This window comes from Oncorhynchus mykiss, chromosome 2 (genome assembly GCF_013265735.2).
Source record: "Oncorhynchus mykiss isolate Arlee chromosome 2, USDA_OmykA_1.1, whole genome shotgun sequence".
NCBI classification, from domain to species: domain Eukaryota; kingdom Metazoa; phylum Chordata; class Actinopteri; order Salmoniformes; family Salmonidae; genus Oncorhynchus; species Oncorhynchus mykiss.
In genome coordinates this window covers 29,831,026-29,951,548 of record NC_048566.1, presented here as the reverse complement: position 1 = coordinate 29,951,548, position 120,523 = coordinate 29,831,026, and the positions used below count along the sequence as shown (strand labels likewise).

The 120,523-nt window shown below is 43.6% G+C and overlaps 4 protein-coding genes and 1 long non-coding RNA gene across 10 annotated transcripts in view; 2 read left to right on the top strand and 3 right to left on the bottom strand.

Annotated features, from left to right (window-relative positions):
- Nucleotides 1-21,194: 21,194 nt before the first annotated feature.
- On the bottom strand, nt 21,195-25,813 carry gnrh-r (gonadotropin-releasing hormone receptor). The gene is given in 3 exon segments (NM_001124351.1): nt 21,195-21,919; nt 22,091-22,292; nt 25,163-25,813. Coding segments are annotated over 3 exon segments (1,254 nt in total). The 5' UTR covers nt 25,793-25,813; the 3' UTR covers nt 21,195-21,497.
- A 10,994-nt stretch (nt 25,814-36,807) lies between these two features.
- On the bottom strand, nt 36,808-50,692 carry LOC110486403. 3 transcript variants are annotated; one of them, XR_005036167.1, is made up of 10 exons: nt 50,298-50,692; nt 49,672-49,913; nt 49,015-49,308; nt 44,593-44,794; nt 44,278-44,492; nt 43,093-43,544; nt 42,866-42,958; nt 38,722-40,475; nt 38,410-38,458; nt 36,808-38,318 (listed from the first exon to the last, which is right to left on the bottom strand). It is a non-coding gene; the product is annotated as an uncharacterized LOC110486403 (long non-coding RNA). The 3 variants fall into 3 exon arrangements; XR_002468068.2 differs by lacking the exon at nt 49,672-49,913 and having other exon boundaries at nt 43,093-43,193; nt 43,416-43,544; nt 50,298-50,689; XR_005036165.1 differs by lacking the exon at nt 49,672-49,913 and having other exon boundaries at nt 50,298-50,690.
- Nucleotides 50,693-50,783: 91 nt separating this feature from the next.
- Nucleotides 50,784-71,324, top strand: iqgap3 (IQ motif containing GTPase activating protein 3). The gene is made up of 36 exons (XM_036944918.1): nt 50,784-51,041; nt 51,349-51,436; nt 57,742-57,898; nt 58,243-58,320; nt 58,431-58,575; nt 58,693-58,806; nt 59,114-59,292; nt 59,399-59,480; nt 59,570-59,733; nt 59,819-59,906; nt 60,094-60,257; nt 60,530-60,690; nt 60,792-60,907; nt 61,052-61,215; nt 61,310-61,400; nt 61,542-61,709; nt 62,065-62,204; nt 62,325-62,495; nt 62,602-62,685; nt 62,773-62,844; nt 62,941-63,010; nt 63,180-63,388; nt 63,526-63,678; nt 63,796-63,959; nt 64,062-64,286; nt 64,584-64,724; nt 64,939-65,023; nt 67,050-67,282; nt 67,402-67,534; nt 67,668-67,918; nt 68,010-68,097; nt 68,213-68,425; nt 68,588-68,754; nt 68,948-69,076; nt 69,183-69,291; nt 69,497-71,324. Exons 1-36 carry the CDS (start codon nt 51,008-51,010, stop codon nt 69,608-69,610), a joined length of 4,944 nt encoding a protein of 1,647 aa, XP_036800813.1. The 5' UTR covers nt 50,784-51,007; the 3' UTR covers nt 69,611-71,324.
- Nucleotides 71,325-72,804: 1,480 nt separating this feature from the next.
- Nucleotides 72,805-91,974, top strand: LOC110486376 (transcriptional repressor p66-beta). Of its 4 annotated transcripts, none has more exons than XM_021557951.2 (11): nt 72,805-73,078; nt 82,309-82,712; nt 82,826-82,955; nt 83,368-83,499; nt 85,549-85,677; nt 86,043-86,219; nt 86,657-87,035; nt 87,182-87,381; nt 87,491-87,601; nt 88,473-88,698; nt 90,570-90,706. In XM_021557951.2, the coding sequence occupies exons 2-11, from the start codon at nt 82,315-82,317 to the stop codon at nt 90,704-90,706; spliced, it is 2,019 nt and encodes a 672-aa protein (XP_021413626.2). In that variant the 5' UTR covers nt 72,805-73,078; nt 82,309-82,314. The 4 variants fall into 4 exon arrangements, with proteins under 4 accessions (XP_021413626.2, XP_021413616.2, XP_021413608.2 ...); XM_021557941.2 differs by having other exon boundaries at nt 72,806-73,078; nt 85,549-85,698; nt 86,672-87,035; nt 90,570-91,974; XM_021557933.2 differs by having other exon boundaries at nt 72,807-73,078; nt 85,549-85,698; nt 86,669-87,035; nt 90,570-91,974.
- A 25,769-nt stretch (nt 91,975-117,743) lies between these two features.
- The window catches only part of LOC110486369 (ankyrin repeat domain-containing protein 34A-like), an 18,026-nt gene continuing 15,246 nt past the window's right edge, over nt 117,744-120,523 (bottom strand). The window contains exon 2 of the mRNA XM_021557906.2: nt 117,744-120,523. This exon is cut by the window's right edge and continues 566 nt beyond it. Within this exon, the coding sequence (XP_021413581.2) occupies nt 119,397-120,523 (1,127 nt within the window). The 3' untranslated portion in view covers nt 117,744-119,396.

The window sequence follows — 120,523 nt, the reverse complement described above, 5'->3', positions numbered from 1 at the left end:
GTATCCGCTACGGAGCCGCAGTCAAACGACCACCCCTCATCACTGTCAAACGCTCCCTAAAACACTTCTGTGAGCAGGCCTTTCTAATCGACCTGGCCCGGGTATCCTGGAAGGACATTGACCTCATCCCGTCAGTTGAGGATGCCTGGTCTTTCTTTAAAAGTAACTTCCTCACCATTTTAGATAAGCATGCTCCGTTCAAAAAATGCAGAACTAAGAACAGATATAGCCCCTGGTTCACTCCAGACCTGACTGCCCTCGACCAGCACAAAAACATCCTGTGGCGGACTGCGCTAACATCGAATAGTCCCCGCGATATGCAACTGTTCAGGGAAGTCAGGAACCAATACACACAGTCAGTCAGGAAAGCTAAAGCCAACTTCTTCAGGCAGAAGTTTGCATCCTGTAGCTCCAACTCCAAAAAGTTCTGGGACACTGTGAAGTCCATGGAGAACAAGAGCACCTCCTCCCAGCTGCCCACTGCACTGAGACTAGGTAACATGGTCACCACCGATAAATCCATGATTATCGAAAACTTCAACAAGCATTTCTCAACGGCTGGCCATGCCTTCCGCCTGGCTACTCCAACCTCGGACAACAGCTCCCCCCCCCCCGCAGCTACTCGCCCAAGCCTCTCCAGGTTCTCCTTTACCCAAATCCAGATAGCAGATGTCCTGAAAGAGCTGCAAAACCTGGACCCGTACAAATCAGCTGGGCTGGACAATCTGGACCCTCTATTCCTGAAACTATCCGCCGCCATTGTCGCAACCCCTATTACCAGCCTGTTCAACCTCTCTTTCATATCGTCTGAGATCCCCAAGGATTGGAAAGCTGCCGCAGTCATCCCCCTCTTCAAAGGGGGCGACACCCTGGACCCAAACTGTTACAGACCTATATCCATCCTGCCCTGCCTATCTAAGGTCTTCGAAAGCCAAGTCAACAAACAGGTCACTGACCATCTTGAATCCCACCGTACCTTCTCCGCTGTGCAATCTGGTTTCCGAGCCGGTCACGGGTGTACCTCAGCCACGCTCAAGGTACTAAACGATATCATAACCGCCATCGATAAAAGACAGTACTGTGCAGCCGTCTTCATAGACCTTGCCAAGGCTTTCGACTCTGTCAATCACCGTATTCTTATCGGCAGACTCAGTAGCCTCGGTTTTTCGGATGACTGCCTTGCCTGGTTCACCAATTACTTTGCAGACAGAGTTCAGTGTGTCAAATCGGAGGGCATGCTGTCCGGTCCTCTGGCAGTCTCTATGGGGGTGCCACAGGGTTCAATTCTCGGGCCGACTCTTTTCTCTGTATATATCAATGATGTTTCTCATGCTGCGGGCGATTCCCTGATCCACCTCTACGCAGACGACACCATTCTATATACTTCCGGCCCGTCCTTGGACACTGTGCTATCTAACCTCCAAACGAGCTTCAATGCCATACAGCACTCCTTCCGTGGCCTCCAACTGCTCTTAAACGCTAGTAAAACCAAATGCATGCTTTTCAACCGTTCGCTGCCTGCACCCGCACGCCTGACCAGCATCACCACCCTGGATGGTTCCGACCTTGAATATGTGGACATCTATAAGTACCTAGGTGTCTGGCTAGACTCTAAACTCTCCTTCCAGACCCATATCAAACATCTCCAATCGAAAATCAAATCAAGAGTCGGCTTTCTATTCCGCAACAAAGCCTCCTTCACTCACGCCGCCAAACTTACCCTAGTAAAACTGACTATACTACCGATCCTCGACTTCGGCGACGTCATCTACAAAATTGCTTCCAACACTCTACTCAGCAAACTGGATGCAGTTTATCACAGTGCCATCCGTTTTGTCACTAAAGCACCTTATACCACCCACCACTGCGACTTGTATGCTCTAGTCGGCTGGCCCTCGCTACATATTCGTCGCCAGACCCACTGGCTCCAGGTCATCTACAAGTCCATGCTAGGTAAAGCTCCGCCTTATCTCAGCTCACTGGTTACGATGGCAACACCCATCCGTAGCACGCGCTCCAGCAGGTGTATCTCACTGATCATCCCTAAAGCCAACACCTCATTTGGCCGCCTTTCGTTCCAGTTCTCTGCTGCCTGTGACTGGAACGAATTGCAAAAATCGCTGAAGTTGGAGACTTTTATCTCCCTCACCAACTTCAAACATCTGCTATCCGAGCAGCTAACCGATCGCTGCAGCTGTACATAGTCTATTGGTAAATAGCCCACCCATTTTCACCTACCTCATCCCCATACTGTTTTTATTTATTTATTTTTATTTTTCTGCTCTTTTGCACACCAATCTCTACCTGTACATAACCATCTGATCATTTATCACTCCAGTGTTAATCTGCATAATTGTAATTATTTGTCTACCTTCTCATGCCTTTTGCACACAATGTATATATAGACTCCCCTTTTTTTCTACTGTGTTATTGACTTGTTAATAGTTTACTCCATGTGTAACTCTGCGTTGTCTGTTCACACTGCTATGCCTTATCTTGGCCAGGTCGCAGTTGCAAATGAGAACTTGTTCTCAACTAGCCTACCTGGTTAAATAAAGGTGAAATAAAAAAAATAAATAAAAAGATCAAAATGATCCTGCCATGCCCATGTTATACTGACGCTGTCAAATATGGTGTTACCAAAACTTCAAATCAAAATTCATTTTGTAGGTCGATAACCACCATCTGAAAACCATCAATCATGTTGTAGTGCAGTGGTGGGGTCTTTTGACATGACAACCATCTGTGGCAGGGAGAGGTGAGGGGAGTGGTTATTGAGGGGAGATGTTTTACAGCCCCCCTGGCTCCACCCCCAAGCCTTATATGGACCTCCTGCCCCAACGAGGCGAGGCTGTGGGTCATTAAGCCAGGGAGTGCTTGGTGATAAAGGAGGAGGCAACCTGCACAAAGGTGCAGAGAGCGGGAGAAGAGAGAGCGGGAGAAGAGAGAGCGGGAGAAGAGAGAGCGGGAGAAGAGAGAGCGGGAGAAGAGAGAGCGGGAGAAGAGATCGCGGGAGAAGAGATCGCAATATCTGTATGATTACCCGTTGTGACCTGGACTGTCTGATTGTGTACCAAACCGGATTGGCTGAGGACCCGAGTTTCAGGATTACCCCTGGAAAACGGAACGACAACGAGACCGGTTTGTGAACTGTGAAATAGTTGGTGAATTCCCCCCTTTTCCCCAGTGTACAAAAATCCCTTATAAACTCTCCATTTGCATTCTAGTGATGCTACTGGGCGTGCTTTGTTATTGAACTTGGTGACGTGGAAACACCACACCCTTGAGCCTGCTACACATCAATCATTTAAATATAGAGTATTATTGAAGAATATACTACATAAGACCTGACAGTCACAAACTGTTCCCGACACAACAACAAACAAAATCAAATCCAAGTTTTCTTAAGCCTGTCTCATGTCAGTGGAATCTTCCATCTAATTTTCCATGGGACTAGGAACAGGTATTTCTGGTAGTGTCTGTCACATGTTGGGTTGTGTGGGGAATACATATGTTTTCATCCATTTGTCCCTTGACCCCACAGAAATAGACTGTCATTTCAAATTCAACTTGGCATGCATTTGATCTCTGGCAGGTGTGACTCTTCCAGACAGGATCCACTGCAGCTTCTGGCCCAGGGAGGCCTCAGGGAATTGCGTTCAGTTTACCCCAGAGCATACAGTACTGAAGAAGACAGGACAGTACTGTATGAGTGCTTGAAGTTGCACAGCTATCTGTAGGCTCTTTGGCAACTGTTCCCATTTTTTATACTGAGTTCACGCTCTGGGTTTAAATGTGAATACTATGGTCATCAAACCTCATACTGAAAGTATGAGAACAGGAAGCTGTTTGTGTGTGTACTGTTTTACCAACTTTTGTGGCACAGCTTTTTTCTTACACAAGATAAGACATTTCTTGCTCTGTTGTAACAGACCTATGACAGACAGGGATGACAGAGCTATTCTGGAGGATCATCAGATGGTTAACCCAGGTTAATTATTAGTCATAGAGAGTGGAACAAAATGTGATGAGCAAATAGTTGTCATTTCACCTTTCTCATCCTCATTTTGAGAAAGACATGAAGATGTCCTCCTATCTGACTAGCAGAGAAGCAGGCATAATGAGCAAGCTCACTTTAGCTGCAGGTAAAAACACTTAAATATGTTCATGTATGTTCTGTTTGTGTAATGTGAAACATATCTTTATTGACTCTAAATCTGTGCTCCTGAAGGTTTGTTCTTGGCTCTGTGCCACTTGGGTGAGTTTCCATTCTTTCCCACACAGATTAAATCAACATGAGACATGTTTTATTCAAATTGTCACTCAATATTTATCAAGATGATGAAGTTGATTTAGTTCCATAATACTTTGCATTTCCAACAAACTGAGATCTAGGGGCTATATTCAATACGTATCTTGTAAGATTTAGGTCACTATTGGTCAATCGCACACAAGGTCCAACTGAAACTTGACCTCTGCTTTTAACCCATCCCCTCCTACAGGTTTTGGAGAGACTTGGCGCCAGTGGAGTTGTTATTGTGAAGGGTTAAGTGCCTTGATCAATGGCAGGCAAAGGCCTCAAGGATTTGATACCAGCAATAACCCTCCAGTTGTCAGATTTTTCCCGTCGGACCCAGGATTCAAACTGGCAACCCGCAGTTGCTGCTGCTCCTCTGACCACTAGACTACATGCTGGCCCCCTAGCGTGTCTAAAATGTTCATGTAATTTCTGAATGAGCCGACATGAATGCGGGAACGCTTCCTTCATTTCAATTGTGCTAAAGTGCGGATATTCCGCCATGCGGCTTGTATCCATGCCCTAATTGCTATCCCTCAACCTTTCAGACCAAACTGATGACAAATCCCCCGCCCTTTTGTCAGCAAAGCATGCGCATGATTAAACATTTCTGGCTTATGTAATCTGACTCCGGTACACCCTATGTAGGTGGTGGTAACAAGTATTTTTTTAAAGACAGTAAAGAGCTATTTGATCCTCCTTTCCTATTAGGAAGTTTACCTTTAGTTGACTTGACAGCGTGTATGGAACGTTTTGGGAGTCTGCTGTGACATGGTATTGATTTTAAATGTTTTGGTCTCATCTCTAGAGGGCCATTATGTTATACAGGCCTAACCATGGAAACAACCTGCAGATAACACACATTACAGTCCTGGATTGGAAGGACTTCTTCTTGGTGTGCCCCTATAGTTGTAATCGTGTTCCCAAACTTCCAACTTAATAATTACAAGCAATAATTGCATCTGTACAGCTGCACATTTCAATTTCACACACTGACTGTTGGCAGTGCTCTGGGAGGGGGGACCTGTTTCTTCTAACCAATCAGATGAGATTTAATAGACCAGCATACTCTACACTGGTTGGTTGGTGACAGCTCACATGCATCGGCCTTGTTGTCTGACGCAACCACCTGTCAAGGCGGAAATAAGGAAGAAAGTAATTTATGAATTAACATGGAGTGGGGGATTGCACAGGCCTTCTGAGAGATCTGGTGAAGGAGAAGATGGACAATAAAAAAAGAGACATGGAATATTTTTTTGAGTGAATATGGAATGGAGGATCACACAACTTTTGGAAGAGCTTCAGGAGGAAATGGAACATGACGAGAGTGAAGATGAATTAAAGGTGGTGGCAGGTGCAGTGTTGATTGCTGAGAAGAAGTTGAGTGTGGAGGGAAGTAGTAAGGGGAGGAAGGGGGGTGTCAAGTACAAAAACAAGGAAATGTGCTTCAGTAGTTCAGAGACGGAACTTGTTGAGAGTGAGGGTGAAGTACCTACGGCTTTCGAGCCTCATCCCAAGGATGATAAAGAGGATTTTGTTGGAGTGAGATTTGTAGAGAATGGATCCTTGCTGTTTGGTTGATCCATATGTGGTGTCAGGTTGGGTGGAGGCGAGGTTGGGGATTGTTGAGATGGTGAAGGTAACTCTGAGTGGACTCGTGATGATTTGTTGTGTTTCTTCCACCCAAAGGGAGAGGGCGCGGCAGATTATGAGATTAGGGACAAGAATTGTGACATGCTTTGCTCTATGGAGCAGGGCGCCGTTGAGAGGAGTGATAATGGGTGTGGCACTACAGTAGGCGTTAAGGAGGAGCAGTTGAAATTGACGATCCCGGTGTCTGATGCCCGTCGCTTGATGAGACGTAGATCTGGTGGGAAACTAAGAAGACATTATCTGTCATGCTGAGTTTTGATGCAGAATCATTACCAGATAAGGTCAAGGTAGGAAGTGTCAGTTATCCTGTTAGAGTTTATGTTCTGAGAATCTTAAAGTGTTTTAGGTGTCAAGGGTATGGCCATATTGTAGCAGTGTGTAGGAGGGCATGAGACTAAGGAATGTGTGGTATCGGTGGAGAAAGTTGTGTGTTAGTTGTGGGGGTGATCATGGGGCTTATAGATAAGAGGTGTCCAGAGAGAGAAAGGCAGCTTGAGGTTCCCAAGGTCAGAGAAGTACAAAAAGTATTATATGCCAAAGCAGTGACGAGAGTACTAGAGGAAGATGGGTACAGGGTGAGGGAACCTGAAAGAATTCCTGTGAGTAGGCAGAGATCAAGAGAGAGTGAAGAAAATGTGCTTCAGTAAGGTGGGCTTTTTAGCATTCACAGCCATGGTTGTTAACTGTACTGCAGAAAGGAATCGAAAGACAGAAAATAGAGGTTGTAGTGGCAGCAGCAGAGAAGAACTTGGGATTGCGAGGATTTACTGCAGAACAGCTGCAGGAGGTGTTGAGTGGTAGTGTTATGTCCTCTCAGACTGTTTGTCTGGAGTAGGACTAGGTAGGGTTAAATAGTGGAATGTGTGGTGTTTTTTTTAGAGAGGGCTAACAGGTGGTAGGGTCATTTTCATTTTTCCCCAATCACGATGTGCACAACCAGGTTACAGCTGAGACTGATTGCACAATGTCCACCAAAGAAGCCCAGCTGTTAGCTCTCATGGCTGGTAAGTTTTAATGTCTTTCTTTTATGGCTAGGTAGCATTATTTGTTTCTTATTTTTAATGTTTTTGGAAACTATTGTCCAAGTCATTGTAATTAAGAGTTTGTAACTGACATTGGAGTCTGATAAAGGTAAAGTTATGGAGCCATAGCTAGCTACAGTAGCTAGCATTATCATTAGAAAATGAGTTCTGCTAAGAACTAGCAACTGACAGAATACCATCCAGTTAGATGTGGAGTTTTAGTAGAAGCACGACTGAAGGAAGAAATCTATTTGTTTATCATTGACATTGGTTGCATTCTGGGAATGTGCACTGCCCTTTGATTAATGTAAAACCCTATCTAAACCATTTACAATTGTGTGTCCCAACTCTCCTATTATATATTTATTGCAATTCGATACTGATTTTATTGCGTTCCAAACCTAATTCTCACCATATTGTTTTCTGCAGAGAGCCATAAGAAAATGAGTTTTGATCAGTCTTGGAAATGCTGAATTCTTTTCTCCCTATTTTACAAAAAGATGGGGGGAAATATTGCAATTTTGTGTAGGTACAGCCAACTAGCGCAAAATAATATTACGATTTTCTCAAAACAATACAATTTATCATCAAAAATAATAACCCGATATGTATATTTTTATTTTATGTACTGTATCACTAATCAGTGATATCTGGGCACTAATCCAAACTATCTACCTAGCTGTCTACATACCACCACAGACCGATGCTGGCATTAAAACCGCACTCAATGAGCTCAATACCGCCATAAGCAAACAGGAAAACACTCATCCAGAGGCAGCGCTCCTAGTAGCCGGGTACTTTAATGCAGGGAAATTTCAGCATGTTAAACGTGCAACCAGAGGGAAAAAAACTTGAGACCACCTTTACTCTACACACAGAGACACGTACAAAGCTCTCCCTCACCCTCAATTTGGCAAATCTGACCATAATTCTATCCTCCTGATTCCAAGTAAAAATTAAAGCAGGAAGCACCAGTGACTCAGTCATTAAACACACTCTTCACTCACACTGCTGCTACTTTCTGTGTATTATCTATGCATAGTCACTTTACCCCTACCTACATGTACATATTTCCTTAATTACCTTGACTACTCTGTAACCCTGCACATTGACTCTGTACCGGTACCTCTTGTACTTAGCCTTGTTATTGTTATTTTTATTGTGTTACTAATTTTCCTTTAGTTTAACAACTTTTTCTTACTTACTTTTTAAATACTCTGCATTGTTGGTAAGTAAACATTTCAGGGGTAAGGTTGTATTCGGCGCAAGTGACAAATAAAATTGGATTTGATGAGGCCTAACTACTTGACCTGAACAAAGAAGGCCGACTGTGGTAAAACATTTTTTATTTTCTACACTATTACTTCCATTTTCCCAGATCTAAACCATTATAGAGCAAAGGAGACATCTTTATTCAACTTCATTCCCACATTCAAGAACATTTTCATGTTTTCTTTCTAATAAAACAATCCTTCTATCACAGTTGACGGATGATTCTTAGTTTAGAGGTTATTCACATAATACACTTTCTCTAATTTCAAGCCAAATCTGAAATTTAGATCATTTCAATTTCCAAGGAGTGGAATGCACTTGACATGAATGGACTTCTGTATAGTGAAAGTTCCCAGAAGCCATGCTGAATTTCACAGATGACTCCATGTCAAATCTGACCATAATTCTATCCTCCTGACTCCTGCATACATGCAGGAAAGCAGGAAGCACCAGTGACTCGGTCTATAAAAAAGTGGTCAGATGAAGCAGCTGATACACTACAGGACTGTTGTGCTAGCACAGACTGGAATATGTTCCGGGATTCTTCCGATGGCATTGAGGAGTACACCACATCAGTCACTGGCTTCATCAATAAGTGCATCGATGACGTCATCCCCACAGTGACTGTACGTACATACCCCAACCAATGGCAACATTCGCATTGAACTAAAGGGTAGAGCTGCCACTTTCAAGGAGCGGAACTCTAACCTGGAAGCTAATAAGAAATCTTGCTATGCACTCCGACAAACCATCAAACAGGCAAAGCATCAATACAGAGCTGAGATCTAATCGTACTACACCGGCTCCGACGTTCGTTGGATGTGGCAGGCTTGCAAACTATTACAGACTACAAAGGGAAGCACAGCCGAGAGCTGCCCAGTGACAAAAGCCTACCAGACGACCTAAATAACTTCTATGCTCACTTTGAGGCAAATAACACTGAAACATGCATGAGAGCATAAGCTGTTCCAAACGACTATGTGATCACGCTCTCCGCAGCCAATGTGAGTAAGACCTTCAAACAGGTCAACATTCACAAGGCCGTAGGGCCAGACGGATTACCAGGACGTGTACTCCGAGCATGCGCTGACCAACTGGCAAGTGTTTTCACTGATATTTTCAACCTTTCCCTGTCTGAGTCTGTAATATCAACATGTTTCAATCATGCGATGCAATCTATATTGCACTCTACACTGCCCTTTCCAAAAGGAACACATTTATTTATGTGAGAATGCTATTCATTGACTAGAGCTCAGTGTTCAATACCATAGCACCCTCAAAGCTCATCCCTAAGCTAAGAACCATGGGACTAAACACCTCCCTCTGCAACTGGATCCTGGACTTCCTGACGGGCCGCCCCCAAGTGGTAAGGGTAGGTAACAACACATCTGCCACGCTGATCTTCCACACGGGGGCCCCAAAGGGGTGCGTGCTGAGTCCCCTCCTGTACTCCCTGTTCACTCATGACTGCAAGACAACGATCAGACAGCCTATAGGGAGGAGGTCAGAGACCTGACTGTGTGGTGCAAGGACAACAACCTCTCCCTCAACGTGATCAAGACAAAGGAGATGATTGTGGACTACAGGAAAAGGATGGCCGAGCACACCCCCATTCTCATCGATGGGGCTGTAGTGGAGCAGGTTGAGAGCTTCAAGTTCCTTGGCGTCCACATCACCAACATACTAACATGGTCCAAGCACACCACGATAGTTGTGAAGAGGGCATGACAAAACATATTCCCCCTCAGGAGACTGAAAAGATTTGGCATGGGTCCTCAGATCCTCAAAAGGTTTTACAGCTGGAGCATCGATAGCATCCTGACGTGTTGCATCACTTCCTGGTATGGCAACTGCTCAGCCTCCGACAGCAAGGCACTACAGATGGTAATGAGTACGGCCCAGTACATCACCGGGGCCAAGCTTCCTGCCATCCAAGACTACTATACCAGGCGGTGTCAGAGGAATTCCCTGAAAGTTGTCAAAGACTCCAGTCACCCTAGTCATAGACTGTTCTCTCTGCTACCGCACAGCAAGTGGTACCGGAATGCACCCTCACGGACACAGTTTTGTGGTAGAGCTTGAAGAACCTTTCCAGGTGTTGTAATGTGTTGGGAAGCCTTGCCCATGGCGCACTGCAGCACTAACCACAGTTGCTTGACCAGGTCGTCCAACAGGCTCTCCACCCTGCCAAAGTAGTTTCGAATGAGGTTCATGTTGTGCGTGTTCTTGCTGCACATGTGGTACTGATCATACATGAGGTCATTCCATGAGCACTCCAGGTTCATCAGCTTGTGGTGGCCCTCCAGTAGCCCGGCTTGCTCTATCATTAATCTCAGTCACTGCACAGGAAAGTATGAGAAATATTACTACACAAATACATTGTAATTGTACAATGTCACATAAAACGTTATGCAAGCCAACAATAATAGTTCCCAATCAAGTGGCATGTTTGCAGCTGAACATACCTGAAAATATATTCTTCAGATTCGCCACGACTGAGGCTAGCTGACTGTTGCATCCCAGCATATTTTACATCCTTCAGGTTCTCAATGGTGTTGACGCTTTGCCTCCAGTCATTGCCAATGTCTCCCAGGGAGATTTGAATGTCTTTCACATCCCCCAGGGCATTGTGGAGCTGACGGAGGCCTGAATGGACCCTGTCTAACTGGGAGTGGATTGCAGCCTGGAAATTGTGGACAGACAAATGGTAAATGGTTTAGAGAGGGTTTTACATTTATCAAAGGGTAGTACAGATTCACAGAATGCAGCCAATGTCAAAGCTAAACAAATTATTTTCTACCTTCGGTCCCAAACAGGTCCCACCTCCCAGAGCTTCTTCTCTCACACACAGAAATCACTGTTTGCAGATCTACAAATATTTCTGTCTCAGTAGGGCCACTGTCTTTGATACGGCACTAAAGCCGTATAGAATGCGTGAAATTGACATGTGCAGTTGTACAGATGCAATTAATGCTGGCAAATATTAGAATTCGATTACAACTACAAACTCATCAGTTACATGTTTGAGAATGTGCTTACAACTACAGATGATTATTTAATGTTCACAAATGATCAGTTACACACTGGCAAATTGTGCTTACAACTACAAATCTATTCCACACACTCAATCATGCCATGTTCTCTGTTTTCCACACCAAGTGTCCTTCTGAAGGACAGTTCCCTCTGTGTGGATGTGTGTGTCCTGCCCATTGTCGTGCCTCGCCTCAAAATAGCCCTGTTAGACAGCCAGAGATTCATATCTCTCATCTACCTTTCAGCCAGGAAGATTGCACGCTGACAAAAACACTCCCCTTTGGAGTGTCCTTGTTAGCGTCAAACATTGTTTTTTCCCCTCCACACTCCAGGATATTCCCTGTATAGCTCATTTAAAAGGAATGAAAGCATTCAAGTGATCAAAACATTCAAATGAAGCACTGTGCGTAGTGAAGCCATTCAAAGTCAAACAATGCCAGCAAAGAGATCATTTCTAGAGACTGTTTATTCGGTAGGACAACCACTGCTTTGATGTTACATTTGTATATTTCTTTAATCCATTTCTCTTGAAATCAAAAGGCATACTTGGATACATCTTCATTTTGGAGAGATATTTTTATTTTTCCCCTTTATATTCAGCTATCAAGACAATACATTTGAAGGCTGTCACATAGGATCCAGTAGTCTCTGAATGACATTTCCTCTCCATATCGCTGTCTCTTCACTAATAAGAGCTGTGCTTATGCAGCATCGCATTAGTGTAAACCAAGACTGTTCTCAGGGCATGCCTGGTTGAAACTAGATGCACTACATGACCAAAGGTATCCGGACAGCTGCTCGTTGAACATCTCATTTCAAAATCATTGGCATTAATACGGATTTGGTTCCCCATTTGCTGCTAGAACAGCCTCCACTCTTCTGGGAAGGCTTTCCACTAGATGTTGGAACATTGCTGCTGGGACTTGCTTCCATTCAGCCACGAGCATTAGTGAGGAGGTCGGGCACTGATGTTGGGCAATTAGGCATGGCTCGCCGTTGGTGTTCCAATTCATCCCGAAGGTGTTTGATGGGGTTGAGGTCAGGGCTCTGTGCAGGCCAGTTAAGTTCCTCCACACCGATCTCGTCAAACCATTTCTGTATGGACCTCGCTTTGTGCACGGGGGCATTTTCATGCTGAAACAGGAAAGGGCCTTCCCCAAACTGTTGCCACAAAGTTGGAGGTACATAATTGTCTAGAATGTCATTGCATGCTGTAGCGTTAATATTTCCCTTAACTAGAACTAAGGGGTGAACCATGAAAAAACATGAAGAAAAGCCCCAGACCCTTAGTCCTCCTCCATCAAACTTTACAGTTGGCACTATGCGTTGGGGCAGGTATCGTTCTCCTGGCATCCACCAAACCCAGATTCGTCCTCGGACTGCCAGATGGTGAAATGTCCATCACTCCAGAGAACGCATTTCCACTGACCCAGAATCTAACGGCGACAAGCTTTACACCACTCCAGCCGACGCTTGGCATTGCGCATGGTGATCGTAAGCTTGTGTGCGGCTGTTTGGCCATGGAAACCCATTTCATGAAGTTCCCGACAAACCGCTCTTGTGCTGACATTGCTTCCAGAAGTAGTTTGGAACTTGGTAGTGAGTGTTGCAACCGAGGACAGACAATTTTTACGAGCTGTGCGATTCAGCACTCGACGGTCCTGTTCTGTGAGCTTGTGTGGCCTACCACTTCGCGGCTGAGCCGTTGTTGCTCCTAGACGTTTCCACTTCACAATAACAGCACTTACAGTTGACCGGAGCAGCTCTAGTAGGGCAGAAATTTCACAAACTGACTTGTTGGAAAGGTGGCATCCTTTGATGGTGCAATGTTGAAAGTCACTGAGCTCTTCAGTAAGGCTATTCTACTGCCAGTGTTTCCCTGTGGAGATTGCATGGCTGTGTGCTCAATTTTATACACCTGTAAAGAACGGGTGTGGCTGAAATAGCCAAATCCATTAATTTGAAGGGGCATACTTTTGTATATATAGACTGTTTTCAGGTCAGGCCTGGTTGTAGCTAGATACAGTGTATGTTAGTCGTTTCAGAGACAATTGTAGCTAACCCTAACCCTTTTCCTAACCTTAATTCTCCTAACCTGCCACGTTAATTCCCCTAACAACCTGCATAAGTTCTCCTAACCTGCTACGAAAAGACACTTCTGCTAGTCAAAATCGGTAGACTTGCCCTGAGAACAGTCTTGGTTTTAATGGTTTTCTGTCCTGAGCCTCATGTTTTCTTTCAATTAAGTATCGACCAGGAAGGACATCAAAGAAATATGTAAAGATTCAATTAGTATTCATGGCTCTGAACTCTGGATTTTACCTCCTAGTCCAGGGTTTGTGAAAGTACGGAGGTTAAGCAGTGTATCCTCAAGAGCAGGGTAGAAGAGGCTGGTGATTGACTGTGGTGTTTTACACATCATGATGCTGTATCATGGTGAAGGTCTTGGCCGGTGTAATACATCACTCTGTTGCTGCTCAGGTATTAAGCATGAGCCCATATTGGTTCTTCTCAGCATGTGTTGGATAAATAGGAATAGAAGACAGCCTCAAACAGATCACCCTTAATAGTACAGTATATGCCTTATAGGGAATGGAATGGATATTTCCAATGTTTTCAGTCCCTAGCTTTTTTGATTTGGGAGTAGAGGTCTTCTCGGGTGCAAAATACTTGTCCTCGGGTCCATCAGACCCTGAACCGACTTGATAGTTTTTAATATAGGGGGACCCGGACAGACCCTGAGAACAATCAGACCCCAACCCGAATGGACCTGACAACAACCAGACCTAGACCTGACCCCTACCCTAACCAGTACCTGATTGGATGCGAGTGACAAAAACAATTATGTTAATCAGAAGTTGCTATTCTGGTTAACAAATAGGTCTTCATATGTTGGCTAGGCCTTCTGTAAGTCAAATTATTAGTGTAAAATAAACATGCTATAGGCTATGCAGAGCTGTGGTCGGGTCCACTCAGGCCCATCAGCTGTAGTTATGTAGACCCGAGACCAGATAACAATCAAACAGGACCCGACCCGGACCTGAAAATAATTTTGGGCCTTGACCCTCTCGGGTATTCGGGTTTGGGTGGACCCGTGAAGACCTCTAGTTGGGAGCAAACCACTTAAGTGTTCTGTTGCTTCAAATTAGTTTTCAAGGACAGAACTCAATAATAACATGTTAGGGCGTTAGATGCTTTAACAACCCGCTAGATTAAGAATATTATCTTGAGCACCAATGTTTGGGGCATTTTAAACTCTATTGAGGAATTAAAAACAGGATTGATGTGGCAAATCCTCAGAACCTAAAGCCTGGAAAAGGATGCCAGGGAATCAAGAAAAGCAACAGGGGAGAAACCTTGATGGCACTTGCTTAATTATCAAGACGGAGCTCGACGTGTGTGTGTTCGCTAATGTAATGCGTCATTGTTATTTACCCAATGTGAATCCTTGCGTCTAATCACTCGTCAGGGTGTTGTATGAGAGTCTGTTTCTTCTAAAGCACAGCTTGGCCTTCCACACTCTGCCTTCTTCAGCTGACACCGAGCATCAATCAAACTCAACAGCAAGTATTCTGAATGTACATGTTGTTCCTACAACCTCCTCCAACGGCAGACAGTACACTTTTCTAGCCTGTAAGTGCAAGACTGCTGTCAATCTCTTCCTTACTGTATGCACAGTGCTTGATTGGGACATAGTCTGTCACTCACACCTGCACTTTTTGTCACCATTTTGTTTTAGATAGTAGTATGAAAAGAGATAGTATTATTCCTATGAAAGATCTTAGCACATGTTTTTATGTGTGTCAGATGAATCCTTCTCATGGCATGTAGCAATGATTCCTTGTTGATTTCAAGTTGAATTCACATTACAACTCAACCAAATGTAAATCAAAACTGGACGTTGAAATGATGTCTGTGCCCAGTTGGTTATTACCCATAACTAGCTGGGAAGGAGGAGGCATTTCATATTCCGGTATTCCAGGACAGTCTTCCAAGCCTCTGGGAGAGTCCCTCTGCACATCCCCTGAGCATGGTGCTCTCTTCCCTTCTTGGAATATAATAATCAAGAGACAACAAAAAGCACACATACGCTCGTGCTTGCACATGCACACACTCACCACCTGCCCTTTTTAATGAGCAGCCCCATCCTGATGTCAGCACTGTGTGAAGGTGTATGCTTGTGTGTGTGTGTGTGAATGAAGCAGGACAAGTCTGACAATATGTCTCTTTTTTTTTAACCCCTTTTTTCTCCCCAATTTCATGGTATCCAACTCCCGTACAGACTCAGGAGAGGCAAACCCAACCAAGCCTCACTGCTTCTTGACACAATGCCCATCTAACCCGGAAGCCAGCCGCACCAATATGTCGGAGGAAACACCGTACACCTGGCTACCTGGTCAACGTGCACTGTGCCCGGCCCGCCACAGGAGTCGAAGTGCACGATGAGACAAGGATATCCCTGCCGGCCAAACCCTCCCTAACCCGGATGACGCTGGGCCAATTGTGTGCCACCCCATGGGCCTACAGTATGGCTCTTTGAACTGTATGGGGAGCCATTATGGAGACCTTCCAGTAGATAAGAGGGCTGTTCTGTTCCTGGTTAACTAAACCCAGTCAGCTCAGCAACCTCTTCTGCCTCTATGGACCACAGGATGGTTGTTACCCCCACATATCACTAACACTGGCAGTTATGATAGATCCATTGATTTAGAATTTACACTGGTTTCCTCCATCTCTTCCTTTATCTCTCTCAAGCTCTATTTTCACAGTGATTATTCATGATGCGATTCATTCATATCGAACACATGGAGCATTCAATAAATGTGCAACTTCTGTGACTTCTGGAAGATTTGAACCCACTTAACCCCGAACTTCTCCATGTTTTCATGATCATTGTAAAGCCCTAGATTATTATTTATTTAATGTGATTTAGTATTGAATTAAAGTATGTATGGCCATCATTTTAAGGTCAATCTTGTTGCGTGAACTGATCTCTCGTTTTAATATAGTGAAACGATTCCTTTTTAAAAATAAATAAACATTGTACATTAATAGTCAAATCAGCGTAAAAGCAGGTGGGAAACTGAGTGGGTCGAGCTTAACACGTCAACTCTGTTACCCATAGACAGAAAGGCTAGAAATGTTTTTATTTCATTTTTAGCTTGCATTCAGTTGCCACTCCCTGTGGAACACACAGAACAAGCTTCCATTCCCCCTGTCACAAGGGGATTTGTGGCTGATTTTAAGATGAAGTCATCAACAGTAAACAGCAAATACTGTACACTGAACATTACAATCATTCCAATGCCTTACACAGACGTACATTGTGTATTGATTCTAAATGCATTTACACACCTTGTTATCTTGCTACCCTGCTTCATAAACAACGTCAGTTACTTGAAGTGGGTAAAAACAATTGTGTCGACATTAGTATAATTGTCTTTTTTTGTATAATTTGGCAAATGTCTGTTTTTCCCCACAAGATTCAAGGCGAATCTCAAATCAAATCAAATTTTATTTGTCACATACAGATGCAGACCTTACCGTGAAATGCTTACTTACAAGGCCTTAACCAACAATGCAGTTCAAGAAATAGTTAAGAAAATATATACTAAATAAACTAAAGTAAAAAAATTGAATAAAAAGTCACACAAAATAACAATAACGGGGCTAGATACATGGTACCGGTACCGAGTCAGTGTGCGGGGTACAGGTTAGTCAAGGTAATTTGTACATGTAGATAGGGGTAAAGTGACTATGCATAAATATTAAACAGCGAGTAGCAGCAGTGTAAAAAAAAAAAAGAGTCTTTGACAATTTGTTGGGCCTTCCTCTGACAAGGCCTAGTATATAGGTCCTGGGTGGCAGGAAACTTGGACCCAGTGATGTACTGGGCCGTATGCACTACCCTCTGTAGCGCCTTACGGTCGGATGCCGAGCAGTTGCTATACTAGGTAGTGATGCAAACGGTCAGGATGCTATCGATGGTGCAGCTGTAGAACCTTTGAGGATCTGGGGACCCATGCCAAATCTTTTCAGTCTCCTGAGGGGGAAAACATTTTGTTGTGCCCTCTTCACGACTGTCTTGGTGTGATTGGACCATGATAGTTTGTTGGTGATGTGGACACCAAGGAACTTGAAACTCTCCACCTGTTCCACTACAGCCCCGTCGATGTGAATGGGGGCGTGTTCGGACCTCCTTTTCCTGTAGTCCACGATCAGCTCCTTTGTCTTGCTCATGTTGAGGGAGAGGTTGTTGCATACTCTCCCTTTACGAGAACTCTTAACAGCTCAGGAACATACAGATTTTGGGTGGGATGGAACAACCCCCCATACCTCTGTGTATATGATATTCGGAACATTCCATAAGAAGGTGGGCATACTGTATGTGTACTGTGTATGCCCCCAGGACAGACATCCCATGATATTCTTCTTACATGACCATCAATCTGGCTGCCTCAAGCCTCAGAGTATACCGTAGCTACAGGAGAATTGATTTGTATAGCGTAATGACTATGGCTTAGCCCACTACTTGTGACCCCACTAACAAGTATCTTCTTGGCCCTTTAGCACAATGGTAAGATTAATGGGCTTGGTGCATTATTGATTCCACCTGTCTGCTCTCTGCTGCCATATACAGTGAGTGTACAAAACACTGCTCCTTCCATGACTTAGACTGACCAGGTGAATCCAGGTGAAAGCTATGATCCCTTATTGACGTCACCTGTTAAATCTACCTCAATCAGTGTAGATGAAGGGGAAGAGATAAGGTTAAATAATGTTTTTTAAGCCTAAGACATTTGAGACATCGATTGTGAATGTGTGCCATTCAGAGGGTGAATGGTCCAGGGAAAATCAAATCAATGTTTATTTGTCATGTGCGCCGAATACAACCTTACAGTGAAATGCTTACTTACAGGCTCTAACCAATGGTGCGGAAAAAAAGGTTGTGTGTGTGTGTGTGTGTGTGTGTGTGTGTGTGTAGGTAAGCAAAGAAATAAAACAACAGTAAAAAGACATTTGAGAAAAGAGTAGCAAGGCTATATACAGACACCTGTTAGTCAGGCTTATTGGGGTAGTATGTACATGTAGGTATTGTTAAAGTGACTATGCATATATGATGAACAGAGAGTAGCAGAAGCGTAAACAGAGGGGTTGGCGGGTGGTGGGACACAGTGCAGATAGCCCGGTTAGCCAATGTGCGGGAGCACTGGTTGGCTGGGCCATTTAGGTAGTATGTACAGTACATCAATGTATAGTTAAAGTGACTATGCATATAAGATAAACAGAGAGTAGCAGCAGCGTAAAAGAGGGGTTGGGGGGGGGGGTCAGGAGTCTTATGGCTTGGGGGTAAAAACTGTTGAGAAGCATTTTTGTCCTAGACTTGGCACTCCGGTACCGCTTGCCATGCGGTAGTAGAGAGAACAGTCTATGACTGGGGTGGCTAGGGTCTTTGACAATTTTTCGGGCTTTCCTCTGACACCGCCTGGTGTAGAGGTCCTGGATGGCAGGCAGCTTTGCCCCAGTGATGTACTGGGCCGTACACACTACCCTCTGTAGTGCCTTACGGTCGGAGGCCGAGCAATTGCTGTACCAGGCAGTGGTCGATGCTCCTTTTCCTGTAGTCCACAATCATCTCCTTAGGCTTAGTTACGTTGAGGGATTGGTTGTTATTCTGGCACCACCCGGCCAGGTCTCTGACCTCCTCCATATAGGCTGTCTCGTCGTTGTCAGTGATGTACTGGTCCGTGTCGTCAGCTAACTTAATTATGGTGTTGGAGTCGTGCCTGGCCATGCAGTCGTGGGTGAACAGGGAGTACAGGAGGGGACTGAGCATGCACCCCTGGGGAGCTCCAGTGTTGAGGATCAGCGTGGCAGATGTGTTGCTACCTACCCTCACCACCTGGGGGCGGCCTGTCAGGAAGTCCAGGATCCAGTTGCAGAGGGAGGTGTTTAGTCCCAGGATCCTTAGCTTGGTGATGAGCTTTGAGGGTACTATGGTGTTGAATGCTGAGCTGTAGTCAATGAACAGCATTCTCACATAGGTGTTCCTTTTATCCAGGTGGGAAAGGGCAGTGTGGAGTGCAATAGAGATTGCATCATCTGTGGATCTGTTTGGGCAGTATGCAAATTGGAGTGGGTCTAGGGTTTCTGAGATAATGGTGTTGATGTGAGCCATTACCAGCCTTTCAAAGCACTTCATGGCAATGGGCGTGAGTGCTACGGGTCTGTAGTCAGCGCCAGCTGTGCCATCAGAGACTCTGGGTTCGCGTCCAGGCTCTGTCGTAACCGGCCGCGACCGGGAGGTCCGTGGGGCGATGCACATTTGGCCTAGCGTCGTCTGGGTTAGGGAGGGCTTGGCCGGTTGGAATGTCCTTGTTTCATCACGCACCAGTGACTCCTGTGGCGGGCCGGGCTCAGTGCACGCTAACCAAGGTTGCCAGGTGCACAGAGTTTCCTCCGACAGATTGGTGCGGCTGGCTTCCGGGTTGAATGCGCGCTGTGTTAAGAAGCAGTTAGGCTTGGTTGGGTTGTGTATCGGAGGACGCATGACTTTCAACCTTCGCCGAGCCCGTATGGGAGTTGTAGCAATGAGACAAGATAGTAGCTACTAAAAACAATTGAAATTGTTACCATGAAAAAGGGGTAAAATATATATTTTTTTAAATAAAAAAATAAAATATCAGTGAAGAGCAGCCAGTTGGTCAGCACATGCCCAGAGCACACGTCCTGGTAATCCGTCTGGCCCCACAGCCTTGTGTATGTTGACCTGTTTAAAGGTCTTACTCACGTCGGCTACGGAGAGTGTGATCACACAGTCCGGAACAGCTGATGCTCTCATGCATGCCTCAGTGGTGCTTGCCTCGATGCGAGCATGGAAGTGATTTAGCTCGTCTGGTAGGCTTGTGTCACTGGGCAGCTTGCGGCTGTGCTTCCCTTTGTAGTCTGTAATAGTTTGCAAGCCCTGCTACATCCGACGAGGGTCGGAGCCGGTGTAGTATGAATCAATCTTAGCCCTGTATTGACGTTTTGCCTGTTTGATCGTTCGTCGCAGGGCAGAGCAGGATTTCTTGTAAGCTTCCGGGTTAGAGTATATTTAAGTGCCTTTGAAGGGGGTACGGTAGTCGGTGCCAGGCGCACCAGTTTGAGTGTGTCAAGAACTGCAACGCTGCTGTTTTTTTCAGGCTCAACAGTTTCTCTCTCGTGTGTATCAAGAATGGTCAACCACCCAAAGGACATCCAGCCGACGGCAGGCCAGTGGTCGAAAAAGGGTCATTGATGAAAGAGGACAGAGGAGGCTGACACGAATTGTGTAGAGCAGCAACAGACGGGCTACAGTTAGTCATGTTTTCATGGCGCACATTTGGCCCATTGATAAAAGTGGAGCAAGTTTTGAACGCCACAGGATATCTGAACATCATTACCAATCAGATGCATCCTTGCAAGGCAGCAGTGTATGACCCATGGCACAAGGCTAGGATTGTCCAGGAAGGGTTCCACAAACATGACAGATAATTCAGCTACTGCAGTGTCTTGCACAGTCACCAGATTTCAATCCAATTGAGCATCTGTGGGATGAGATGGAATGATCTATTCAGAGTATAGATCCTCTACCAGCCAACATAACACAACTGTGGGAAGCATTGGAGTCAACATTGGCCAGCATCCCTGTGGAACGCTTTTGAAACCTTGTAGAGTTCATGCCCCGACAAACTGGCTGTTCTGAGGACAAAACGGGGTACAACTCAATATTAGGAAGGTGTTCCTAACGTTTTGTACACTCAATGTGTTATAATATACTGTAGTTGTGCTTTGGTTTTCAAGCCTGAATGGCTGAAGTGAATGCATGAATAGTAAATACAGTACAAATGATGTTGTTCTCCATGACATGCACTGAATGTGACAGTTCTCTGGACTGTTTGTCTTCCGAGTGAAACGACCAACCATTTTATTGTACCATCAAATGCATTTGTAAATGTGTTTGTAATTTGACAGTTCTGTATAGTGATGTGTGGCTATCGAGATCATCAATGTCCTCAAAATGTCAAAGATGGGCGTACAATCAGAGGGGAGACATTTTGGCGGTGCTGTTTAGCCTGTCACTGTCTTCACCTCACAGAATAAGTAGATCGGTCTACATACTCCCTAGTAGCGCTCATTTCCAGGTCTGCTCTCCCTCAGCCCTCCAACCTTACAGATGTACTTACTGTCAGCGCCAGTCATCTACCGTCACCTCCAGTCTCTTTGGTCTGTTCCACACCGGGGGCGTCAGAGTCCTGCTCTCCACTGTGGGGGCCCTGGTGGGCGGACAGGCGGTCCAGAGACCTGGGCGACATATTAATGTCCCTTCTTCTATAGCACCAGCACATGGCCAGGTCGGCCCGGAACGAGGGCGTGTAGAAGCCATAGATGACCGGGTCAAAACATGTGTTCAGGTTGCCGAAGACAAACAGGGCGTGGTGGATGTATTCAGGCGTGACCTGCAGCATCTCCGGCTGGAACCAGTACCAGATACCCAGGAGGTAGTAGGGCGTCCAGCAGACCACGAAGGACATCACAATGATGATGGTCATCTTTAGAGTCTTCATTCGTGCTTTGGGGATCATGTCTGTGCCACTGCGCCTCAGGCAGGACTCGCCAGCTGGAAATGTATGGCACTGGTTAGTAGCTTCCTAAAGCTAATGTAGCTATCATATCTCGCCTAAACATTGTCAATGCATAATTCATGTTGGAACAGCATATAGGCCTACTGAGGTTGCCATTTTGGACATGCAAGTATTGTGGTTGCCAGATTGGAATAGCTAGCTTGTACCTTTGTTCCTGTGGAGTTGCTGATTGATCTCAATAAGGATGTGTGTGTAGCAGAAGCTCATGACCAGCAGGGGGAACACGTAGAGAGTGACGAAGTAGAACATGTTGTAGACCGTCTCCTGCCATCGCTCTTTGAAGCTGCCATGGGTCACACACTGGGTGAAATCTACGCCCTCTGCCTTGATGGCCCGGAAGATGAACAGCTGGGGAACAGGAAGTAACTGAGTAACAACAACCACAACATCTAAGACGTATGACAATCCACCTACTGTAAATACAGTAGTACCTTTCACACAGGTATACACTGGGCTACTACAGTACTACTTTAGGTTGTGTTGAGGATAATTTAATCTACCTTCAAAGTATAAAACTCAGTTGAGGTCTTGGCTGCTATTTTGTGCCGGCGCACTGGCCAGAAATGGGTGGTTTAATGAGAAAATGCAGTGGCTGAGTCATGTCTGCAGTATTTTCTGATTAATGAATGCAGTGGTCAGTAGCATCACAATAGCTTTCGAAGTGGATCCATATTCTGCATTGGCTTTCAAAATTATTTGGGGACATAAATCACCATGACAGACATATATAAATACTGAATTGATTTATGATTTTATACTTTCAGTTGTATCCAATCTGAGTTGTTAGCCTTTTGCAACAATGCAATTTGACTTGTTTTCCAATCCCCCATGTATTAATAAAACGTTAGATTGTTTTCAGTGTTTAAATACTTGCTTTTACAACATCTCCCTCCTCCCACTGCTGATGTTGCACTTTCCGAATTCTCAGGAATATAATCACATTTCACACTCTGGGGGGCACAATTAACTAACTAATATCAGCATGCCAGGAATTTAAAGATTTCTCACTGAAATGCCTCCTCATTTCCAGGAAGACTCCAGAAGGCATATCCCGATCTGTCTATCTACCCCCTTGTCCTTGCCCCAGTGCTGCATAGGGGCGGTGATTACGTGGGATCTCAGACAGTGTGGCACTGATACGTAAATCCTGTTGTGCCCCTCTGCACTCTGCAGCCCTGAGAATTAAATTAGAGGGGAAGAGCCTGAGGCGAGACGTTCAAGATGCTCATGCACTGTGGTGAATCACTTGCCTACCAGCAGGTGCACTGATAAAACTCCCAGCAGCCCCGGCGCCACTCTGGCAGCAAATTAGGCTTATTTGTCTACTCAGATACATAAATATATCCTCATGAGGGACGCATGCCGTTTCTCCCCCTTTGAATCTCCCGTCCCACACCCTGACACTCTACCCCCTTCAAGCAAACAGTCACTCTCCTGCAGCTTGAAGTAAGCCATCCAAACAATGTAGAGAAGCCTGGACTACTTTGAAGTTGTGGTGCAGTAGTATGCCATTACTCTTTGAAACCATTTTACATACTGTGCAAGAATATACTTATATATATATATATAATTACTGTACATTTTCTATTTCCTTAGGCTACATTCTAAATCAGATAACTTGTAATATATTTTCTACAGGGGGAAAAAGATGCCCCGCATTGTGATCTTGAATTGGTTGTAGCCAAAAACAAATTCAAGATCACACTGTGGGGCATCTTTTTTTTTCTTTTTTTATAATAATAATATATTACAAGACATAAACCACTCTGTCAAGTTCAGAGGAAATATTTAATTTCCCTGTCAAAGCAAATCAATGAATGCATCCATCCACATTTCCCTCTACACCGGCTGTCCTCACAGACCAGTGCACCATTAACTATCACTTTCACATAATCCTTAATGCACTGATTTTGTCAAGGGGTTTTCAGGAAAGCATTTTTCAATGACACGGCAGGCAGGACTGTGTTTTTGATTCAAGGAACACATTGCCAAAGAGCCATGGAGATCCTCAGCCTATATTCATTAAATCCCCATCTAGGTCCATCAGTATGTGTGCACAGTAGGCGAAGTGGTCTCAATTTCTGGATGAGATGAAAGTTGAGTACAGCACACCATGCAGGAACAGAATCGTAGGTAATGCCTCCTAGTTTGTCACTGTGTGTGTATGTGTGTGTGTGTATTAGATGTACGCTTGACCTTGACCAGATTAATTCAGTATCTGTCACAAATGATGACCTCAGCCATCCTTTCACCTGTCATCTTTCACCACAGTGCATCAGCCACTGGGTCGAGAGTGTTAACTGGCACTTGAAACATCTGTGCAAACTGATTGATTATGTGTACACTCCCACTCAGCCCAGTCAAAGCTCCTCTCTGTCCTGGCACCCCAATTGTGGAACAAGATTCCCCCTGAAGCTAGGACAGCAGAGTCTCTGCCCATCTTCCAAAAACAACTGAAACCCAAACTTCTGTATTGAGGCAAAATGTACTTACGACAACAGTGATATGTGGTTATCTCACCTAGATATCTATTTTTTATTTATTAATGTAATTTTTACCCCCTTTTTCTCACCAACTTTGTGATTTAAGATCATGTCTCATCGCTGCCGGGCTCGGGAGAGGCGAAAGTAGAGTCACGCGTCCTCCGAAACATGACCCGCCAAACCGTGCTTCTTAACACCTGCCTGCTCAACTCGGAAGCCAACTGCTCCATTATGTCGGAGGGAACACTGTTCAACTGATGACCGAGGTCAGCCTGCAGGCGCCCGGTCCGCCACAAGGAGTCACTAAAGCGTAATGAGCAAAGTAAACCCCCCCCCCCCCCCCGGCCAAACCCTCCCCTAACCCGGACGATGCCCTATGGGACTCCCGGTCATGGCCGGTGATCAAACCCCAGGCTGTAGTCACTCCGCAACACGGCGATGCAGTGCCTTAGACCGCTGCACCACTTGGGAGGCCCCCCCACCTAGCTATCTTAAGATGAATGCACTTACTCTAAGTACCTTTGGATAAAAGCGTCTGCTAAATTACTAAAATGTAAATACACACTTCTAAGTGCCTTGACTAACCCACAGCTAGAGCTGCACTTGGCATGAACACGTCATCTTAACAACATACCAGGAATGAACAAAATTACTTTAATTTTAAGGAATTTACCTTGAATTTCTTGGAGTGCCACACTATTTATAGTAAACAAGGCTACCAGGGTTTTAACTCACCTGTGGTAAGGCCAGAAGCACGCTGAGGCCCCAGGCCAGACCCAGCATCCTCTTGTTCCGGTGGTGGGAGTTGAGTGAGTCCAGCGGGTGCAGGATGGAGTGGTGCCTGTCCAAACTGACCACCACCAGGATGAAGGCTGACGAGTGCATGGCAAACAGCTTGAGGAAGCACAGCATCTTACACATGGCGTCTCCGCCATACCACTGCACCGTGATGTTCCAAATGGCGTCCAGTGGCATCACCACAAAGGTCATCATCAGGTCGGCGGTGGCCAGGCTCATGATGAGTGGTCGCAAGTGAGAAGCCAGGCGCCGGCCACGCCCCCGGCACACACTGACCAATAACGCAAGGTTGCTGCAGGCAGCAAATAGGAAGAGGATTAAGGTGGCGCCGACACGGAATTGGGCAGCTCGGGTGAAGGTGGGCGCCTCCCAGTCAACCAGAGGTGGAAACTGGGACATGTTTGAGAGGGCGGGTTGCATTGACCCGGTGGCACCCACTAAGGGAGGCCTCAGGAGGGACAGGTTGCCAGACATCCTGGGTTGGAAAAGACAAGGTTTATATGAATGACTGTAGATGACAAAGTAAAACATGTATGTCATTATCGTGATTACATACATTATTATCATATACACATCAAAGTTTTTATGCGTTGTCATATTCTACGTTGCTCTGGATAGTATAAGTGATTATTAATGTAACATAAGACCTCAGTCCACCAACCAGCTCATCAGAGAGAAGAGTACCCACTGGGTACACCACATAATTTCAATGTGGATAATTGGATAATATTTGGTTGAGACGTTGATCAATTAGATTACAACATATATTCACCCACTCAAAAAGCAGTGGTGTAAAGTTCCTCAGTAAAAATATTTTCAAGTACTACTTAAGTAGTGTTTTGGGGTATCTGTACTTTACTATTTATATTTTTGACAACTTTTACAAAATATTGTACTTTTTACTCCATACATTTTCACTGGCAACCCAAAGAACTCATTACATTTTGAATGCTTAGTAAGACAGGAAAATTGTGAAATTCATACACTTATCAAGAGAACACGTGGTCATCCCTACTGCCTCTGGTCTGGTGGACTCACTAAACACAAAGGCAAACCAAATACTTTTACTCAAGTAGTATTTTACTGGGTGACTTTCACTTTTATTTGAGTAACTTTATATTAAGGTATAATACTTTTAATCAAGTATGACAAATGGGTACTTTTTCACCACTGTCAAAAAGAAAGCCAAAAGTTAGTTGAATTGCCAGTGTGTTATCACTATGCTTTCAACCATCTAAAAGCACAACCAAATGCCAATGGAAAAACAATGTCTGATTTTTGGTTTAATTGTCACCCAAATGTCGATCACTGCACTTTCAACCATCTTAAAGCACAGCAAAGTTCAAATGGGAATGCAGTGTCAGATATTTTGTTAAATGTGTTATCACTGTGTTTAATTCATCTAATAGCAGAATCAAACCTGTATTGCAGTTGAGATTACATTAATGCCATTTGAGATTCTATGCAGATTGTGACGATCTCCATAGACCTGCAACATCCTACGCATACTATCTTGAACATGCATACTTTATGTGATTACATGAGAAGAAATGTATAGTTACAGTAACATCAACGTGCGAATGGACGTATTACTAATTTTAAGGTGGAATGTTACATTAGTTTGGAAGATAACTTTAGGCTAAGGCTATTTACTGTATTACAAAAGTAATATTAAATTCGGTTTGGTTGACAATGCAACCAAATACCAACATTTAAAGGAGATGTACTGTATATATCAAGTATGTCAAGGGAAGACCCAGATGCAGACCACGTCGAATAAACAATAGTTGAATGTTCCAACAGGGGCAGGCAAGACAGGTATGGGTCAGAAAACCAGAGGTCAGGCAACGGTACCGGATGGCAGGCAGGCTCAGGGTAAGGTAGGGTGGTTAGACTCGAACAAAGAAGACGAACTGGCAACGGACAAACAGAGAACACAGGTATATATACACAGGAGATAATGGGGAAGATGGGCGACACCTGGAGGGGGTGGAGACAATCACAAGGACAGGTGAAACAGATCAGGGTGTGACAGTATATACTGCTTGGATAGTTAGATCTAAGCCACTGTCTTAATCCTATTCTTTAATTTATATTTTTGGTTGAGTTAGACATGAATCCAACATATAATTTGTTAACTTGTGGACAATTTCAAAGGTGATATTGAATTGTTTTTGATTGTAAATGCAACAAAATACCAACATTTGAAGGAGATTTATATTCTGCATGGATAGTTCCATCTGTGCTTTAATTCCAGTTTGTCTAAAAATGTATAATTTATATGTTGGATTCACATCTTTATCTCAATAAAAAATTTAAGTTAAGAATAGGACTAAATCAAATCATACTTTAAATGCACTTTAAATTAAGTTTGTATTGTCTATTGTTTGTTGAATTCTGGGTTTAATTTATACAATAGCTGCTAACTTTTCAAATGCTACACAGGCCTAAATAGCATCATTGATGTTATATGATTGATAAAGTATGGTCACATTTCATTTGCTCTGTTAAACCTACCCTGTGGAATGACTTCGATAGCAACAGTAAATCTATTTAGTTTTAAGTGGAGATCTCCCCACAATAATTCTCATGATCGCACATTAGTAATAGTTAGTGAAAAATATCATAGCTAAGCAGGGCTGGGATTGGTTAAAACCTTAAAACCCTGGATGGGAGACCAAAGGGTAGATTCTCCAGTAGGAGGTGCTGCCCAGCCTATTGTTGTTTTCTGACAGTGGATTTTTTTAACGTTGAAGATCTGACGTTGTTTTAAAGGTACAAATTCAACATATTTTACACAAGTGTTGTCTATGTTTACATTTGGTTACCATAATGACATAATCCTGAGGTTGAAATACCACCCTCAAAACAACAGTTGATGACTTTTTTCAAATCCAATGTATTTTCCATGCAGATTCCACATCACAATACGTTGACAAATTAAGTTGAAACAACGTTGATTCAGCCAGTTTGTGCATGGTGGGTAATGGTATCAAGATGATAAACAATTATCCCACTGACAGAATCGCACGGTGACATATTGTAATCTCTTGGTAATCAGAATATGACGCTGCCTGTTATTGCTCAACTATACACAGAAGGCCAGTGGAGAAGTATGGGTATTCAACACACTGTTTTGTCACTAATGAGACATGAGGCAGCCTCCCCTGCTAATAACAAACCTCTGCAGTATAACTCACACAGTAGTCGCACAAGCGCTGCATCTTCCCTACTCATTGCTGCTGTTTGTATAGCTCTAGTTGGCCTCCCAAATATCCCTCTATTCTGTTGTCCAGTGTAACATATTTATCTGACGTCCTGAACACCAGGAAAATGGCCATATAGATGCTACTGTACTTTTCACGACAGATGTTTGTAAGGAAATGTACATAGGATGTATGTTTGAATGGAAGGCTCTGTGTGGAATGCACTGTATTGAAAAAACATACATTAAATCCTATGCTCAATAAAAAATACAGGACCAGCTGTTTCAAATAAGCTGTAGTGTTGGTGAGAAGCATTGCAATCATTAAATTGCAAAACAATGATCCAACCTGATCCGATTCAGTGACCCCAATTGGGTTGTAATAGAGGCCTACCTACCTGTAAATAACCACGTTGACTCTGACCATGATGGATCTGTATTTATACCACTTTATGGCCAATGCAAATCAGCCCACAGACAGAGCACAATAACCTGGCCTGTGTTGTGTCCTAGCCCCAGAGGACTGCAATCAGTGCCCTAAAGCATCATTGTGTGCACTGTTTGTGGACTGATTCATAATGGCACAGTGATGTGCAGAACACCATGGACCATAGTGGGAGAGCGAGATGTCTTTGCATATCAAAGTGTAATGACAAGCCTCAAAGTGAGAGGCTGATCCAGGAGGACTTCATGTACTGCATATCACACACATATCAGAGGTAATAAGGTTGGAAATAGGATTATGATCAGAAATGATCTGTATTCATCATCATTCATTTGATCTTACAGCTTAATATCAAATGAGATAAGATGATCCGCTCATTGACCTGGCCAAGGCTTTCGACTCTGTCAATCACCACATCCTCATCGGCAGACTCGATAGCCTTGGTTTCTCAAATGATTGCCTTGCCTGGTTCACCAACTACTTCTCTGATAGAGTACAGTGTGTCAAATCGGAGGGCCTGTTGTCCTGGCCTCTGGCAGTCTCTATGGGGGTGCCACAGGGTTCAATTCTTGGACCGACTCTCTTCTCTGTATACATCAATGAGGTCGCTCTTGCTGCTGGTGAGTCTCTGATCCATCTCTATGCAGATGACACCGTTCTGTATACTTCTGGCCCTTCTTTGGACACTGTGTTAACAACCCTCCAGACAAGCTTCAATGCCATACAACTCTCCTTCCGTGGCCTCCAATTGCTCTTAAATACAAGTAAAACTAAATGCATGCTCTTCAACCGATCACTGCCTGCACCTGCCCGCCCAACCAACATCACTACTCTGGATGGTTCTGACTTAGAATATCAACCATGTGTAGTTAATAACTAGTGATTATGATTGATTGTTTTTTATAAGATAAGTTTAATGCTAGCTAGCAACTTACCTTGGCTTCTTACTGCATTCGTGTAACAGGCAGGCTCCTCATGGAGTGCAATGTAAAGCAGGTGGTTAGAGCGTTGGGACTAGTTAACTGTAAGGTTGCAAGATTGAATCCCCAAGCTGAGAAGGTAAAAATCTGTCGTTCTGCCTCTGAACAAGGCAGTTAACCCACCGTTCCTAGGCCGTCATTGAAAATAAGAATGTGTTGTTAACTGACTTGCCTAGTTAAATAAAGGTGTAAAAATATATAATAATCGGACAAATCGGTGTCCAAAAATACAGATTTCCGATTGTTATGAAAACTTGAAATCGGACATTCCGATTAATCGGTCGACCTCTACTCCAGACGAACTTCAATGCCATACAACTCTTCTTCCGTGGCCTCCAACTGCTCTTAAATGCAAGTAAAACTAAATGCATGCTCTTCAACCGATCGCACCTGCCCGCCCGCCTAGCATCACTACTCTGGACGGTTCTGATTTAGAATATGTGGACAACTACAAATACCTAGGTGTCTGGTTAGACTGTAAACTTTCCTTCCAGACTCACATCAAACATCTCCAATCCAAAGTTAAATCTAGAATTGGCTTCCTATTTCGCAACAAAGCATCCTTCACTCATGCTGCCAAACATACCCTTGTAAAACTGACCATCCTACCGATCCTCGACTTTGGCGATGTCATTTACAAAATAGCCTCCAATACCCTACTCAATAAATTGGATGCAGTCTATCACAGTGCCATCCGTTTTGTCACCAAAGCCCCATATACTACCCACCACTGCGACCTGTACACTCTCGTTGGCTGGCCCTCGCTTCATACTCGTCGCCAAATCCACTGGCTCCAGGTCATCTACAAGACCCTGCTAGGTAAAGTCTCCCCGTATCTCAGCTCACTGGTCACCATGGCAGCACCCACCTGTAGCACGCGCTCTAGCAGGTATATCTCTCTGGTCACCCCCAAAACCAATTCTTCCTTTGGCCGCCTCTTCTTCCAGTTCTCTGCTGCCAATGACCTGAACGAACTACAAAAATCTCTGAAACTGGAAACACATCTCCCTCACTAGCTTTAAGCACCAGCTGTCAGAGCAGCTCACAGATTGCTGCACTTGTACATAGCCCATCTATAATTTAGCCCAAACTACTACCTCTCCCCCTACTGTATGTATTTATTTAGCTCCTTTGCACCCCATTATTTCTCTCTCTACCTTGCACATTCTTCCACTGCAAATCTACCATTCCAGTGTTTTACTTGCTATATTGTATTTACTTCGCCACCATGGCCTTTTTTTGTTGGCTTTACCTCCCTTATCTCACCTCATTTGCTCACATTGTATATATACTTATTTTTCTACTGTATTATTGACTGTATGTTTTGTTTATTCCATGTGTAACTCGTTGTTGTTGTATGTGTCGAACTGCTTTGCTTTATCTTGGCCAGGTCGCAATTGTAAATGAGAACTTGTTCTCAACTTGCCTACCTGGTTAAATAAAGGTGAAATACATTTTTACAAAATCAGACAGTATGTCAGTGACTATACATCTTCTCTTAGCAAGTGCAGTAGATTTAAACACCACCAATCAACAATCGTCAAAACATTATTAACGAGTGCTCAAACACACAAACTGTTCACCTAGAGTAAGATGGAATGACACTGAACCTGGAAACAAGAAAAGCCAGTGTTGTTTAGACTATGTGCCGTCTGCCTGCTGACTATTGGCTTGAAAGTCGATGTAGAGGACTGCAGAAGCCTGACCTTACCCCACTCCAGAGCTGTCAACACCCTCTCCAAACACATTGCCCTGTGAATACTAAAGAAAAGAAGAAAGATCATGCGTTTCTACAGCAGGGACATTGGGACAGGGAGACTTCTGCTCTTCGCCAGAGAGAAATGTCACACTAGAATGTGCTGAAAAAGCCGACTGGTGCAATGGATTTCTTGTCAGCTCATTTCGTTTGTCAGCCTACCCTGGGAATTAACAGAGTTTATAAATATTTTACAAAGGGCATTGTCATGTGTAATGACTCATATGCAGAGATGGTGTTCGTTCTTGGTTTGTAACACAGGGAAAGGCACATTAAATTGATATAATGGTCATTTTCAGCCTCTTCTGACCGTGACTTGTTTCAATTCGGCCCCGTCAGATCCCTGATGGCCCCAGTACTGATGCTGAGAACATTTACACAGCACTGCACTTAAAGTAGCAGCACAAAGACAACCTTTCCCCTTTCAGTTTAGATGACCTTGGACTAAGTGTGTGTGTGTCCTATGCCACACACACACACACTCCCTCTATCGCTTTGTCTCTCACCATCTCACTTTAATGAATTCAACATTAATTAAGCCTTTCACCCCCCCCCCCCCCCCCCCACACACATTTTCTCTCATTAATTAAGTATTTCAACACTGACCCTCACTCTGCCTCCTCTCAATATGTTAACATATTCAAAATGAAGTCTTGAATAGGTGTTAATCACGTAATAGAATTATGTGAGTTGTTTTTTTGTGGCTGTTCTCCCATCCACTGAAGAGTCCCTGGCACCAGCACGCGAAGGTGTCTGAAGGACACTGGGATCAAGTTTCACGCAGTTAAATCGATCATCCCAGCATGCACCAGTAGCCTACTAGGGTCTTCAATCAGTGTTTACGATGTACACTCATGAATAATTGTTTGGCATCACTGCAAAGCGGCGGCAATGTAAGTCCTATATCGAAACCCCTGAGCCGTTCTACTCTTCAGCAAGGCAGTTAACCTCCAACATCAACTGCTCGCCGGCCGCGGTGACCGTTGTAAGGCAGCTCCCCGCACCTACCTGATTCAGAGGGGTTGGGTTAAATGCGGAAGACATATTTCGGTTGGCGTCACTGCTTTTGCTATATTGGCGTGTATGCACGGAAAAACGTCAGGGTCGATTCGGAAACTGCAGCAATCAGATGGATGGGTCAATGGGATTCTAAACTTTAAGTGGGGCGAAAAACCTTTTACTTAACCTTTGAAAATGGAAGGTAAAAAAATGAAAGTATAAGATTTGCAACGTTTTGCCTTTATATTTTGGACATTTGTTTGTTTTCATGGAGTAAATGGACAATAAGCGTAGATATGCAGGGTTATTGCATATTTTATTCTATTGATTGTTTCGTACCATATAGTCCTATAGCAAATTAGGATATTGATTTTTATGCCACTATAATGTAGGCTATACAAGTTACTCCAATGTATCCTATAGCACGTTCATGTATGCTAGTCATCTGTCCACATAATGACAACATGCAGTGCGATATATTACAGGACAATGCTCACTCCTACCTTGTTTAACGCTCAACTCACTTGGAATGCGCGCATTCCCTCACAATACGCCACAAAGCACACTTTCTCTCCGATACAATGTTGTGTATTCCAATTGATCAGCTCAGCCGTAATGCAATGAAATATCTGTATTATCTTCAGTTGCCGCAGCATCAAAGATAATTGAAAACCAAAATTACGTATTCGTCTCCAAAGTAGACCTACAACAATTTCAGCGTCTCGGTTGATCCATCTTTCACTCAGTTATTTTTGTCTATCTCAATATCCATCGGAGTTTTAAAAAATGATCCAATGTCCAATCCTTGTCGGGATCCGAGGTTGGTGAAATAGGTTCTGCAGCTACAGTGCAGTTCAACAGACCACTCTATCCCACTACTTGCGTTCATCAAAAATAGACATGGGAGGGGAGCTGTCCATACACGCAGGTGCTGAAGTGCTGAAAAGAAACCTGGTGCATCAAAAGCAGACTACAGATTATTTGGCAATACTGATTTGCAGGCGCGTGCACAATATGGGTCTACCTGTGCCAGAACACCTGCCCCTTTTCCCTCCCACTTGCCAAGTGCTCTTTTGCGTGGTGGTATAATTTTATATTTTTGTACACAGTTTGTCATTGTTGTTTTGAATCCACTTCCACCTAGTTGTCGTGATGACGTCAAATTCGCCACCCCTGTATGGAGATTAGTGCTGAGCGATTCGTTTTTTTTTTGAGGTAGGTTCAGTTTCGATTTCAGTTTATTTTTTATACATTAAATGCACTATGCATTATGTGGGTCGAATGTTGTAACACAGAATAAAACAATTAAAAGTAAAAATGTTAGTGATGACCATTACTGCTTATCACTTAACCATAATGTATTCACATTACTTCACTTTAATAAAATGTTTTATTTCATTACTTTATTTCATTCCAAGTCATCATCTCATCTCTGTAGAGCTGCTGCCTATGCAGTCTGCCAAATCAACATTTTAGTAGTCCTTCAAAGTAAATAAAACAAACTTTTATGACTACTGAATGCCAAGTATCAATCACCAATCTGCTCCACACGGTTCTCATTATAATAGCTCAGTGCTTCACACAGACCGGACAAGTATGCAGGTGACCAATGGATTATTGTCATTATAGTTAATTACCATGTTTTCTGTGCTAATATGTAGACTATTGGCCTGTTGGAAACTAAAACAACGTACTACATTACATAGTTCAGGTTTGATCTGATTGATCTCTACATAAACTGCACATTGAGCTCACAGAATAAAAACTCTTAAAATGAAATTCAAATCATTTAAACTTGGTCAATTAGTTGTTTAAAAACCCCAAAACAACCGACATATCGGTTAATTGCTCAGCACTCATGGAGATTGCGCTCGCCCATTATCCAAACATGCATGGCTTTAAATGCAGTCACTGGTGGAGTGTGTGTAGCAAGCTAACTAGTTGAAATATAAACAGTAATGCCAGAGCAGCATAACATTTGATTTACACTTTATAACACTTGATTTGCATCATCACCAATATTCGGTCTGGATGGCTGAAAGCCTATGTGCAGCGGTACTTAATCATATATTTCCTTATACAATCGTAGCAGCGGGAATGGTGCGGGAGGTGCGGCAGCACCCCTGATAAGGGACTGCACGTTATTGATAATGAGGGATACCTGGAGAAAATCGGACCTCTCTGAAACGAAAATGGATGTCCCTGAACGCTTGAAAAAAAATTGTGACCCACCCCTATACCCAAAATAATAATTAAAACAAAGTGGATAACAGAGAACATGCCTACGTTTACCCTCACTCATATGACAGACCAGGGCAGGGTTTCCCAAAAGCATCGTAGTACTGAGATCATCCTAATTCCACTGACACTAAATGGACAGAATAGTATCTTCGTGCTACGATGCTTTTATGAAACCGAGCCCAGAGCCTTAGATATGCTGTTTTAGAAACTGCTCTTCGATTTGTAAACATTACATACCAAAGTAGCTAGAAGATTATGGATTTGCAGACAAGGGTAAGTATGTGTAACGAACCTCGTCCTCTGAAGAGGAGAAGCGAGAAGGATCGGAGGACCAAAACGCAGCATGGTAAGTGTCCATAATGTTTATTTTAAAACATAAACGTGAAATGAACGAAACAGTCCCGTGTGGCGACAAACACTGACACGGAAGACAAACACCCACAACCTAAAAGTGAAACCCAGGCTACCTAAGTATGATTCTCAATCAGGAACAACAATTGACAGCTGCCTCTGATAGAGAGGCTAGGCCGAACTCAAAAACCAACATAGAAAAACAAACAGACTGCCCACCCAACTCACGCCCTGACCATACTAAAACAAAGATAAAATAACAGAACTAAGGTCAGAACGTGACAGGATGAAAATATATTAATTATAATAAAAGCACTGCATGAATCCACCATCTTATTTGCAGTCCGATTTTTTTGTGGGCCTTTTAACGCATTTCTTGCAATTCTACGTCATTTTACATGACTGGAGACAAGCAGAATATTTTTAAATGCCACAACAAAGTACGACAACGAATGAGCGAATGCTGCAGCACCAAAGACGTTTAGATTTCTATAAAGGCTATTGTTAAAGAGAATAGTCTAAGTTTGGAACAGTGCTAAAGTTGTCTATCAACTGTAAACATTTTGCCAACAGAACCAGTTACAACTTTAGTTTCTGATCATCAATGACTCAGAGAAAAAGCCATTTGTTATTTAACATATAACCTAAAACCTAAGGTTGAATTTATTTGCACCGAAGAAAATAAGTGATAAACAATACAGTTAAAAACAAATAAATAAACGTGTGCAAGTATGGTTGGAAGCCCCAGGGCTTATAAAAAAACAACACAAAAAAACTATATTCAATACATAAGTACAAAAATAAAAAAGGTTTGTTAAAACAGACAACCCTTTTTTCTCCCCATTTTTGTGGTATCCAATTGGTAGTTACAGTCTTGTCCCATGCGTCCGGCCCGCCACAGGAGTTGCTAGAGCGCGATGGGACAATAAAATCTGGACCTGCCAAACCCTCTCCTAACCTGGACGATGCTGGGCCAATTGTGCACCGCCTCATGGGTCTCCCAGTCACGACCAGCTGTGACACAGCCTGGGATCGAACCCTGGTCTGTAGTGACACCTGCAAATAGATTTTAACAAACAATTGGTCCCCCAAAAAATGCAACCCTCAGTTGAATTTCAAAATCCCAATGTGGCCCTCGAGCCCAAAAGTTTGCCCACCCCTGGCCTATAGAATAGGCCATGGATAATTTTATTGAGACCACACTAGGCACACTTGATATTGCACACCCAGCAGAGAGTCAGGGATTAGGGGCAGCATCAGGCACACATGAGATACTAACTCTCAAACACTGAGCTATGACATTTAAATCGATTACAAATTACATGACCCTCCCCTGGACTAAATAAAAACTATATAAAAATGAATAAAATACTAAACCCTCTCCCTGACTGAAATTGAAAAAGCATGACCCTCCTCTGGGTAACAATTGTGGATATTTAATTAAAGCTTTTCTCATAGTGTGACCTTTAGGAAAACCAATTGAAAACCGATTGAGTGCTTGTTCTTTTTTGTGTTTTCTTGTAGCAATGATCAACGGTGATGGCTTTGTTAAGCGTTGGGGTGACTATAAACTTACAAAGGATCAGAGTTAAATAGTTCAAAAACAGATTACATTTATTTCAAATTGTACAACCATGATTCAAGTGAAGAGCAGAGATTTAAGTTAGCATGATTGAAGAAATGATACACATTATGACAATCTTAGAATATTGACTACCAAGACACCTTGAAATAAGGCAACAGTAAACATGTCATCCCCCCACAAATGACTAACGTATGTACAGTTGATTACTATAGCCCCCCCGGCCCAAAATGTATAATTTGGTCAATTTCAGATCTCTATAGCATGACTAATCATTCACCCAAATTTTGTCAAAATTGGGCCAGTGGTGTCTGAGATATCGTGTGGGTTAGCTCATATCCCTAAACATGCGTGCCAAATTTCATCACTAAAACAAACAGATTAACAGATTTGAATGGTCTTTTCTTTGTTTGAATGATATGTTTGGTATGAAATATTTGTTTCTTTCTCTTTTGGGATTCTCTTTGACATATTTTATGTTGTACATACTGAGGTGTGTCAATGTTTTCTGTAAAGTTATGTCAATTATATGCTACATTTTCTATTTTTGTGGTATGCCCGTTATAGCGCCACAGCAAGGTCGATATGAATGTTCTTACATATGTTGAGTCTTGACAGGGTTTATCAAATTCTGTTACAATACGAATGTCTTTTACTGATTTATATGCAGTTATGTGCCAGACCACACCCAGGTGAATGTTTATTGGTCAATAGCGGCCATGTTGATTTAGCTACCAGTCTGGAAAATATTGCGTTGAGAGATCGTTTTCCATAAATGCCACATATCAAGTTTCGTGCATATTGGTCATTCGGTATCAGACGAGTAGGGTTAAGTGTTTTTCACACAATTCAAAATGGCGGAAAATCCATCATGGCGGAACGTATGGGTTCCAAGGCAAATTTGTTCCTTGTGAAGACAGGAACCGATCTACTAAATTTCATGACTTAAGGTATAACGGGGTGAGGGGCATGACCTTTCAAAGTTTGCATTTTCAATCTCGTTACAGGGCCACCATCTGGCCAAATCAGTGTAATTTTCTAAATTCTGTAAAGCTATGGCAAGATGCATCATTCACCAAAGTTTAGTCAAAACCTGGCCAATGCTGTCTGAGATATCGCTTGTGACTAACATATGAACGTACTAATGGACGGAAACAGATCCACAGTGCCTTCCCCAATTTTAGTGTGGGGGACAATGACCAGCATACACACAGGGATTGTTTGGAAGACAAATGCAATGACAAGGCAACACTTGTACGTGCAGGAGATGAGACAGACAATGTTATACAGTAACACATGTGCATTAGAATTTTTAATACCAATGTGCAAAGAGCAGATTTGACCCACAGAAATACACTCAATAGAGTCATTCCTATGAATGCTTTCAATTAACCAACCACATTAACTTGGACTTGCATCTAGTCACATGACTGTGCAGATTTAGGACTTCCGTTTCTTTAACAGGGTTATGGTCTCTTCATTATCTGTCGCACCAGTGGATGAAACTTCGGAGCTTTCGGACAATGGAGTCTCACTAAAACACATGATACGTGTTCAGTCAGTATCAATGATTACTCAAACTGAAGCCGATCACTGGAAATAACTCACAGACAAACATTACGTACCTGTTAGTCTGTGTCGTCCTCGGTTTAATGCTCTCATATAAATGCTCGCCTACAGAGGGATTATAACAAACAGTAAAAATTGGTTGAACAAAGCTTTTGATAACATAGCCATTACTTCCTTGTAACAATAGGTGCAGAATGTGGATTTAATTTTTTGGGGTTATTTTAACATGCTAGTGGTCCTCTGTCCAAATAAGGACTACTTAGCCCACACACTAGTTATAGCTAGCTACTTCCCCAATGGGAGATTTGTGCAAAAGTTCATGTTGTGCAACCGTTTCTCAGGTTAAGATTGAGGGGAGTGGTTCTTACTCTGCTGGGTGAGTACAGGGTGGTTTGATGGGTCCTGGTTCTAATAATGGTGGTCGGGTCGGGCTGCTCATATGTATTATTCAGGTTCCTGGAGGTGAGAGGAAGAGGCACGCTTAAACATGATCATCTCAAAAATTAATTTTCAAGAATAATTTAAAATGACAAGCAGCAGTGTAACACTGGCCACACACACACAGCAATGCCAAGTTAAAGGCATCTTATATATATGGTTACTCTGGGAACGGGAGAATAACAAACAGTGCAGCTATGCAGAAATGAGTGTGTGTGTGTGTTTTTACAGGGGGATGGTAGTGAATCATCAGTGGAGGCCAAGGTCATCGCCATGTACATGAATTATGTATGCGGTTTTGTTTTCTCTGCTGGTGCTCTTCTGCTACATCTGTGGCTGGCTAATAACTCTCCATTTCCCTATTATTCAATTCTTCTCTGCAGAGCAGACACTCACAGAGCTCATCTTCTTCAGTGTAATTTAAGAAAACCCAATAGGTGTTTATACCTTAAAAGACATTCTGCAAAAATAAACAATTTAAGAGGCCGGAGTCTGGTGGCACGAAATGAAAAACTGTTTGATTTTCCAGTGTGCTAATAAAGAATCAGAGTCAATCACAACAAGTAAAATTACTCCGGGTTTCTTTATGAGTTGTCTGGATGGGTGTTATTGAGCGTATGCACATGTGTGTATAATGGTGCATCCATGTATGTGTGCTAATGTGTACAGTAAATGAGTGATTATGTGCACTGTGTGAGCATGTATGATGATGTTTACAGTGTGTGTGTCGTGGTAATTTCCTGTATTACTAAGTGAAAGGAGAGTTTACAAACCACACACAAGTCAGAGTTATACTTTAAACTTAATCTTTTAATAATATGAGCTTCACCATAGCCCTTTGACTCTCAGATCAATTCAGTGTCTATAAATGAATTCTGAGAGTGTCAACATAATGGCAACTGAGATCTTTCACAGCAAAGATCCACCCCTCTCAACTCACAATGACAAACCACAGGTCTTAGGAAAACTGCACAAAGGAAGACTTTTACTTGAGAGAGGAGTATTCCATAGCCAGAGAGCATTAGCTATAAATTATCATTCAGTTTGCGTTCTTAGACAAGGTTCTACTTCTCGTTCTTGGTACTTCATATTACCAAAACATTACCTCATCCAATGGCATATATCAATTGTCAATTCTAGATACTCCCATCTCAAATACAACCCACCCCTGGACAAGCTCCCTGAGAGGAGTGAGCCTCTAGGTCATATACTATGAAAGACAAGTTTCGACATCAGAGGGGACATACAATGGTTCCAGACACTGCCATACTCCTCCCCCCAATGGGAAAAGTAGGGAGTGACTGGTGTACAGACATTGTGGAGCCCTTCACATGGTTTAACAGATACCCTCACATATGAAGACAATCCTGACCCCTCCCCTCGCTGGGCCCCAAGTGACTTTTCCCACATAAGCATATTTATGAAAGTAGATAAAACATCTTATTTATCAATGTTACCTAACTAATTCTGCTACGACAGTGTGTGTGTTAAATGCATTGCCTGTATGCCCCTGGCAGCACAGTCAGATACCCCGGCTTCTCAGTGAGAGATCTTGTCACCGGTGACTGGGAGTCACATGCTTCTCCCATCGTCACTGTGTGTGCCTGTTCTCCATCTGGACCCGGGGCTTCCTCCTCCTTCCCCTGCTCTCCGGTAGACACCTCTGCAGAGCCAGCTCCACTCACTAGGGAACAACAGCCCAGTCAGTACACTGGTGATGAAACTGTATAAACGCATGAATACATTTACAAGTTCTACAAGATAATTGAAAGGGGCTTGAAATGGAAACACATTTTTCACAGTCAACACACACACACAATTATAGTTCCCACCAACAGACCAGAAGTTGGTTGATACAGTGCCTTACAAAAGTATTCATCCCCCTTGCCGTTTTTCCTATTTTGTTGCATTACAACCTGTAATTTAAATTGATTTTTATTTGGATTTCATGTAATTGACATACACAAAATAGTCCAAATTGGTGAAGTGAAAAATAACTTGTTTAAAAATATATATATATATATTTTAAAAAACGTAAAAGTGTTTCATGCATATGTATTCAAACCCCTTTCCTATGTAGCCCCTAAATAAGATCTGGTGCAACCAATTACCTTCAGAAGTCACACAATTATTTAAATAAAGTCCACCTGTGTGCAATCTAAGTGTCACATGATCTCAGTATATATACACACACACCTGTTCTGAAAGGCCCCAGAGTCTGCAACACCATTAAGCAAGGGACACCACAAAGCAAGCATAACTATGAAGACCAAGAAGCTCTCCAAACAGGTCAGGGACAAAGTTGTGGAGAAGTACAGATCAGGGTTGGGTTACAAAAAAATATCCGAAACTTTGAACATCCCACAGAGCACCATTAAATCCATTATTAAAAACTGGAAAGAATATGGCACCACAACAAACCTGCCAAGAGAGGGCCACCCACCAAAACTCATAGACCAGGCAAGGAGGGCATTAATCAGAGAGGCAACAAAGAGACCAAGATAACCCTGAAGGAGCTGCAAAGCTCCACAGCGGAGATTGGAGTATCTGTCCATAGGAACATGTGTCGGAGCTGTACACTTCATAGAGTTGGGCTTTACGGGAGAGTGGTCAGAAAAAAGCCGAAAGAAATAAAGAAAAAGAAAGAAAGAAATAAGCAAACATGTTTGGTGTTTGCCAAAAGGCATGTGGGAGACTCCCCAAACATATGGAAGAATGAGACTAAAATAAGACTAAAACAAGACTAAAATGTAGCTTTTTGGCCATCAACAAAACGCCTGGCGCAAACTCAACACCTCCCAAGAATCCCATCAGTGAAGCATGATGGTGGTGGGGATGTTTTTCCATCAGCAGGGACTGGGAAACTGGTCAGAATTGAAGTAATGATGGATGGTGCTAAATACAGTGAACTTTGACCCCTTTTTCTCCCCAATTTCAATTGTTGTAGTAGCTACCATCTTGTCTCATCGCTACAACTCCCGTACGGGCTCGGGAGAGACGAAGGTTGAAAGTCATGCATCCTCCGATACACAACCCAGCCAGCCGTACTGCTTCTTAACACAGCGCGCATCCAACCCAGAAGCCAGCCGCACCAATGTGTCGGAGGCTACACCGTGCACCTGGCAACCTTGGTTAGCGCGCACTGCGCCCGGCCCGCCACAGGAGTCGCTGGTGCACGATGAGACAAGGACATCCCTACCGACCAAGCCCTCCCTAACCCGGACGACGCTAGGCCAATTGTGCGTCGCCCCACGGACCTCCCGGTCGCGGCCGGTTACGACAGAGCCTGGGCGCGAACCCAGGGATTCAGATGGCACAGCTGGCGCTGCAGTACAGCGCCCTTAACCACTGCGCCACCCGGGAGGCCACAGTGAACTTCTTGAGGGAAATCTGTTTCAGTCTTCCAGAGATTTGAAACTGGGACAGAGGTTCACCTTCCAGCAGGACAATGACCCTAGACATACTGCTAAAGCAACACTAAAGTGGGTTAAGGGGAAACATTTAAATGTCTTGGAATGGCCTAGTCAAAGTCCAGACCTCAATCCAGTTGAGAATCTGTGGTATGACTTAAAGATTGCTGTACACCAGCGGAACCCATCCAACTTGAAGGAGCTGGAGCAGTTTTGCCTTGAAGAATGGGCAAAAATCCCAGTGACTAGATGTGCCAAGCTTATAGAGACATACCCCAAGAGACTTGCAGCTGTAATTGCTGCAAAAGGTGGCTCTACAAAATATTGACTTTGGGGGGGATGAATAGTTATGCACGCTCAAGTTCAGTTTTTTTGTCTTATTTCTTGTTTGTTTCACAATAAAAAATATTTAGCATCTTCAAAGTGGTAGGTATGTTGGGTAAATCAAATGATAAAAACTCCCCAAAATCTTTTTATTCCAGGTTGTAAGGCAACAAAATAGGAAAAATGCCAAGGGGGGTGAATACTTTTGCAAAGCAACTGTATATTATCTGGTTATAGTGTTGGTATATTAACTAGATACTGGCTGATAGATAAATAAATCTGTTTGTTTTCCTGCAACTGAGTATGATGGTCAGGAGTGTGGTGACCAGACAGTACCTACCTGGGGTTTTCTAGGGGTGATCAGTGACAGCCTGTGTTGCAGGGCCTCACTCAGCTTGTTGACCAGATGCTCCTGGACCGAGCTGGACGTGTCCTGGAAATGAAGACGGTGGTTAACCAACGTTATATGGTCTGATAAGGTCTGAGCAACCATATATAACTGAAAATGTATATTCTATTGGGGATCGATTGTATGGGTTGGTGTATTTGTAGTAGTGACTTCTTTACCTTGCACTTTGACAGTAAACCCAGAGCTTGTTTGTAGTAGAGGGTGGCTCTCTCAACTTAAAGCGAGCTTCCCCTAAACCCTCACAAGCCTGCCATTGGCCCTTACAGACAGACAGACACAGACAGACAGACAAATATAAAGAGATATTGAGAAAGTTAAGTAAACAAGAGAGAGCAAATGAGGGTGAGACTTAGTGTCAAAAGGGGTCAATGGATGTAAAGAGTCATTAATAGCCCGTTTAAACATTTAGAACACACTTCCAACATGAAAAATGTGCTTATCATTATTCTTAGAAAGAATAAAGTTGGACTTGATTTTGTACCAGTGTCTTTGAAGGCCTGCAGGGCTTGGAGGTCGTTCTCTGCTGCCTCCTCATGCTCCCTCAGCTGACTGAGGGCAAAGGCCAAGTTACTGAAGCAGCGGCCCTGAGCACGACGACTGCCCAAAGACCCTGACACAGACACACAGAATGATGGGGAGAAAGGGGGAAGGGTATCAGAGAGAGATACAGAGTTTGAGAGAAAGATAGATTACAAAGGGAGAGGGGTTAATACAGGGAACAAGAGACAATCTTTACGGCGTCATCACTTTTTCACTCACTTAAAAAAAGCATAAGTAGCTATGTCACGTTCACATCCCCAAGGCTGCCGAAAAAAACATGTCTTAGAACCGTTACATGCACATACGCACAAGACCAGTGTGTGAGTCACTCAGTGGTGCTGTGGTAAGCACTCTGTAAGTCCCTATGGGATTGCCTCAGTGGAATCTCAGCCACACACACCCCTGCACGTGAGCACACACACACATACACACACCTCTCTTGCTAATGTGAGAGCTGCTCACAGAGACAGATTAGAGGCATGGAGAGCACTGGACACACCCAGATACTGTAAAGGATTAATCAGGGTATAATGAAATGTTTGAGGAATGGTCTGCCCCGCTGCCTAAACAATTACTCCTACACGCCTCAGGTAACATGTTCATCACACACACATGATTATCTGCGGCTCAGTTGGTAGAGTGCTTGCACCACTCATACAAAAACAATATGCACGCAGAGTACTTTGGAGAATAGCGCATGCTAAATGGCATATCATTATTACATGCAGTACATAACAGCACTGAACTTTGCAGAAAATACAGTATAACTATACTCTCCAGCGTAAGTGATGTAATAAGCTCACCATGCAGGCTGGCTGTCTATCGGTGGTAGTCCAGGGCCTGCCGGTACTGGCTCAGTGTGTTGTGAACGGCTCCCAGGTTCTGTAGGACCACGGCCAGCCTTTTGGGCCTGGTGCTGAGCATGGGCAGGGCCCGCTCATAGCACCAGGCTGCCTCCTGGAACAACTTCAGCTGGGAGAAACTCAGGCCCAGGTCATTGTACACCTTACCTGAAAGGCTGAGGGATAAAGTCACAAAACTGTGACCAAATTGTTGACTGACAACGCTGTTACTCATTTGTTTTTTCCTCAATTCAGTTCATCTGACAGTTTACCTACCGAGGAACTCTGGGTTTTTGATGTTGTTGCTAAGCTCGAGGCAATCAGTGAGCACGGTGATGATATCATCCATGGTGAAGTCATCTGATTGGAGCATGTGACTCCCTGCCTATTTGAAGGCCGTGGCGGCTGAGTCCAGCTTGCCTGCCATCCTGTAGCTCTCCCCAGCCCTCTGGAAGCTCTAAGCTGCCTGGGTCCAGTCCTGAAAACACACAGCTTGAATCAAAACCAGCTCTATGTAGGACAGTCAGTGAGCTGTCAGTATATAGACCTGGCTGCTACACATCTCAAATGAGTCAGTCAGACACTGCAGCTCTTAAAAATTAGGGATGTGCATCTTTACCTTTCAAGACGATTCGATACATGGGCTACAATACCATACAGGAACGATGAGTTTAAGTTTGAAACGATCTGTGCGATTCGGTTTGTTTAGAGGAACGAATTGATGCGATTCAGTTCAATGCAATGCACTAACATTTGTTGCATAAACACATTCCTTTTCCATTCTAAATTAAAATATGCTGCTGATGGAGCTTATGAGCTGGGCTTCTCTGAACTGGATCTGTCTGAGCCGACTTCTCTGTGTGTGTGTGTGTGTGTGTGTGTGTGAATGATGTACTGTATATGTCTATGTTGTATGTAGGCACCTGGGCTGAGCCATAAGGGAAACTGGGTATCTACCTTGCTTTTGATCTGAAATCCCCATCACCCACTAATTCAGTCATAATTTTTGCATATTAAAAAAGTGTTAGCTAGTAATGTATCAGTATTTATTAGTAAACAATTTGCTATGACATAACCAATGAATATAAAGCACAACTTTGGATTTCACCCGTGTCTCAGAATGGAATGGTTTAGATCTTTTGGAAGTTGGACCTTTTGGACTCGAGTGAGCTCCTCTTCTTCTCCCGCTTCGACCATGCAGTGCAGGTAGCAAAAGTGATTGCTGTCCTCATTAAGAAATTATCAACTTTACCTTGTATATCTAAAAATGACCGTATATACTCATTGTTTCAAGCAAAACTACCAAAACTATTACTGATGGTGAACCTGAACAATCAAAATAAAACCCAATGTAATCCCTGATCAGCATGTATAGCCAGATGAGAGCAGTGTGTCCCATGATAGCTTAGGCTACTTTTATTCCGGTAAAACACAATTTTCAACAGCGCATTTGATAAACATAATCTAGCAAATTACATTGGTTGTCACTCAAGTGATAAAGCCTAATATTGCACAAGACATTTTCAAACATCTGAAGGTGAAGTGCAGATGTGCCAGATCAGAAATAGGAATGCCTTGCGTTGGTCAGCGAGCGAAGCTGGTCGCAGTTTGACTACTGATTGTGCTTGGGGTTGTTCGGCATGCAGAATGACTTGTAGATCAATGACTGTCAACACAATTGTATGCTAAGTTTGACACTGAAGGAGAGGATACAAATGTCACAAAAGATAAGAGACATTTTCGGGAAGGCAGAAGGAAAGTAATTTGAGAAACAACGAAATTGTAAACAGGCGATTTGTAAAGGTTTGAATTGATTTTCGGACATATGCATGTTACATTTGGATCGGTTTGGGGTCCAGCTGACCGATGCACTCAAATCTTAAACATTTGAACCGGGGACTGATGCATATACAGTTGAAATCGGAAGTTTACATACTTAGGTTGGAGTCATTAAAACTCGTTTTTCAACCACTCCACAAATTTCTTGTTAACAAACTATAGTTTTGGCAAGTCGGTTAGGACATCTACTTTGTGCATGAAACAAGTAATTTTTCCAACAATTGTTTACAAACAGATTATTTCACTTATAATTCACTGTGTCACAGATCCAGTGGGTCACAAGTTTACATACACTAAGTTGACTGCCTTTAAACAGCTTGGAAAATTCCAGAAAATGATGTCATGGCTTTAGAAGCTTCTGATAGGCAAATTTACATAATTTGAGTCAATTGGAGGTGTACCCCTGGATGTATTTCAAAGCCTACCTTCAAACTCAGTGCCTCTTTGCTTGACATCATGGTAAAATCAAAAGAAATCAGCCAATAATATTTTTTTGAGACCGTCGCAAGTCTGGTTCATCCTTGGGAGCAATTTCCAAACGCCTGAAGGTACCACGTTCATCTGTACAAATAGTAGTACGCAAGTATAAACACTATTTGACCATGCAGCCGTCATACCGCTCAGGAAGGAGACATATTCTGTCTCCTAGAGATGAACGTATTTGGTGTGAAAAGTGAAAATCAATCCCAGAACAACAGCAAAGGACCGTGTCAAGATGCTGGAGGAAACAGGTACAAAAGTATCTATATCCACAGTAAAACATGTCCTATATCGACATAACCTGAAAGGCCGCTCAGCAAGGAAGAAGCCACTGCTCTTAAATTGCCATAAAAAAAGCCAGACTACGGTTTGCAACTGCACATGGGGACAAAGATCGTACTTTTTGGAGAAATGTCCTGGTCTGATGAAACAAAAATAGAACTGTTTGGCCATAATGACCATCGTTATATTTGGAGGAAAAAGGGGGAGGCTTGTAAGCCGAAGAACAACATCACAACCGTGATGCACGGGAGTGGCAGCATCATGTTGTGGGAGTGCTTTGCTGCAGGAGGGACTGGTGCACTTCACAAAATAGATGGCATCATGAGGAAGGAAAATTGTGTGGTTTTATTAAAGCAACATCTCAAGACATCAGTCAGGAAGTTAAAGCTCGGTTGCAAATGGGTCTTCCAAATGGACAATGACCCCAAGCATACTTCCAAAGTTGTGGCAAAATGGCTTAAGGACAACAAAGTAAAGGTATTGGAGTGGCCATCACAATGCCCTGACCTCAATCCTATAGAAAATGTGTTGGCAGAACTGAATAAGCATGTGCGAGCAAGGAGGCCTACAAACCTAATTCAGTTACACCAGCTCTGTCAGGAGGCATGTGCCAAAATTCACCCAAATTATTGTGGGAAGCTTGTGGAAGGCTACCCAAAACATTTGACCCAAGTTAAACAATTTAAAGGCAATGCTACCAAATACTAATTAAGTGTATGTAAACTTCTGACCCACTGGGAATGTGATGAAAGATATAAAAGCTGAAATAAATAATTCTCTCTACTATTATTCTGACATTTCACATTCTTAAAATAAAGTGGTGATCCTAACTGACCTAAGAAATGGAATTTTTACTAGGGTTAAATGTCAGGAATTGTGAAAAACTGAGTTTAAATGTAATTGGCTAAGGTGCATGTAAACTTCCGAATTCAACTGTAGGTGAATCGTTACATCCCTATTATAAATTATACTCATTTATTGATAACACCCACACACTGCCTCTGGCAGTTCTCTAAATAATTTAATCGTGGCTTGACTCTGACACCAACTGAGGTTGTCCGAATAAAAAACAGACCATAATGACAGAGACTGGCCCTTCATCAGTGGCAGCTGGTGATCAGCAAAGATGAGGGAGGTGGGCAGGTTCACTAAAGATCTGAAAAGGTTAATGGCATGATTTTTCTTGGTGTTATAATTGTATTGATTAAACAAATTGCAAAGCATGATTTCTGAGCACCTAATACATTAGAAGGAAGATGGCTCATATGAATCAATCAACTGACAATCAATTAAAGGAGAAGTTGTATTTTTACAACTAAATTTAGGTATCGCTCAAGTCGCACAAAAGGAAATATAACGTTGCGGATAAAGTTTGGAATGACACGATTTCATGTGTACAACATCGAAAGCCTTGCATCACTATACTGAGAGCTTTGCCGTTTCTAAAATGACATTTTTGGAGCCTTTGTTCATGTTTTTCAGGGCCCCCATACTATACAACGTGGATGAGGAAGTGATTTACTGTTTGTTTCTAAAAGGTGTCTGGACCCTTCTATAAGAAACTATTTCCATAAAAAATAAAACATTTCCATTTGTTTGTAAAAAAAAAAAAAAAACGTATTTAACAATCATTCAACTTTTGCAATTCACTCAAGATTTGAGTACTTGAGCATTTAATTTAGCAGAGAAGCTTGTTTTCTTCCTATTGTGGTATAGTCCTTACGTAACATTCAATTTTCAGTCTTGAGTATTCTAGGCCTCATGCGTAAGTATCTTATTATCTTTGCAGAAGATATGGGTGGCCTTCTAAATTCTGACTCAGCACAATCTTAATGTGCATGAAGGCAAATCTCCTGGTGGTAATATCTCATTATAAAAAAGCACAGCTTGGGCTTTTCTCGAAATCTATTGGAATGGTGTTAAATCTCTTTAGGAGAGTATCCCACCTAAATTTTGGAATGGCTTAAGGTGAGGAAGATAAGTACAGTTTACTGCTGTTTTACAGTTCTCCTCTAATGGTTAGGGGTTGAGATTTTTGGCAGGGTAATCTGATTCTCGAGCTGAACCATAAAAAACATACACCTTGAGCTGACTGACCTTTAGGAGCAGGTGACAGTGGGACATTTTCATGCAGGTCTCCCCCTCACTGGCCCCATCCCCCTGGGAGCGGTACAGCTGGGCTGCCTGGAGGCAGTGAACAGCTGCCTGGCTGTGGTTCCCCAGGGGCTCATGGGCTACGGCCAGGTTGAACTGGAGGTCTGCTATCCGCTCGCCCCTCTCTCCTGGCTGGGCCCGCTTCAGGAAGTCCAGCCCCTTCAGGGCTTTACCCGCCTCCACGTAGGTAGCTCCCAGGTTAAAGGCACATGCCCGCTGGACCCTGGTCTCCTTTAGCTGTGGGTGATAGAGTGTGGTAAGAGAGAATACTTAAACATTATAAAAGCTAACATAAGTACCAGTAAACATTATGCAGCATATTTGACTTTCTTCCATACAGTATGTCTAAATATGGGGGTCGTCAGATGTATGTCATTGTGAAAACCAATTACAATTTGGGGACAATAACGATTCTGTAAATACTGTAATCCATTTGGACTTGGAACCAGACATGTTTTTGTTGCCTGGACATTTTCCAAACAATAAAATCAGGTGCTCAGTTCTCCCCTCACAGTTTTAGCAAGCCGTATATTATATGGGTGAGGTGCAGGACAAAATGTCTCAACATGGACAACAAGGAAGTAGCCTAAGTAATGTCACCTCTATGGAAGCTTTGAAGGCCTTTTTGAAGAGGCTGAGGGCTTCTTCACAGTCCCCTTGCTTTAGGGCAATGTGGCCAGAGGCTATGAGCTCCTCAATGTCCACCTGGACCTTCAGGACATCAGCCTTTGGTCTTTACACCCCGTCACTTATTTTTCCTGCCCTCATGTAATGGGTAGCTAGCTATCAGATGCCATGTTGGTTTCGCCAGGGGGTGGCTACAGTATAGCATTATGAGGAAACTGATCGAAAGAGGAGAGCGAAATAATTATGAAGGTCTGATTGTCACACTCACTCAGGTCATGACACTGAAAGAACTGCCCTCCTTTGGTGATAGTGAGAACTTGCTATGTGGCAAACAACATGAGGACTCACTCAGTGCCTGTCCATTCAAATACATTTTTAACCAAGTCTATTATGAGCTCACTGAAAGGCATTTATTTTAGGCATATATAGCCAGAATTATCGCATAAAAATAAAACATTTTGAGAAGTAGCATGGACAGATGTTTATCCTGTTTGCTAGCTAACTTACTTACTTGAAACCACATGACTAATTAACGCATTAGCTTCTCGAGTCTTGGTAACATGGCTAACATAGCTAGTTTAGTTAGCAATTTCACTCACATTTCAAGATGAACAGCCATCCAAAACAGAGCCGTTGAAATTAGTTAATTAGTTTGACAAATACATTGGTCAATTATCCGTACAGCCGTAAACCCTAGTTAGTCACACGTTTTAGCTGGCATTTCTTGTTAGCTAGCTAATGTTAGGGAGTTACTGGTTTGTGGAGCCAGGGAAAGCTATGAAGTAGCAGGTATGTTGCTATGGCAATATTAAATAGGAAGTGAGGAGTAGTTGGCCATATAAATTATTTTCGGCACAATTAACAAGGAGACTGAAGCAGCAACTTAAATGTCGTATTGCTAGCTATGATTATTTACAAAATGTTTACATTATTATATATTTTTTTAAAGTAACAAGTAAACATCTCCCAGAAAGTTATTTATGGTTATCGCGTATGTTTCGAACGTTTCCAAAATACACTTCATGTACCACAATACAAAGTGACCAACTGTATTGGCCAATCAGAACAGCTTCTGATTAGCCAATGAGTGGATGGCGGGATATTCAAAGTTCAAATTTGACAGAAAAATGTGTGTACTGCAGTTGAATCAGTAGGAAGGATTGTGCATTTTTTATTTTTAGAATGTGGAAACAGCATCGACAATTTAATTAAAACACTATCCACATGCGAAAGTCATATCGATAACCTGAGACCAGATAATATAACTAGCGTTTTGAGAGAACGTGCCAGTAATCTGTCGAAGAAGAAAATGGGAGATTCGGTCACACAAACGCGTTCAGGATGTAAGTTAAGCGACCTTGCAACCTAATTAACATTAAGTTTGTTAGACAATAAATAGTAAACTGATTGTTTTGCCTGTTTTAGGTGGGTGGCTAACTATAGATCGCAGGTAACATTAGCAAATGATCTAACCTTAACGGCTTTCTGTAACGTTGTAGCTAGCAAACTTGCAAGGCTTGCAATATAACGTTAGCTAACTTGTCAAGGTTAACTTGGGTCAAGTCCATGTCAACTCAGGTATTTAGTAAAGTTAGCTTGCTAGATGGTACTTTGTATAAAGTTATATGATTGTTTGACATTTTGTTACAGATGAGCGGTTGACAGCTGAGGAGATGGATGAACAACGCGTCCAGAATGTTGCCTATCAATACCTGTGCCGTTTGGAAGAGGCTAAAAGGTAAGAACAGTTAACTTTCTTCTCAGTTGGTTTCAGACAATAACTGACGTGTACTTCAGACTATATCAGTATTACTTCACCCTATCATGGATAGCTAACTTGCTTTTGAAGACCGAGGTAAAGACAGTTTAAAGTTTGATATTCGCGCTTTCAAACCACTTGAGCCACATACTCCAAATAAGTGTCATGATGTTGGAAAAATTGCACAGGTCTTTCACGATTTGGACATTATTTCGCTTTCTAAATTAATAAACATGTGGAAATGTGAGCAGCATTTTGTATTCCTAGTTGAATTAGTTAGGGAGTGTAAACAAAGTACAAACATTTCTTCACATTCGAATTTCAATAGCTCCTTGGTCATGTGACCTACTTGACTCAAACAAGGTTCAGAATGTCCATTGACTACTTCTGTATTGCGCACCTTTTAGTTTGTCCATTTTCATCTCATTGTAAAATTTCAATAGCTCTTTGGTCATGTGACCTAGCGACTCAAACAAGGTGAATAAATGTAGAGCAAAAAAATAGTAAGTGACAGTTTCATTTGTACTTAAAGTCATCACAGATGAGTGTCCACCAAATCTATGACAATAGAGAATTAATTGTAAGCACAAGTGTGTTTGTCAAAAAATATCTGAAAATGTCAGTTGTTGAACATAATACTTATATTTGCAATAGCAATTTATGATATATGCAGTTGAGGAATATTCCATGTACCAACACTACATGTAGGACAGACATTCCCACACACAGTATATAAAAAATAAATGTTTTTATTTAGCCAGTTTAGAACAAGTTCTCATTTACAACTGCGACCTGGCCAATATAAAGCAATGTGACACAAACAACACAGTTACACATGGAATAAACAAAAGTACAGTCAATAACACAATGGAGAAGTCTATATACAGTGTGTGCAAATGAAGTAAGATTAGGGAGGTAATACAATAAATAGGCCGTAGTGGCGAAATATTTACAATTTTGCAAATAAACATAAGTGACAGATGTGCAGAAGATGAATGTGCAAGGAGAGCTAGTGGGGTGCAAAGGAGGAGAAAACGAATATCGGGATGAGGTAGTTGGGTGGGGTATTTACAGATGGGCTGTGTACAGGTGCAATGATCGGTAAGCTGCTCTGACAGCTGATGCTTAATCTTAGTGAGGGAGATAAGTCTCCAGCTTCAGTGATTTTTGCAGTTCATTCCAGTCATTGGCAGCAGAGAACTGGAAGGAAAGGAGGAATTGGCTTTAGGGGTGACCAGTGAAATATACCTGCTGGAGCGTGTGCTACTGGTGGGTGCTGCTACTGGTGGGTGCTGCTATGGTGACCAGTGAGCTGAGATAAGGTGGGGCTTTACCTAGCAAGGACTTATAGATGACCTGGAGCCAGTGGGTTTGGTGACAAATATGAAGCGAGGGCCAGCCAACGAGACCAGCCATGCAGGTTGCAGTGGTGGGTAGTAAATGGGGCTTTGGTGAAGAAACAGATGGCACTGTGATAAACCGCATCCAATCTGTTGAGTAGAGTGTTGGAGGCTATTTTGAAAATGACATCGCCGAAGTCAAGGATCGGTAGGATAGTCATTTTTACGAGGGTATGTTTAGCAGCATGAGTGAAGGATGCTTTGTTGTGAAATAGGAAGCTGATTCTAGATTTAATTTTGGGTTGGAGATGCTTAATATGAGTCTGGAAGGAGAGTTTACAGTCTAACCAGACATCTAGGTATTTGTAGTTGTCCACATATTCTAAGTCAGAACCGTCCAGAGTAGTGATGCTAGGCGGGCGGGCAGGTGCGATCGGTTGAAGAGCATGCATTTAGTTTTACTTGCATTTAAGAGCAGTTGGAGGCCACGGAAGAAGAGTTGTATGGCATTGAAGTTCGTCTGGAGTAGAGGTCGACCGATTAATCGGAATGGCCGATTTCAAGTTTTCATAACAATCGGAAATCTGTATTTTTGGACACCGATTTGTCCGATTTATTATATATTTTTACACCTTTATTTAACTAGGCAAGTCAGTTAACAACACATTCTTATTTTCAATGACGGCCTAGGAACGGTGGGTTAACTGCCCTGTTCAGGGGCTTGGGGATTCAATCTTGCAACCTTACAGTTAACTAGTCCAACGCTCTAACCACCTGCTTTACATTGCACTCCATGAGGAGCCTGCCTGTTACACGAATGCAGTAAGAAGCCAAGGTAAGTTGCTAGCTAGCATTAAACTTATCTTATAAAAAACAATCAATCAATCATAATCACTCGTTATTAACTACACATGGTTGATATTACTAGTTGTATTTAATCGGTGCGCATTCGCAAAAAAGGACTGTCGTTGCTCCAACGTGTACCTAACCATAAACAAAAGCGCATTTGTGAAAAAAGCACAATCGTCGCACGACTGTACCTAACCATAAACATCAATGCCTTTCTTAAAATCAATGCACAGAAGTTTATATTTTAAACCTGCATATTTAGCCTAAAGAAATCCAGGTTAGCAGGCAATATTAACTAGGTGAAATTGTCACTTCTCTTGCGTTCATTGCACGCAGTGTCAGGGTATATGCAACAGTTTGGCCCGCCTGGCTCGCTGCAAACTAATTTGCCAGAATTTTACGTAATTATGACATAACATTGAAGGTTGTGCAATGTAACAGCAATATTTAGACTTATGGATGCCACCCGTTAGATAAAATACGGAATGGTTCCGTATTTCACTGAAAGAATAAACATTTGGTTTTCGAGATGATAGTTTCCAGATTCGACTATATTAATGACCTAGGCTCGTGTTATGATATAATTAAGTCTATGATTTGATAGAGCAGTTTGACTGAGCGGTGGTAGGCACCAGCAGGCTCGTAAGCATTCATTCAAACGGCACTTTCCTGCGTTTTGCCAGCAGCTCTTCACAATGCTTCAAGCATTGCGCTGTTTATGACTTCAAGCCTCTCAACTCCCGAGATTAGGCTGGTGTAACCGATGTGAAATGGCTAGCTAGTTAGCGGGGTGCATGCTAATAGCGTTTCAAACGTCACTCGTTCTGAGACTTAGTTGTTCCCCTTGCTCTGCAAGTGCCGCGGCTTTTGTGGAGCGATGGGTAACGCTGCTTCGAGGGTGGCTGTTGTCGATGTGTTCCTGGTTCGAGCCCAGGGAGGAGCGAGAAGAGGGATGGAAGCTATACTGTTACACTGGCAATACTAAAGTGCCAAAAAGAACATCCAATAATCAAAGGTATATGAAATACAAATCGTATAGAGGGAAATTGTCCTATAATTCCTATAATTTAACTTCTTACCTGGGAATATTGAAGACTCATGTTAAAAGGAACCACCAGCTTTCATGTTCTCATGTTCTGAGCAAGGAACTTAAACGCTAGCTTTCGTACATGGTACATATTGCACTTTTACTTTCTTCTCCAACACTTTTTTGTTTTTGCATTATTTAAACCAAATTGAACATTATCTATTTGAGGCTAAATTGATTTTATTCATATATTATATTAACTTAAAATAAGTGTTCATTCAGTATTGTTGTAATTGTCATTATAACAAATCAATGTTTTAAAAAATCGGCCGATTTAATCGGTATCGGCTTTGTTTGATCCTCCAATAATTGGTATCGTTATTGGCGTTGAAAAATCATAATCGGTCGACCTCTAATGTTGAGGGGTGGTCGTTTGACTGCGGACCCAGTACAGATGCAGGCAGTGATCGCTGAGATCCTGGTTGAAGACAGCAGAGGTGTATTTAGAGGGCAGGTTGGTCAGGATGATTTCTATGAGGGTGCCCGAGTTTGGATTTAGGCTTCTACCTTACCTGGTAGGTTCCATGATAATTTGGGTGAGATTGAGGGCATCTAGCTTAGATTGTAGGACGGCGGGGGTGTTAAGCATATCCCAGTTTAGGTCACCTAACAGTACAGACTCTGAAGATAAATGGGGGGCAATTAATTCACATATGGTGTCCAGGGCGCAGCTGGGGGCTGAGGGTGGTCTGTAACAAGCGGCAACGGTGAGAGACTTATTTCTGGAAAGGTAGATTTATAAAAGTAGAAGCTCAAACTGTTTGGGCACAGACCTGGATAGTATGACAGAACTCTGCAGGTTGTCTCTGCAGTAGATTGCAACTCCACCCTCTTTGGCATTTCTGTCTTGGTGGAAAATGTATACACATACATAGAGGCATTATTCAGCTATGATTTTACCACTCAGAATCCAGAATGGATATGACAATGTGGCAGCACAGGACGTAATACACCCTTACAACAATCTACTTTTTGATCTTCCTGACTTCTAATCTGGTTAACTGCTACTCTGTGTCAAGAAAAGAGCCCCAATTTCAGGTTAGTGTACTTCAGTAAAAAAAAAAAGTTTTTAATCTAAACCAGACCATCGCCCCTTGTCCCCATTCATAGGGGCATGAGAGACTACTCTGGTAGAATTGAGTTGGCACTTTATTGGCCCACAGACCCACAAGGTTGAGGTTACTCATGGACAGTAATTAGTAATTTATTCATTTTTTGCATTGTGTTTTCTAACTGTCCAAGAATAGGATCCAAAGTGTTGAGAAATATTTGTTCCCATAAATACAAAGGAGGATGTCTCTCCTCATACCTCTGGCACTTTAGTCAGACTGCCAATCAGGAGAGAATACAAACAGGTCAACGGTGCCAATTGAAAGTCAAGGGGTGTGTCTGTGCCTTTTGGATTACTCTCTCTTTACAGAGAACCCCTGTAGTTCAAGTCAAGAGCTACTCTTCCCCTTTCAGTCTGCTCTGCGCATGTCTGAAAGTGACAGCCAGCAGTGAGTTTTTCACAGTATGTCATACATAAGTAATAATATTTTATGTAAAATGCTAATATGTATTAGATCCAGTACACATGGAATAACTAAGACCTGAATTTGAATGCAGCGCGTTCCGATTCCTCCTCTTTCTGTCCAGCAGGGTCAACCAAAAACACTTGGCCTGATGGTTCATGCAGATACTGGGGAAGAAATATAGAAATGTATTGTATGTATGATTTTACTATTAAATGAACCATTTCACAACCCTCATACCTCTTCACAAAAATGTATCTAAATCAATTTTGGAAAAAGGCTTTTACTCACAAAAGCCGTAGACGTATATTTTCCCAGTTAGAAATAGTAGGCCATGTGTCATAACTATTTTCATCAGAAAAACGAACCCTCAAATGCACTATTGCATTTTGTAAGTTGTCTGCAGGTGGCTTGTTGCGAATGCACTCAAATATCAAGTCATTATTCTGTAAACTGCGTTCTAATCCTCAACATAGAAGGATTTGTCTTAATGTACAGTATATGAAAGTGATGCTACGAAAATGATTATTTCACGTTATCAAGCTCACTCTCTGACAAATCACTGCTTATTACTGTAATTTAAATAGAGTATATGAAACATTGTTTTTCATGAGGCCTACCTGTGCGCCTTCCTTTAAGGACCTCTGTTCAAACACCTCTCCTGTCCTTGATCCATACCACATAGACATTTTTGGATCTTTTCAGTGTCCATATAAAAGGTATTGCAAGGTTGGAACATTTTGTTAACTTAATTTTTTACTTTTTTTTTCACCCATGTAAAATAAAGGCCTGCAAAGCTTACAAATTTAAGTGTAATAGCATGAGATGAAAGTAGACCAACATCAGTGTGCGAAGGCAGAGTCCGTGGACATTCTGAACCTGGTTTGAAGTCACTAGGTCACATGACCAAGGAGCTTTGGGATTTTAAATTGAGAAAAATTCATCTAAAAACATGTGAGATAAATGGACAAACTAAAGGGTGTGCAATATAGAAAGGTAGTCAGTGGACATTCGAACCTTGTTTGAGTCTACTAGGTCATATGACCAATGAGCTATTGAAATTCAAAAATGTAAATAATTTAAATGGTGTGATGTAAATCTACATAAAACAAAATTTGTGCAATGTGTGTCTATGCCATCGGGTTAGCTAGAACCAGTTTTGAAAGTTTTAGGAGTAATGGTTAAATAGCTATTGAAATTAGAAAATGTTGATTTGTCACTATGTTGACGGTCCCTAACTGCTGTTGGTGGAGGTAAGGAAAACTACAGGCAAACATCCGTCTAATATCCAACCTGAAACTGTCGTTACCTCTGTCTTTTGAGATAATTGGCCAATTCACTTGTCTGCAGGAAATTGTAAAAGCATCTATCTCTGTCATTTAAGTCTGATTGCTCTTACTTCATGTTTTAACACATCACATGCAATACTTGGAAAAATCTTGCGTTAATATTCGCTAGTAAGTTGACATTAGATGTATGTTCTCTCTTTACAAGGTGGATGGAAGCTTGTCTCCACGAGGAGCTGCCTGCCCCGACTGAACTGGAGGAGGGGCTGAGGAACGGGGTGCTGCTGGCCAAGCTAGGCCACTGTTTTGCCCCCAAGATAATCCCCCTCAAAAAAATCTATGACCTGGACCAGGAACGCTTCAAGGTCTGTTCTATTGTTCACAGCCTTATGGTTTTACTGAAATGCCTCTGTCAGTAAGAAAGACTGAGTTTCCTGCTGAGAAACTTTCTTTTGGATCTTTTGACAGAAAAATAACACTCTGCCTCTTGCTTACCTTCGTGGTCCTTTAGAACAACCTATTTTTCCTAGTACCTGCTTTTCTGCGCTGTCTTCTTTTGACATGTGACTGATTGAAAACCAACTCCTTTGAATTTGAATTAGTGCTGAGCAAGCATAATACTCTATTTCAAAGGCATTGAATAGTGTAGTTGAATATCAGAGGTGTCATAATGCAGATTTCTCCAACGGATCATATGTTTCTCCCTCAGGGTATGGGATTGCAGTTCCGCCACACGGACAACATCAACCATTGGCGCAGTGCGATGGCAGAGATCGGACTACCAACGGTACATTTTAAAGGGAGAAAAACTCTTTTAGGCCTCTCCTCGCGTATAACAGTAGCTATCTTGTTTACTGTTACACCTGAACTGCACCTAACCTGTCCTTGTTGTTTCAGATGTTCCACCCAGAGACCACTGACATCTATGATAAGAAGAACATGCCCAGAACTGTGTACTGCATCCATGCTCTCAGCCTCTACCTTTTCCGACTAGGTTTGGCCCCTCAGATCCATGACCTCTGTGGCAAGGTCAAATTTACAGGTAGTCTTACTTAGTAACCCCTTACTATTCAATCACAACTGGTAACTGGGTTAAGGGGAAAATATCATTTAATATTCCTCTCATTCCTGTGTTTTTTGGGTAATATTTATTCTCCAGAGGAGGAGATTAACAACATGAAACGGGAGCTGGACAAATATGGCATCCAGATGCCAGCCTTCAGCAAGATTGGGGGGATCTTAGCCAATGAGATAACAGTGGATGAGGCTGCTGGTAAGTAGAGGCACAGATATTTTGCTTTGATGTTTTCAGATGTAGAAAATATACCTTATTTCAAGTTAAAATCTGAATTCACACTGGCCCAAAATGTGTTAGTTTTAGACAAGGGGTTGTCTGTTGGCACATTGGTACTCTCTACTTAAACTGATATGGATGGGATTCCAAAATTGAAATGCCTAGAGACGCATCAGATACTATTGAAGTATCTTAGTCATCGACTGTCATCTAAGAGTCAATGTTTTCACTGTCCTTGAATAGTTTATCAAAATGTTGCCTCCATCTCCCTTCTCTCTCCCTCTAGTCCATGCTGCAGTTATAGCTATCAACGAGGCGGTGGAGAGTGGGCATGTGGAGGTCACTGCCCAGGCCCTGCGGAATCCCAGCGCCATGCTCACCAACCTGCAAGCGCACCTGATGCCAGTCTACCAGGAGATGCTGCGCCAAGCACGGGCACAGAAGGCGGCTCTCGCCTACACCAAGGTGACTGACTGAATTAATATGATAATTTAAAAATGCATTTATAGCCATATCCCTGGTACAGAGTTTCTGTTGGTGTCAGGGTGGTAATCGTGTACTGAATTTCTAGTGTAAAGGTTCAGAAGAGAAGGATATCTATGAGGAATACCTGACCCAAAGTGAGATTCAAGAGAATATTGACAAAGTGAATGGTGAGTAGGACTTAACCATCAAACAGATAAATAAGAAGATGAAGGGAAAAAATCGGAACTAAATCAAATATTTTTGTCACTGTTTGCAGTGCGTGCGGCCATAGAGCAGGTGGACGAGGCCCTGGATTGTGGGGACTCTCTGGCCCTCCTGGCAGCCCTCCAGGTCCCCTGTCTGGCCCTGAGGGGCCTCCAGAGAGACCACGGGCCCTGGTACCTGGAGCAACTGGCCACTGACCGTGAACAGAAGGCCCTGGTGAGAAACTGCACATTAACACCGCACACACACACACACACACACACAAACAGACCCCTGACCTTTGCTCACTGACATGTGGCAGGACCTGGGCTGTGTGGACCCTCTTGAGCGAGATGAGCTGCAGGAGGGTGTGTGTGTGGCTAACGAGGAGGCCCAGCGCAACCAGACAAGTTAGTACACACTCAACTAAATACTGTATCGTAGTCAGTTCTTATAACAAGGGGCATGCACTATATCAATTCTAGTGACTCTTGAGTTGCTGCATGTGTGCGTAAGTATATTAATGACTGGTCCTTTGCAGTCACAATGTTCCGTTGTAGATCCATCCATCCAAACAAAGTGTGGGTGTTTATTCAGTGCAGAAAGCTGTAAGGTCCATCAATGAGGCTCTGCGTCTTGGGGAGCCCAGGCAGACTGTTCGTGCGCTCATGGACCCTGATGCCCACCTCCCAGACGTCTACCCCTTTGCCTCAGCGCTCTACCAGAGTGAACTGGCCCCACTGCAGCGACAAAGTCCTCAGGTAGGTTAGGCTACAGTTCCCCACCTGGCCCGTCAAGCTACCATGGCCACCTAATCTCCCCCATCTCATCTCACTCAACTCCTTTTCTCTGCAAATCTGTCTTGGCTGTAAACAAGACTGTTCCATTAACATTTTGTATAAAAAAATATATATATATATTATATTTCTATAGTAATATAAACAATATAGGGGGAAATGACCAGGTTACTGAACTTGAATAACTTTGTTGTATGTAAACTAACTGTAGTGAATGTGGTCCTCTGTGCCTGCAGGGGGACCTGCAGCAGGAGGAGCTGTACGTAGCAGTGGAGATGCTCTCGGCGGTGGCTCTCATCAACCAGGCGGTGGAGGCCAAAGATGTGGGAGCCTTTTGTGCCACGCTGATCAGCCCTGCAGCTGGTCTGGCCGATATTGACGACAGCCTAGTCCAGAGGTGGGTTTACAGTACCACTCTCCTGACAATTCTCCGTTGTCCCCATGTAGCCTGGTTGCAGATCTGTATACTTTAACGAACTCCTTTGTCATTTGCCTCAGGTACTTTGAGGAGCTGGGTGATCAGAGGAGGAAGGCTGGGCGAGCTCTGCTGACGTGGAACGATCTCCAGAGAGGACTAAACTCTGTAAATGCAGCAGCACAGGAAGAGCATGACCGTACGTTTGGTGACCTGGACACCAACTCCCAGAAACACTCTGGGTTTAGGTCCATTGACAGCAATATTTTGTTGGATGCTATTTGATTCTAAAACCACGGAAACACCTTGTATTTGACTGGATCTGCTTCCTGTTTGTCCCCAGAGATCCTCACCATCGGGCTGATTAACCAGGCCCTGTGCCGAGGCGACCCTCAGAAGACTCTGGCTGCACTGCTGTTGCCTTCTAGTGGCCTTGAGGAGGTGACGACACTGAATGCCCGCCGCTACCATGACGTACTGACCAGAGCCCGGAGGCAGAAGGCTGAGGTATGTCAGCCAGGAAGAAATAATAGTTTAAAACAGGGAATCTAAACAAGACTTTGTGGTTCATTGTTCAGTGCTGTGCCTTGTCCTATCACAGGTGAACCGTGACCCAGGAGCAGAGTTGTGGTTGGCTGACATTCAGGAAGGAGTGAGAAGAGCCAATCAGGACACTCAAAGAGCCCTGAAGAGTGAGTTGGCGTAATACCTTCACATCGGGTTTTTAAAGCCATGGTGAAATTCTATGCTGATGGGTTTCCTCACAACAACTGTAATTCATGTTGTCACAAAATGTATACCGTTATCTTAACTGTGTGTGTTTCCCTGGCCAGTGTCCCTGGGCTTGGCGGCCGTGAACCAGGCGGTGAAGGAGGGCAAGGCGTCCCAGACTCTGCGAGTCCTGCGTCTGCCAGAGGTGGCGCTGCGGAGCGTGGTGGCAGAATGTGCTGGAGTGTACCAGGCTGAACTCACCGCCCTACTCGGAGCCAAATCTGTGGGAGGTCCGTACCCACTACCGTGATTCACTTACGCAAGTGGTGGTGATCTATGCACTTTAGTAGCATATTAGCTGCTCACAATTGGTCAGGATTAACTGTAGACTCAGCGACGCACAAAGTAAATGTCAATTTCAGCAACAACAGAGTTGAAGAATGAGGCTAAACGTCTCCACTGTTTTGGTCCCGTAGCCGCCACATTGTAGCAGAGGGAAGCATACCCGTGTTCATGCGCAGATACTATGTTGCATCGCGCTCATCCCAGTATCTGCTGTGCTGCTCCTGGCAGCGTCATAACACTGAGTCTACCTTTAAGCTTCTAGGTAGTGACAAGCCATAATCTCTATGTACTTGGACTTAGGAGACAACCGGAGCCCATGGCTGAAGACCAAGACTGAGGACAGCCCCTACTACTTCCACCTGCACAAGCTGGAGGGCACCTGGGAGAGACCGCAGGGCTTTGTCCAGTGCACAGTGTTCCTGGCCCACGAAGAAATACAGGTCAAAATTACCTGTAAATTCAGTAGAAACAAGTATGGCTGAAGAGCTAGAGTTTGTATTGATTAGATAAGCCAACAGTTATTATGGCTGACTGTCTCTGTGGTCTGTCTCCCTCTACAGGCGGTGCTGAGCAGTGTAACTGCTGCCCACGGCCGGGAGGTGCATTGGAAGGCCAGTGAGGGCCTGGTGGTGCAGCTGCAGGCCAGGGCCCAGGGATTCCTCCTCAGACAGAGGCTGGGTGCCCGTCTGCACTTCCTCAACACCCAGCTACCTGCCATCATTACCATCCAGGTCAGCTACCATAGAACGCATAGAACTACAATGCAGACTAACGTTACATACCCAAATACATGTTTCAAAACTGAAAGGTGCTCAGTGTGTGTGTGTTTGTTTCCAGTCCCACTGGAGGAGGTTCGTACAGCAGAGAGCCTACAGAAAGAGGCTACAGTATCTCTACCAGAACTGGAGGGCTGTGGTCAGGGTAAGGTTGACCAAATAATCTCTTTGTAAATTAGAAGACGAACCGTGTGTTGAAGTTGACATTGGTTGTTCTTACTGTGTGTGTTAGGTCCAGGCCAGTGTGAAGATGTGGATTGCTCGGAGGAAATACCTTTCTCGTCGGCGCTTCTTCAGACGTCAAGTGAGTGCAACCAACCATCACCCCTGTAGACAAACCCTCAGCTCTAAAAAATGGCTACATACCTTGAAATGTAGCCTGACCTTTGTTCTTCTACAGGTGGGCGCCATTATAAAGATCCAGGCATTCTTCCGAGCCAACAAGGCCCGTGAGGAATACAGAATGCTAGGTAGGTGGCCACAGCTCCACTCACAAGTCTGCCTGGTTTCCTACAATTGTTTTTATTTTTACAATGATCATAACTTTAGTCCAATGTAAATACCAAGTATTTTGCATAACACCAGTCTCAATTGCATTGGCATCCCCCCTATTAACACCGTGATCTTGCTCTCTTCCAGTCCACTCCACTACCCCTCCTCTGTCAGTAGTGAGGAAGTTTGCGCACCTGCTGGAGATGGGTGACAACGACATCCGCCAGGAGGGGGAGCTGCTGCGTATGAGGGAGGAGGTGGTGAGGACCATTCGCTCCAACCGCCAGCTGGAGACTGACCTGGACCTAATGGACCTCAAGATAGGACTGCTGGTCCGCAACCGTGTCACGCTGCAGGTCGGAGCCTATTTCATTCCATTATTACTACACCGGCTTCAGAAGTTCTATTCGTTTTTTATTTGGAAGGTGCTTAGAAGGGTCTGTCGTCCATCACACTTCTCATCCATTTATTTGATTAACTAACATGACTACAGGAGGTGGTTTCCCACTGCAAGAAGCTGACCAAGAAGAACAAGGAGCAGCTGTCGGACATGATGGCTCTGGACAAGAGCAAGGGCCTCAAGGCCCTAAGCAAAGATAAGAGGGAGAAACTGGAGGCTTACCAGCACCTCTTCTATCTGCTACAGGTGAGCTGATGGAAGTGACTTTTTTTTTTAATGGGTATTAACGATACAGGGTCGACTATTTTTATGTGGCCTGAGTTTTCTGCAGTGGCTCGCTTAATTTAAGTGTGTGTTCTCCAGACTCAGCCTCTGTACCTGGCCCAGCTGATCTTCCTGATGCCCCAGAATAAAACGACTCTCTTCATGGAGACGGTCATCTTCACCCTGTTCAACTACGGCTCCGACTGCAGGGAGGCCTACCTGCTGCTGCAGCTCTTCACCACAGCGCTGCGCCACGAGATCAAGTCAGTGTACACACACTATTCTCTCTCTCACACAGGCTGTCAAGGGGATCAAGTTGCACTGAACTCAACTTCTCTCTTACTCACTCCCTCCCTCCCTCTCAGGTGGAAGGTGGACCAGCCCCAGGAGGTGGTGACTGGGAACCCCACAGTCATTAAGATGTTGGTGAGTTTCTACCGCCATGCCCGCGGTCAGACGGCGTTGAAGGAGATCCTGGGGCCGGCTATTAGAGAGGTGCTGCAGGACCGCACCCTCAGCATCCGCACGGATCCCTGCGAGATCTACAAGAGCTGGGTCAACCAGACCGAGACCCAGACTGGCCACAAGAGGTCAGCACTGAACCAGGAGCAAATGTAGTATCACAGCGACACACACTCGTTCTCCTATAGAGAGCCATCTACTAGAGGTGACTAGACAGTTTTAGCTTGGCCACAAGGTCGGCATACAGCAAGAAATACCTATACTATGCAGACTGATTTACTTACTTTAGTTGAATGTACTGACTTGATTTTCTCATGACTAGTATTTTAAAGATATGTACGCTGACACTCTCTGATTGGCTTCAAGAGGTCCGTTGAGAAACGTACATCTATACAGACACAACATACTCTGTCTCCTCTCCCCAGCTCCCTGCCCTATGAAGTGAGTGCAGAGCAGGCCCTGGCCCACCCAGAAGTGCAGCGTCGCCTGGACATCTCTATCGTAAACCTCAAGAACCTCACAGACCGCCTGCTCAACGCAATCACTAGCAACCTGCATAAATTACCGTAAGAGGCCCTTCATATGCACTCTGCAGAGCTTCCTTTTCATTCTCAGTGCAATTCATTAGAATCACCAGGAACTTAATCAAACGGCTGTTGGCAGCTCACGTCTTCCTCTCACCAGATTTGGCTACTTATTGATTTAGTTTGATTTCTTTCTCTGGTACTTTATATTCTGTGATGGGAGTTCAACACTCAGGCGTTCTCCTTCCTCCCACAGATATGGGATGCGCTACACAGCCAAGGTCCTGAGAGATTCTCTACATGAGAAGTTTCCTCAGGCCAGCGAGGACGAGCTTTACAAGGTACACTACTGACCCGACTCAATGATTAAATCACTTAGATATACGGTTATCAGCTAGACAGGATCTGATCCTTCCATGTGTGATGACGTGCTGTTGGTTGTGTTGTGGTTAGATTGTGGGGAACCAGAGGGGTATTCCACGACGATGGTTTAACAAATTCAGGGTTTCCCAAACTTATCCGGCTTGTCTTAACCAGATGAGGGAGTTCAGGATTTCTTGGTTCCAGAACCGTTGCTTCTCGTTTAAGTTATTAGGCTTAGCAAAGCTCTGATTGATTGATCTGACAACTGGCTCGTGCACGCAACATTCAAAAAGGTCCTCATGTTGATAGATATGGAGTCAAAAGACTGAACCCAATATTTAACAAGTCTAAAACAATTGTAACACAACAAATATTTTCACATGCACTACATGACCAAATGTATGTGGACACCTGCTCGTCAAACATCTCATTCCAAAAACATGGGAGTTGGTCCCTGTTTTGCTGCTATAACAGCCTCTACTCTTCTGGGAAGGCTTTCCACTAGATGTTGGAACATTGCTGCTGGGACTTGCTTCCATTCAGCCACAAGCATTAGTGAGGAGGTCGGGCAATGATGTTGGGCGATTAGGCCTGGCTCGCAGTCGACATTCCAATTAATCCCGGAGGTGTTTGATGGGGTTGAGGTCGGGGCTCTGTGCAGGCCAGTCAAGTTCCTCCACACCGATCTCGACAAATCATTTCTGTATGGACCTTGCCTTGTGCATTAGGGCATGCGTTGTCAGGCTCTTCAGTAAGGCTATTCTAATGCCAATGTTTGTCTATGGAGATTGCATGGCTGTGTGCTCAATTTTTATACATTGGTACTGTACTTTTGTGTATATGTGGTGTATTTACCCCCAAAAAGTAATACATCCACTGCTGCAAAAGCCAGAGGGCCAGAGCCTGGCAGACAATTGCAGACAGAGTAAATGTGTGAAGTGGCATGATTCCAATATTTAATATGCCTAGCTTACACACATGGGTGACTAGTAATGTTTTTACTTTATAAGCATTTTATTGCAACGCTGGTGACATATTAAATGTCAAGGCTATGGCCTAATAGACTACTACAACTTACATATGTCACAAATGCAATGCTAGGCCCATTCCATGGCCTATGTAGGATGAATAATTTATTGAATTCTTAGTGCTTTTCATGACCACACGGGCAACATTGTGTTCTATGTTTAGTTGTAACCCCATGGTAGTCACATATCATCTGACCAAAGATGTAAGGACAATCATTGAATTGAATGACTGTTTCTGAAAATGATTTGGTTTGCTAGAGGTGTTGGCTACAATATTCAATAAGCTACCTGTTTATGCAGTGAAAATATTTTTTTCTATTCACTTCGTCTCCTTCATTTGGTCCAGAGGGTCTTTGAATTGGGAATGTGTCCATCTATAGCACCAATGACTTTGGAAAATCTGAAGGATGAATTAGGCTATTTTTATCATGTTGCCTAGGTTTATTAATGTGAGATTAGCAAAGCATCGCTGGCAGTCGACTGACCTCAGTTTACTCTACCTGCAGTTCTGTAGAAGTCCTCCATGATTATATGGAAAACTTGATAGCCAAGGAATGCAATAAAGACATCTTCAATGTGAGGCACCTCATATAGCTCTACACACAGTTGCCCTGCCAAATAGTTCAGCATCGCCCATATTGTTATGGAAATAAAGCACTGCCAACAACGCAAGCTCCGATGTCAAGTGGATTTTCTAAGGAACAAGTCAGTCATGGACAATCTTATTGGTGGAAAAGTCCCGTATTCGCTAAGATCAAGTTTACCTAGTAGGTAGCAGTTTTACTTCAGAATTCGGTGCTACTATGGTTTCTGATCAGGCTGTCTTTCAAGCTCTTTCTGGAACTGGAAAGTTCTGGTGTGACAGATCTCTAAGTCACTAGTCCAGCTTTCTAGAATCCTGGCGTTGTGGTCAGATTGTGGGGAAGCTGGTGTTGTGGTCAGATTGTGGGGAACATGATGGTTGTGTTGTGGTCAGATTGTGGGGAACCTGGTGTACTACCGCTACATGAACCCAGCCGTGGTGGCGCCGGATGGTTTTGACGTGGTTGAGTTCTCGGCCGGCTCATCCCTGCTCCCCGAGCAGCGCCGCATCCTGGGTTCCATCGCACGCATCCTGCAGCATGCTGCTGCACACAAACACTTCCACGGTGACAGCCCTCACCTGCGTGCCCTCAACGACTACATTACCCTGACGCACTCCAAGTTCCGGTGAGTTGTCCTGTCATTTTAGTGTAGTCTCCACCACCTTTTCAGAGGAGAGCTTTATTACTATAATTAGGCAAAATATGCTAAGTGGTTCTTAAGCATTGTTCATATGTCTTCCGCAGTAAGTTCCTTCATGCTGCGTGTGACGTGCCGGAGCCCGAGGAGCGTTTTAACATTGATGAGTACTCCGAGATGGTCATCCTCAACAAGCCTGTCATCTATATTTCCATCAGTGAGCTCCTCAACACCCACAAGGTCTGGATGCCACATAAGATAAAGACTCATCCAAACTTTTAGTTTAATGGGTTCTGAGGGATGTTGGTTGGGTACAAACCTTTTCATTTTAGTAGATCCTGTGCACTAAAGTAAGGTGTGTGTGTGTGTGTAGCTTCTGCTGGAGCACCAGGACTCCCTGTGTCCCGACCAGTCTGACCCATTGCTGAATCTGCTGAGAGACCTGGGGAAGGTGCCCACTATCCACGCTCTGGTTGGTGAGGGGGCTGTGAGCGCTGCAGAGCCCCAGACAGAACAGACCCTGGCCCAGTACAGTAAGATGGAGGTGTCCCTCACCCTCACCAGCAAGTTTGATGTGTTCAGGGGCTCTGACGACCACCCTGACACCAGGGGGATTCTCCTCAGGTAGTGGCTTAAACCATTTAACATTTCAGTGTGGTACGACAATCACACTATGAAAATGGCATGTCTAATGTGAAGTGTGCTTGTTTTGCAGTACCAAACAGTTGATCATCGACGTGATCCGAGCCCAGCCTGGAGAGACACTGAGTGAGGTCCTCAGGGCCTCCTCCTCTCAGGATCAGGTATATTCCACAGCTCTTCACTGGGCTCCCACACACCCTCTTCCTCACACTCATCCCTCCACAGGGAGTTGGTAGTAGTTAACCCCCTAACCGCTGGTGTACTCTCCTCTCTCAGGAGGTGCAGCATGGGTGGATGATGCATCGCCGCGCCCAGAGGGACGCCCGCACCCCCGAGAAGATGAAGAGGAACCAGTCGATCATTGCCGACGGCAACCTGTCTCTGGAGGAGAAGAAGCGGAAGATCCAGCGTAGCCTGAGGAGGCTGGAGAGCCTGGGGGTCCTGACTCCACCTGACTCTGAGACACAGATACTGCAGCTCATAGCCAAGGTGGATAGAGACGCTACACATCACACACAATGACATTTTAGTTGTAAAGTTATCATACCAAATCAACTACACCTAAACCAAGATGGTATAGCTCGTCACAATTGGTCGCCATTTGGATTTGCCCCGCCAAATGTAACCCTCTTTCCAAACCATCCTTCCCAGGACATCCGCCACCAGCGTCTGTACCGGCAGCGTCGTCAGGCTGAGCTGGTCAAGCTGAGACAGACCATGGGCAGCCTTCACTGCAAGAGCTCCTTCCACAGCGAACAGGTGGACTTCTACAGCCAGTACATCACCACCTGCCTGGATAACCTCACAGCCAAACACAGGTACACATAAACACATGTGGGAGTGTGACCACACTGTTTGAAGTTCAGGAGTAAAACGGCTGCAAACTGCTACCGTGCTGAGCTCTCCCTCCCTCCCTCTCTCTCCCTCTCTCTCTCCCTCTCTCTCTCCCTCTCCCTCCCTCTCCCTCCCTCTCTCTCCCTCTCTCCCCCCCCCCCCCCCCCCCCCCCCCAGTAAGGTGAGTGGAAAGAAGTCAGCGGAGAGCAAAGGGAAGAAGAGCAAGCAGCCCACTCTGACCTACACTGCTGCCCGTTTACATGAGAAAGGAGTCCTGTTGGAGATTGAGGACCTGCCAGTCACACAGTGAGTGTATACACACACCCAAGCAGGAACATGCACACACATCACCCTGTATGGTTACTTAGGGCCTCAAGAAAATAAATATATTTGATTTATTATCTCTCCTCAGGTTTAAGAATGTGATCTTTGACATTGTGCCCGGTGAGGAGGGCGGCACGTTCCAGGTAAAGGCTCGCTTTATGGGGGTGGACATGGAGAAGTTCCCCCTCAAATACCAGGTGAGTGGGTGGTGGTGGTGGTAGTAGTAGTAGAAAAAAACTAGAACCGACATTTCAATACAATCCTATGGTCTGTGATTGATGCATATCCCAGTCTCACTGAAATCAGTGCTCTATATTTTATGTGATGCAATGGTAAATTATTTAGTGTTGCTATTTTGAAAGATCTTGGATTTCAGAACTGTCTATTCGTGCGTGTGTGTAGGACCTGCTGCAGCTCCAGTATGAGGGAGTGGCGGTGATGAAGATGTTCGACAAGGCCAAAGTCAACGTCAACCTACTCATCTTCCTTCTCAATAAGAAGTTCTTCAAGAAGTGAGGGGTTAGAGGAAACTGCCAGATCTCCCACCCCAAAAGGCAATTTTTTGTGTGTGTACTTTGGCTACTTTTTGTAAATGTACCAATGGACAGATTTAGTTCATATCTAACTACATTAATCAAATCAGTTAATTTAGTGATATTATTCAAGCAGGAAATGTGGTCACTAAGGATGAGGGTTGCTCATTTAATAATAATGAACTTGTGTGAATTGGAAATGTGTTTTTACATATCCCAACTCCTGAGACACCCTCAGAGTTGGGGTCAGAGCCAGCTAGGGGCAGACATAATGGCCTACCTGGAGCAATTGGGGTTAAGGTTCTTGCCCAAGGGAATTATACAGATTTTTCACCTTGTCTGCTTCGGGATTTGATCCGGCGAACTTTCGGTTATACTGGCCCAACGCCATTGTCTTACGTCAGATTGTGTCACTTATGTGATGCTTGTCCCTTAACCTCATTTCAGTGCAGACTGCCGTCGTGCTATCTGACGTGAGACAATGGGGCCAAACACTAACCTTGCGGTTACCTGCTGCCCAACTATTTGCCTTGAGTGATGTTCCTCATTTTGCTTGTTGGGATGACAGGTATGCCTCAATTTGTATTAATCTCACCCTCACAGATTTACATTGTTTTCTTTTATATCTTGAAAATATTCGAGCAGCTTTACTTTAAGGGATTTTAATCAAAAAGACTGCAACCTTATTTACATTTGTTTTAATTGTATCTCTAGTGGCTCTATCTGTGTACAAACGGCTTAGTCTATTATCATTTATTTAATCCTCTGATGTTATACCACTGTATCCTAATCATTTTTCAGCCGGCTGATTTCGCCACCTTTCTCCCTTTCAAAAACTCACTGAGCAACTTCTCATACAGTATGGATGGATTTGTTTAAATAGAAACACTAGTTTGCCACATAGCAGCCGACACAATCCTCTAGTATTTTGTGCACTACTTAAAATGGGCACAGGACCGCCGCTAAGCCGCATTTGCCTCCCACTCCACATACATATGCTCTCAGGGGATTTTTATGTTGTGCAGCTTAATGTTTCAAATGCCACATTCATTAGCCTAGCAACAGGAAATGGTACTGTAATATGTGCCTTGGGACTTCCTGTGATTATGGTTTGTCTCCCTGATGTGTAGGTTACTGACAGGTCTGCCCACATTGTAAGGCATTTGACCCTAAAGACAGATGACATTGCAATGAAGGTGACTCCCATTTAGCTAGGCTTCTGTCAGCTGGAGATGTGGTTGAGCCTTGTTGTCCAACCTTTGACCTCTAACATAAGAGGCTTGACCTTTTTTGTTAGTCTGTGCTTGAAACTTTGTTCAAACTTATGTACATATTTTCTGTCATTTGTTTCTCTTCTCTTTGTATTGTCTTCTGTCATTCTGCTCCCTAATGTCAGTCTTTCACTTTTTCTTTTCAACACTAATGTTCAGGCCAGTCACAATTAGTTGGTAAATATGAATATGGACCAACATGACAAAACTCATGTAAAGAAATGTCAGTGCTGTAGCTGTAAGGGAAATTTAGTCTGTCTGGTTAGATGAATTAACCAACTGCCTGATTTAAATTGTTCTAATGAATCTTACTATGCAATGGAAACTGTTAACACTCCTGTTTTTTTACTTTTATATTCTAATAAAAATGTAATTTTTCTGTTTTGGTTTTTACATACTTTAATAAACTATTTTCTTCACTTGTTATTCTTAAGTTTATTTCTAATGAGAGATTTTATTATTTTCATAATAGCCATAAAACTCTTAAAAAAATACAAAAAAATATTTTAAAAATATGCATGATTGCTCTGTGAGCTCCACAAACTGGTAAATAACAATACCCGCCATAGATATTCACCATGTATACTACATGACCAAAAGTATGTGGACAACTACTTGTCAAACATCCCATTCCAAAATCGTGGTATTAATATGGAGTTGGTTTCTCTCCCCCCCCCCCCCCTTTCCACTATAATAGCCTCCACTCTTTTGGGAAGGCTTTCCACTAGATGTGGGAACATCACTGCGGGGACTTACATCCATTCAGCCACCATGAAAAACAGCCCCAGACCATTATTCGTCCACCAGACTTTACAGTTGGCGCTATGCATTCAGGCAGGTAGCGTTCTGTCATCTGCCAAACCTAGATTTGTCCGTCAGACTGCCAGATAGTAGAGCTTGAGTCATCTCTCCAGAGAACACGTTTCCACTACTCCAGAATCTAGTGGTGACAAGTTTTACGCCACTCCTGCCGACATTTGGCGTTGTGCATGATTATTTTAGGCTTGTGTGCGGCTGCTCGGCCATGGGAACCAATCTGATGAAGCCCCCGACGAACAGTTATTGTGCTGAAGTAGTGTCCAGAAGCAGTTCGGAACTTGACAGTGAGTGTTGCAACCGAGGACAGATTATATTTACACACTTCAGCACTTGACGGTCCTGTTCTTTGAGCTTGTGAGGCCCACCACTTCGCGGCTGAGTGGTTGTTGCTCCTAGACATTTCCACTTCACAATAACTGTACTTTGACCGGGGCAGCTCTAGCAGGGCATACATTTGACGAACTGACTTGTTGGAAAGGTGGCATCCTATGACCGTGCCAAGTTGAAATTCACTGAGCTTCTACTATACAGTAATGTGCCCGCGCAATACTACCAGGTAGCCACTAGAGGGCACAGTTAGCATTTCGGTCAATCGCTTCCAGGCAGCATCCTGTGCAGAATAAATAGACAATGGTTTAACAGTATTTGTTCAGCTAAATTGTAGAAGCATAGTGCTAATAATCTTTATGTTTAATGGTAGCTTACAAAACTTGGAATGCCAATTAAAATGCGTGCAGATTTGCATGTAGGCCATTAAGTGTTTTACTCATGGCAATTAAATTACCTTTGTTTATTGTTAGACCGGGCATGCTGAATGCGGGTCCCATACTGGTAGCTTACCTCAGCCGTGAAATATGTTTAACATAAGGTCCAAGTGATTGCATAAGAAATAGGCTACAAAAACCTGACAAAATTGTCCCTTGACTAAAAATAGTATAAATGCATCAAAGTAGGCCCAGTAGGCTACAATCAATTAATTCGACGTGATGTCTACACTAGAATAACTGACGACATGACTAGAATAACTGACGACATGAGCATATGTCACATTTTTGATGGCATATAGCCTAAATGTTGTATTGTTCACAGGATGGGCATCTCGGTCAATTTCTCCTCTTTTCTCCCCTCCAGACAACAACATACACCTTTGAGTAGAGGCGCGTCAGTGACACAAGCGCTGTCCAATAATTTGTCTGTCTGGTTACGGACAGAGAGCGTGAGAGCTTGTCGGGGCCCAATCAGCGCTTTTGTATTGCCTGCCAGTGCCGGGGACTGACTGGTTGTGAGTGTTTACTGCAGCGCCCCAGGATCCCAAAGCCAAAACCGAAGCCAGTGGAACCTGCGGGGTGAAGGCGAGTCAGGTGAGACCGAGGATTTTGCCGCGGCCTATCTGAAGTGAAGTTTAACTAAAAACCTCAATGCCCGGATCATGGTTCTAGATGTGAGGAGACTCCAGACTTCAGTCCAACTGAAGTACTGGGACAATGTGAGATGAGGAGCGAAATAACGGTTACATAGTAGTTCTATTGGGTTAATAGTGATGCGCTTTGCCGTTATTTGTAGTTCCAAAATGTAGGTAATGAGAGAGGTCTGCCTAAAACAGCGGACACAAACGTTGATAATGTTTAAACGTTCCAAATTTGTTTACATTATAGCAATAAATGATACAGTGAGCGCGGATCATATTGATAGAATACTTTTATTGTTTAATCTCGAGTCCCTTGAGGTTTAACTAGATTGGTTGGGGGGAAAATGCGTCTTCGTGGTGTCGTTATGAACAAAATGTTAATCTGAAACCGATGGTTGTAATTTGATTGTTGAAAAATATTTATCAACGTTGCTACGATCGAGTTTGTGAATATGAAGGATATTTTTTTGCGCGAACTGGAGACAAATGGCATGAAGTGTTGTACATATGTCATACAATAAAATTAATTCAAAATGCATCAGCCATTTACGTAAGTGAAGACGTGTTCACCCTCTCAACTTGTTTCCTAGCCCTATGCAAATGGCCACCATGGTTGGCGATGACAAGTGCTGTTGAAGGAATCAGTGAATGCCTGTAGTGATACGTGGGGCAACCAGATTATCAGAGTTCTTATCAGTTGACTTTAATCACATTTTGTTCAGCTGGTGTCAACTTCGTTTTTTTTCTTTTGAGTTTCATGAACATTTCAGTGGCAGGTCAATGTATGACAGGTTAATGTATGTTTCAGTGACAGGTCAATTGATGTATTTTTGCATCAGAAATGTCACTTGTGAAAACCAATAGATAAGCAGATAATCTATTTTGTGTATGTACGTGTTTTATTATCATTTTGTAACTTTTGTATTTATTCCCACTAGGGTTAGACTTTACCTCTGTTTTTTGTGACCAACACAGAGGGACAATGTTTCACTAGTCAGTGCCACTTTTTCCAGGAATCCAATAGCAAATCTTTTCCATCCTTGAGAACTACTTGTTCAAACTATCATGGCATTTACTCATGGAGGTCAAACAGAGACCGTACCACCCCTATTCAGTTAAACTGAATTATACAAAGATATAACGAACCGTAACAAACAGACAAAAAGCCAAAATCTTTGATTTATGACACATTTTGACTCTCACGTTCCTGATGATTTATTCCTAGAAGAACTTGTCTAGTTGACTTTGACTTTTGCAGGTGAGATGAAAGTTTGGAGATTCCTCTGCCATACATTTTATTTTTGGAATAGAAATGCAGAAAGGGGGTGGACAGGTGGTTGTATACGTGCTCTTCTGTCATTCTATTCTCCATTTGTAGATCTCCTGGCTTCAAATTATACATCTCTTGGGCTCTTTATCTCCAGAAGCAAATTGGACTGAAGTGTGCCATTAAAGGAGCACAGCCAGGGTTGAACTGAAGTGGGACCCGAACTGGCAACTCTTTAGGGTTCATATACCTCACATCATCATCACAACACAAACCCTGACATGAGTGGTTGACAGACGATGTGTGGGTTAATGTAGGTTAGAAGCAGTGTGGATGGTTTGAAAGGTGTCCACAATACAAACTCCATAGAACTAATCTGAATTTTGCACATCATGCGTTTGTACGCCTGCCCCCCACACACATACCCACCTCTCTCTCTCCCCCGTGTGACGTCACTAAAGGCTTCATATTAAGAGATCATTACATATCCTGAGGTTATAGACCGGCTCAGACTGGCTAGCGCGTTAGGACAGTGCTTGGCACCACAGGGGAACAGAAAGGAGAGATAATGGGTGACTCTTGTTCTTAAAGGGACAGTGGGCCCAACTCTGTGACCCATGTTATAGGCTAGACCTTATCTACCTAGATGGGATAGGCCTTACGGCAGATGCAATGCATTTGTGTATGGGCAATTCCACGGTAACAGAATGATGCTGAGACTGACATGTTTCACTTTAAAATGTATGTCAAACAAAAACCAATGATTGCAAAGCTATACAAACAATACAACAATTCAGAATGACTACTTAAACAATTTCCACTGAAAATGTTAGAAAAACACATGAACAATGCAAATGCAGAATGATGGGTTGTGCTCTTTTGTGCCGTCCTTCTTTTACCGAACTTTGCATCTGCACTGTTCTTCAGCTAAATGTGTTTTTGTAACATTTTCTGTGGAAATTGTTCAAACTCATCCTTGTGCATATCATGTTTTGGTTTGTTTAACTTTGCAATCGTTGGTTTTAGTTTGGCATACATTTTAACCCAATGAGTCTCATCGTCACGTTTTGGACTTTTGACCTTTAAACATCATGTGTTTGACCTACAGACCATCATGCTCTGAGTGGCGTAGCGGTCTAAGGCATTGCATATCAGTGCAAAAGGCAACACTACAATCCCTAGTTTGAATCCAGGCTGTATCACATCCGGGCTGTAATTGGGAGTCCTATAGGGCGGCACACAATTGGCCCAGCGTTGTCCATGTTTGGCCGGGGTAGGCCGTCATTGTAAATCAGAATTTGTTCTTAACTGACTTGCCAAGTTAAATAAAGGTTCAATAAAAAAAAAACGAGTATGTATGATTAACAGGGGCTGAGCTAGAGCGGTGTTTGTGAGACAAGGGCGGATCCCGAAGGGGCCCAGGGACGAATCTTTTTATAAAAACGTCAGAATGATTTGTGCTACGAACTACTAAAAGCTATCTATGGAAGGCTGAGACCCTCACAAACACATGTAGCATGTTTTGCTCTATGACGCTCACAAGCGTAATATGCTGTAATAAGCTCACATAGTTGCGGTCACAAACTCCAAACTCCACACAGTTATCACTGACTAGCTGCATATTAATTTCTCAGTGAGCAAACAATTTCTGTACTTACAGCATTCAGTTTTTATCAGGTTTTTGCTTTGGCTGACCATTTTTTTAAATTGACATTTGTCAATAAAACTCATGAATGCAACTGTTTGTCAAACTGATTTGAGTTTTACTTGTGTGCAATGGTTGTCCTGAAAATAAAACGGTAGACCTAAAACACTTAATTGGCTTAATATAATAAACATCCCAAAAATTGATGTTGGGGTCTTGGGACTGATAGGGTTAAAGTGAAAAATCTGAGTTTCAGCATCGTTACCTGTGGAATTGACCATTTTCATAATATGCATGTACATGTCTGTCCATCTTGGTCCATTTCAAAATCCTCTTAACAAACCTGTCTCAATCAATCATGGTTCGGCTATGAAAAGCCAACTGACATTTACTCCTAAGGTGCTAACCTGTTGCACCCTCTACAACCACTGTGATTATTATTTGACCCTGCTGGTCATCTATGAACATTTGAACATATTGGCCATGTTCTGTTATTATCTCCACCTGGCACAGCCAGAAGATGACTGGCCACCCCTCATAGCCTGGTTCCTTTCTAGGTTTCTTTCTAGGTTCCGGCCTTTCTAGGGAGTTATTCCTAGCCACCGTGCTTCTACATCTGCATTGCTTGCTGTTTGGGGCTTTAGGCTGGGTTTCTGTACAGCACTTTGTGACATCAGCTGATGTAAGAAGGGCTTTATAGATAAATGTGATTGACATATCATTAGGACAAAGGTATGGATGTCTTTCTAGGAAATGCAGCATCTCCACTGTAAACAGAATACAAAACTCTGACATCTCTGCTCTCTCCTCCTCTTCTTCTTGCTCCCTTTGTCCCTTGCTCCCTCCTTTGCTTAGGCAACCGCAGAAATTAAATTGATTAGTGGTGCGGTCTATAAATAGACAGGCCATAGTTGCCATGGCAACCATGTGATAAGTGTTGTGTGATGAAGAACTGGGCCTCCTAAGTGTTGTTGTAGTGTAGTGGGAGCAGGAGGATGGGTGTGGGTGACAGTGTGTAGGTTCGTTTGTCTGGATTATGTGATCTGACACTAACAGGTGTGATATGATATCACAGTGTAATGTTGGACTGTGTGTTTGTGTGTGTGTGTGTTTTGCATTTGCTTTGTGCTAGATTCATTGTGTGAGTAAATTGATTCATCCAATTGAATAGATTCTGTTTTTACATTTTTTTTTATCTGACTTTTTTGTCAAGGTGACCAGCTACCCCTTGGTTTCCCATGGACACTGTTTCCTAACCAGTCTCATGTCAGGAACCCTCTGTACTCTGGGGTTGATCGTGTGATGAAACCCTATTGGTTGTAGACAACAACCCCTGATGCCATCACTGCCATGTCCTCATATATTTTCCCCTTTCTTTTCAGTCAATACAGTTTTCATCAGGCTACATTTATGAGATAGATAAACTTAAGGCCCTGTTAATTATTTGTGTCCTGTCCTAATTTCTCTCCTCGCCCCCGTAAACACACTGATCTTGAATGGAGTTAGATATGATTGTGTTTGATTCCCTCCTAATGACCACAGTGACCCGGCATGAACCACCCATGTTCTTTATGAACGGATCATTACATATTATTATAGTAATAATGGTGATTTATAATGATGATAGGATTTTTAGATTAGCCTTAGAGTCATTCTAGGGATTCAGTCTGACAGTACATATTCATTTAAATTAAATACAACTTTATTTATCCCCTCTGGGGCAATTATGAAAGTTTATGAAAGTATCACAACACAACACACATAAAAGTAGCTCGTTTTAATATTACACAGACCAAAGAATAAGTAAAAAATATCGCCTTAGCAGAGGACAGACACATTTATATTTTTAAACCTAATTTCCAGCTATTCTACAAATGTTGCCATGGAGCGGAGATTCTTTTTGTTGCTGTTATTAGCTAATCTCCTGCAATTCTACACATTTTTGCAAGTCTAATGCTGTGTTCTTATGCTCAAACATGATAACAAAATGAATGGGGGCATGATAGTCTAGCATTTATTTTGTTGTATGTTCTCAAAGATTATAGGCTATTCTATAGGTCCATTATCTTTTCTACATACTTTCTATTTGCTTTTAGTCATTTAAGTTGACACTGAACCCGTTTTTCCATTCCAAAAATGTATTTCTAAATATGTGCAATGCGAAAAAAATGTAATCACGTGATCCACCTGGTCCTGACCCACAGTTTGGGATCCACTGCTATATGGTATTATGTTGGAACAAAGGCTAAAACAAGATTTTTTGGTGTTGGTGTTTTTTCAGAATTTAGCTCAGGGTTCTCCCACATTAAGTCAGGACATGGATGGGATCATGGCTGATTCCTTTCTTCCATTCGGTTGCACCTTGCTAACAATGTGTTGTCAAAAGTGTGGCGATCATCAGTACTTCATTATTTGCATACAACCTATGCTCTCTCATTGACAGGTTAGGCTGAGATTGGTGGGTTTCTAAAAGCTGCTTCTGCACTACCAAGCAACAATAAGGTTAACGAAGTAAATCACATCTCTGTTTGTAATCTACTCCTCATTCACCACGTACATGCACATACTTGGTCCCTACATAAATGAAAGCCCTTGGGACTATATTGCCAACAGTACGACATAAGCCCTTATTCGTCACTTCCCTTCCCCCCTCGGGGTCTTGCAAACACAACTATGCAGCATATGTTTACGATAAAACAAAGTTGTATTTTCTCCCCAGTGTTTTTTGAGGGATGGATGGAGGGAAGTGGAGTCAGGACAGGGAAGGGGGAGGGAGGGGAGTGTTTATACGGGTGCTTTGTTGGCATCGCACAACTGTAGGAAAATGGAGGAGGGGTGGGGGTTGAGGAACGGGAACAAAGGAGCCTTATGTTGGCATGGTCTCTGAAATCCCAGTGTGCGCGTGTGTGTGTGTGTGTGCGTCCGTGTGTGCGTGTCTTCTCACAGGGCTGGGTATGGCTGAAGAATACTGTACATATCTTTATCTGTTACTGTGTCAAAGTCTTGTATTGTGTAGCTCTCTTTTACAGGATATAGGCTACAGTGACTATGATATATATACTGTATCATAGCAGTCTGTCCGTTGTCCCTGTAGGATTGTTTATTTTGAATGCCAATAAGATCATTGTAAAAAAGAGAAAGGACAGTAAGACAGATTTGTGTATATCACTGCATCTTTTATCCGAGGGTGCTGGTCCCAGTAGAATGTATTTTTGTCCAACCTCTACATCACTTCAACAGTAGATTCACTTTGCAGGATAATGATTATGTAGCTTTGGGGAATGTTAGTCTGACTGTCTGTCTGTTTGTCTGTGTCTGTCTGTGTGCTGTTTAAGTATGTCTGTGTGTGTCTGTGCTTATGCTGATCATCCCCTCTCGTTTACCATCCTTCCATCTTAGCACCCCCTTTTTCTTCCTCCTCTCTTCCTCTCGCGGTATGGAGGCGTCTGACTTGTGTTGTTTGGCAGCGTGCCCAGAGTGTGGTGTGTGTGTGCGTGCATGTGTGTCGATGCGTGTTGGGGTTGGGCGCTGTGGGAGGAGACTGGTGGGAGAGAGAGATAGATGGTGGTTTGTTGCAGCTGAGGGAAACAGTCATCACATTATATAAGGAGCAATAGGGACAGAGAAGGGGGGGGGGGGGGGGGGGGGGGGGCAGAGGTGCTGGGTAAAGATGATCACATGTACACACAGACACAAAAACACACACCACAAGAAAATTCTGATTGGCTTGTTAGCCACGTTTGGTTTTACTCACACTTACTCACTATTCTACCTTCTCCTCATCTCTCTCGCTCTTGCTCTCTCTGTCTCTCTCTCTCTCTCCACAGTTTTCTATGTGGGTTAACACTTCCTTTTTCCTTTTGTAAAGGACGTGGTAACTTCCATGTCTCATGCATGACGACTCTCTGGACCTGGAGAGAGAGAGTAGTAAACATATTTTTTTGTATTTATTAATTGCTACATTGAAAAAGCATACTATGTGTGTTCCCTTATAAATGGGTGTGGTAGTATGTGTGTGTTAGTGTGTGTACACAAGAGTGCTACCATTTCTACATAGCAAGGCATTATGCTCTAATTATAACCAGTCCACCATCCTAGTCCCCTGACAACCCCTCCCCCCACTCCCCCCCTCTTCCTGGCCAATCCTCATCCCTCTCCAACTTCTTCAAGCGTATCATTGGTTGAAGTTGCAGGGCAAACTAACTCCCTGTGGCACAACCTACATTGTCTGCCTGTGCATCCTCAACCAACCTTTGTATGACTCAAGTGTGTCAAATACAATCGGATTTGCACACACACACGGTGAACCATTTCAGGGCCTGATAGAGGACATGACATATTAATTAATTGACCGTCTCTATGCGCATGTGTGTGCATGTGTGCCCAAGCATGTTACAGTAACACACACACACGGTACAATATACATCCATATAGATACATAAAGCCCTAAAGCATGTTTTGTCTTGGGTACATATCATATTACATACCCCTTAAACTCAGACTGGAGAAGGTCAGGAAGGAAAAAATGTGTGCCTTTTTCTGTACCTGCAACCATGTTAAAGGACAGAAAGTATTTCTCCCATTGTTTTCTGTTGGCTTTGATGGAAATATGAACTTTTAGGATAGAAGTATGAATAGTGATTATTGGAGTTGTAACAGTTGTTACACATGCTTATTTGACTCTTAATTCAATAGGATAGCTGTGTGTGCTGTACTGTGTTAGCCTGCTGCTAGTCTATGGTTATGGGACAGGGGTAATGACAGATAACTGTTAGCGCTGTCTGAGGTGGCAAAACAAACAATATGGTGGGAGAGCAGCAGACCTGTCAGCTATCCTTCACTGTGGCTGCTGCAACATTTTTCCATTGAAAATGAGCAACTTATTATAAGCTGAGGAATTTTGATCAGTCGAAAGGGTCCCACAGGTATGCTGGCCCATGTTGACTCCAATGCTTCCCACAGTTGTGTCAAGTTGGCTGGATGTCCTTTGGGTGGTGGACCATTCTTGATACACATAGGAACTGTTGAGTGTGAAAAACCAAGCAGCGTTGCAGTTCTTGATACACTCAAACCAGTGCGCCAGGCACCTACTACCATACCCTGTTCAAAGGCACTTAAATATTTTGCATTGCCCATTCACCCTCTGAATGGCGCATACATATACAATCCATGTCTCAAGACTTAAAAATCCTTCTTTAACCTGTTTCTTCCCGTTCATCTACACTGATTGAAGTGGATTTAACAGGTGACATCAATAAGGGATCATGGCTTTCATTTCGATTCACCTGGTCAGTTAATGTCATTGAAAGAGCAGGTGATCCTAGTGTTTTGTACACTCAGTGTTTTACTGTATTCAGTTTGTCATGTTAATGGACATATATCCACCCTGGGGTGCATGCTAATCGTCATTAGCATGCTAACCGAAACCCATGCTATGTCAATCAGACTAACAGGCTAATTTGCTAGCTAGCCTTTTTCGTTTTTCTTTTAGATAGTTTTTTTGTATGTTAAACTAGCTGGATAGCTTGATGAATACCATTTACACTTACGAGCTTAGAATTGTGAAGCAAAACGTTTGCTAAATCTAGCTATCCTTATGTCTGCATTGCCATTGTTGACTTGACTGACAGTAGGTTGAGTTCTTTGTTGCTCGTTTGTTAGTTGACAAATTCCAGTACCAATGTGTCAGTCAACAAGCAACAAAAAGCTATAGGGGATGAGTAAATAAATGGGGAAATTTAGGTTTTAAGTTCATATGCTATTCATGGCCATATTGCTTATAATTGCTCCAGTGTCTCATACCCTACTCCGTTGCCAGCAATATTGTCTCCTAAAATTGCTAGTGTATCATTAGCTCAAGTATGCCCACTGTACGTACAAGTGAAGATATCTTCTTTCTTTGCTTGAGTAGAGGTTTTCATTGTTTGAGTTGCACATTTCAATATATGTCATAATCATATTTGTTTTATCTTAGTGTAACAGTATAGCTTCCGTCCCTCTCCTCGCCCCAACCTGGGCTCGAACCAGGGACCCTCTGCACACATCAACCACAGTCACTCACGAAGCATCGTTACCCATCGCTCTACAAAAGCCGCGGCCCTTGCAGAGCAAGTGACGTCACCGACTGAAACACTACTAGCGCGCACCACTGCTAACTAGCTAGCCATTTCACATCGGCCACATTAGGACAAATAATCATGGCTAACTTAAGAGATTTCCTACGTACTCCTCTCCATCCCTTTATCCCTGTCTCTCTTTTTCATCCATCCAGTCCAGTATGGAGCGACTGAATGAGGAGGCGGTGCGGCTGAGCCTGCTGAAGCGAGGCCTGGACTCCTCCTCGCCTGCAGGCGGCGCCACGAGCAGTGAGCGAGATGAGCTGCTCTCCAAACGCATCAAGATGGAGGGCCACCAAGCCATGGAGCGCCTCAAGATGCTGGCCTATCTGAAACGCAAGGACCTGGCCGGCCTGGAGGGGGGAGGATTGGGAGGGGTCTCAGGAGGCGGGGCCCTAAGGGGTGAGGTCAAGGGTCATGGGTCTTCGGGGGGAGGGGCTTATGAGGAGAAGACCAATGGGAGCCTCCGTGGTCAGGTTGTGGGAGCCCATGGGATGGTGGGAAAGAGCGGGAAGGAGAACATGGGCGAGGAGCCAGTGGATTTCAGCGCCCGGAAAGGGTGAGTGGAGGAGGAGAGAGGGGGAGTACAAGAGGATAGGAGGGAAAATAGAAATCCTTCTTACAATTAAGAATCAGTCAGTCAGAGTTGAAATTGTGTGTGTTCCTCCACAGTGACGCGGACCGGGAGCGACACACACCCTCCCCTGATGTGATCGTCCTGTCAGACAATGAGGCATCCAGTCCAAGAGGGCCCAGCCAAGGGGAAGAACGCCTGAGGGCAGCGAACCTGGAGATGTTTAGGGTGTGTTTGTGTGTGTTACAGCACATATTAGCGCAGTCTTGACAAATGTTGAAGTATGTGCATATTGTCTTTTTGTGTGTATGAGTGTTAGAATAGTGCATAGTTGTGTAGAGTTAATACATTCATTTAAAAAAAATACATTGTGGACCACTGAGATAGTTTTGAGACACTGTAGGCAAACAGTACAGATATTAATTTGGTATTAGCTATAATACATTATATCATCGATACATCATTGGTATCAGCTATAACACATAATCTATAATAATCTATACACATAATACACATAATCTATACACAAAAACCAAGTAGAATAGATAAAATGTTTTATAGTTGTATATGTGGGTATGGAGAGGAATGGCAGAAGTGGGTACAGTATGTGTGCTCATTTGTTTCTATGTGTGTGCTTCAGGGTAAGACAGGGGAGGAGAGGCAGAAGATGATCAGGGCTCTGAGAGAGGAGCTGAGGCTGGAGGAGGCCAGGCTGGTGCTCCTGAAGAAGCTGAGGCAGAGCCAGATGCAGAAGGAGAACCTGGTGCAGAAGGTCAGTCAGTCACCCATCCAATGCTGTCCCATCCATCCTCTATACTCATCTGCTTCAGTCATTCACTCGCTCATCCCTCTGGCATCCACTGCTCACTCTGTCACACTCTCAGCCACCGCACTCATCTCTCTCTCTCTCTCTCAGCCACTACACTCATCCCTCTCTCTCTCTCTCATCCACCACACTCAACCCTCTCTTATTCTCTCAGCCACTGCACTCATCACTCTCTCACTCACTCATCCTTTTCTCACTGACGTACTGCTTATGCATTAACACTTTACACTCGGAGGAATTGGCCTATACGGATAGGGCCTAAACATAAAAAAGAAGCTTATGCATAACCATTGTAGCAATTGAAAGGGAACACTTTAGAGATTATGGGGAAACAAACAGTTCACCTGACACAAGAATCCAAACATTACGCGGTTCATTTTATCTGCATTTGACATTTATTGTACTTTCTGCAGCATTTGTTGATAAAGAAATATGGAAATACTCTGGACACATTCAATAACACAATGAGAATATCCATGCAACATTTGGGGTAGATGCAGTATAAGATAAAACAATTTCAGGGTCAGAGGTCAAATTGGTGTCTCCAAGTTGCTACACACCACACCTATGTGTGCACAGTTCCTAAGTCATTTAAATACACGTTTATGAGACAAGGAAAGAGCCTTCAACAATTAGATTATATTTTGAGCTCTGCTAGCTGTACTGTTAAGGAACTGAAGCAAGCACCCTTGTATTTTTTGGGTTTGGAACACAGCCCCGCATCCACACCATCACACAATTACTGTTGTTAATGCAATCCAAAAATGGTCCATTACAAATTGCAATCAGGGTTAGGTGTGCATATTTGAATGATTATTTTATTGCCAACATGAGTAGCGAAGTTCTATAATCTGATTTTTAGTGTTAGGCTTTCACAAGGCACTTCAGAGGAACAGAATTTTTGGTGCGCATGGAATGGAGCCATGGGTGCATTCGGGTGCTAATTCACAGATCATTTTCTTCACATTACGCCGAATATAGGCTCCTTCTGTTCAGAACAACAACCCAGGGTATGACGCCGTAATTGTACATCAAACATAACAATCATTAATGCCAAAGTAACCCAATTGGCATGAAGGATGGGGGCATCTTCTTGTTGCAGGTGGTGCTCCCGCTTGGAATGTCTGTCAGTTGATTCCCATGTGTTGCTGCCATGCTATGTTGTCATCTTAGTTATCTCTTTATGTAGTGTTGTGGTGTCTCTCTTGTTGTGTGTTTTGTCCTATATTTTTATTTCATCTATTTTTATTTTTAATCCCAGCCCCCCGTCACGACTCCTACCGAAGGTGGCTCCCCTTCCTGTTTGGGTGGCGCTCGGCGTCACCGGCCTACTAGCTGCCACTGATCCCTTTTCCCCTTTCTGTTTATTGGTTTCACCTGTTTTGTGTGTAGGCTGATTAGTCGGGCTATGTTAGCCAGTAGGCCCGCCTGCTCCTTGTGCGGGATTGTTTTGTGTTGCTCTGAGCACGTTCGATGTTGACGTGTCTCGTTCGTGGGTTTTTCTCCGGACTGTTTGAGTCCCCGTGTTTGGGGCATTTGTTTTGTGTGCGCCCTGTGTTTCGTGGGGTGACTTATGTTCGCCGTGTGTGCAATAAATAGCACTACCCTGTACTCTCTGCTTTCTGCGCCTGACTTTGCACCCTCTACACACAGAGCGTTACACCCCCATCCCCGCAGGAGGCCTTTTGGTAGGCCGTCATTGTAAATAAGAATTTGTTCTTAACTGACTTGCTTAGTTAAATAAAGGTTAAAAAATTTAAATATACCGCTTTAAAACGGATACCCAGAGCTCTGACGTAATGTATAGTATGTTACTATACTGCTATCCAATTAATGCTCATATCAGTGACCAAATCTGCTATATTCACCCAATATAGAGTGAAAAGGGCTTACCTATAAGTTGCTTAGGATAAAAGTGTCAGGTAAATAACCTTATTACATTAGTATTATTCTATGTTTGACCCCTCTATCACCTCTACCCTCCGTCCCCCTCAGGTCCCTGTAGTCCAGAACACAGCGTCTGCCTTCCAGAGCGGTGTCGTCCACGGTGCTCAGAGCATGAGCAAGATGTCTGGTCGCCCTGGCCACCACACCCCAGAGCCCCAGAACCATCGCACTGCACAGGTGGGCTACAGCATTGCACAGGTGGGCTACAGTACTGGTTATCTTTGGGTTCCCTTTGTGCCTTGGGTCGGTCACAATGCAAGTTGGGCAGGCGCAAGGAAGCCAAAGTTGGGGGATGGGATTGAACAATGATTTTTTATATTTTGCTTGAGAACCATCTCACAATAAAGCAGTCTCCTGTTTCAATAATAGCACAGTGGTGCCATCTCGTGGTATGAAGAGGCATTACCCTCTTAAATCATCTCTGGTGAATATGAGCAGGAAAATGACATGACACTGAAAACCCGACAAAAAACACCACCCATGTCTTATTTATGATCTTTTTCTCCTTCTCTTCCTCCTTCTTCCCCTCTTTCCTCCCCCAGGGTCACTCGGTGATCAGGTCAGCCACCAACAGCTCCATGTCTCAGATGATGATGTCACAGAGCAGGGTGATAGCGCCCAACCCTGCCCAGCTGCAGGGCCAGAGGCTGGCACAGCAGAAGCAGGGTGGCATGCGCTCCTTGACTGGCAGCTCTAACAACGCCATTAGCTACCAGCAGGTAAAACCCCAACGTCATCCCTGTTATTGGTCATAATCATCATAGAGCAGTGGAAACAAATGAAATAAGAGTACAGATTATTATAGGGGATAATGCTAACTTTTTTGAGAGATAATTAGAAAATACTATTTTATTAATTAAATTGTATTTATTGGTTCTCTCAAACTAAAGGGATAGTTTACCCAAATTACAAAATCACATATTGGTTTCCTTCATCTGTAAGCAGTCTATGGACAGGGTATGTCCATAGAAAAATTGCTGCGAAAGTTTGAATACCACTGTCATAGAGGTTCAAAATCAGTTGCTTCCACTCAGATGACAGGTTTTGAGGGTTGTTATATCATTTTTAGCAGATCAATGTAGCTGTCGTGCCATCAGACTTAAACGTAAAACCACTGTTCTGAATGACGGGTATGGTTCTCTGTGTTTACTTGCAGTCTTCCACCCAGCAGGTGGCAGCTTCTCAGCGCTCTGGCTCCTCCTCCTCCTCCTCTGCCATCTACATGAACCTGACCCAAATGCAGGCGGCCGGAGCCGCGGGAGGAGTCAGCGGGGTGTCGGGGGTGGGGGCAGCCAGCCCCTCAGCCACACACAGCCCAGGGGGGACATTGGTGGGCTCCTCCATGGCAGACACAGCCAGCAGTCAGGCAGCCGCCAAACTTGCCCTGAGGAAGCAGCTGGAGAAAACCCTGCTGGAGATCCCTCCTCCCAAGCCGCCAGCGCCGCTCCTCCACTTCCTGCCGTCAGCGGCCAACAGCGAGTTTATCTACATGGTGGGCCTGGAGGAGGTTGTGCAGAGTGTCATTGACAGTCAGGGTGAGGGAAGGAACTGGAACCCTTTTGCTGATGCCTAGCTAGCCATTTGTCCTGCACACAACCATCAAACCAACAATGTTATCAGATGAGTCGGTTTGGAATTGGGCTCTTCCCCCCTCATTGAACTCTTGTGGCTCTCTCTTTAGGCAAACTGCGTTTGCCCTCCTCCATGGAGCCCTTCTCGTGTGCCCAGTGCAAGACGGACTTCACCCCTCACTGGAAGCAGGAGAAGGGTGGGCGCATACTTTGCGAGACCTGTATGTCGTCCAATCAGAAGAAGGCACTGAAGGCCGAGCACACCAATAGGCTGAAGAACGCCTTCGTCAAGGCTCTACAGCAGGAGCAGGTCAGCATTTCATTGGTTCCCCGTTGCTCTGTTCAGGCAACCATTGTTTATAGTGTGTGTGTGTGTGTGTGTGTGTGTGTGTAACCATATTTTACTAAATGTGTCACAGGAGATTGAGCAGAGAATCCAGTTGCAAGCCGCTCTTGCCACCAGTTCAGCTCAAACTGTTCCAAGCGTCAGTAAGGCGGAGTCTATGAGCAGACATCACACACACAGACAGGTATGTCACTGTCACCGCTGTTAGTAAGTGCTACCTGCTGTAACAGACACCCTGTCATTTAGCATTGTTCAGCAAAGTTTATGAAAGGTCCAATTGTAACAGCTGCGTAATTGATACTTGATCAATCTTTTTTTAATTGATCAAATATTGACTGAATTATAGCTTATAAACCATATAAACCTCCGTCTTGTGTAATATTAAACCCCCAATTTATAAGATTTGGTTGTACATTTTCGGGAGCGACTGGCTGAGTTACTTTGTAAACACTTCAAATGAATTAAATCTGAACTTTTTAAAACTTTACAAAAATGTACCACCGTCTTGTGCAATGATCACTTTCTCTTCTGTCTTTAATCCCCGTCTAAAGGGGGGGGGGGGGGGGACGTTGAAATGGATGTATATCAAAAACCACATGCCATTGTTGACATTTTGAACTGGACTGGCATGTGTTTGAGTGGTCGTTAAAAAGCAATCGCAAAATCAATTGGGAAGTGTATTTACAAGCAAGGGTTGGAATGTGCATTGCTTTCACGTGGTCCTCTGTAGCTCAGTTGGTAGAGCATGGTGCTTGCTGTGCCAGAATAGTGGGTTAGATTCCTGGGACCACCCATACTTAAAATGTATGCACGCAAGACTGTAAGTTGCTTTGGTTAAAAGTGGCATATATTATTTTGAAATCCATCCAGCGACGATTATGTGATAAAAACAGGGGTAAAATGGCTGCAAAAAGGGGAATCCTGAGGTAGGCGGGGAATGTGCATTGATACTTTCACATTTCCCCAACCATCATCACACCCCCTTTAGTTGTTGAGGATGTCCCGTGCTGACAAATGGACTCTCCATCTGATATGTGTGTGTGTGTGACCTCCAGGCGCCACAGCCCCAGGTGACCCAGTCACAAGCCTCCCTCCAACGGGGTCTGTCTGGCTCGGCCCGGGGTGTCCTCTCCAACTTTGCCCAGGCCTCCCAGCTCTCGGTGGCCAGCAGCCTGCTGGGCATGACTGGAAAGCGCAGTGGACAGCTGGGCACTAGTGGGCACAGCCGGGCACAGCAGCAGCAGCATCACGACAACCGCCGCCAGCTCTACAGCATCCCTGGTGAGTAAACAGATCAGGGGTTGGGCTGGGGATGGGACTGAGATCAGCCAAATAACTTTATAGACCAGGGGCTGGGGATGGGACTGAGATCAGCCAAATAACTTTATAGACCAGGGGCTGGGCTGAGGATGGGACTGAGATCAGCCAAATAACTTTATAGACCAGGGGCTGGGCTGAGGATGGGACTGAGATCAGCCAAATAACTTTATAGACCAGGGGCTGGGCTGAGGATGGGACTGAGATCAGCCAAATAACTTTATAGACCAGGGGATGGGACTGAGATCAGCCAAATAACTTTATAGACCAGGGGCTGGGCTGAGGATGGGACTGAGATCAGCCAAAGAACTTTATAGACCAGGGGTTGGGCTGGAGATGGGACTGAGATCAGCCAAAGAATGTTATAGACCTGGGGATGGGACTGAGATCAGCCAAATAACTTTATAGACCAGGGGCTGGGCTGAGGATGGGACTGAGATCAGCCAAAGAACTTTATAGACCTGGGGTTGGGCTGGAGATGGGACTGAGATCAGCCAAAGAACGTTATAGACCTGGGGATGGGACTGAGATCAGCCAAATAACTTTATAGACCAGGGGCTGGGCTGGGGATGGGACTGAGATCAGCCAAATAACTTTATAGACCAGGGGCTGGGCTGAGGATGGGACTGAGATCAGCCAAATAACTTTATAGACCAGGGGTTGGGCTGGAGATGGGACTGAGATCAGCCAAAGAACGTTATAGACCTGGGGATGGGACTGAGATCAGCCAAATAATTTATAGACCAGGGGCTGGGCTGAGGATGGGACTGAGATCAGCCAAATAACTTTATAGACCAGGGGCTGGGCTGAGGATGGGACTGAGATCAGCCAAATAACTTTATAGACCAGGGGCTGGGCTGAGGATGGGACTGAGATCAGCCAAATAACTTTATAGACCTGGGGATGGGACTGAGATCAGCCAAAAAACGTTATAGACCAGGGGCTGGGCTGAGGATGGGACTGAGATCAGCCAAAGAACTTTATAGACCAGGGGTTGGGCTGGAGATGGGACTGAGATCAGCCAAATAACTTTATAGACCTGGGGATGGGACTGAGATCAGCCAAATAACTTTATAGACCAGGGGTTGGGCTGAGGATGGGACTGAGATCAGCCAAATAACTTTATAGACCTGGGGATGGGACTGAGATCAGCCAAATAACTTTATAGACCAGGGGTTGGGCTGAGGATGGGACTGAGATTTATTTATTTTTATTTATTTTATTTCACCTTTATTTAACCAGGTAGGCTAGTTGAGAACAAGTTCATTTCAAGTTCATCATTTGCAACTGCGACCTGGCCAAGATAAAGCATAGCAGTGTGAACAGACAACACAGAGTTACACATGGAGTAAACAATTAACAAGTCAATAACACAGTAGAAAAAAAGGGAGTCTATATACATTGTGTGCAAAAGGCATGAGGAGGTAGGCGAATAATTACAATTTTGCAGATTAACACTGGAGTGATGAATGATATTGGTGTGCAATCAGCCAAAGAACTTTATAGACCAGGGGATGGGACTGAGATCAGCCAAATAACTTTATAGATCAGGGGATGGGACTGAGATCAGCCAAATAACTTTATAGACCAGGGGATGGGACTGAGATCAGCCAAATAACTTTATAGACCAGGGGATGGGACTGAGATCAGCCAAATAACTTTATAGACCAGGGGTTGGGCTGGGGATGGGACGGAAATCCGCCATACAACTGTATGGACCGGGGGTTGGGATGGGGCTGAGATTAGCCAAATAACTTTATAGACCAGGGGATGGGGCTGAGGCAGGCCTTTCTGACAGTCTCACACTGCCTTCCTCCCTCTTCCTCCCTCTCCAGGGGTGAACATTGCCTACCTGAACCCAGGCAATGTGGTCGGCCACAAGGGGTCCAGCCTGGCTGACCGCCAGAGGGAATACCTGCTGGACATGATCCCGCCTCGCTCCATATCCCAGTCCATCAGTGGACAGAAATGAACCTCACCCCGCCCCGACGCAATACCACAACCCTTCCCCACACCACACCTCAACCCTCATCGCATGCAGTGCCTGTTAGTGTGCCTACCAAACTAACCTGTATGAAGAACACAATCAACGAGTCAAAAGAGGCCACCAAACTCTGAAATGACTTTTCATTTGAACGTGATGCAAACCCCTTTCAATTCCTCTTGTTATTACTATCGTCATTAGTGCTATGGATGTTGTTACTACATTGCCGCTACCAGTTATGAGCGTGCCCATCTTTGTGGAGAACCCCTGTCTTTATATGCTTGTGGCAGTGTCCCGAGTGTGGGGTGTCTTTTGTTTTGGATTTATGTGCTTGTTTTTGAAGCAATATTTTGTCTCGCTTGAGCTTTCCTTACCGAACTCAAGTCTTTGTTATGTCTGGAATTACCAAGCTATCTTTTTGAGAACTGCACCACTCTCAAATCCCTGCTCTTTCTCTGATTTCTGAATTCAACCATCACCCTGTTTTTCCACATTTGGTTGTGAATTATTGGAAGAGAAATTCTACCAGACCGGCCAAACCTTTGTTTTAAAAAGGTGATTGTGATGGTTTAACTTTGACCTGATACTCTCAAGCCTTTGAGCTTGAGCTTTCTTCAAAGACTTGTGGGGAGAAAAGAGGATGATTGAGACCCCAGAGTTGTCTGAAGCAATGCTTTTCTAACTGATTGTTGAAACAAGGATGGATACATATCCCACAAAGAGAGACAGCCCAATGCACCATCTGGACTTGGATTGGATGCACCGCTGAAAAAATACTACTCCCATTGGATATGAAGGCACAGAAACTGAACCTATAGCAGAGTTGCCCTGTATCCTTTCACCTTTTCATCTGAGGCAGCCTGGGGGCTGTAGTTCAGAAGTGATTGAATTGAGGAGTTAGTATCCTAAAGCATATAAAATTGATGGGGTATTGATTGGAGAGATCATTTAGAGGGATTTGATTGGACGAGAGCTCATGTGAACGTACTGAGAGATCAGGTGAATAAGTTTTTATTTAAATGGAGAGGATACAGGTATTGGATTTGGTGGGAGGGATCATCCTTAGACTCAAAATCTAAGGCGTTTCCCATAGGACCATGGTTTGTACTTATTTAGGAGTGGGAATGGGGGGGAAGAGGCACAGGGGTTCCCTCTCTCCCCTGTTTTCATCTCTTAGCTAATAGGATTTGCTATTGTTCACTCTACCCTGTCATTCAAAGTTATGGATTCCGTTTAGATACTATTTGAACTTTCTTGTGTCAACATTATCCCCATGGTGTCTGGGAGGCATTTGAAAACGGTCAGGGAGAGTGGCTAGCTAGCTATTAGCTTTAAACCTGCTCTAAGCTATTTAGCCTGCTCTAAGCTATTTAGATGTTTGGTGTCTTCTGAAGTGTTTGCGTATCTGAAAGGTACTTTGAACAGGAGACAATAAATAAATACAGAATGACAAATGCAACTTGAATATCGACATAAATCAAACAGTTCTATAGAAAGAGATATTTACAGGATATACAGTACCAGTCAAAGTTACCTACTCATACCTACTCATTCAAGGGTTTTTCTTTATTTTTGCTATTTTCTTGTAAAAAGAAAGAAAAATACTATGAAATAACACAATGGAACCATGTAGTAACCAAAATAAGTGTTAAACAAATCAAAATATATTTGAGATTCTTCAAAGTAGCCACTCTTTGCCTTGATGACAGCTTTGCACATTTTTAGCATTCTCTCAACCAGCTTCACCTGAAATACTTTTCCAGCAGTCTTGAAGGAGTTCCCACATATGCTGAGCACTTGTTGGCTGCTTTTCCTTCAATCTGCGGTCCAACTCATCCCAAACCATCTCAATTGGGTTTAGGTCGGGTGATTGTGGAGGCCAGGTCATCTGATGCAGTACTCCATCACTCTCTTTCTTGGTCAAATAGCCCATACACAGCCTGTAGATGTGTTTTGGGTCATTGTCCTGTTGAAAAACAAATGAGTCCCACTAAGCGCAAACCAGATGAGATGGTGTATCGCTGCACAATGCTGTGGGAGCCATGTTGGTTAAGTGTGCCTTGAATTCTAAATAAATCACTGACAGTGTCACCAGCAAAGCAACCCCACACCATCACATCACCTCCTCCATGCTTCATAGTGGGAACCACACATGCAGAGATCATCTGTCCACCCACTCTGCGTCTCACAAAGACATGGTGGTTGGTGGTCTTAAATTTGGACACATCAGACCAGTCTCCTCTGAACAGTTGATGTTGAGATGTGTCTGTTACTTGAACTCTGTGAAGTATTTATTTGGTATGCAATCTGAGGCTGGTAACTCTAATGAACTTATTCTCTGCAGCAGAGGTAACTCTGGGTCTTCCTTTCCTGTGGTGGTCCTCATGAGAGCCAATTTCATCATATCGCTCGATGGTTTTTGTGACTGCACTTGAAGAAACTTTCAAAGTTCTTGAAATGTTCTGGATTGACTGACCTTCATGTCTTAAAGTAATGATAGACTGCCGTGTCTCTTTGCTTATTTGAGCTAGACTTGCCATAATATGGACTTAACCCCATTTTGGTAAAAGACCATCTTCAGTATATCAACCCTACCTTGTCACAACACAACTGATTAGCTCAAACGCGTTAAGAAGGAAAGAAATTCCACAAATTAACTTTTAACAAGGCACACCTGTTAATTTAAATGCATTCCAGGTGACTAACTCATGAAGCTGGTTGAGAGAATGCCAAGCGTGAGCAAAGCTGTCATCAAGGCGAAGGGTGGCTACTTTGATGAATCTCAAATATAAAATATATTTTGATTTGTTTAACACTGGTTACTACATGATTTCACATGTGTTATTTCATAGTTTTGATGTCTTCACTATTATTATACAATGTAGAATATAGTAAAATCAAAGAAAAACCCTGGAATGAGTAGGTGTGTCAACTTTTGACTGGTACTGTACATGATGGGTTATGGCAATGCACAGGACTGTACATGCAGAGCACTTAGGTACAGAGAGTAGGGATATTGTTTCTGTCCACCAGGAATCCAGGGTGAATTGATTGATTATTATTGAATTGATTATTGTTCCATCTCATGATAATTGTGGCTCTATTTCAGCAATGCCTGATGTTGAATTATTTCAGGATAACATTTGGAAGTAACAAATACTAGTGCATCCATTTTAAAGCAGCAGGAAATATTAATTCCAATTTAATTTTCTTCTTGCAAGCAGGAGTTGCCTGGTTATTGCCTCTTATACCCTGCAGTTTAAAATGTAAAATAAACATATTGCCAGAGAGCAGTGGATTACTCCTTGCCCTTTTTGATAAACTTCAAAAGCAGGTGCAATATTTTGAGACACAGGGAAGATAAAGTTCATTTGAGTATTTGTGCTGAATGTTACTATTTTATCCATTTAGTATCCCAACTAGTTAGGTAGCCTTACTCCCATATACAGTAGTATAAGCACTATTTTTGTTGCACCCAGATGGAACAGATGTTGTATTGGCCGTGTTCAGTAAGCACCAAACTGAAGCAAATATTTTAAACAGAGGTAGTACTACCTGCACTTGTCCTATAGGGGCGTTCATTTCTGTTGTCCGTCTGAAAACCTTTCCTACTGTTCGTGCCGAATGAACACGACCCAGGGTTTGCCGTAGTCCAATAACACAGAACACCCCACGGCTAGATCACTGTTTGGGATGGACAACAGTGACCCATGGGTGATTTTCAGCCTCACTGTTTTTGATAGTTATCTTTGTCCTCTTTGTTGTATGTATGCGTTATGGAATTACTTCATCATCAATATTTCTCTCTTTCTCAAACTATGCCAGATGCACCATTTTAACATTTTTGTTTTAAAGAACGTAAAGAAAAAAAACACAGGAAAAATAGCATTTTCAGATGTCATTTTTGTAAGGTTTCAAACATTTAAAAAACTACATTTTGCTGACCTGTCTATTCAATTTAATTTCTAACAATTTTTTACAAACAAATGGGGGAAAAAAAAAATCAAGAAATATAATTAACTTAAGAAATTGTCAGGTAATATTATCTTGAACGGCTGTAGTTATAATAATGACGTATTTATTGTACATATGCGTTCCTCCTTTGTGGAATAAGACACATTGAATTCAAGGTGGGTATGCATTGTATAGAAAAACTAACAAAAAGCCATGGATATTGTGAAGCTTGTCATTTTGTTTATTGATCACTGTATATTCCTGTGCCACAAATGTGCAAAAATGTGTGGGGTTTTTCTATTTACTATCAAAAGCATTCTCAACTTTCTATATCTTGTTTTCTAGTACTTAGAGGCAGTAGGATCATCTTTTATGAAGAGTTGTTTGATCTATCCCAGGACCACTTTGTCTATACATTGTATGAAGTGCTCCGCTGTTATTACATGCTTTACTTTCAGCAGCATTGATGTTCAGTTAGCGATTAGTTCATATTATTCTCATTATCGTACACTTTTAAAAATTTCTCCTCGTAAAAATTATTGTAAGGCTTGGCGTAGATCAGACAGCTGGAATGGGACATTTCATTATCTTTTTTTTTCTCCTAGTATATATTTTCCAGGGAAAGGCAGTGCATGGTCCACATATAAGTAAGGAAGAGACTCATGAGATGAACTACTCGCTGTGTGTTTAAAATACAGTCCTAATGGATAAGCTATGTGCTAACCTAGCCATGGTCATAAAGCAAGTCTTCAAATAGCCCTTTTAAAAGATGAAGGAGTACTAGATGTTGTGTCAAACAGAGCATGGAATACTCTCAACAACACAACGCAATACTGTCACAATATGACTCCAATGGCTTGCATCATATTCTGTCAATAAAGTTTAAGCGATGTTTTCAACTATTTGATGTGGTCAAATGATGATGATATGGTCTATGATATGTGGACCTTTTATTATGTAAAGGAAACATAAAACATCTGAAAGAATACACTTGAGTGTTTTGTGCTGTGGCCGTGTGTGACACAGACACACCTCCCCTTGCCCGTGTGTCAGGGTCATTATGGTTCTGACTAAAAGAAGTACATCTACGACCAGAAGAGACTTTAGTAGCAGGTTAGAAGAATTTACGCAGCAGGTTAGGAGAATTAATGTGGCAGGTTAGGAGACTTAAGGTTAGGAAAAGGGTTAGGGTTTTGCTCTCCTAACCTGCTATTAAAAGTCACTACGGGTGGTAGCTGTACTCCTTATAGTCACATCTGTTCATTATGGTCGACATGATCTACATCACTTGTCTGTAAACAAGAATTATACAATTGCAAAAATAAATGTTAAAGAATACCCAAATGATATTATAATAATCTCCAGGACAGGCTGCTATATATTCCATCCACCTCTCAACCTAAAGAGAAATTGCGTCAAAGATCTCTCCTTATAACAATGTTTTCAGCCCCTTCAGAGACTCCAGAACACCTGAGCATTTCCTACGGAAATGTTATTGTGTGGACAATGAGGTAATGATCTTTTTCGGGACATCCAGTCACATTAATTTGGGTTGTGTTTTAATATCAACTTTCAAGAAAGTATTTTGTCTTATAACAATCATTGACAAAACTAACATGGCTAAACTGTGGTTCCTTTTCTTTGATAAATGTAATATTTTCACACAATTCTGGCTGTCAGTTAAAGAACAAATATAAATAAATTACAAATACATTTAAAAATGATGCTATGATATTATTAACCATATAGCTAGTTAACATAATTAGAGAAGCTGTGGACAACAACATACACCGTCAATATAATAGTGTGGTCACAGTGATGTGCTAGCCATTGCCCGGCTTTCAACGGAAACATAGTTAACAGCAAAAATAGTGTTTTATTTACTGAGGTCCGTTTTTCAGGGGATGACTGGAATGTATTGCGGGGGCAGGTGGTTCTGTTGAACCCCAGCACCCATATCTGCTCCCTCTGGACCCTTTGGGTAGCTCACAGTCTGCAGAAACAACACAGGACATCATAGGATATTTATTACCTTGACAATGACATACAGAGCATTTGGAATGTATTCAGACCCCTTGATTCTTTGCACATTTTGTTACATTACAGCCTTATTCTAAAATGTATTAAGTCGTTTTCCCCCTCATCAATCTACACACAATACACCATAATGACAAAGCAAAAAGAGGTTTTTAGAAATTTTTGCAAATGTATAAAAAAAAAAAGAAATATCACAGATGGTGCCGACGGAGATGGTCACCTTTCTTCAACTATGCAGTATTTCGTTTTTTTTATGTATTATTGCTTACATTGCTACACCTGGAAATCTTAAGTCTTATTACATACAGCCGGGAAGAACTATTGAATATAAGAGCAACATCAACTTACCAACATTACGACCAGGAATACGACTTTCCCAAAGTGGATCCTCTGTTTGGACCACCACCCAGCACTAATCCCAGTAGCCGACCCAAAACAATGGCGCCGTTGAAGGGGCAGACGGAGCGGCCTCCTGGTCAGGCTCCATAGACATGCACATCGCCCACCGCTCCCAAGTATACTACTCGCCAATGTCCAGTCTCTTGACAACAAGGTAGACGAATTTCGAGCAAGGGTTCCCTTCCAGAGAGACATCAGAGATTGTAACTCTCTGTTTCACGGAAACATGGCTCTGTCGGGATATGTTGTCGGAATCAGTTCAGCCACCGGGCTTCTCCGTGCATCGTGCCAACAGAGATAAACACCTCTCTGGGAAGAGGAAGGGCGGGGGTGTATGCTTTATGATTAATGACTCATGGTGTAATCATAACATACAGGAACTCAAGTCCTTCTGCTCAGCCGACCTAGAAATGCCGGCCAAGAGAATTCTCGTCAGTTAAATTCACAGCTGTGTACATTCCCTCTCAAGCAGACGCCAAGACGGCCCTCAAGGAACTTCACTGGACTCTATGTAAACTGGAAACCACATATCCTGAGGCTGCACTTATTGTAGCTGGGGATTTTAACAAAACAAATGTGAGAACAAGGCTACCTAAATTCTATCAGCATACTGATTGCACTACACGCAAGGGTAATACTCTCGACCACTGCTACTCTAACTTCCGTGATGCAAACAAAGCCCTCCTCTGCCCTTCCTTCGGCAAATCCGACCACGGTGCCATCTTGCTCCTACCGTTTTGTAGGCAGAAACTCAAACGGGATGTACCAGTGACGAGAACCATTCAACGCTGGTCTGACCAATCGGAAGCCACGCTTCAAAATTGTTTTGATCACATGGACTGGAATATGTTCCGGTTAGCCTCAGAGAACAACATCGACCTGTACGCTGACTCGTTGAGTGAGTTTATAAAGAAGTGCATTGGAGATGTTGTACCCACTGTGACTATTAAAAGCCACCCTAACCTGAAACCGTGGATAGATGACTGCATTTGCATAAAACTGAAAGCGCAAACCACCGCATTTAATCATGGAAAGAGGTCTGGAAATATGGCTGAATATAAACAGTGTAGTTATTCCCTCCACAAGGCAATCAAACAAGCGAAATGCCGGTACAGGGACAAGGTGGAGTCGCAATTCAACGGCTCAGACACTAGATGTGTGTGGCAGGGTCTACAGGAAATCACAGACTACCGCCCCGTAGCACTCACTTCTGTCATCATGAAGTGCTTTGAGAGGCTAGTCAAGGATCATATCACCTCCACCTTACCGGCCACCCTAGACCCACTTCAGTTTGCATACCGCCCCAACAGGTCCACAGATGACACAATCGCCATCACACTGCACACTGCCCTATCCCATCTGGACAAAAATAATACCTATGTAAAAATGCTGTTCCTTGAATACAGCTCATCATTCAACACCATAGTACCCCAAGCTCATCATCAAGCTGAAGACCCTGGGTCTCAACCCTCGCCCTGTGCAATTGGATCCTAGTAGTCATTTTAAACAATGCCACTTTAAATATTGCCACTTTAATAATGTTTACATATCTTACATTACTCATATCACGTGTATACTGTCTTTTATAGCATCTATTGCACCTTGCCTATGCCACTCGGCCATCGCTCATCCATATACTTATATGTACATATTCTCATTCAACCCTTTAGATTTGTGTGTATTAGGTAGTTGTTGGGGAATTGTAAGATAATTTGTTAGATATTACTGCACTGTCGGAACTAGAAGCACAAGCATTTCGCTACACTCGCATTAACATCTGCTAACCATGTGTATGTAAACACTAACATATTTTATTTGATTTACATAAGTATTCAGACCCTCTACTCAGTACTTTGCTGAAGCACTTTTGGCAGCGATTACAGCCCCGAGTCTTCTTGCGTATGACGCTACAAGCTTTGCACACCAGTATTTGGGGAGTTTCTCCCATTCTTCTCTGCCGATCCTCTCAAGCTCTGTCAGGTTGAATGTGGAGCATCGCTGCACAGCTATTTTCAGGTCTTTCAAGGGATGTTCGATCGGGTTCAAGCCTGGGCTCTGGCTGGGCCACTCAAGAACATTTAGTGACTTGTCCCGAATCCACTATTGCGTTGTCTTGGCTGTGTGCTTAGGGTCGTTGTCCTGTTGGAAGGTGAACCTTCGCCCAGTCTGAGGTCCTGAGGGCTCTGGAGCAGGTTTTCATCAATGATCGCTCTGTACTTTGCTCCGTTCATCTTTCCCTCAATCTTGACTAGTCTTCCCGTCCCTGCTGCTGAAAAACATTCCCACAACATGATGTTACCACTACCATTCTTCACCGTAGGCAGGGGCGGATTGAAACAATAATTCAGGCTGGGAATTTGACTCCATCCCAGGCCACCCTGTTCATGCAAACCACCAGACTGCTAATTTTGTAGGCTAACCCTATTTGTTGATGTAACGGGTACCAAACTAGTTATACATTTGGCCACTATGTTTATCTGGGAAGAAAGTTATCCACATTACAAAATACAAACATTTGGGACTGACCAACAAGTAGCCTATCTGAACACTGAGTTTTCAAGGTATGCTGTGGCTATGGGTCACCCTCAAAAACTCGGAAACTAGGAATACACCAATCATAGCACATACAAATGTACACGGCTAGTCACACAAAACAATTAGCCTACACTTTTTAAAAAGAGAATATACAGAGATATACAGAATTAGCTCAACAGTCTTTAGAAATTGGTTGAGGTTTTTCCTTTGTGTAATGAAGAAGTACGGCCATCCAGAACGGGGGTAACTTGAAGTGTACTGTTAGATAGAGGGGCGTGACCAGAAATGTATTGAACACTGTTTATCGATTATTTACATAAAAAAATACCTAAAGTTGTATTACAAAAGTAGTTTGAAATGTATGGACAATGCTTACAGGTAACTTTTGAGATATTTTGTAGTCACGTTGCGCAAGTTGGAACCGGTGTTTTTCTGGATCAAACGCGCCAAATAAATGGACATTTTGGATACGGATACGGAATTAATCGAACAAAAGGACCATTTGTGATGTTTATGGGACATATTGGAGTGCCAACAGAAGAAGCTCGTCAAAGGTAAGGCATGATTTATATTTTTATTTCTGCGTTTTGTTTACTTTGTTTACTGGGGTGCTATCCTCAGATAATAGCATCATTTGCTTTCGCCGTAAAGCATTTTTGAAATCTGACACGTTGGCTGGATTCACAACAAGTGTACCTTTAATTTGGTATATTGAATGTGTGATTTCATCAAAGTAAAATTTTTATAGTAATTTATTTGAATTTGGCGCTCTGCATTTTCACTGGATGTTGGCCAGGTGGGATGCTACTGTCCCACATATCCCAGAGAGGTTTTAAGGAAGAGTCATAGCATAGCTACTTCAGAGTAACCAGCAAGTAATTACCACTTGTAAACCAGTAACTCGCTGCCATCTTGTCAATGATGTCATCTTTGTCAAGTCCCATAAGAATCTCCTTTTCTGTTGCCATCAAATGGAACGCTTCAAGGTTCTCTTGAGTGAGGGAGGTTCTTTAGGTTCTTCACAAATTTCAGGGTGGAGAAGGTCCTCTCACAAGCCACCTGAGTGATGGATAGGGTGAGGAGGAACTTGTAGCCCAAACCAATGATGTGATACGCATCCGTGAGCAAATTGTACTAAGACAGGAGAAGATAGCAGCATATTGGGCAGTTTTTACATGTGGAAAAACTTCTGCTCACTAACTCCACACTTTCATCAGGATCCTCAAAGCCTTCCCCTGATTCATCATTGGTGGCGGCAGCCCTGGTGTTGTACTCCTCCAATGCTGACTGTTTCAGACTTTCCCACTGTTGTGCAAGGCTGATCAGTTCAATAGTGGCATGTTAATCAAATTCCAGTAAGCATTTGCTTTAACTTTAACTACATCAATTACATGTTCCATGACCTGCCTCCTCTTTCTGACCAGGTCTCGTTGAACTGACATTTGCTTATCACTCAGAAGGGTACAGATGTCTGCTTTGCTGGCTCTGAGGAAAAAGGCTTCTGTGCTAACCCTCTATGGGTCTTGCTTCTCTCATGTTCCTGCACTCTCTGATGGGCATGTTTCCAAGCCTGCATGCCTCCTTTGACAAATGCACTATCACTGGCTGAAGGTTTTGCGAATGCAAGACATACTGAGCAGAACAAGGAGTGAGTTACTTCATTGTATGTCAGCCATTTTTTGTTTGTGCCATCTTTGGAGTGGAATACATTGGGAATGACTCTGAGGGGTTTGTTTTGGGTGGTACTGAAAAAATAAGTCAAAATCCTTGGACTGAGGACGGGCAAAATAATCAAATGGATTTTCAGTGCTTTCGCTGTCTCTTTCTATTTTCCCTCTACTGGGCTCTGAACCTCACGCTCTCTCTCTCTGAACATCTGGTTGCTCTGCAGAAGGAGATTAACATTGTAAATAACCTAGACATAAACTTGTATTACTTGTGCAGTCATCAATTGTATGCCCCCCAATTACAGTCCTACTGATAATCTCATAAATAAAGCACATATTAATCCAAAATCATAGCCTACATGTTTAGGTTTGTGCTCTTAAGTTGTGCCTGAAGGTTCCTGCTCTGAGTCTGACTCTGAACTGACCACCACCTCCAGTTCTGCAGGAGCACCTGAAGCTCTAGTGCCGCTTCCTTCTCCACCTTTGCAAAGAAAAAATACTATATTATCATACTCACTATCATTAGTGTATCGGTAGGCTACATTAATACAGCTCTGGAAAAAATTAAGAGCGGTCTCTTAATTTGGAGTGGTCTCTTAATTTTTCCCAGAGCTGTATATTATTCTAGTAACTTGTAATGCTGGTACTAATGGCGTTAATGATCTTTGTCATTGCCTGTGCTGTGTCACACAGGCTACTGTGTTACGTTCATGGATGGTTACATTGCTGTAGCCTGTTTTGCTGTACAGTGTATGTGCACATTCTCTAGCTTATGTGGCATGAGTCATGACCAAATGCTGGCAAGTCCATAGTCTAGGTTTACTATTTTTTACTAGTTGAAACATATTGCCTTCAATGTCATAATATAATCGCTATGTTGCACTCATTGCTATGATATAATTCCTCCACAAAGACATAAGACATGCAAACTGTTTAGCCTACCGGCCGTTGTGTCACTATTATTAGCTAGGCTACTTAGCTTGTCATGCTGGGTGTTGTGTGTGTGTGTGTGTGTGTGTGTGTCAGTGTGTGTGTTTTAGCTAGTGTTTTTGACTGACCTGGTCCCTTACTGGCGAACATGTCGCTTATTTTTCAGCATTTAGCTGCGTCTTTGGCAAGGGCCTTTCTCTTTTGATTCTCTCCCTCTCTGCTCCGCCTTTAGTTTTCTGACCGTCCATTTCGCCCGTGCGACTTAAAAGGTTATCGGTAGAGAAGCAGATAGACGGTTACTACAGACGTGGCCAAAAGTTTTGAGAATGACACAAATATAAATTTTTACAAAGTCTGCTGCCTCAGTTTGTATGATGGCAATTTGCATATACTCCAGAATGTTATGAAGAGTGATCAGATGAATTGGAATTAATAGCAAAGTCCCTTTTTGCCATGCAAATGAACTGAATCCCCAAAAAACATTTCCACTGCATTTCAGCCCTGCCACTAAAGGACAAGCTGACATCATGTCAGTGATTCTCTCTTTAACACAGGTGTGAGTGATGAGGACAAGGCTGGAGATCACCCTGTCATGCTGATTTGAGTTCGAATAACAGACTGGAAGCTTCAAAAGGAGGGTGGTGCTTGGAATCATTGTTCTTCCTCTGTCAACCATGGTTACCTGCAAGGAAACATGTGCCATCATCATTGCTTTGCACAAAAAGGGCTTCACAGGCAAGGATATTGCTGCCGGTAAGATTGCACCTAAATCAACCATTTATCAGAACATCAAGAACTTCAAGGAGAGCAGTTCAATTGTTGTGAAGAAGGCTTCAAGGCGCCCAAGAAAGTCCAGCAAGCGCCAGGACTGTCTCCTAAAGTTTATTCAGCTGCGGGATCGGAGACCACCAGTACAAAGCTTGCCCAGGAATGGCAGAAGGCAGATGTAAGTGCATCTGCACGCACAGTGAGGCAAAGACTTTTGAAGGATGGCCTGGTGTCAAGAAGGGCAGCAAAGAAGCCACTTCTCTCCAGGAAAAACATCAGGGACAGACTGATATTCTGCTAAAGGTACAGGGATTGGACTGCTGAGGACTGGGGTAAAGTCATTTTCTCTGATGAATCCCCTTTCCGATTGTTTGGGGCATCCGGAAAAAAAACTTGTCCGGAGAAGACAAGGTGAGCACTACCATCAATCCTGTGTCATGCCAACAGTAAAGCATCCTGAGACCATTCATGTGTGGGGTTGCTTCTCAGATAAGGGAATGGGCTCACTCACAATTTTGCCTAAGAACACAGCCATGAATAAAGAATGGTACCAACACATCGTCTGAGAGCAACTTCTCCTAACCATCCAGGAACAGTTTGGTGATGAACAATGCCTTTTCCAGCATGATGGAGCACCTTGCCATAAGGCAAAGTGATAACTAAGTGGCTCGGGGAACAAAACATCGATATTTTGGGTCCATGGCCAGGAAACTCCCCAGAACTTAATCCCATTGAGAGCTTGTGGTCAATCCTCAAGAGGTGGGTGGACAAACAAAAACCCACAAATTCTGACAAACTCCGAGCATTGATTATGCAAGAATGGGAGGCCATCAGTCAGGATGTGGCCCAGAAGTTAATTGACAGCATGCCAGGGCGGATTGCAGAGGTCTTGAAACAGAAGGGTCAACACTGCAAATATTGACTCTTTGCATCAACTTCATGTAATTGTCAATAAAAGCATTTGACACTTATGAAATGCTTGTAATTATACTTCAGTATTCCATAGAAACATCTGACAAAAATATCTAAAGACACTGAAACAGCAAACTTTGTGGAAATTAATATTTGTGTCATTCTCAAAACTTTTGGCCACGACTGTATGTTCGTCGCGGAGAGACCACGGGGACACTGCAGCAAGAGAGTGAGAGTTGCGCCTGATGCGTGGATTCTCCGTCAACTCATTCCTGCTTGCTATATTATCGCTGGTCAAGTTGACTAAATAATGTATAAATACATTCGTTGCCAACATTTTGGAGAAATAAGCTTTTTTGTGTGTATGGAGAATGTCTGAGTCTTTTATATCAGTTCATGAAACATGGGTGTCACGCCCTGACCGTAGAGAGCGTTTTATGTCTCTATTTTGGTTTGGTCAGGGTGTGATTTGGGTGGGCAGTCTATGTTCTATGATTTTCTATTTCTATGTGTTTGGCCGGGTGTGGTTCTCAATCAGAGGCAGCTGTCTATCGTTGTCTCTGATTGAGAACCATACTTAGGTACCCTTTTCACCCACCTGTTTTGTGGGAAGTTAACTTTGTCTTTGTTCAGGGCACATAGCCCAAAGCTTCACGGTTTGGTTTTTGTTCTTTGTTTTGTTGGCGTCATTTTTTAATAAAGAGAAAATGTACGCTTACCATACTGCCCTTTGGTCCAGTCCTTCAGCCAGCCGTGACAATGGGATCAACACTTGACACGTTGCGTTTATATTTTGTTCAGTATATATTAGTCATTAGTCATTAGATGATATATGTCATTAGATAATTAAGAGATTATGAAGCATTACCTCATAAATTAAAGATTTTTTAAAAATAGCATAAAAAACTATTGGAATGCATTGTTATTCAAAACGACATGATTCAATTATAAAGATGTTTACATTGTTTTTACATGTACATTGTTTACATCACATACAATGATGGATCCCTAGACAAATATTAAACTGATTCCTCCAATACTGTCTATCTGTGGTGCTGTAATCATTACAATTCCTATCAACAGCATCATCGAACCAATCATTAACTGTTTGATCTGTGGGAGAAAATCAAAGGATTAGCTTCTGCCTGGATTTAAATGAATAAACCATATAAAACATCTTAGAGTAGCATAGTACAATGGCTCATTGTGCAGTAACATAGTATTATAGTACATTTCGCTAAAGCCACAAACCAAAATGTTGTTTGGAAAATAAATATAAATGATCTTAAACCGAAATTACCCCCAGCACTTTTGGATGCCCCATCCGGAATCTTCCCAGCACTGAGAAGACTGTCTGTCCCAGACAGTGAGGGAGAGAAGTGTCCTTCATTCAGTTTCCAGAAGGATGCACATGGGTGATGACCACTACCCAATTAGTGGTTGTTGCCCTAAAAATTGTCAAAGACCCCAGCCACCCCAGTCATAGACTGTTCTCTCTACTACCGCATGGAAAGCGGTACCGGAGTGCCAAGTCAAGGACAAAAAGGCTTCTCAACAGTTTTTACCCCCAAGCCATAAGACTCCTGAACAGGTAATCAAATGGCTACCCGGACTATTTGCATTGTGTGCACCCCCTCCCCCAACCCCTCTTTTACGCTGCTGCTCCTCTCTGTTCATCATGTAGGCATAATCACTTTAACTATACATTCATGTACATATTACCTCAATTGGCCCAACCCAGCAGTGCTCCCGCACATTGGCTAACCGGGCTATCTGCATTGTGTCCCACCAACCACCAACCCCTCTTTTTACACTTCTGCTACTCTCTGTTCATCATATATGCACAGTCACTTTAACAATACCTACATGTACAATACTACCTCAATAAGCCTGACTAACAGGTGTCTGTATATAGCCTTGCTACTCTCTTTTCAAATGTCTTTCTACTGTTGTTTTATTTCTTTACTTACCTACACACACACACACACACACATACCTTTTTTTGGCACCATTGGTTAGAGCCTGTAATTAGGCATTTCACTAAGGTTTACACCTGTTGTATTCAGCGCACGTGACAAATAAACTTTGATTTGATTTGTTGTTACAGAGCTGGACATCTTCAGAGAGGAGAACAGGATGTTTGTAGTAAGAGGTGATCTGACCAGTGAGCGGTGTATTGTTGAGCCTGGTTATTTGTACTCTACCTGAAACCTCTGTTAGTCATCCATCTGTGACGAAATTACATAAATGAACAGTGTGTCAGCTAGTCATTCTGCTTACAATTCTCTCTCCTTCGAATATAGGCTACTGTATTTCCAACGTTGCAGGAGCTGCATTTACTTTACTTTGTTATGGGACAATGTGGACCGCGTTGACTTTAAATGTAGCAACTGCTTGCTTGCGGAGGACTACAGGAGTGAAGTAGGAACTCTTAGCAAGCAAGTAGCAAACCTACATAAGCTACTGGGGAACCCACACCCACCTACTTTTTATTTTTCTTCCACCCCAGTAGCCGGATGCCGTCCAAAGGGACGATCCCAGGGATCAGGAGCGGACCGGTCACCCCTGCTGATGGTCGGGAACCTGTCGCCGGCTAGGGCGTGGGAACCTGACAGACAGACTGAGACATGAGAGCCTGTGGCAGCTCCCGGACCCGACGTCATTCCCACTGACACAAAAAAACACTCCCTGATGCTTCCCTTAGGTGAGGCGTTATTTTGTAACGATGTGCGCTGAGAGTCGGGAAGCAAGTTCAGGGAGTGAGTGTTTAAATAAATAAACACAACGAAATACAAAACAAGAAACACAAACAACACATAGACATGACACTGGAACAGAAACAACGCCTGGGAAGGAATCAAAGGGAGTGACATATATAGGGAAGGTAATCAGGGAAGTGATGAATGCCAGGTGAGTCTGATGATGCACAGATGCGTGTAACGATGGTGACAGGTGTGCTAGCAGCCTGGTGACCTAGAGGCCTGAGAAGGAGCGCACATGACAGAAGTCATCTAAGTCACAACAATAGACAAACTGTGCTTAAACTAATAACACAGAAATTATTTTACTTTTCTTGTCCATATTGAATACATCATTTAAACATTCACAGTGTAGTTTGGAAACAGTATGTGAACCTCTAGACTCCAATTGGAGTCAGGAGTCAGCGCACCTGGAGTCCAATCAATGAGACGAGATTGGAGATGTTGGTTAGAGCTGTCTTGCCTATAAAAACACTCACAAAATTTGAGTTTGCTATTCACAAGAAGCATTGCCTGATGTGAACCATGCCTCGAACAAAAGAGATCTCAGTAGACCTAAGATTAAGAATTGTTGACTTGCATTGAGCTGGAATGGGTTACAAAAGTATTTCTAAAAGCCTTGATGTTCATCAGTCAAATTGTCTATAAATGGAGAAGGTTCAGCACTGTTGCTACTCTCACTAGGAGTGGCCGTCCTGCAAAGACGACTGCAAGAGCACAGCGCAGAATGCTCAATGAGGTTAAGAAGAATCCTAGTGTCAGCTAAAGACTTACAGAAATCTCTGGAACATGCTAACATCTCGGACGAGTGTACTATACGTAAAATACTAAACAAGAATGGTGTTCATGGGAGGACACCACAGAAGAAGCCACTGCTGTCCAAAAAAAACATTGCTGCACGTCTGAAGTTTGCGAAAGAGCACCTGGATGTTCCACAACGCTACTGGCAAAATGTTCTGTGACCAGATGAAACTACAGTTGAGTTGTTTGGAAGGAGGACACAACACTATGTGTGGAGAAAAAAAGGCTCAGCACACCAACATCAAAACCTCATCCCAACTGTAAAGTATGGTGGAGGGAGATTCATGATTTGGGGCTGCTTGCTATCATCGACGGAAAAATTCATTCCCAAGTCTACCAAGACATTTTGCAGGAGAATGTTAGGCTATCTGTCCGCCAATTGAATCTCAACAGAAGTTGGGTGATGCAACAGGACAACGACCCCAAACACATAAGTAAATCAACAACAGAAGGGCTTCAACAACAGAAAATACTCCTTCTGGAGTGGCCCAGTCAGTGTCTTGACTACACCCTGATTGAGATGCTGTGGCATGACCTCAAGAGAGCAGTTCACACCAGACATCCCAAGAATATTGCTGAACTGAAACAGTTTTGTTAAGAGGAATGGTCCAAAATTCCACCTGACCGTTGTGCAGGTCTGATCCGCAAGTACAGAAAACCTTTGATGGAGGATCAACCAGTTATTAAATCCAAGGGTTCACATACTTTTTCCATCCTGCACTGTGAATGTTTACACGGTGTGTTCAATTAAGACATGAAAATGTATAATTGTTTGTGTTATTAGTTTAAGCAGACTGTGTTTGTCTATTGTTGTGACCAAATTGTATGACCAATTTATGTAGAAATCCAGGTATTTCCAAAGGGTTCACATACTTTTTCTTGCCACTGTATATGAGTGACTGAGTCGAACACACCACCTCCTGTTGTTATGTTGGCATCTACTCACCAAAAAATAGGTGAGGTGAGGACGTCTCATAATAATGGCTGGAATGAAGCAAATGGAATGGCATCAAACACCTAGAAACCATGTGTTTGATGTATTTGATACCATTCCGCTGATTCTGCTCCAGCCATTACCACGAGCCCATCCTCCCCAATTAAGGTGCCACCAACCTCCTGTATTTGAATCCTAAGCAATCTGCCTGCACATTGTTGGAGGTACAATAAACCAACATAGATATTGTAGTAAGTCAAAGCTGTGTGCTGGAAAACCTTGGTAGAGCATGGGTGAAGTATGCACTGTGATGCTCATGTGAATTTCCTTCATTTTTTCGGCTTCAGACCAATGCCTACTTCACGCGCCCTCCAGTTTCACCAGAAGTTGACCTGCTAGCGGACACCGATCCTTAAGAAGTTTTAAAACTTTTTTGTTTGTTTTTAATATCAATATGGCAAAGGCCTGTTCTATATGTGCTCTGTGACACACAACAAGAAGTGCACTCAAATAGGCTAAAAAAACGTATTATGTGAGATCCACAGCTATTGAACAGCACTATGGAAGCCTCAGCTTGCTATAGTATTTTCTGTATACTGAAGCAGTAAATGTACTTTGGCTGCAGCACAGAGCCCCTTTGTATCAGCATTCAGCAGTCAGGTCGCTCCCTGTAGCTCACGCCACAATCAAAGAAATGCAGGGGTCACACCGTCTGGTTTCAAATTAAACTGGGATGAGCTGGCCTCAACAGTGATAGAATTCCTAATGGGATTTTCCTGAGAGGAATGCAGTCCCATGGACACATGTCACATGGTCAGTTGTACAGTGGAAAAACTTAAATTATTACAATTTCTTTGTCTTTGTTGTGTTTGAATGTCACTAAAAATAACAGAGATGCTGTTTATGTCACCCTGATTTACATACATAGAGGTTTGTGACAGTGAAAAAAATCATGATTAAAAAAAGCATTGCAGCTTTGCACTGTCAGTGCAAATTTGGAAATAATAACCAAAGGGAAAGTCCTATTCCCTCGTCTGTCTCCTTTGGCAGATTATTGCATTCTGTGGTGTCACAGTGCAAATTGCTGCCCAATTGATTTTCATCCGAACACTTATTCATCAGGGCTGCAATGAGTATTCTCAGTCCCAAAGGCAATGCATAGAGTAGAGTGTAAATGAGTGTTGTACTGCAATGCTAGGGAAAACATATAGTACCATGATGGGATACATACAGTGCCTTGCGAAAGTATTCGGCCCCCTTGAACTTTGCGACCTTTTGTCACATTTCATGCTTCAAACATAAAGATATAAAACTGTATTTTTTTGTGAAGAATCAACAACAAGTGGGACACAATCATGAAGTGGAACGACATTTATTGGATATTTCAAACTTTTTTAACAAATCAAAAACGGAAAAATTGGGCGTGCAAAATTATTCAGCCCCCTTAAGTTAATACTTTGTAGCGCCACCTTTTGCTGCGATTACAGCTGTAAGTCGCTTGGGGTATGTCTCTATCAGTTTTGCACATCGAGAGACTGACATTTTTTCCCATTCCTCCTAGCGAAACAGCTCGAGCTCAGTGAGGTTGGATGGAGAGCATTTGTGAACAGCAGTTTTCAGTTCTTTCCACAGATTCTCGATTGGATTCAGGTCTGGACTTTGACTTGGCCCTTCTAACACCTGGATATGTTTATTTTTGAACCATTCCATTGTAGATTTTGCTTTATGTTTTGGATCATTGTCTTGTTGGAAGACAAATCTCCGTCTCAGTCTCAGGTCTTTTGCAGACTCCATCAGGTTTTCTTCCAGAATGGTCCTGTATTTGGCTCCATCCATCTTCCCATCAATTTTAACCATCTTCCCTGTCCCTGCAGAAGAGAAGCAGGCCCAAACCATGATGCTGCCACCACCATGTTTGACAGTGGGGATGGTGTGTTCAGCTGTGTTGCTTTTACGCCAAACATAACGTTTTGCATTGTTGCCAAAAAGTTCAATTTTGGTTTCATCTGACCAGAGCACCTTCTTCCACATGTTTGGTGTGTCTCCCAGGTGGCTTGTGGCAAACTTTAACCGACACTTTGTATGGATATCTTTAAGAAATGGCTTTCTTCTTGCCACTCTTCCATAAAGGCCAGATTTGTGCAATATACGACTGATTGTTGTCCTATGGACAGAGTCTCCCACCTCAGCTGTAGATCTCTGCAGTTCATCCAGAGTGATCATGGGCCTCTTGGCTGCATCTCTGATCAGTCTTCTCCTTGTATGAGCTGAAAGTTTAGAGGGACGGCCAGGTCTTGGTAGATTTGCAGTGGTCTGATACTCCTTCCATTTCAAATTATCGCTTGCACAGTGCTCCTTGGGATGTTTAAAGCTTGGGAAATCTTTTTGTATCCAAATCCGGCTTTAAACTTCTTCACAACAGTATCTCGGACCTGCCTGGTGTGTTCCTTGTTCTTCATGATGCTCTCTGCGCTTTTAACGGACCTCTGAGACTATCACAGTGCAGGTGCATTTATACGGAGACTTGATTACACACAGGTGGATTGTATTTATCATCATTAGTCATTTAGGTCAACATTGGATCATTCAGAGATCCTCACTGAACTTCTGGAGAGAGTTTGCTGCACTGAAAGTAGGGGCTGAATAATTTTGCACGCCCAATTTTTCCGTTTTTGATTTGTTAAAAAAGTTTGAAATATCCAATAAATGTCGTTCCACTTCATGATTGTGTCCCACTTGTTGTTGATTCTTCACAAAAAAATACAGTTTTATATCTTTATGTTTGAAGCCTGAAATGTGGCAAAAGGTCGCAAAGTTCAAGGGGGCCGAATACTTTCGCAATGCACTGTACTTTCACATAGGCTATATAGGCAAAAAAAAGTATGTGAACCCTTTGGAATTACCTGGATTTCTACATAAATTGGTCAACAAATGTCATCTGATCTTCCTCTAAGTCACAACAATAGACAGTGTGCTTAAACTAATAACACACAAATTATAGGTATTTTCTTGTCTATATTGAATACATAATTTAAACATTCACAGTGTAGGTTGGAAAAAGTATGTGAACCCCTAGGCTAAGGACTTCTCCAAAAGATCATTGGAGTCAGTAGTCAACTAACCTGGAGTCCAATCAATGAGACGAGATTGGAGATGCTGGTTAGAGCTGCCTTGCCCTGTAAAAAATACTCACAAAATTTGAGTTTGCTATTCACAAGATGCATTACCTGATGTGAAACATGAGGAACATGAGGCCACGAACAAAAGAGATCTCAGAAGACCTAAGATTAAGAATTGTTGATTTGCATTAAGCTGGAATGGGTTACAAAAGTATTTCTAAAAGCCTTGATGTTCATCAGTCCACGGTAAGACAAATTGTCAATAAATGGAGAAAGTTCAGCACTGTTACTACTCCCCCTAGGAGTGGCCGTCCTGCGAAGATGACTGCAAGAACACAGCGCAGAATGCTCAATGAGGTTAAGAAGAATCTTAGACTGAATCTTAGCTAAAGACAGAACATCTCTGTTGACGAGTCTACAATACATACAACATTAAACTAGAATGGTGTTCATGGGAAGACAACACGGAAGTTCTGAAGTTCGCAAAAGGGCACCTGGATGTTCCACAGTACTACTGGCAAAATGTTATGTGGACAGATTAAACTAAAGTTGAGTTGTTTGGCAGGAACACTATGTGTGGAGAGAAAAAAGGCACAGCACAACAACATCAAAACCTCATTCCAACTGTAAAGTATGGTGGAGGGAACATCATGGTTTGTGTTGCTTTGCTGCCTCAGGGCCTGGACAGCTTGCTATCGTCGACGGAAAAATGAATTTCCATGTTTATCAAGACATTTTGCAAGAGAATGTTAGGCTATCTGTCCGCTAATTGAAGCCCAAAACACAGTAGTAAATCAACAACAGAATGGCTTCAACAAAATAAAATATTGAACTGAAACAGTTTTGTGAAGAGGAATGGTCCAAAATTATTTCTGACCATTGTGCAGGTCTGATCCGCAACTACAGAAAATGTTTGGTTGAGGTTATTGCTGCCAAAGGAGCGTCAACCAGTTATTAAATCCAAGGGTTCACATACTTTTCACACCCTGCACTGTGAATGTTTACACAGTGTGTTCAATAAAGACATAAAAATGTATAATTGTTTGTGTGTTATTAGATTGAACAGACTGTATTTGTATATTGTTGCGACTTAGATGAAGATCAGATCAAATGTTATGGCCAATTTATCCAGAAACCCAGGTAATTCCAAAGGGTTCACATATTTTTTCTTGCAACTGTATATTAAATATTTATTCTATGTTTTATTATTGTTTTACTGCAACCTTCAACCACAGAAGGATTCAGGAGCCCACTCTCAACAAGTGTAGACAGCCTGCAGCTGCCTGCTGCTGCTCTGCTAATCGTCAGATGGGGGAGGAGAGGAGGTAGGAAGCCCACGTGGGTAACTGATTGATTGGGATTAATAAAATAAACGGCATAATTAATACATGTGGCCGGTGAATTGTGTGAGTCAGTGGCTGGGCCCAAGAGGCAAAATAAAATAAACAATTTATTTTTGTGTTTTATAAAAATCTAATAAAAATCCTACCACAGGAGCCCGCTCTCAATGTTCAAAATACACCAGAGAGCACAATTAACCACAAAGGATCAATAGTAAAAAAAAACATTTAATCACAAGCACATACAGGTAACTTCCAAAATAAAGAAAATGTTACGCCGTAACCTTAGAGAGCCTTTTTATTTCTATATTTGGTTAGGTCAGGGTGTGATGTGGGGTGGGCATTCTATGTTTTGTTTTCTATGTTTCTTTATTTCTATGTTTTGGCCAGGTATGGTTCTCAATCAGGGACAGCTGTCTATCGTTGTCTCTGATTGGGAATCATACTTAGGTAGCCCTTTTTTCACCTTCCTTTCAGTGTGGGTAGTTGACTTTGTTAGTGGCACTATAGCCCACTTAAGCGGCACGGTTTCGGTTCTTGTTTTGTTTGGCGACATTTGAAAGAAAAGGAAAATGTAAATTTACCACGCTGCGCTTTGGTCCACTTATTCCTTCCAGGAAGAACGCCGTGACAGAACTTCCCACCACCAAAGGACCAAGCAGTGTGGCCAGGAGAGACAGCCTTCAGACATTTTTTTGGGGGGGCACACGGGACGGTCGGCAGAGCTGAGGATGGAACCAGAGCCTGTCGGGGTGAAATTGGAGGGGAGCGAAGCAGAGACAGTGAAGGAGTTGATGGGGAGATTGGAGGAGAGAGCTGCTGTGTTGGTGCATGAGACACGACATTCGCCCTACGGAGCGTGTCCTCGGTTTGATGTCACCTGAGTCAGCTCTCCATACTCGTCCTGAGGTGCGTGCTAGCCGTCTGGTGAAGACTGTGCCATCCCCACGCACCAGGCCTCCTGTGCGCCTCTCCAGCCCTGCACGTCTTGTGCCAGCTTGGCACTCCAGACCTCCAGTGCGCCTCCACAGCCCGGTGAGTCCTGCGCTGGCTCTATGCACGGTTTCCCCAGTTTGCCAGGAGAACCCAGTGTGGCCTGTTCCAGCTCCCCACACGTGCTGGGCTAAAGTGGACATGCAGCCAAGAGGAGCAGTGCCAGTGCTAAGCACCAGAGCTCCAGTGCTCCCCCACAGCCCGGTTCGACCTGTGCCTGCGCTCTGGAGGTGCCGGGCTAGAGTGGGCATTCAGCCTGAAAGAGTGGTGCCAAGGCTACGCACCAGATATCCAGTGCTCCCCCACAGCCCGGTCTATCCTGTGCCTCCTCCACGGACCAGGCCTCCAGTAGGTCTCCCCAGCCTGGTTCATCCCGTGCCTCCTCCACGGACCAGGCCTCCAGTAGGTGTCTGCTCCAAGGGCCAGTCGGGTGTCTGCTCCAAGGGCCAGTCGGGTGTCTGCTCCGAGGGTGCCCAGTCGGGTGTCTGCTCCGAGGGTGCCCAGTCGGGTGTCTGCTCCGAGGGTGCCCAGTCGGGTGTCTGCTCCGAGGGTGCCCAGTCGGGTGTCTGCTCCGAGGGTGCCCAGTCGGGTGTCTGCTCCGAGGGTGCCCAGTCGGGTGTCTGCTCCGAGGGTGCCCAGTAGGGTGTCTGCTCCGAGGGTGCCCAGTCGGGTGTCTGCTCCGAGGGTGCCCAGTCGGGTGTCTGCTCCGAGGGTGCCCAGTCGGGTGTCTGCTCCGAGGGTGCCCAGTCGGGTGTCTGCTCCGAGGGTGCCCAGTCGGGTGTCTGCTCCGAGGGTGCCCAGTCGGGTGTCTGCTCCGAGGGTGCCCAGTCGGGTGTCTGCTCCGAGGGTGCCCAGTCGGGTGTCTGCTCCGAGGGTGCCCAGTCGGGTGTCTGCTCCGAGGGTGCCCAGTCGGGTGTCTGCTCCGAGGGTGCCCAGTCGGGTGTCTGCTCCGAGGGTGCCCAGTCGGGTGTCTGCTCCGAGGGTGCCCAGTCGGGTGTCTGCTCCGAGGGTGCCCAGTCGGGTGTCTGCTCCGAGGGTGCCCAGTCGGGTGTCTGCTCCGAGGGTGCCCAGTCGGGTGTCTGCTCCGAGGGTGCCCAGTCGGGTGTCTGCTCCGAGGGTGCCCAGTCGGGTGTCTGCTCCGAGGGTGCCCAGTCGGGTGTCTGCTCCGAGGGTGCCCAGTCGGGTGTCTGCTCCGAGGGTGCCCAGTCGGGTGTCTGCTCCGAGGGTGCCCAGTCGGGTGTCTGCTCCGAGGGTGCCCAGTCGGGTGTCTGCTCCGAGGGTGCCCAGTCGGGTGTCTGCTCCGAGGGTGCCCAGTCGGGTGTCTGCTCCGAGGGTGCCCAGTCGGGTGTCTGCTCCGAGGGTGCCCAGTCGGGTGTCTGCTCCGAGGGTGCCCAGTCGGGTGTCTGCTCCGAGGGTGCCCAGTCGGGTGTCTGCTCCGAGGGTGCCCAGTCGGGTGTCTGCTCCGAGGGTGCCCAGTCGGGTGTCTGCTCCGAGGGTGCCCAGTCGGGTGTCTGCTCCGAGGGTGCCCAGTCGGGTGTCTGCTCCGAGGGTGCCCAGTCGGGTGTCTGCTCCGAGGGTGCCCAGTCGGGTGTCTGCTCCGAGGGTGCCCAGTCGGGTGTCTGCTCCGAGGGTGCCCAGTCGGGTGTCTGCTCCGAGGGTGCCCAGTCGGGTGTCTGCTCCGAGGGTGCCCAGTCGGGTGTCTGCTCCGAGGGTGCCCAGTCGGGTGTCTGCTCCGAGGGTGCCCAGTCGGGTGTCTGCTCCGAGGGTGCCCAGTCGGGTGTCTGCTCCGAGGGTGCCCAGTCGGGTGTCTGCTCCGAGGGTGCCCAGTCGGGTGTCTGCTCCGAGGGTGCCCAGTCGGGTGTCTGCTCCGAGGGTGCCCAGTCGGGTGTCTGCTCCGAGGGTGCCCAGTCGGGTGTCTGCTCCGAGGGTGCCCAGTCGGGTGTCTGCTCCGAGGGTGCCCAGTCGGGTGCCCGCGGTGAGGGTCCCCAGTCGGGTGTCTGCTCCGAGGGTGCCCAGTCGGGTGCCCGCGGTGAGGGTCCCCAGTCCGGGGTCGGCGGCGAGGGTCCCCACACCAGAGGCGCCACCAAAGTGGGGTGAGCCAGAGGTGGAGCGGGGTCTACGTCCCGCACCAGAGCCGCCACCGCGGTTAGATGCCCACCCGGACCCTCCCCTATAGGTTCAGGTTTTGCGGCCGGAGTCCGCACCTTTGAGGGGTGCTGTCACGCCCTGACCTTAGAGCTGTTTTATTTCTCTATTTGGTTAGGTCAGGGTCTGATGTCTGCATTCTGTTTTGTTTTCTATGTTTCTTTATTTCTATGTTTTGGCCGGGTATGGTTCTCAATCAGGGACAGTTGTCTCTGATTGGGAATCATACTTAGGTAGCCCTTTTTCCCTCCTTTCAGTGTGGGTAGTTGACTTTGTTAGTGGCACTATAGCCCTCTTAAGCTTCTCGGTCGTTTTGTATTGTTTGTTTTGTTGGCGACATTATAAATAAAGTAATGTACGCTCACCACGCTGCGCTTTGGTCCACTTATTTCTTCCAGGAAGATGGCTGTGACAGAAAACACCAACATAAAGTGTCTTAAGTCGAGCTGCCAGAACAATGCGCCTTGGCATAGATTCTACAAGTGGACCTAAAACATGCCAGAAAAATGCACCCCACACCATAACATCAAATTTGAATCACTCATTTACTCAACTGTTTCCTTTATTTTGGCAGTTACTGGTTTCCTATAGTCGGGAAGGCTGCAATTTGGGCAGAATGTGCACCAAATAAACTATGATTTCTTAATCCGGCCATGTCCTTAAAGATGCAGCCTGATAAATAGTGATGTTTGAATAAGTCCTGAATTTTTATTTATTTTTATACTGTGGTATCCAAAATGATTGGATCCCTTGATAAAGATTAGCATATGAGACTTGGTGAACACATTGGGAGGGATCTTAGACCATTCCTCCATACAGAACCCTTCCAGATCCTAGATGTTCTTTGTCTGCACATATGGACTAACCTTTTCAATTCAAGCCACAGGTTTTCAATGGGGTTCAAGTCCGGAGACAGAGATGGCCAAAACAGGTGATCCAAAAATGTTGACCACTATCTTTTAAGATTTTTTTTATTACTTGTTAAACAAAATTGCTTTCTTTCTCTGAGCAATTGTATTAGTATAAAATACTATACTTTTTCCATTTATTTGAGCATACAATATAACAAAGTATTTGTATTTTTTTGCTCATCTTTATCAAGGGATCCATTAACTTTGGACCCCACTCTAAGTTTGACACTTTCACAAAACATACTTTATTAACCATGTCCAAAGTTATGCTTTTATGGAGCTTAAGTCTACCTCACCAAATGACTCCTTTATCCATTGCAGTGTTAGTGTATGTTGTCTCACGCTTAGCCTATGATGACGCAATCTAAAGTCCCTCCTCCAGGCCTTTGCCAAAGAAGACATCTTCCACCTGTGCTGGAGTGCATCTTGTTTAACAGATGAATGTGTGGAGGTCACTTCTGGCTCAAATAAATACTTCCCGTCATGTGCAGCGGAGTCAGGCAGGCTTCTAATCAATATTGGTCGTGGTGGATATTTTGCTCAATTAAGAGATGATTTTGTCATTCATGCTGGCTAATGGTCTCAAACCTGTACTGAATACCCAATACCTAAGACTAGTATGGAAAGTGTTTTGCACACTGTGATTCTTGCCATCACAGAAAATGAAGCATATCATTTTTTTTGAACAAATATCCAAATGAATGGAGATTGGTTGATTCTTGATTCTGAAAGTACAGTATTATTCATTTTATGATTACACTTCTTAAGTCAAATTGACATGACACATCTCATATTAAAGACACATGACAACTAAAGGTTGTTATAATTCACTTACGAACATTTAACAAATGTTTATTTCACAATCAAATTACAATCAAGTTCAAACGTGAAAATAGATTACATATTAGAATTTACTTTGCTATTTCCTAACAGGCATACAAAAATATGTATTTTTTGTTTGTATTTCTCTTAAACTTCAAGGAACCTACATTACAGTTCAATCGACAGGAGGTCAATATTAAACCTTGTAGCACATACACATTATTTCATTAAAGACAGAAATATTTGAAATGGAAGCGGGACAAGCAGTCACATTGTAAGCTTGGTAAACATTTTCTAACTTTTTTTCTCTTAAATCTCACTATACAAATGGGAATTATTTAAAAGTGACAATCTAAATGTGTAAGTAACTGTAAATGTTAGTTTTGTGAGCCTAAAACTCTCCCTTTCGGCAAATCTGTGTACAGTAAATGTTAAGAAGTGCTTCAGATTGCTTTTAATGTACAATTTGTAAAGACAACTTCACATCCACCATAGATGAAGGAAATCCATTGACATTACAGTACAGCATATTGCACATGGACATATTTCATAAGCAAATTAGGTTTGTCTTATCTTTACATTATTTACAGTTAATATGTGCTAGGAGCTCTTTCCATATGGAAAGGCACAGCGTCAATGTGCAATTATTTGAGGTTAATTCTTCTAAAAGCCATCTAACAGTATTCACACACTCCAATGTAAACAAACATGCTTTCATGGGATTTCTTTGGAATTTAGTATGAAATTAATTGCACCTCAATTGACTTATTTTTTAAATTTTTTTAATCAATTGATAATAACATTATTACAGTGTGATACTCATAAAGAGTCCCACATGTTGATCCCACTGTAGTTGTCAGGGTAAGTCAGGCGTGTGGTTAGACCATATAGCTAAATTGCTCTCTAAAACACAAAATCTCAAGTGATTAAAAGGTAAAGGCAAATAAATACAGTGAAAGTAGATAACAGCAACAATACAATGACAGTGACATTTTTGGGCAATATGTCTTGAAAACTATTTCATGGAATGCAGCATTATTCTCCCCCAAACAAACCCATCAACATGAGAGCATTTTAGGATTGAAGTTTGACGTTTTAAAGCAGCTAACGCAAGAATTGAACATCGGGAAGACAGGGCATTCAGAATGACAAGGTAAGCTGTTGCTAGCATCTCTACTGTTGATTTTTTTTATTTTGACTTAAAGTGTCATAGATAGATAAGGTGACTGATTTCAGAAGGGAAGAAAATGTCTTCAGCACACGGAACAGTAGGCATGACATTGGTACACATTTTGCAGTGTGTAAACATCTAAAAACACAGAAATACGTTTCTATTTCTGTTGACTGTAAATGGGTATATTAATAAATAATTTGAGGAGAAATGAAAAGAACATCTGCTGTATACCGTATTACTCAATCAACCAGCTTTCTGTGACAGCACAGAAAGGAAACACAACAAATTAAAATAGGTCACCTAAAAATAAAAATAACCATCTGCACTTGACACAGAACAAGGATGGGACTGAGGCCTCACTCTGAATGAACCAAATTCACGTTAGTAGTCCTGGTTTAAGCACTGGTTGAGGATAATGATGGACTAATTAGATAGACTAATTGATCCACCACTGTACCCTCACATGTCCTTTTATGTCTCAGTCCCCGTTGGACTCAATGACCTTCTCTGTCAGGATCTCCTGGAAGGTGGAAAGCTGCTTCATTTGTTCCGTCTGCATGGAGTGCCTCCTCATCAGTTTCTTCTTCATCTTGAAGTCTGGGCCTCTCTTGGGTGAGGCAGGGGCAACTGGAACCAGGATCTTGGGACCAGAGTGGACGGGGGAAGTAGGCTTGCCATTGGCCCGGATGTCTGGGATGGGCCGGTGGGGGTTGACATTGAGTGGGGGCAAGAACCCGGGGCGGGTGTGGGAGATGTGGTCCAAGAGGAGGGTGCCTGAGCCTCTGCGCTCCAGGAGGCCTGGGGGCCGTCTGCGCATGGTGATGGGGGAGACAGAATTGGGGATGCTCTCAAGGGACTCCCGGGAGGAGGTGGTGAGAAGAGAGAGGGGCGAGGCGTTGTACTTCCTCCGCTCCACAGACACGCGCCCCGAGTCTGGAGATCCAGGGATGGACTCAGGACACAGGTGTGTGTCTGACTCATAGTGCTCCATACGTGTAAGTTTGGGGTGAGTCAGGGTGCGTGAAGCCACCCCCCCTGGTCCGCCTGCATTTTCCTGAGACTCCGGCGCGGTGTTCCTGCGGTACAGGATCTGGTGCTGTTGGACCTTGTCGGCCCAGGAGGAGCTACAAAGGGCTGCGCAGTCCTCTGAGCAGGATCGGTCAATGAGTTTGGGCGAGCAGGGGTCATGTGTTTCGATGCTATGCCGACGAGACAGGAGAGGCCTGCCAGGACCCGAGATTGACAGACCATTAATCTCAGTGATGATCCTACCTCCACCTTCCTCCTCCAGTCCACCATCAACCCTCTCCTGTGGGACCCTGCTGAGCACTGAGGGTGCTACCAGCCCCCAAGGCTCAGAGTTGAGCCTCTTCAGGAGTTTGCGGGGAGGCGGCCTTTTCTCCCCTACGGTTCTAGTGGAGGGTAGGGGTAAGGCTGATGTCAGCGCAAAGCTAAAGATACTGTCCTCCTCCTCAACCTTCTCTGCTGCTGGGGAATTGGAGGTCCGGATCGCTACCTCTGAGGGTGACATGCAGGCCACGGGTGAGAGCGTGTTCACCACCCCTGGTGATGGGGGGGAGTTGAGATACTGCTTGGTCTTCTTGG

Bases quoted from the DNA above. Each gene is read 5' to 3' on its own strand.
- LOC110486376 (XM_021557918.2), top strand. From the start codon at position 82,315: ATGGAGCGACTGAATGAGGAGGCGGTGCGGCTGAGCCTGCTGAAGCGA. The intron at 82,713-82,825 runs GTGAGTGGAGGA...GTTCCTCCACAG, and splicing joins GATTTCAGCGCCCGGAAAGG to TGACGCGGACCGGGAGCGAC. The intron at 87,036-87,181 runs GTGAGGGAAGGA...CTCTCTCTTTAG, and splicing joins GAGTGTCATTGACAGTCAGG to GCAAACTGCGTTTGCCCTCC.
- iqgap3 (XM_036944918.1), top strand. From the start codon at position 51,008: ATGGGAGATTCGGTCACACAAACGCGTTCAGGAT. The intron at 51,042-51,348 runs GTAAGTTAAGCG...ATTTTGTTACAG, and splicing joins CACACAAACGCGTTCAGGAT to ATGAGCGGTTGACAGCTGAG. The intron at 58,807-59,113 runs GTAAGTAGAGGC...CTCTCCCTCTAG, and splicing joins AACAGTGGATGAGGCTGCTG to TCCATGCTGCAGTTATAGCT.